Source organism: Pan paniscus, chromosome 10 (assembly GCF_029289425.2).
Source record: "Pan paniscus chromosome 10, NHGRI_mPanPan1-v2.0_pri, whole genome shotgun sequence".
NCBI classification, from domain to species: Eukaryota; Metazoa; Chordata; class Mammalia; order Primates; family Hominidae; genus Pan; species Pan paniscus.
Genome location: NC_073259.2, coordinates 71,256,787 through 71,390,509, shown reverse-complemented (window position 1 = coordinate 71,390,509; position 133,723 = coordinate 71,256,787). Strand labels below are relative to the sequence as shown.

The window sequence follows — 133,723 nt, the reverse complement described above, 5'->3', positions numbered from 1 at the left end:
AAGTAAGAAAGGAGAACATGAAAAGATAAATAATTAGTGATACGAGATTTTAACTAAAAGCAACAAGGTAAGCCATCTCTAATAAGGCTATTAATATTTAGAACTATGTTGATGAGATAAAGAACATGTATATTTTATTTTAAAAATATCTTCTAGAATATCATAAGATGTATGTTGTGTTAATTTTTTGTTATTCTTCACACTCAGTTTGATTTCTGTCCTACGTCTGAGCTGGAGAAGTCCCACACTTCTTTACTGAGAAGTCCACAATAAATACAAATTTCATTGGGTGTTAGAGCTTTAAGTAGCGATTTGAAGAAGAAACCTGGTAAACAGTAACAGGATGATATAAGCTGCATTAGGATATTCTTGGCAGGCATCCTGCCAGAAACCTAGCCTGCACCTATGAGAAGCATCACTAATCAATAATAGAACTCTTCCCCAGTAAGCCTGGACTTGGCCTGGGAGTCCTCCTCAACTCAGTACTCCTGGTTCCCACAAAGGATACATTGAGGACTACTACTATTCTGGGGTTATTGTGTGGGACTTCTCAAGCTCAGACACAGGAGAGAGATCACACTCGATGTGAAGAATAAGAAAAAGGCTGACACAGCATATGTGTTATGATATTCTTGAAGATATTTTTAAAACATATTTTATTGGAGATGCACTTTTTTATTTTTTACTTCTTTGAGATGGAGTCTCGCTCTGTTGCCCAGGCTGGAGTGCAGTGGCGCGATCTCGGCTCACTGCAAGCTCCGCCTCCCGGGTTCATGCCATTCTCCTGCCTCAGCCTCCCGAGTAGCTGGGACTACAGGCGCCTGCCACCACGCCCAGCTAATTTTTTGTATTTTTAGTAGAGACGGGGATTCACCATGTTAGCCAGGATGGTCTCGATCTCCTTACCTCGTGAACCGCCCGCCTCGGCCTCCCAAAGTGCTGGGATTACAGGCGTGAGCCACTGCACCCGGCCACTTTTTTATTTTTATTTTTGGAGACTGGGTCTTGTTCTGTTGCCCAGGCTGCAGTGCAGTGGCACGATCACGGTTTGCTGCAGCCTCGACTCCTGGGCCCGAGTGATCCACCCACCTCAGTCTCCTGAATAGCTGGGATTACACGTGAGCTTCATCACGCTCGGCTAATTTTTGTATTTTTTTGTAGAGACGAGGTCTTGTCATGTTGCCCAGGCTGGTTTGGAACTTCCAGGATCAAGTGATCCTCTCAAAGTGCTGGGATTACAGGCTTGAGCCACGGCGAAGTGCATTTCCAGCTGGGCGCTGTGGCTCAAGCCTGTAATGCCAGCACTTTGGGAGGCCGAGGCGGGCGGATTGCCTGAGGTCGGGAGTTCAAGACCAGCATGACCAACATGGAGAAACCCCGTCTCTACTAAAAATACAAAATTAGCCGGGCATGGTGGCGCATGCCTGTAATCCCAGCTACTCGGGAGGCTGAGGCAGGAGAATCACTTGAACCCAGGAGGCGGAGGTTGCAGTGAGCCGAGATCACGCCATTGCACTCCAGCCTGGGCAACAAGAGCGAAACTCCGTCTAAAAAAAAAAAGCACTTCTGGTTGGGCCCGGTGGCCCATGCTTGTAATCCCAGCACTTTGAGAGGCTGAGGAGGGTGGATCATTTGAGGTTAGGAGTTGGAGACCAGCCTGACCAACATGGTGAAACCCCATTTCTACTAAAAATACAAAAATTAGCTGGGCGTGGTGGCGCGTGCCTGTAATCCTAGCTACTCCAAAGGCTGAGACAGGAGAATCGCTTGAACCCAGGAGGCAGAGGTGGCAGTGAGCCAAGATCGCGCTATTGCACTCTAGCCTGGGCAACAGAGTGAGACTCTGTCAAACAAACAAACAAATGCACTTCTGTGGTAACTTTTTGTTTTGATATACTTTCAAACTTTCAGAAAAGTTATAACAATGGTACAAGGAATTCCTTTACACCCTTTACCTAGGTTCACCAATTGTATACATTTTTTCCATTTGCTATTTCATTCTAGCTATCCACTATATCCATCTATCTACCTACCTACCTACCTACATCTACCTATCTACCTACCTACATACATGTTTTTCTAAACCATTCAAGAGAAAACTGTAGTCATCACACTCCTTTACTCTTTTACTTAAAGCATTATTGTTATTAAATTTTAAAAAATTTACCTAGTGTAAAATTGACCGTCTGTTTTTGGTGTATTTTTAGCACACAGAGCCATGTAACCATCACCACAGCCAGGATACCAAACAGTTCCATTACCATAAAACCCTTCCTCATCCTGCCCTTCTATAGTCAAACCCTACCCCTGCTCTTAAACCCTGGTCATCACTGATCTCTTATCCATCTCCATAGTTTTGTCTTTTCCAGAATATCATAGAAATACAATCATGCAGAATGTAAACTTTTAAGATTGTCTTCTTTCACTGAGTATCATGCTTTTGAGATTTATTCATGTTCTGTGTATAAATCATTCATTGTTTATATTGCTGCTGAGCAATATTGCATTATATGGATGTGTCATAGGTTTGCTTATTCACTCACTGGTAAACATTCAAATTACCATTTCAATTTTCAAGGAATTATGAATAGAGTTGCTATAAACATTCATGTACAGGTTTTTATGTGAACATAAATTTGCATTTTTCTAGTGTAAATACCTATGAATGGGGTTGCTGGGTCAAATGGTAAGTGTGTATTTAAATTTATAAGAGACTACCAAACTATTTTGCAAAGCAGCTTTACTCTTTTGCACTACCACCAGCAATGTATGGAAGCTCCAGGTGTTCTGCATTCTTGTCAGCACTTGATATTGCTGGTTTTTGCAAGTATTCCCACCTCATTTGTTTGGAATGCTTTGAGTAGGATTGGTATTAGTTCTTTAAATGATTGTTTGAATTCAACAGTGAAGTAATCAGGTCTTGGAGTTTTCTTTAATTGGAGACTTTTATTATGGCTTATATTTTGTTGCTTGTTATTGATCTATTTAGATTATATTTTGTTGCTTGTTATTGATATATGGCTTATATTTTGTTGCTTGTTATTGATCTATTTGGATTTCTTCATAGTTCAATCTTAGTAGGTTGTATATGTCTAGGAATTTATCCATTCCTTGTAAGTTTTCCAATTTATTGGTATATAGTTACTCATAATAGTCTCTAATGCTCCTTTGAATTTCTGTGGTATCAATTGTAATGTCTTCTTTTTCATTTCTGGTTTTATCTTTTTTGATATTTTCAGTTAAAAATTTTTTTTAGCCATTCTAATAAATGTGTAGTGGTATCATATTGTGGATTTAATTAGTATTTTCTCAATGGTTAGTGATGTTAAGCATATTTTCATGTGTTTGTTTACCATCAGTCTATCATATGTAATAAAGCATTCATTCAAATCTTTTACTTATTTTTAAATTGGGTTGTTCATTTTCTCATTGTTGATTATCAAGAGGCTTTTTTTTTCAATATTGAGGTCCTTTGTTAGCTGTGTGATTTACAAATATTGTATCATAGTTTATTAATGAAGTCCAATTTATTGATTTTTTCTTTTATGTATTGTTCTTATGGTGTCATATTTAAGAATGCTTTGCTTTATGCAAGTTCATGAAGGTTTTATTTGTCTTCTAAAAGTTTGATAATTTTATGTTTCAACTTTGGGCCTATGAGCTGTTTTGAGTAATTTTTATATAAAGTGCAAGGTTTAGGTTGAGAAACTTTTTTTTTTTTTGCATCTGAACGTTCAATTGTTTTAAAACCACTTGTTAAAAAAGCTACCCTTTCTCCATTGAATTGCTGTTCTACTTTTGTTCAAAATCAATTGGCCATATTTGTGTGAATCTATTTTTGGATTTTAAAATGCTTTTCCATTGATCTGTGTGTCTATCACTTTGGCAATACTAGACTGCATTTACTATTGTAGCTCTATAATAAGTGTTAAAATTGTCTACTCTGAATCCTCTAACTTTATTCTTGCTTAAAAAAATTTTCTGACTATTCTAGCTCCTTTACTTTTCTATGTAAATTTTAGAATCAGCTTGTTTATATCTACAAAAAATTATTCCGGGATTTAACTGGAATTGCATTAAATCTATAGATACATTTGAAGAGAAATGACAAGGTAATTATACAGAATCTTCCAGTCCATGAACATAGTTTGCCACTCCATTTATTTAGGTCTTCTTTGATTTATTCATAAGCGTTTCCACTCTTATTATTTCTTTTCTGTCTGAAAAACTTTATTTGGCATTTTTTTAAAGAGCAGATCTGCTAATGATGTATTCTCTCAGTCTTCCTTTTTCTGAGAATGTCTTCATTTTGCCTACATTCCTGAAGGATATTTTAACTGGATATAGAATTCTGGGTTAAAAGCTATTTTATTTCAGCATTTAAAAAATGTTTCACTGCTTACTTGTTTTCATGGTTTCTGATGAGAAATACGAAGTCATGTAAAAATCATCATTGCCGCCCAGGCGCGTTGGCTCACACCTGTAATCTCAGCACTTTGAGAGGCCGAGGAGGGCAGATCACAAGGTCAAGAGATCGAGGCCATCCTGGCCAACATGCTGAAACCCCATCTCTACTAAAAATACAAAAAATTAGCTGGGTGTGGTGGCACATGCCTGTAGTCCCAGCTACTAGGGAGGCTGAGGCAGGAGAATCGCTTGAACCTGGGAGGCGGAGGTTGCAGTGAGCCAAGATCACGCCACTGCACTTCAGCCTGGCCACAGAGTGAGACTCCGTCTCAAAAAACCAAAACCAAAACCAAAACCAAAAACTAAAACACCATATCATTTTTCTCTGGCTGTTTTCAAGGTATTTTCTTTTGTCTTTAGTTTTCAGTAGTTTGATTATATTATTTGGGTGTGTATTTCTTCAAATTTGTACTGTTTGGGGTTTACTAAACCTTTTTAATCTGCAAGTTTATGTCTTTTGCCAAATTGGGGAATATTTTAGTCCTTTATTTCTTCAAGTATCTTTCTGCATGAATCTCTTTATCTTTTGAAATTCCAATAACACAAATGTTAAACCTTTTGGTATTGTCACACAGATGTATTAGGCTCTGCTCATGTTTTAAAAATCTTTTTTTAATCTCTATTGTGCAGACTGGGTAATTTTATTGATCTATCTTCAAGTTCATTTAGTCACCCAATCCAGTAAATTTTCAATTTCAGCTATTATATTTTTTTCAGTTCTAAAATTTTCTTCTGCTTCTTTTTTATATTTTCTATTTCTCTTCTGAGAATTTCTGTCTTTCCATTTGTTTCAAGAGTGTTCACACTTATTCAAGAATGATTTTAATAGCTGGGAAGCCTTTGTCTAATTTTAACATCTGTGTTCATGGCTGTTGATTATCTTTTTCCTTAAGAGATGTGAAGATTTTCCTGGTTCTTCATATGTTGAATAATTATGGATTTGATTCTGGATTTTGAATATGATATTATGGGACTCTGGGTTTTGTTAAATCCTATAGGGCATTTTGCTTGTTTTAGCAGGAAATTGACACATTTAAGTTTAGGTTGTAAATTCCTATCCCACCTTCTGTTGGCTCTGGTTCCAATTTCAGTTCAATTTTCAAAGGCTTTGCAGTGCGACTTATATCCATCCTGTGTGTGTGTGTGACGCTCAGTGGCTATTCTGGGACTTGGGCAATGGTCCTGTAGATCAGTTCTCAATATCTTTTGCATGCTGTTTAGGGTCAGACCTAAATGCACAGCTCAAAGATGGGCCCAGTGATTCATACATCTTGGATCCCATATCACTTTCTAGAGCTTCTTTCTTTCCATAATTTCCCCCAGGGAGATCCTTCTTGCTTCCAGGTAACATCTTCCTGGTATTCGGTATTCTGACTAGATGGCCACTGCCTTAGTTTCCCTGGTCTGTTATACACTTTCCACAACTGTGTCTGCCTCAGGGACCCAGTGGTGAGAGGACAGACAGAAATGAGTAATAGGACCGATGTGTCTCACACTCTTGAATCCATGGTTCCTCTGGTCAGACAGAAGGATTCTCCTCTCTCTCATTTTTAAGCATTTGTCCAGCTATTGCTGCTTCTGTGCCAGAGTGGGATTGCCTAGGAGCTGGGACAAGAAAGGAAATAAAACCCCAGAATATTTCTTCTACTACCTCTAACCCATAAGAGACCATTTTCCTGCTCCTCAGACAAGAAAGAGGGAATGCCTCTTAGAACAATTTTTGTCTGCACCTTGTATGTACTTCTGGGTTTCAGGTTGCCTTTGAGTCCAGGCTGGGAGAAATCAGATTTAAAAAAGGAGGACTCACCCCTTACTTTAGTAGTTCTCAGAGATCTGTTTGCCTTTCCTAACCTGCTTTCTACCATTCTCTTTTTCAAAGTCCTCAGTTGGTTTACATGATACATCCTTTCCAAGGTTTCCAGTTGCATTCAGGAAGAGAGACAGAGTGGGGTATGCTATCTCCATCTTAACTGGAACCCAGAGAGTGCTCCTTTACTTTTAAATACTTCAATGTATATTTCCTAAGATGAAGGACTTTCTCTTACATGATCACACCACAATGATCAAAATCAAGAAACTTAACATTTTAATAATACTATTATATAACCCACAGTCCATTGGATCAATCATTCCAGTGATTTCCTTTATGGTTATTCTTTCCCTGGTCAAGATCTAATTAAGGATCATGAATTACATTGAGTTACCATGTCTCTTTAGTGTCCTTTAATCTGGTACAGTTTCTTAGCCTTTCTTTGTCTTTTATGATCTTGACATTTTATTTTCTATTTATTTATTTATTTATTTATTTATTTATTTATTTATTTATTTTGAGAGGGATTCTTGCTCTGCTGCCCAGGCTGGAGTGCAGTGGCACCATCTCAGCTCACTGCAACCTCCGTCTCCTGGGTTCAAGCGATTCTCCTGTCTCTCCCTCCAAAGTAGCTGGGATTACAGGCACACACCACCATGTCCGCCTAAATTTTGTATTTTTAGTAGAGACAGGATTTCACCATGTTGGCCAGGCTGGTCTCGAACTCCTGAGCTCAGGTGATCTGCCTGCCTTGGCCTCCCAAAGTGCTGGGATTACAGGCATGAGCCACAGTGCCTGGCGATCTTGACATTTTAAAGAGTACAGGTCAGTTATTTTGTAGAATACCTTTCCACCTGTGTTTGATGTTTCCTAATGATTAGGTTCAGGTTATGTGTTTTTGGCAGAAATATCACACATGAGATGTTGTATTCTTCCTAGGATAGCATAACAGGAGGTACATGATGTCTGTTTGTCCCATTACTAGAAATGTTATCTTTGATACTTGGCTAAGCTGCTGCTTTGCAGTTTTCTCTACTCTAAAGTTACTATTTTTGTGAGTTTCTTAAGGACTAGAGTTTGAATATAATTACATTGTTATGAGGAAAACTTTAGACTAGTGCTGTCCAGCAGAACTCTTTGCCATGATGGGATGTTCATTTTGGCACTGTTCAATATGGTAGCCATTGCCACATGTGGCTACTGAGCATTTGAAATTAGGCTAGTGTATCTGAGTGCGGTGGTTCAGCACTTTGGGAAGCCAAGGTAGGAGGATCGCTTGAGGCCAGGAGTTCAAGACCAGTCTGGGCAACATAGCAAGACCCTGTCTTTACAAAAAATAATAAAAAATGAACCAAGCATGGTGTCATGCATCTGTAGTCCCAGCTGCTCAGGAGGCTGAGGTGGGAGGATCACTTCAGCCTGGGAGGTCGAGGTTACAGTGAGCTGTGACTGTGCCACTGCACTTCAGCCGGAGCAACACAACGAGATCCTGTCTCAAAATAAAATAAAATGAAATAAAAGATAAAATAAATGAGGCTAATGGGACTGAAGAAATGTAAGGGATATAATTTGAATTTGAAAACTTCCAGAGAACATCCTGTATTAGCATTTCCTAAAGAGTTTTTGTTGTTGTTGTTGTTGGTGGTGGTGGTGGTGTTTTTACCCTGCTCTGAGAAAAAAGGTCTCCAGGGTCAAATAAGTTAGGAATCATTCTATATACCATACTTGGGAAACACAGTACTATTTCCTGCCATCTTGGCATCTACACATCTTTGTGTTTTCACTTGGCCTAGTGCTAGGTGCAGGTAAAATTGTCAGACAATTGCTCTGTGAGTCTCCAAACAGCTCCTTAATTAGCTTGTGTAAATGACTTGCTCAACAGCACAGCCAAGTCTGGCAATGGTGGGATTTACACGTAGGCCAGCCACGTGACTCCAAAGACTGTTTCTGGTACAGCAGAAATGGCAATGGAGAAAATGATATTGAAGCTTAGGTTACCTCATGAGCCTTTGTTTAAGGTTGATACAGGCAAGAGTTATTATTTAGTCTGTGAATTCCTTTTTACCAATGCAAAACTAGGAAACATATAGCATTCACAGAATGTGGTCATTCAGTCTTCCTAAAGGAATTAATATTAACAGTCCTTGTCAACTCACAGCATAGTTCTCTGAGGATGTGTTTCTTTCTGTTTAAATAAAAGAATTCCTGAAACAGGCTAGTAGGTTAATACCTTACACAAAGTCATCCAGAGCAAATATTCTCATACAAATATAGTTGTCATAAGAGGCTCCAAGTGCCTCTCAATACTGTACACATATTCAGTCAGCTACTGAAGGGAGGAGAGAATGATTAGAAAGTATGAAGGAAGGAGGCTTGGAGTGGAGAGAAAGGAGAACAATTTGCAAAGACAAAGAAATTTTAAGCCACATTTAGATAAGAGTACTAGAGCTGGTTTGAATTAGAGGGGAATAAGCTGTGTAAGTTGCCTTCTTTCTTTTACTTCACCTGCAGTTCCTTTGGGAAGCTCTTTGCTGAGCCAGGATTAGAGAAATTTTATTCCTATAACTGTAACTTGTTTTGACCAGCTTGCCCCACCAGTTGAGAGCTATAGTTTGAAGAATTCTCAAGCAAAGAGACTTTATCTGGTTGATGAGTTCAGAATTCAGATAAAGCCTTGAAAGTGGAAACGAAGTCATTGTTGGTGCCTGATGGCTATAATTCTCGAAGGTAATCGGGTTTAAAAGCAGTTTTTTTGGTGAATGATGTCATCCTCCATAAAAGCAGATTTTAATTTCTTTTAAGATACCAGTGGAAGTTGTGACCCAGAAATGCCCCAGTGAGACCTTACAGATGGCTATTTTCCTGTGCTGTTTGGCATATGTTCATAAAAACCACAGGGGAAAATTGGCTTTGACATGCTTGTGCTTTAAGGTATATGCTGCAGTACCTTGTAAAGGTTCATTTTATTGCCAAATATAACATTCAGTTACCAACTGGAAGTGTAAAAGTTCATATTTTCTTTTTTCTGTTTGTTTTTTTTTAACTTTTAAGACATTATATTTACTAAGATTCTGGCGATAGCTTTATGTAATAAGACACAGCATACCAGGCTTGCTACTCAACTTGTTTATGGTAAGTCTCAGCCTCAATATGAAGCTGTGTTTTTTTTTAAAATCAAAACCCTGCTTTTTATATGCTCAATATCTTGGCAAGTGTGCCATTAAACACAGCAGTGAACTTAAGACAGCAAGAGAAAGGAGTTAACAAAAGCTAAACATTGCAGCCTAAACAAACTTCATACAAAAAATAAAGGAACTATCACTGGTTACATGGAATTTTCCTGACTAATTAAAACTTTACGGTATGAAACATGCACTTTAGAATATTTAGTTTTCAAGTTCAAAAAGTACCAGTGTACCAGTGTCTATTTGAAACCATTTCTCTCCAAAGCCAAAGTGTCATCAAAATTAATTCAAATGACCCAGCATATTCTAATGCTAAAAAATATTCAGTATTATTGAAGTGGAGGTAAATCCCAGGGGTTTTGGGGCTTTCTCATGCTGCAAAGGGCTGTTTCTCTGGTTCATTCAAAGAAGCGTATGACAAAATCCAAGGATGTCCCTAAGCTCAGTAAAAGGCAAGACTCCTGGCACCTAGCTCTGACCTCTCCATAAAGCCTGGCTACTCTTTCCTCAAATACAGGAAGTGTGAGGATCAAAGGCATGTTGTTCTGCTAGCTAAAGAGACAGCAAACCACCTCCTCCCTCCATCCTAAAAAGCACCTTTCCCAGGTAAATAAAAGTCTACACGGGGAAAAAATTAAAATACACTGATCTACAGAGTACGGATTTTGAAATGTCAATGTAATCCTTACTTCAAAAGTTTTAACTACTTTAAAATTTTTAACATCTGGCCATTTCTGATTCCACCTTAAAGATGTATTCAAGTTGGATTTCTGTTGATTTATCATTAAACACTTCTAGTCAAAAATATTAATTTTATTCCCAAATATCGTAACCACTAGTGCTACTGCAATGTATTATCTCCCAGAGTTATCAAGCACTGGAAGAGAAAAGAATAGATAAGCAGCAGGCAACATTTATGGCCCTTGCACACAGTGGCATTTGAACAGCTACTGGGTAGTCTGGGGATAATTCTTTTTTTTTTTTGAGATGGAGTCTTGCTCTTTTGCCCAGTCTGGAGTGCAGTGGCACCACCTCAGTTCACTGCAACCTCTGCCTCCTGGGTTCAAGTGATTCTCCTGCCTCAGCCTTCCAACTAGCTGGGATTACAGGCACCAGCCACCAGGCCCAGCTAATTTTTGTATTTTTAGTAGAGACGGGGTTTCACCGTGTTGGTCAGGCTGGTCTCAAACTCTTGACTTCAGGTGATTCACACGCCTTGGCCTCCCAAAGTGCTGGGATTACAGGCGTGAGCCACTGCGTCTGGCCAGTCCAAGGATAATTCTAAAAACAAGAAAATTCATGCATTATAGTAAATATGTTGTAATTTTCACATTTGAAATTTCCTTAGACATTGTACTTTCTCTATAAGGGAATCCTGATTTTTCTTAATATTATGATGAGTCAGGACTTGAACTAGCAGACTTCTTTCTCTTCTTACTGTTTTTCTCATGCTCCTTTTTCCTTTTTTTGTGTTGTTTTTTCTCATTCTTCACTGCTTTTCTTCTTTTTTGCTTATCTCCTCAATATACTCTGATTCTGACAAGGACTCAGGTGATAAAGATTTATCTTCAGAATATGGGTTTCTTTTTACTGAGTCCTTTAATAGCCTTTTTCTTTCTCAGTTGGGTCCTTCTTTTTCTTTAAAAAGAAGTCTTTCTTCCTTATTGTCTTTCTATCCTTACTGTCTGATTCAGTTTCTGACATGGAGCTTTCAGAAGATTTATGTGAATGGTTCTTTTTCTTTCTCCCTTTTCCATGTTTCTTATCCTCATCCTCAGAATCAGAAGAACTGCTTGAAGAATCAGAGCATGACGAAGACGATGAATACCTACCAGATTTCTTCTTTTTCTTTTTTTTTCTCTTTTTTTGGATAAGCTCTTACTTTAACTTAACAATTTCTTCCTGTGTTTTTCTAGTTTTTCCTTCAAATTCGTACAAAGCCTTGGCGCCTTTTTCTTTTTCTTTTCTAGTTGCTCTTGCACTTCTTCCCAGATAGGCCTTGGTTGATGGAGAGAATCCTGGATTGTTGGCCCTTAAGACTGGATTGGACCCCTTGATCTGGCCATTGCTGTTGGATTCACGTAGGCTACCCGATGATCCTGCTTCTCCTTGGTGCCCGAGTGAGCGCACAGTCACTCATCAAGGAACACGGTCACCCACCAAGGGAAACCTGGCTCGGGAGGCAGCTGAAGTAGGCCTGCCGCAGGTCCTTCTGCACTAAAAGTTCGTATTTTCATGAAAATCTTACCAATGTGTTTAGCAGGCTTGCTTGTTTCATTTTCCCCCATTATTCAGTGCCTACTTGGTTTACCACTAGAGGGCATTGTTGGCAGTGATATCAAGAGAAAGCATACTACAGCATTTTGCCAAAAAATTTTGTGCAATCTTTTTCAATTTTCATTTCAGCCAGTAAATAAAAACATACATTTAAAAGCTACTTCATTTAATATTTTATTTTTATATTTTATGCATCCCAAATACTGAGCTTCTAGGCTTTTTGTGTGTATTAATTTAATAAAAGAGAAATCATTGTAAATTTTGGTTCCAGTTTTCCAACAAACGCTAAATCTAGAATCTGTCAGTTTTCCCCCTGCAATGTAATACACTCTCACACATCCTCTCTTGGAATGTTATCGAGCACTTGGAGACTCATTATTTTTTATTTCCCAAAAGAGTGAAACTATTCTATTTTCCATATCATGGCTTTCCTGATATTTGTCAGAGGATCTCAAACTAGCAAGGGACCTTCAGTTTATCTAGTTCAACTATTTATAATAGACAGAATTTCTTCTACACAGTGATGAAGGGCTGTCTAAACCTCAAAATGATAAGAGAAGAGTTTTCCATTTTGGGACAACTGTATTATTTATTGGAAAGTTCACCAGGTGAAGGCAGAAGTTTGCCTCTTTGAAATGTATCAGATAAGATCTTTTAGTTGCAGATAACAGGAACCAAATCAAGCTTGCTTATGAAAAAGGGGGGTAGATTAATTGTTAGAAAATAGAGGTGTCCGGGGCCTTTTGGGGGGTGGGGGGCAAGGGGAGGGAGAGCATTAGGACAAATACCTAATGCATGTGGGGCTTAAAACCTAGACGACGGGTTGATGGGTACAGCAAACCACCATGGCACATTATGCCTACATAAAAAACCTGCACATTCTGCACATGTATCCCAGAACTTGAAGAAGAAGAAGAAAACAGAGGTGTCTTGTGGGCTGTGGGTAACTGGACACCTGAGATCTGTCGGTACTCAGTCTCTCTCAGTCTGCTGCATCTGCTTCCTTCTATGTAATTACTTCATTCATTTCTCTCTGCACATCAGGATTTTCTGCTTCTCGCATCCCCATGGTGAAATATGCCATTTGAATGATAAAAATGACAAATAACTTTTGTTACCTAGCTGGAGTAGGCTGTTTCAGCATTCTATGAAGCTGGCCACCTCGGGATGGTGCAGTATGTGATTTGATCTGTCGTTCCCAGGGTCACGGGCCCACTCTCACACTGCCTTCATGGTGAAGTAGGTCTCTTGGTTGGATGCTTTGTTGTGTGGGTTTCCAGGTCTGTGGATGAGGCACTCCAGAAGCCCTTGGTAATGGTGCTGGCTAAGGCTGTGCAGGCAGGAAAGGAATACACACGCTTAGGACAGGTATCTGTCCCTGTGAGGATGAACGGCTGACTGGTCTTTCCAGGATGGAAGGGTTCCATGTGGTCAACTTGCTACTAAGTGGCTGGTTGATTCCCTCAAGGAATATGCCATATTGAAGATTCAATGTTTATCTCTGTCGGATGTTCAGAGGTAACAGTAGGTAGACAGGCATTGGTAAGTGAGATTCATGCTGTCAGGCTCACACATAGCCTCCATTTCTGCCACCATGTCCACCCTGTTCATGTGTTCATCATGCCTGCTCTGGGTGACCAATGACAAAGACAAGTTAATGTCAAGAGGCTGAGTCATCTCATTTTACTTGGTTGTTCAGTGCTTTTTCCATGGTAGATGCTTTCTGGTGGGTATCCACATGTAAGACACAAGTCTTGACACTTTATACATTCACCCATTTGTCTACCCACATGGCTTTTCCTCAGACTCCTTGTCTCTGATCTTCCAGTCCTTTTCCTTCCAGTTCCCTGCCTGCACAACTAGGCCATTGGCCATTTCCTAGGAATTTATATATATTTTCACCTTGGGTCATTTCTCCTTCTATCCAAAGTGGATGACCAGTTATACTGCTCATAGATCTGCCATTGGGAAGATTTCCTCTTTACTCTCTTTCCCTGAATGTGGTTGTAATGAAGCCACTGTCTATTTTTTGGTTTTCATCCATATACTGAGCCAATCCATCCATAAACCAAGCTTTGGCTTCTTTCTTTCTTTTATCTGGTCATACAGGACCCCTCTGGCCCACCCTCCCTCATTCCCACCCAAATATGTTCATAAGTGCAAGAGTTGGGGGCATTGACTGGTATAGCTGTGCTTGGTGATATGGGGTCTTGGTTTCCTACGCATGAAACTTACTCAAGCCTTCCAGCCCTGTTCAGGTTTAATCCCACATATATCAGCACTCTCTTACAATGGACTGCTACTAGCAGGACTGGAAGGCATGAGTAAGCATCATGTGGCTTTATGGTTTAGTGAATCCTACAGAATTCAGTGCATAATAAGCATTTCCAGATGGTCATTTGGTCTCTCGTGGTCAATTGTTCCATCACTTCTAGGACCCAAACACACCAAAAATAAGAGCTGTTTTTCAAAGTGCACATAATTTGATGTTGATGGCATGGTTTTGCTCCATAATCTCAGGGGTCTGAGTTGTGATTCTTTCACTTGAGCTTGCCAAACACTCTTTACTACATCTTTTCCCACCACATGACACCTCTTACCATGGGGCCTGTTGAATCATATGGACCAAGTGACAGGGCTGATTGCACTGCGGCCTGGTCCTGCTTTGACACCTTTTCCTGCTCAAGGCCCCACTCAAAGCTGGAAGCTTCCCGTATCACCTGATACATGGGCTGTAGAAATATTACCAGGCATGAAATGTATTACCTCCAGAGCTCAAGGAAGCTGACAAGTGGTGGCCTTTCTTTGTGGCAGGAGATGGAGACGCAAGATGCAGCAATTTGTCTTTAGTTTGGAAGAGCTAACCCTACACACCACTCACCTACTGGACTCCCCAAAACTTCACTGAAGTAGCTAGTCATGAATCTTCACAGGTTTTATCTCTCATCTCTTGGAATACATGTCAGTGATAATAAAAAATATAGATTTGCCCCTTGTCCCTGGTTTCTGACACAGATCTTCTAAAATTCTTGGAATTTCCTTAGTGATAGGGGTAATAGAATCATCTTTTGGTATTCATAACAAATATCTTTCAACCATACCTGAGTTTATGCTAGCAGAGTGACTCTTGATGGGCCCCTAAATAGCTTCAGGAGGGGAGCTAGTTGCCAGAGGAGTTGACCATTGTAATTAGTGGGTTGAAACTTTCAACTTCACCTCTGAACCTCCAGGGAGGAGAAAGAAACTAGAGATTGAGTTTAATCATGACCAATGGTTTAATCAATCATGCCTACATAGTTGAACCTCCATCATAATCCCTAAACGATGGGATTCAGAGAGCTTCTGGGTTGATGAACACATCCAGGCGCTGGGATAGTGGTCCTCCCAGAGAGGGCATGGAAGCTCTACATTCCTTCTCCCATACCTTGCCCTTTGCATCTTTTCCATTTGGCTGTTGCTAAATTGTATCCTTTATAGTAAAGCAGTAAGTAAACTGTTTTCCTAAGTTCTGTGAGGCCTTGTAGCAAATTAACAAACCTGAGGTGGGGATTGTGCGAGCCCCATTTTGTAGCCATGTCAGACAGAAGTATGTGTTCACTGGAGACCCAATACTTACAACTGGAGTCTAAAGTAAGAGCAGCCTTGTGGGACTGAGTCCTTAAATCTGTGGGGCCCAACTCGAATCCCAGATAGTTAGTGCCAGAATTGGATTGAATCATAGGACACTCAATTGGTGTCAGAGGATTGGAGAGTTGCAGACTTTTTTGGTTAAGGGAAAGACCCTACACATTGATATCATAAGTGTTGTAAGTAAAAACAGCACAGAATGTCTTACCAAGGCCACCAGTATACTAGCTACCTCCTGCTTGACCTGTCCAAAGCATATGATGTCATGATGTAGTAGATGAGTGTGATATTCTATGGGATGTCCAGGTGGTCCAGACCTTTTAGGACCATATAGTAGTCCCTTATTATCTGTAGGAAATATGTTCCAAGATTCTCAGTGTGTGCCTGAAACTGTAGATTGTAGTGAACCCCATACATACTACGCATGAGTTTCTTTTTCCTTCTCAATTTAACAGATAGAAGATTCATTCTAACCATAGGTCTTAACAACCTCAGCATAGGAGAACTTTTAGTTTCAACTTAAAGGAAGCAATTTACAGCTTTGCTTTGGCATATCGAATTGCCAGCATCACTACTCTTGCATTTTGAGGCCATTATTAAGTGAAATAAGGGGTATTTGAGGAAGCACTGTAATACTGTGACAGTCGATCTGATAACAGAGATGGCTGCTAAGTGACTAATGGGTGGGTAGTGTACACAGTAGAGAGATGCTGGACAAAGGGAGGATTCACGTCCAGGGTGGGCTAGAGCAGGACAGCTTGAGATTTCATTCTGCTACTCAGAATGGCATGCAGTTTAAAACTTTGGGCGAGGGCACCACACTAAACGTGTTCTTGATCCTGTCTGGGTACTCTTCCTGTATCTTGCTGATGAGGAAAGTACCCATCCCAGACCCAGTCCCCCGATCCAAAGAGTGAGCCATCTGGAAACCCTGTAGGCAGTCACAGCTCTCAGCTTGGATTGTTTATTTCCTGAATTTTCCACGTAATACGTTCATACCATGGTTGACCATGGATAACCGAAACTGTGGAAAGCAAAACCACAGATAAGGTGGGACTACTGTATTGTGAACAAGGGCAGAAGAATTCACGTAACAAAAAGGCAAAAATATAGGAGAATATTACCCTCTATCCCATGTGAATGTGAAAGATTTATTATCCTGTTTTCTATTAGGGATGGAAAAAGAGCGCATGTACCAAGTCAGTGAGCACATACCATGTACCTGAGGTTTAATTAATCCAGTCATGTTACCTCTTCCAGCACCACAGCTACAATTCAAGTACTTCTTGGTTAAATCTACAGTAGGCTATAGTCAGTCTCAAGGATCTATCTGGCTTCTGAAGGAATGAGATTGCTTGCTTAAGTGGAGAAATAAGGGGTCATTATCCTTGCATTCATTAGGTCTTTAATAGTATCCTAATCTCTCTCATTCCTCCTGGGACACAATATTATTTTTGATTCATTATCTTGGCCAGGGGTATGGAGGGAATTTTCAGAGATTTCCATATTACCTTCCCCACTATGATAGCTCTTGCTCCACAGAGCAATGACTCCTCAATATGAGGCTTTTTCCAAGTGGAAAATCTATCGATTCCAATTATGTACTTGTAGAGTGGGGAAATGACCACAGTGTGAGTGGGCAGACTTAGTGGCTCCACTGAGAATCTGATTTTAGATAGGACTCCATTTGCTACCTGTCCCCTATAGGCCCTCATTCTAACAGGGAGGAGTTGTGATGACATCTCCAGGCATTAACATCATCATCTCAGGTCCTGTGTCTAATAATCCTTTCCACAGTGTACAGTCCATTGAGTAAGTGGTTGTATATCCCTTTGAAGAAGGGCCAGAGGAATCATTATGGTATATATTTTTCATAGTATTGTAGGGTCCTTTCTCCTAGGAACCTGGATACATCTTTAATCAGTGGGCCTAAATATGCAAGTTTGACTCAGCTCTGGGAACTGAGCAAACAATTGTGACTTATATTGGGGTGATTGCCCTCATATTCCTGCTCCTTCATTCTTGCTTTTTTAAAAAAATTATATATATTGAGCAACATCCTTGTTGACTGCCCATCTGTTTTCCCTCAGAGACAGTGTGTACTATTAACCATCTTCACAACTCCTTGAGCATAAAGTCTCCTTGACTGTTCCCATGGTCTTGCTCGTTTTTATATTAGTTGTAGCCTCCTGGCTTCTGGGGGTTAAGTATAGCCACCTGGCCTCTATTACTTCAGGGCCTCATCGTCTCCCTGGATATTAATGCACCACACTCCCATAGCTAATATAGTGCATGTTACAATTTTCTCCATACTTTATTTTATTTTTTATCAGTTTTATTGATATACATTATAAATAAAAATTGTATGTGTTTACAGGTTCAACATGATGTCTTGATATATGTATAAATTGCGAAATGATTATCACAACCAAGCTAGTTAACTTACCCATTAGCTGACATAATTATCATTTTTTGTGTGTAGTGAGAATGTTTAAGACCTACTCTGTTGGCAATTTTCAAATACACAGTATATTATTATTGACTATAGTCACCATGCTGTTACAATAGATCTTCTCCAGAACTTATTCCATCCTTTTACTTTCAACATTTCTGTGACCTTATATTTAAAGTTTGGTCTCTTATAAATGGCACTTACAAATCTCCTTGATGGGGTTACACCATGATAAACCCACGTAAGTTAAAAATATCGTAAGTTGAAAGTACATGTTTGATTTACAATATTGTCAATTTACAGTGGGCTTATCTGAGTGGAAGCCCATTGTAAGTCTAAAGAATGCATGTTGCTTTTGCACCATTGTAAAGTCAAAAAACTGTAAGTCAAAGGAATGTAAGTGAAGGACTGTCTATATTGGGCCTTTTTAAAAAAAAATCCAGTCTTATAATATCTGACTTCCTAATTGAAGCATTTAGTACGTTTACATTTAAAGCAATTACTGATATGGTTGGGTATAAATCTACAAACTTATTAAACTTTTTTTGATCTATTTCTATTTTTGCTTCTTCTTTCCTGCTGTCTTTGGGATGAATCAAAATTTTTTATTACTTTAGTTTTAAAAGGAATGTTTAAAAAGAATTAGTCTTTTAAATTTGCCCATGTATTTATTGTTCCTGGAGCTTTTCATTTTTTAAAAATTCCACATTTCCCTTTAGCCCAAAAAACTTCTTTTAGAATTTTTATAGAGGATATCTGCTGGTGATAAATTTCTTCAATTTCAGTATGTTTGAAAATGTCTTTATTTCACTTCTGATGAAAAAAATTTTCATTAGCTCAAAAGTCCTAGGTTGGCAGTTTTATCTTTTTTTCCACACTTTAAAGATGTCATTAATTGTCTTTTGACTTCCACCATTCTTATAATAATTTCTGTGAGTATATCTTTTTCCCCCGTCACCTTAAAGATTTTATTTTATTTTTAGTTTGAAGTAGATAACTATGATGTTCTCAGGAATTTTTTCTTGTATTGTCCTATTTGGGGTTCACCGAGCTTCTTAAATATGTGAGTGATGTCTTTCATCAGTTTTGGAAAATTCACAGACATTATCTTTTCAAATATTGCTTTTTCCTCCTTTTTATTATCAAAAAAAGATTTATTGAAACAATGCCTTACTAAAGGAAGATGAACTTTATTTTTTATTATTTTGAATTTTTTTAATTTCAGTAGCTTTAGGGGTACAAGTGGTTTTTGGCTACATGAATGAATTGTAGAGTGATAAAGTCTGGGATTTTAGTCACCTGAGGTAGGGTACATTGTATCCCAATAAGTAGTTTTTCATCCGTCACCTCCCTCCCATCCTTCCCCCTTCTGAGTCTCCAATGTCCATTATATCACTTTGCATGCCTTTGTGTACCCATAGCTTAGCTCCCACTTATATGTGGGAACACGTGGTATGTGCTTTTCCATTTCTGAGTTACTTCACTTAGAATAATGGCCTCCATTTCCATAAAAGTTGCTGCAAAAGACATTATTTTATTCTTTCATATGGCTGAGTAAGTATTCCATGGTATATATATCTCATTTTCTTTATCCATTCATTGGTTGATGGGCATTTAGGTTGATTCCATATCTTTGCAACTGTGAATTGTGCTGTGATAAACATACATATGCAGATGTCTTTTTGATATAATGATTTGATATAACGATTTTTTTTCCTTTGGGTAGATATCCAGTTGTGGGATTACTAGATCAAATGGTAGATCTACTTTTAGTTCTTTCAGAAATCTCCGTACTGTTTTCCAAAGAGGTTGTACTCATTTACATTTCCACCAGCAGTGTATAAGTGTTCACTTTTCACCACATCCATGCCAACATATATTGTTTTTTGACTTTTTAATAATGGCCATCCTGGCTGGGTAAAGTGGTATCTCCTTGTGGTTTTAATTTGCATCTTTCTGATGATTAGTGATGTTGGCATTTTTTTCTTTTTTTTTGGCCTTTTGTATATCTTTTCTTGAGAAATGTCTATTCATGTCATTTGCCCACTTTCAAAATGGGATGATTTGTTTTTTTCTTGCTGATTTGTTTGAGTTCCTTGTAGATTCTGGATATTAGTTCCTTGCTGGTTGCATGGTTTACAAATATTTTCTCCCATTCTGTAGGTTATCTGTTTACTCTGATGATTATTCCTTTTGGAGTGCAGAAGCTTTTTAGTTTAATTAGGTCTCCTTTATTTATTTTTGTTTTTGTTGCATTTGCTTTTGGGTTCTTCGTCATAAATTCTTTGTGTACATCAATGTCCAGAACAGTTTTTCCTAGATTTTCTTCCAGAATTTTTATGGCTTCAGTTCTTAGATTGAAATCTTTAATACATCTTAAGTTAGTTTCTGTATATGGTAAAACAGGAATCCTGTTTCATTTTCTACATGTGGCTGTCCAATTTTCCCAGCACCATTTATTGAATAGGGTGTCCTTTCCCCTGTTTATGTTTTTGTGTGCTTTATTGAAGATCAGCTGGTTGTAAGTATTTGGCTTTATTTCTGGGTTCTCTATTCTGTATCATTAGTCTATGTGTCTACTTCTATACCAGTATCATACTGTTTTGGTTCCTATAGCCTTGTAGTAATATTCAAAGTCGGGTAATGTGATGCCTCCAGGTTTGTTTCTTTTTCTTAGGATTGCTTTGGCTATTTGGGCTCTTTCTTGGGTTCTATCTGAATTTTAGGGTTGTCTTTTTCTCATTCTGTGAAGAATGACATTGGTATTTTGACAAAAAATTGCACTGAGTCTGTAGATTTCTTTGGTCAGTATAGTCATTCTCATGGTATTGATTATTCTAATCTGTGAACATGGAATGTATTTTCATTTGTTTGTGTCATCTATGATTTCTTTCAGCAGTGTTTTATAGTTCTCTTTGTAGAGATCTTTCACCTCCTTAGGTTAAGTGTCACCATTGCATTCAATAGCAAAAACTGCAATTACTTTTGCACCAACATAATATATTCTTGATTTTTTTTTTTGTAGCTATTGTCAAAGGGATTGAGTTCTTGATTTGATTCTCAGCTTGGACATCGTTGGTGTATAGCAGTGACACTGATTTTTGTTCATTGATTTTGTAACCTGAGACTTTACGGAATTCGTTTATCAAATCTCAGAATCTTTTGAAGGAGTCGTTAGGGTTTTTTACATATAAGGCCATATTGTTGGCAAACAGAGATAGTTTGACGTCCTCTTTTCCAATTTGAATGCCCTTTATTTATTTATTTATATTTGCCTGATTGCTCTGCCAGGACTTTCTTTTATCCCATTCTTTTTCTTCTCTTTTTCTAGAACTCTAATTACACATATATTAATATTAGATCATTTGACAGTGTCTTCCATCTCTTGTTCTCTTCTTTTTAAAAAAAATTCTCTATGTGCTTTAGTTTAAATCATTTACTTTGAGCTGTCTTTAAATTCATTGGCTCATTCCATGATATCTTAATTTCATATACTGTAGAGTTTTAGAAAGCTAATTTGCTTCTTTTGGGAAATTCCATTTATCTGCTTAAATTCTTCATAGCTTTATCCATTTTGTTCATCTTTTCCTCTATTTTATTTAACATATTTATAATAGCAATCTTAGTATGTCTGTGAATTCCAACCTCTGGGTCATCTATAGGTCTGCTTCTATTATTTTCTTGATTACAAGTCACATTTACTGGCTTCTTTGCATAGATTATTTTTTATTTTTTAACTTTATGCTGCGCATTATGTAAAAAGATGTGTAGATACTGAAATACATGTATTTCCCTCTAGGAAGGACACACTTTTCCCTCTACCAGGCAGTATGTTTGAAGGCCAACTGCTTCAGTCTCATCAGAAATTGAGTTGGGATGAGGGTGGGTTACAGTTTTAGGTGGTTTCAGTTCTCACCTATTTTCCAATATATTGATAATAAAATAGGTTTGCTTTTCATTACAGCTGTTCTATTTGACTTTGGGATATAATTCTTAAGAGACTATGGAGATCTCTATCTACCTTTCTAAGAGTACTCCAACTTTACCTACAGCCCGGCATTCATCAAAAGTCTTCTGGGTAAAGGCTGACTGGTGTGGAGGACTGGATATGCTTTTGGGGGATCCTCTGGATTCCAATATATCAGTCATGCTAATTTGGCTATTAGAAACTCTGCTGGATTTTCCTTTGTCTTGGAAGAAGAAACCCTCTTCTTACGACACAATCGTTTACCCATCCCAAACTCGGCGAATGTCACCAGAGAGGAAAAGGCTCTTCCGTATCTGGAATTTAAGTCTTCCAGACTTTCAGACTTCTTCACATCCTTAAACTTTTTCTTTTTTCTTTTTTTTTTTTTTTAGTTTATCCATCTCCCCTCACCCCCACTACTTGTTAGAGTGAGAGCTATGGTCTACCACACTCTTTTATATCATAATCTATAACAGAACTCATCTAAATTATTTGTAATCCTTATGAAAACAATGCAAATTAGAGGTTATCATCTTTACTTACAGATTAAAATTAATCTTACTGAGGGCCACTTGCCTAACAACATCCTACTTGTTAGCAACAGAGTGAGAATTTCAGTGCAGGTTGAACTCTCTATGCCTCTAGAATGTATACACACCTCTTTTCCCCACCCTGCCCCCTTTACTCTTTCTATTGTAAGTGTGGTGCTGCAAGGTGATTCAGAAAATATGAGGTACTTTGTGGTCAAATCAATCTAAGAAATGTTGTAGGCTATTTCCCCTCCTTAAGATTCACAATATCCATCAGCATGTTAAAAGTCCTATGGTAAACAACTTTTAATAGAATGCTTTCTAAACTTATTTGACTTCAGGACTTCCCCCAACCTCAGCAAATAAAACCTATTAACAGTCCACAGAACTAGAGTTACGTGGAGTACGTTTTGTAAAAATGCAGCACTACATTATTCTGCCTCCCAGATACTACTGGTTATAATATTCTAAAAGGTCATCTCTGCATTATTTAATAATAATAATTCACCAAGGCATTTGACAAAAACTTCAGTGCTAAATTTTATTAATGTTATCATTCCCTATGGAAGAAACATACGTTTAACTGAATATTTAAAATAAATATATGTTAAGCCATGACTTTAAAAAAAAAAGAAAATAGTAAATGTAAGAGAGAATAAACAGTTAGCATAATAAGGTTCATCCTCATTTCAAACATATTCTCTTACCTAAATTATGAAATGAGTTGCTCTACCCATATCAGTAATGAATCATTTTGTTGCATGTAAAAATGCTATTTTAAAAGTATTTTCATATCAAAATGGCAAGGAAGGTCAGGAACGGAGAAATTTATAACTCTTCATACAGAGGTCATAAAAACAGAAATATTTTCACCATAGGGTAGATGCATTAGATATCACTAGCTTGCCCTGAAGTTTTTACCTGGATTTGACTATCAAGGTTAAAGTAAAACCTGTAAAATATTTATTTTGCAGGAAATGTGTTAGAATATGTTCATTTGGTTAAGACTCATGGAGTGAAGTTTCTTATGAACTAACAATTAAGCTGGACTCCACTGGAACTTCTGGAATTTTGACTAAATTTTAAAGTAAATGAAGATCCATGATCTTCTTTGAGGCAGAAGGAGTCTTTTGTGTGATTTGAAGTCATCATGGCTACAATCTGCTTAGTGGTAAAGTTCAGTGTATTGAACACAGATGTACCAAGCAATTGCTATATCCCATAACATGGTGACATACTCCCTGATCCCAAATACCAGATGTTTGCTGAGGAACATGTGACTGTCCTTGACTAAGAAGACTCATTATATTTATCTCCCCTGTGTTAAATCTGTAAATGCTGTTAAATGGTGCCCATTATAGGGAATATAAAAACACAACTTCCACCTTAGAAAAATATAGTCATCTCTCACATACCCATAATCTCAGTTTAATCACTTGTCAAGTCTTTATCAATCTTGTTTCATCCATACCTCTTTCCACTTTCCATCAGCCCTAGCCCTTCCACCCGAAATGGATTCAGAATGATTCCCTAAAAACTTTTTGTTGGCCAGGAGCGGTGGCTCATGCCTGTAATCCCAGCACTTTGGGAGGCTGAGGTGGGCGGTTCACGAGGTCAGGAGATGGAGACCATCCTGGCTAACATGGTGAAACCCCATCTCTACTAAAAATACAAAAAATTAGCCTGGTGTGGTGGTGGGCGCCTGTAGTCCCAGCTACTCGGGAGGCTGAGGCAGGAGAATGGTGTGAACCTGGGAGGGCAGAGCTTGCAGTGAGCCAAGATTGTGGCACTGCACTCCAGTCTGGGCGACAGAGCCAGACTATGTCTCAAAAAAACAAACAAAAAAACCCGCCTTTTTGTTGCCTATACATCGCTTTCTTGTTTAATAAACCTTTTATTTTGGAAGCACTTTAGGTTTACAGAAAAATTACAAAGGGCGCATAGAGACTTCCCATATACCCCACAACCAGTTTCCCCTAAGATTAACACTTTATATTAGTATGGTATATTTGCCACAATTGATGAATGTTAATGTTAATACATTATTATAATTACAGTCTATGATTTATACAGATTTCCTTAGTTTTAAAACAATCTAATATCCATGTTTTGTCCTGGGAACAGATCCAGGATACCACATTCTATCTAGTTGTCATGTATCCTTAAACTCATCTTGGCTGTGGGTTTTCTCAGACTTTCTCTGTTTTTTATAATCTTGACAGTTTTGAGGAACAGTGGTCAGGTATTTTTGTAAAATATCCCTTATTTGGAACTTTTCTGATATTTTCCTCATGTTCAGATTGAGGCCTGGGGGTTTGGAAAGGAAGATTACAGAGGTAAAGTGCCATTCCCCTCACATCATATCAATGGTACATAACTATCAGCATGACTTGTCACTGTTGATGTTAACCTTGATCGCTTGTCAGTTTCTTCACTGCAAAGCTGTCCTTTCCACCCTATTTCCGTACAGTACTCTTTGGAAGGAAATCATTATGTGCAGTCCACATTAAAAGAGTGAGAAATAAAGCCCCACCTTCTTTAAGGTGAACTCTCAAGATAAATTATTTAGAATTCTTCTGCCAAGAAATTTGTCTATTCTCCTGCATTTATCTACTTATTTATTCAATCATTTATTTATATCAGTATGTACTCATGGATAGTTATCTTATATCTTGGATTATAAATACTTATTTATTCTGTTGCTTAAATTGTTCCTTCTTTGGCCATTAGGAGCACCTGCAGTTGATTCCTGTGTCCTTTTGACATACTGCCATCATTGGGAGTTTTTGTTTATTTGTTCATCTTTTGAGCATTTCCTTAACTGTGATTCAGGCTCATCTTATATATTACTTCTCACCCAGTTCTGGAATCAGTCATTTCTGGGTCCTTTATTGGAAAATGATACTAGAAACTATGATCTGGGCTCCTCTAGGTATGCTCATTGCTGCTGGGATATCACTGCTTCAAGGACTTCTCAGCTGACAGAGCAGGGAAACATATGCTTATGTCCACATATCTGTAAGGATTTCCACCCCGCTGGATTTTGGACTTGCACGGGCCCTGTAACCCCTTTGTTTTGGCCAATTTCTCCCATTTGGAATGGCTATATTTACCTAATACCTGCACCCCGATTGTATCTAGAAAGTAACTAGCTTGCTTTTGTTTTTACGGACTCACAGGTGGAAGGGACTTGCCTTGTCTCAGATGAAACTTTGGACTGTGGACTTTTGGGTTAATGCTGAAATGAGTTAAGACTTTGGAGGACTGTTGGGAAGGTATGATTGGTTTTGAAATGTGAAGACATAAGACTTGGAGGGGCCAGGGGCGGAATGATATGGTTTGGCTCTATGTCCCCACCCAAATCTCATCTTAAATTGTACTCTCACAATTCCCACATATTGTGTGAGGGACCTGGTGGGAGATAATTTGAATCATGAGGCGGTTTCCCCCATACTGTTCTCACTGTAGTGAATAAGTCTCATGAGATAGGATGGTTTTATCAGGAGTTTCTGCTTTTGCATTTTCCTCATTTTTCTCTTGTTGCTGCCATGTAAGAAGTGCCTTTCACCTCCCGTCATGATTCTGAGGCCTCCCCAGCCATGTGAAACTTTAAGTCCAATTAAACCTCTTTTTCTTCTCAGTCTCAGGTATGTCTTTATCAGCAGCATGTAAACGCACTAATACATTACACATCTGAAAAAGGTCTAATATATCCAGCATCTATAAGTAACTTAAATTTACAAGAAAAAAAACAAAAACAAAAAACAAACACTCCCATTAAAAAGTGGGAAAAGGACATAATCAGACACTTTTCAAAAGAAGACATATATGTGGCCAACCAGCATATGGAAAAAGCTCAACATGACTGATCATTAAAGAAATGCAAATCAAAACCATAATGAGGTATCATCTCACAGCAGTCAGAATGGCTACTATTAAAAAGTCAAAAAATAATAGATGCTGGCGAGGTTGCAGAGAAAAAGAAACACTTATACACTGCTGCTCGGAGTGTAAATTAGTTCAACCATTGTGGAAGACAGTGTGGCAATTCCACAAAGACCTAAAAACAGAAATACCATTTAACTCAGCAATTGTGTTACTGGGTATATACCCAGAGGAATATAAATCATTCTATTATAAAGACACAAACTCACATATGTTCATTGCAGCACTATTCACAATAGTAAAACATGGAAGCAACCTAAATGCTCACCAATGGTAGACTGGATAAAGAAAATGTGGTACATATACACCATAGAATACTATGCAGCCATCATAAAAAGAATGACATGGATAGAGCTGCAGGCTGTTATCCTCAGCAAACTAACGCAGGAAGGGGAAACCAAATACCGCAGTTCTCACTTATATGGGAGCTAAATGATGAGAACATATGAACACATAGAGGGAACAACAAACACTGGGGCCTATCAGAGGGTGGAGATTGCAGGAGGGAGAGGATCAGGAAAAATAAATAATGAGTACCAAGCTTAATACCTGGGTGATGAAATAATCTGTACGACAAATCCCCATGACAAAAGCTTATCTATATAACGAACTTGCACGTATGCCCTTGAACTTAAAATAAAAGTTAAATTTAAAAAATGGTGATATTTTAATTTTGTTATTTTTAGGCATTTATGACTTGCAATTCTTTCATAAAGAACTTTACCTATTCAACTATTTGGTTTCCATGAAAAACAATTTGTACAGGAGACTTGATTTTTCTCTTTATATTTTAGTTTTCAGCATAATAAATTGACAGTCTAACATTCCTTAAAGGCGGCCAATTAGTTTTTCAGTAATTTCTTTCTTTTTTTCTTTTTTTTTTTTTTGAGACGGAGTCTTGCTCTGTCGCCCAGGCTGGAGTGCAGTGGTGCGATCTCCGCTCACTGCAAGCTCCCGGGTTCACGCCATTCTCCTGCCTCAGCCTCCCGAGTAGCTGGGACTATAGGCACCCGCCACCACGCCCGGCTAATTTTTTATATTTTTAGTAGAGATGGGGTTTACGGTGCTAATGGTTTTCTGTTTGAAATACAGTTTTGAAAGCAGTTTCTACTCTTCTGGTTGAACTCTGACTGATTAAAAATGTTGTAGGGGAGAATTCAAGATGGCTGACTGGAAGCAGCTGATGCACACGGCTCTCACAGAGAGGAGAGTGGAGAGTAAATCCTAGCTCTTCAAGTGGATTGTCCAGGAGGCCACGCTGAGATTCATCAAGGAAGCAACGGGACCCACGGAGAACAGAGAAGAGTAAAGCAGGGCCGCTGACCACCTGGGATGGGTGTGGAGCTGGGGAGACTCCCCACCAAGGGGAAAGGGTGAGTGAGCAAGATTCCCCCGGGACCCACACTTCCCCCGTGCTCCTTTGCAATCCTGGGCATGAGAGATTCCCCCTAAGCGCTCGCCCCTCCCCTGTTAACCTCCCACCCTGGGCCTCCAGACTGACACAGAGAGCTGCCTGGAGTCTGGGCAGAGCCACTGCTGAAGCCCACATGGAGCCCCACAGACCTTGGATCCTTGAGCACCCTGTAGCCAGCTGCCCTACCTCCACCAAAAAAGAAGGGCAGGCTCCTTCACATGCTCCCAGGATAAGTGTTGATAAGGAGTCAGACTGCAGGCCCTGTCTCCACTGCTCCTCCCCAGCAAAGGCCCCCTGGCCTAGGCTCCCAACACAGCCACCCCACCCCACCTGAGCACTCTGGTCCCCCATTAGGGCTCTGCATTTCTTTGCAGTGTAGCTCCCAGAGGTAACCAACAGCCCCTCTGCCACTCTGTGGTACCTTCTCCTGTTGCCCCCAGACTAGGGAGGAGGAACATGGAGCCTGATTGCTTTCACAGGCACCTCCAGCACACCGCAGCCACCCAACAGAGAGGAGGTCAGACTGTCTTTCTTGCAAGCTCCTGCCCACTCTGCGCATTTCCAGGCAAGGCCCCTGGGCTTGGAAGTGCAGTCAGTCCTATGGCCAGGGCTCTGCATTTCTCTGCGGTGGAGCTCCCAGAGGCAACTAACAGGCCCTCTGCCACTGGCTGCCATTGCAGTGCCCTCCTGCTGCTGCCCCCAGGCTGGGGAGGGAACAAAAAGCCTGAGTGCTTTGGGGAGTCTCCAGCAAGCCAGCAGCTGCCCTGCAGAGAGGCCATGACCCCACTGCACCTTCCCAACAGGGCTTGCTGCTTTCTGACTTCCAGTGCACCAACACCGCCCATGTATGAACATTGCAGCTGTGAAAACCTTATCTTCACAGGCCTGTGATCTTCCCTCGAGATCCCACCACCTGACCCTATGTGAGAGTTCATCTGGTGACTCAGGGACCAGCCTGCCCCTCCCTGTCACAACCAGCAACTCAGGCTCCACCCGATCCAGCCCCATCAAGACTCATACAAGCTGTCCAGCTGGCCATTTAGGGGCTGGGGAGTTGGAGAACCCCATTCCAATTCTGCTGACACCTGACCATTTCTCCCAGGGCCTGAGATTGGACCCACCCACCCAGCCAATATCACCACAACCTGCACAGGCCCAAAGGCGGAAGCCCCCTAACCCCTTTTACATGAAGATGTAGTGCTATCACATTGGAGAATGGTGAGCCACAATGCCATCTGTATTAATTAGGCTGAGTGATGAAGTTCTGCCCCAAAACCACTGCCACGGAGAGTCACAAATTAAGCAACCCCTGAGGCTCTCAACTACATTGTGGTTCAGAAAAAGGCTACAGTGTACATCTGATCTAGGAGTCATGAGCTCTGGAACAGAGATGTGATAGGGCAGCAGTTCAAATTCCTGTCTATCTAGGATGAGGTGGTGGTGCACCTTGTATGTCTGGTAGGTAGAATTCATCAGTGAATCTGTCTGGTCCCAGGCTTTTTTTTTTTTTTGGTAGGTTTTTTATTACTGATTCAATTTTAGAACTCAATTTTGGTCTGTTAAGGGTTTCAATTTCTTCCTAGTTCAATCTTGGGAGGTTGCAAGTGTCAAGAAATTTATCCATTTCCTCTAGATTTTCTAGTTTGTGTGCACAGCAAAGAGTTGGTACCAATTCTACTGAAACTGTTCCAAAAAGCTGAGGAAGAGGAACTTCTCTCTAACTTATTCTACGAAGCCATTTATCACCCTGATACTAAAATCTGGCAAAGATACAACAAAAAAGAAAACTATAGGCCAATTTTATTTATTTATTTTTTTGAGATGGAGTCTCACTTTGTTGCCCAGGCACAATCTCGGCCCACTGCAACCTCCACCTCCCAGTTTCAAGCAATTCTCCTGTCTCAGCTTCCCAAGTAGCTGGGACTACAGGTGCCCACCACTAGCCCCAGCTAATTTTTGTATTTTTAGTAGAGACAGGGTTTCACCATATTGGTCAGGCTGGTCTCGAACTCCTGACCTCAAGTGATCTGCAGCCTCCCAAAGTGCTGGAATTACAGGCATGAGCCACCACGCCAAGCCAACCCCATATTTTTGATGAACATAGATGCAAAAATCCTCGAAAAATACTAGCAAACTGAATTCAGCAGCATATCAAAAAGTTAATTCACTATGATCAAGTAGGCTTTATTCCTGGGATGCAAGGTTGGTTCAACATACCTGAGTCAATAAATGTGATTCACCACATAAACAGAACTAAAAACAAAAACCATATGATTATCTCAATAGATAACAGAAAAAGTTTTCAATAAAATCCAACATCCCTTCATAATAAAAACCCTCAACAAACTCAGCATATAAGGAACATCCCTGAAAATAATAAAAGCCATCTATGACAAACCCACAGCCAACATCATTCTGAACAGGAAAAAGCTGGAATCATTCCCCTTAAGACCTGAAACAAGACAAGGATGCCCACTTTCACCACTCCTATTCAACATTGTTCTAGAAGTTCTAGCCAGGGCAATCAGGCAAGAGAAAGAAAGAAAAGGCATCCAAAATTAGAAAAGAAGAGGTCAAATTATCTCTTTTCACTGATGATATGATTCTATACCTAGAAAACCCTAAAGACTTCACCAAAAGCCTAAAACTGATAAATGGCATCAGTAAAGTTTCAGGATACAAAATCAATGTGCAAAATCAATAGCATTTCTATACAGCAGTAATGTTCAAGCTGAGTGCCAAATCAAGAACACAATCTCATTTACAGTAGCCACAAAAATAAAATAAACTACTTGGGAATACATTGAACCAAGGAGATGAAAGATTTCTGCAAGGGAAGTTACAAAACACTGCTGAAAGAAATCATAGATGACACAAACAAATGGAAAAACATTCCATGCTCGTGGATTAGAAGAATCAATATTGTTAAAATGGTCATATTGCCCAAAGCAATCTACAGATTCAATGCTATTCCTATCAGACTACAAATGACATTTTTCACAGAATTAGAAAAACAATTTTAAAATTCATATGAAACTAAAAAAGAGCCTAAATAGTGAAAGCAATCTTAAGCAAACGGAAGAAAGCTGGAGGTATCAGATTACTGGATTTCAAACTATACCATAAGGCTACAGTAACAAAAACAGCATGGTACTTGGACAAAAACAGACACATAGATCAATGGAACAGAATAGAGAACCCAGAAATAAAACCACACACCTACAACCATTTAATCTTTGACAATATTGACAAAACTAAACAATGAGGAAAGGACTCCTGGTTCAATAAATGATGCTGGGATAACTGGCTTAGTCATATGCAGAAAGATGAAAGTAGACCCCTACCTTTCACCATACACAAAAATTAATTCAGGATGATGAATCAACGTTTTAAATGTTAAGACCTCAAACTATAAAAATCCTGGAAGAAAACATAAGAAATGCCATTCTGGACATCTGCTTTGGCAAAGAATTTATGACTAAGACCTTAAAAGCAATCACGCTGAAAACAAAAATTGACAAGTCAGACCTAATTAAACTAAAAAGCTTCTGCACAGCAAAAGAAACTACCACAGAATAAAAAGACATCCTACGGAATAGGAGAAAATATTCACAAACTATTCATCCAACAAAGGGCTAATATCCAGAATCTATAAGGAACTTAAACAAATCAACAAATAAAAACCATCCCATTAAAAAGTGGGCAAATGACATGAGCAGACACTTCTCAAAAGAAGACACACAAGCAGTCAACAAACATGAAATAATGCTCAATGTCACTAATCATCAGATAAATGCAAATTAAAACAGCAGTGAAATACCATCTTACACCTCTCAGAATGTCTATTATTAAAAAATCAAAAAAGAGTAGATGCCGGTGAGGCTGTGGAGAAAAGGGAATGCTTATACTCTGTTGGAAATGTAATTAGTTCAGTCACTGTGGAGAACCGTTTGGAAATATCTCAGATAACTTAATACAGAACTAATCATTCAATCCAGCAATCCCATTACTGGGTTTATACCCAAAGGAAAATAAATCATTCTACCAAATACACACAGGTACACATATGTTCATCGCAGGACTATTCACAATATCAAAGACATGAAATCAACCTCGGTGCCCATCCATGGTGGATTGGACAAAGAAAATGTGGTGCATATACATCATGGAATACTATGCAGCCCTAAAAAGAATGAAATCATGTTCTTTGCAGCAACATGTATGTAGCTGGAAGCCATTCTCCTAAGTGAACTAACGTGGGAACAGACAACCAAATACTGCATATTCTCATCTATAAGTGGGAACTAAACCTTGTGTACATGTGGACACAAAGATGGGAATAATAGACACTGGGGACTACAAAAGTGGGGAGGAAGGGAGGAGAACAAGGACTGAAAAACTACCTGTTAGGTACTATGCTCACTACCTGGGTGATAGGATCAGTCATACCTCAAACCTCAGCATCATGCAACATGTAATAAACCTGCACATGCTCTGAATCTAAAATAAAAGCTGAAGTTAAACAAAACAAAAGAAAAAAATTGTTAATAGAGTGTCTCTGTCTTAAGTTGAAATGGGAAGACCAGTTTAAATCTCTGATGATAAAGAAAATGGGAAGACACAAAGCAAGTTATGAAGCAGAAAAAAAGAATCCCATTTTTACTTTAAATGCAAAAAGAACAGCAAAGTCATAACTCAATATTTTGCTTTGTCTTTTTCTAACCATAAATATAAAGCTAAGTCTACTTTAATCTTCACCACACCCCCTACACTGTCATCTCTCATTCCCTTCTCCCTTCCCCAGAGTAATCACTGAGATGAGTTCGTTTATATTCTTCCAATCCATTTTTATGTATAAGTAATAGGTAGTAATATTTTATATTTTTAAAAGTAATATCATGTGCACATATTTTCTATCTTGCATTTTCCCTTCAACATCAAATTTTGGGTCCATGTTAATATAAGTGGATTTAGCTTTGTTTCAACTGCTTCATTGTGTTTCCTGATGACTATTCCACATTTCATTAATGTGATCCCCTATTGATGGCATTTAGGTAGTTTACAATTTTTATGCTGTCATTAAAACAACAGTATAATGAGCTTCTGTTGTTTTCAATGCTGTTTGAGAATTACATTTTAGGGAAGCTAAGATAATACATATATTTTAAAAAGTATCTTCTCACCCCTTGTTTTTTCTTATAAGACTTTTGCTTAACAGTGACATGGTCTTTTACCTAAAAACTGAAAATAGTTTTTTAAATGATCAAACAAAAGAGACAGTTTAGATAAAAAGGCTTTTTTTTTTCAAACTCCATTCCTTTTGATTCTATGAAGTCATGAAGACAGAAAGGAATTATCAGTGTTACTAATTAATTGTGGACCCTTAGCTTTTAAAGTGCATCATTGTGTATTTGCTTTAATAGTACCTTCTTGGGTTTATATAAAAAAGCAGCTGCATGAAGCTCTTTGCCTCATTTGGACTTTGTTTATCTATACTTTTTGCTTATGCTCAATCCCAGTTTATTACTCCCTGATGATTTCCCTGGCATTACAGAAATCGATGCTGGAGCACAGTATCTAAAATGTGACAATTATCCTTAGTGACTGTCTGGTATTGTCCTTAACAAGAGTATTTAGTCAATCCACTCGATGGCATGCTTTGTACAGAAACATGAGTTGATGCAGAGATACAATTCCAATAGGGATGAAAATGAATCATAGTAGTCAATTAGCTTTTGGTGATGATGAGTCACAGGAATCAAAACATTTTGCAAAGCGTTTGGCAGACGACCAAATGCTCTAGCTTGAGCTACCGAGATGTGACATTTTAGAAAATGGGAAGAAAATCGTCATATCTTAGTATCTCCTCATGGAAGATGTTTGTCAGTTGCCTAGAGGAATATTTTCATTCTTGCACATACTGCTCCCTAGACTTGGAACACCTACTCTAATGCCACCACCTCTGATTGGCAAATTCCTGTTACTCAGGACCCATCTCAGACCGGAAGCATTTCCTGAGGCACAATTACTCACTCCCATCACTGAGCCCATAGCTGCTGGTTTCTCATGTTATTAAACCATCTATCAAGTGATATTACAATTTACCTGTTCCTGTGTTGATCTTTTCTCCCATTCTCTGGAATAAAAACCCTGTCTTAGTTGTCCCTATGTACTTAGTAAATGACACATAACAGGGCTCAATTCATTTTTGTTTCTTTGTTAAGTGGATGTGTTTCTATTTATGTGGGCATTATGAGATACTAACAATTATAAGAACAGTAATAGTTAACATTTACCGAGTGCTTCTTACATACTAGGCACTGTCTGGAGTGCCTTCAGTGTATTAACTCATTTAACTCTCCCAACATCATCCAGGAGGTAAGTACTACAATCCTCTTCAGAGATAAGAAAACTGAAGCACAGAGAGTTAAAGTAACTTGTCCTAAGTCACACAGCTACTTGGTGGTGGAGTTAGGAATTGTACTCAAGCAGTCTGACATCTGAAGCTACATACTTAAGCAATGTGCTATATGGCATCTATTTTTTTTCCTTAAGAAAAGAATCTAAAGACAATTTTAATGGACAGGATAAATAATTTTACATAGAAAAATAAAAATTGCCAGCACCAAAAGACAGTGTCTCAGGATTAACCTGAAAGCTATTTTTGAATGAGGCAGAGCTATACCTTTTTGCCTGAAGAGAAGTCTATGATGTATAGTTAAGAAAACCAAATTGTAAAGTAATTTTGTAGTGATTCTTTGTGAATAAGAAGAAAATAGTAGAAGGCTTATACAGCTTATACTTCTTCCTTTCACATCTTTCTCCTTGCTTACAAAACATATACCTGTTGATCAGGCTGTAAATATCAGTTATGGTATGGAAGGTCACTACAGTGGGAGGTGTTATTTTATTTTATTTTTTTGCATTATTTCATTGGTTTCAGTGGCAACATCACTCTGAATATCTGAAGAGGAATTTAATAAAGAAAAATTTATTGACGACTAATAAACTGAAATTCTAGGGAGAAATCCCAGAGAAGATGACTCTCCAAGTCACGCCTGGAGCAAGCAGGCAAAGTCAGCTTCGTTCAAAGCAGTTTCCTTGACACCCTCATACAAGAAGCAGTAGTTTCATTCTTAACAGGAAGCACTGTAGGAAACGAGGAAGTTGCAGTGAAACCAGAGGACTAGGCCTAGTGGTGTATTACATAGTCACGTATTCTTCTCCCCAGGCTCGCTTCGCCCCATTGCCCCTCAGGCCTGGGCGACTTGCTCGCTGCCCCCACCTGCCATCTCAGCCTGTCCTGGGTGAAGACCTCCTCAGTCATCCGCATCTGATGGAGCATCTCACAAAGGCTTTGGCTCCTGCCGCCATGTCTGGGTTCAGAGGAAGGACTTGCCGCGGGACAGGTGATCTGGCTTCCCCTGCAGCGGCCCCAAGGGACTGGGGACACAATCTGGAAGCACCAGGGAGGTCATGCTCTGTGCCGCAGGCTTGACAGGAAATGGAAAAGAGCCAGAGCGTCAACCTCTCTCTCATCCTCCCTCGAACACGTCTTCTGAGGCCCACTGCTTCCACATAGCCTTTGCAGAGATGTCCGTTGACCAGGCAGCGGACTAGGTCTTCTCGTGAAGCTACAGCTGCTCTGTAATGCACTGCCTTGTCTTTGCTTTCTCTCCTTCGCTGCTCCCTTCCCATTTTGCTCTCAGTCTTGCTGTCCTGGGAGCCAAGAGTCAGTAGTAGCAGGTTAACTTTCATTAGGCTTCGTCTTCTAGGGGCCCAGGGTGAAGGCATAGTGAGATATCCAGGTTTTAGAAACGTTAATATCTGATGTTATAAATAGTCTTTAGGTTGAAAATTGGGAAGCACTGTTTGAAGTTCAAGCACATGACTGATAGGCTTTGGGAAGGATACTATGCTCACTATCTGGGTGATGGGATCTGTACCCTAAACCTCAGCATCATGCAGTATGCCCATGTAACAAACCTGCACATGTACCCCTGTATCTAAAATAAAAGTTGAAATTTAAAAATTTTTCTTTGTTTGATACAAGAAAATGTAGGCTAGACATAATTATTCTGGAAAATAAATTTTATTTAAATTACATAGAAAAGAATTAACTTAGGATTTTTTGCAGAGCAGGATGTTGTGAATGTTTAAATACCTTGTTTTTAAAAATTGTATTGTGTGTCTTCACTAATAGTGTTATATCTTTTGAATTAACAATCTGTTATGTCCAAGTAAAAAATGGTAGCTTTATCGAACAAATATTTTGTATTTTGACCACTAAATATATAGTTAAAATAAAATAAATCCAAATAAAAGTAACATATGCTTATTTAGAAGTTTGATAAATAAATAAATGAATGTATGAAAATTAACAACCACCTATAATCTTATCATCCAAATACAGCCACGTTAACATTTTGGTAGATGTTTGCCCATGTTTTCTATGAATAGAATGTATATATTTTACATATCTACAGATTTACTTATATATTTTACATTAATGGATATAATATGGTAATATATGTACCATGCATATATGTAGAATATTTTTCACATGTGCTATGTTAATATTTGTATGTAATTTATAAAACCTGAATATATTATATATATGATTTAAAGTTTTATTGTTTAACTTAATATATTATGAGATATTCCCTAAGTTACCAGGTGTTCTAAGACATGCATTTTAATGGGGATATTCAGTATTTCACGGTATGGGTAGGTCAGAGTTTATACTTAACCAAATACTGTTGTTGGACATTTGAGATGCTTGGTTAAGAGTCCCTATATACCTTTACTTTTTTCTTTTCAGAAATGTAGAATTCAGAGGGACAAAAGAAATCTTCTAAAGATGGTCTAGTTTACTCCTCCAGTATTATCCTTTAATCATGTCTATAAGCAGGACATTTAACCATTTTCTTTTGTTCTTTCTGTTTAGGTGCCCAATACCTTCAGCCTCCTATCGCTTTGTTTCTTGCAAAAAATGATTGTCAAAACTTCATCTGTATAGTAATAACAGTAATAACAGCTAGGCATATAATGCTTACCATGTTCCGGGTTCTAGTCTAAGTATTACATGTATTTCAACGCATTTAATTCTTGCAAAGCCTTCTGAAGTAGATACCCATAACTATCCCCAAATTAGAGCTGAAAACACAGAGAGATTAACTTACTTATTTAAATTCATACAGTTAGTAAGTGGTAGAACCAGAATGTGAGCCTAGACAATGAAGTTCCAGAATCTGAATTCTAATTACTATGCTCTAATGGATGACTCCTAAAATAAAGATGCAAAGAGGTTTCATTCTGAATTCTAATTTCAATCACTGGAAATGGCTGCCTGGAACAATATGTTCAGAATGATTCTGATGCTGTATCTGAGCTTAGAGGGGAAAAGGGCCATGATATATGAATAATATTTCCCTTGTTTGAAAGAGGAGAGTGATTGTATATTTGCCATTTTTGCCCTATAATTTTAGTTACCCTAGAATTATTTAAGTTCAAAAAGATAAAACTCTAGAGATTAAAAAAAGTGTAGGTGGAATAGGGTTTATGTATTTATTATTTTTGCAGGAGGGAGATGAGGGGGCAGAGGTTTGCGCTATTTTAGCCTGTGCTACCTCTGTCAGTGCAAATGACTCCATATGCATTTCAGGACCTCCATTTTTACAATTGTTTTTAAAAGGAGCCTGTTGCATTCTGTCTGTCCTTGGTAGATATAAAAGCAAAGAACAATGAAAACACAAAGAGTTTGGAGACGTAGACATATGGGCTTCCTTTTTCTGGTTCCATCAAATTAACTGTGTGTTCTTCTAGGATAGTTACTTGACCTTTCTTACCCTCAATGTTCTCATCTGTAAAATGAGAAAATAATTCTTACTTCTTAAATTGTTGTGAAATTAAGTTAGGTAATTGTGTATGAGGTCCTTTGCATACAAAAGACAAATGTTCTCTCCTTTACTGTCTCATATTCACCAACAGATTGTATCCTTGCATATTGTTTTTCCTTTGATTACTTCTCATAGAATCCATTTACTAAAATCTTTAATAGCTTAAAAGTTTTTTGTTTGTTTATATGGAAATATTATCAAGCTTTAGTTATAGATACTTCAGAAATTAACATACAAATGAAGTCCTTGCTAGTCTTTGGTAACCATACAAAACTGTACAATGGGTCAGTTTAGTGCTTGCTTGCTCAATAATTATGTTTTAAAAAGTTTTAATAGAACGTCTGTTCTTTTTATGTTCATAATAGCACCACTATCCAAGGCAGAAACTTGAGTCTTTATATCAGTTTTCTTTCATTTTAGATTACTTCTATTGCTATTTCTTCATGTTCACTAATCTTTTCTTTGGCAGTATCTAATTTGCTGTTAATTCCATCTGTGCAGAAAAGACATAATATAGCAGGCTTGATGTTGCTACCTTTAGAATGATCTGCTTGGGGGACTGGCCCTAGACTACCATCTGGGAACTTGGCTTTGGGATGTTCCCTACACTGATAAGGATGATTTGCTGACCTGAGACACCAAACTCTTATATACCAGCTTGCCTAGATTATTTGTGCAAACAATGTAATTAATGGTGAATGCCAGCCTTTCTACCAGATGTCTAAATTTGGTAGCTGTGGCTTGTCGGAGGCAGAGACTGCCAAAATAATCAGCCCCCAGTGAGAACTCTGAACTTTGAGTCTTAATCAGAAACACTGCATTTTATTGGCTAAAAGAGTGTGTTCTATGTGGCCACCCCATCTCTCTTCAGCCCCAGAGGGAGAACTTTGGAAGCCAGTGCCTAAATTCCTCCAGGCTTCACCTGGTTTGTCTTTTTCCCTTGCGAGGCTGGCTGTATATCTTATGCTTGATAAACCATAGCTGGGATCATCTTGCCTCTGAGCCCTATGAGCCCTTCTAGTGAGTCCTAAATGTGTGGGTGGTAGTTGTGAGACATCCAAAGCACCATCAATTGAATTTTTAATGCCTAGAAGTTTAATTTGAGTGTTTTAAAATATCATCCAGCTGGGCGTGATAGCTCAGGCCTGTAATCCCAGCACTTTGGGAGGCTGAGGCAGGCAGATCACTTGAGATCAGGAGTTCAAGACCAGCCTGGCCAACATGCTGAAACCCCATCTGTACTAAAAATAAAAAAATTAGCTGGCGTGATGGTGCGGGCCTGTAATCCCAGCTATGTGGAAGGCTGAGGCAAGAGAATTGCTTGAGCCCGAGAGGTGGAGGTTGCAGTGAGGCAAGATCACACAACTGCACTCCAGCTTGGTTGACAGAGTGAGACTGTCTCAAAAACAAACAAAAAACCAAATATTATCCGTCTTTTTTTAACAAGCTCAATATTTTCTCCACTTTCTTGGGCATATGGAATATATTTATCAGAATTGTTTTAATGTCCATGTCTGCCAATTCTACACTGTGTGTCATTTCTGTGATTGTTTCTCTTGAATGATTTATTTTACTCCTCATAAGAGGCTATATTTTCCTGCCTTTTGGCATACCTAGTAATTTTTGATTGGATGCCAGACATGACAAATTTTACTTTGTTACATATTGGAAGAATATTCCTTTAAATATTCTTAAGCCTTTTTTTTTTTTTTTTGGTTGGCAATTAAATTGCTTGGAAATAGTCTGACCCTCTTGAGTCTTGCTTTTAAGCCTTGTCAGACACAGCTAGAGCAGACTGTGGTTCCAGCACTGAGGCAATCCTCTTCTGTGTTCTCCATCTTATGCCCTGTGTATTATGAGGTTTTCCCATTTTGACTGGTGGGAACACAACCTGCTCCCAGCCCTTTGTAAGTCCAAGGGATTGTCCTACCTGTTTCAGGTGGTTCTTTCCTTAGTCTCAGGTATCAAGACTCAAGGGGAACTCAGGAAATCTCCAGAAATTTCTCTCTGTGCAGCTTCTTTCTCTCTTGTCTGGTACTCTCCTCCTCCAGCTTCTAGATGGATTGACCTCGCCTGATGCTCAACTCTAGCTCCTCAAATCAGGGAGACTGCTGGGCTTTGTGTGTGTTCTCCTTCCGTATGCTGAGGCCTGGAAACCAGACAGTGAGTAAGGCACCCCCAGGGCTCACCTTGTCTGTTTCTCTTCTCTAAGGGATCACTGTTCTCTACTACCTGTTGTCCAATGTCTAGAGCTCATTGTTTTATGAACATGTTAATGAACATGCATTTTGTTCATTTCTTTTTTGTTATTTAAGCTGGGAGGGTAAACCCAGTCGTGTTTCTCTGTCATGGTCAGAAGTGAATGTCTATACTTTCTTTCTTTTTTTCTTTTTAATTTTAAAAATAGTATGGCTTGTGATGCGATTTTTTTTCTTTTTTTTTTTATTATACTTTAAGTTTTAGGGTACACGTGAGCAATGTGCAGGTTAGTTACATATGTATACATGTGCCATGTTGGTGTGCTGCACCCATTAACTTGTCATTTAACATTAGGTATATCTCCTAATGCTATCCCTCCTCCCTTCCCCCACCCCACAACAGGCCCCAGTGTGTGATGTTCCCCTTCCTGTGTCCATGTGTTCTCATTGTTCGGTTCCCACCTATGAGTGAGAATATGCGGTGTTTGGTTTTTTGTCCTTGTGATAGTTTGCTGAGAATGATGGTTTCCAGCTTCATCCATGTCCCTACAAAGGAATGAACTCATCATTTTTTATGGCTGCATAGTATTCCATGGTGTATATGTGCCACATTTTCTTAATCCAGTGTAGCATTGTTGGACATTTGGGTTGGTTCCAAGTCTTTGCTATTGTGAATAGTGCTGCAATAAACATATGTGTGCATGTGTCTTTATAGCAGCATGATTTATAGTCCTTTGGGTATATACCCAGTAATGGGATTGCTGGGTCAAATGGTATTTCTAGTTCTAGATCCCTGAGGAATCACCACACTGACTTCCACAATGGTTGAACTAGTTTACAGTCCCATAGGAACAGTGTAAAAGTGTTCCTATTTCTCCACATCCTCTCCAGCACCTGTTGTTTCCTGACTTTTTAATGATCGCCATTCTAACTGGTGTGAGATGATATCTCATTGTGGTTTTGATTTGCATTTCTCTGATGGCCAGTGATGATGAGCATTTTTTCATGTGTCTTTTGGTTGCATGAATGTCTTCTTTTGAGAAGTGTCTGTTCATATCCTTCACCCACTTTTTGATGGGGCTGTTTGTTTTTTTCTTGTAAATTTGTTTGAGTTCATTGTAGATTCTGGATATTAGCCCTTTGCCAGATGAGTAGATTGCAAAAGTTTTCTCCCATTTTGTAGGTTGCCTGTTCACTCTGATGGTAGGTTCTTTTGCTGTGCAGAAGCTCTTTGTTGAATTAGATCCCATTTGTCAATTTTGGCTTTTGTTGCCACTGCTTTTGGTGTTTTAGACATGAAGTCCTTGCCCATGCCTATGTCCTGAATGGTAATGCCTAGGTTTTCTTCTAGGGTTTTTATGGTTTTAGGTTTAACATTGAAGTCTTCAATCCATCTTGAATTAATTTTTGTATAAAGTGTAAGGAAGGGATCCAGTTTCAGCTTTCTGCATATGGCTAGCCAGTTTTCCCAGCACCATTTATTAACTAGGGAATCGTTTCCCCATTTCTTGTTTTTGTCAGGTTTGTCAAAGAGCAGATGGTTGTAGATATGTGGCATTATTTCTAAGGGCTCTGTTCTGTTCCATTGGTCTATATCTCTGTTTTGGTACCAGTACCATGCTGTTTTGGTTACTGTAGCTTTGTAGTATAGTTTGAAGTCAGGTAGCATGATGCCTCCAGCTTTGTTCTTTTGCTTTAGGATTGACTTGGCAATGCAGGCTCTTTTTTGGTTCCATATGAACTTTAAAGTAGTTTTTTCCAATTCTGTGAAGAAAGTCATTGGTAGCTTGATGGGGATGGCATTGAATCTATAATTTACCTTGGGCAGTATGGCCATTGTGAATGTCTAACTTTCCCGCTATTCTTTGAAACATTAAGGGTTTGGATTTCTCGTCATGAGGGTTAATGCTTGGCACATAGTAGGTAGTCAAACATTATCTGTTGAATAACAAAATAAATAAATAACTGGTGTCCTTAACTTTACTGTGAAGTTAAAGATACAGTATTATTTTTTATTCACCAGACTGGACACTATTAAAGTTTTGAAAAACTCTATTGAGATCTATGTAGGGTTGGGTTAAAAATTCCTGCCCTGCCACAGCAACTCTCTGATCCTGCATGTTTTCCCTTCCTAGAATGAGATGTACCTTGTAAGGTAGGCATAAAAGTTAAAGGAGAGGGGTTGTACGCAAAGCACATGGTAAGTTCTCAGTGAAAATGGGAGTTCTTGCTGTTCTTGGTGTGCTGAAATAATGAGCATACATTGATACAGAGATTTTATCATTCATGTGCTTTTTATATACGTATCTTATATAATCCTAACAATTTATTTCCCCCAAATAATTAATCAGCATTGTCATAAAGCAAATGAAAGTCCACAGAATCTTCCAGAATAATAAAAAAAAACTGGCTAAAATTGGAATATTTGGAGACTTGACAACAGAGCTTTGCTTGTATGGAGGTCTCCTAAACACCACCTCTATTTCTGGTTTTCAAGAAGAACATCTGAGCTTGCATGATAGACCTTGTCTCTCAAGTTTTCTACCTGTTCTTTCTCATCTAGTTGTGTGTGCCAAAAACTATTTCTCACACACTCTCCTTTGTACTCACCTTTTATAATGTGAGGCCTAAAGTTAATAGTATGTGCTGTCTTGACATCTGGTAAAATTGGGAAGGCCTTGAATGGCCTAACTGCAAGTTCTCCTCCCTACTCTCCTCTCACAGATGACGTCTCCCCAGCCAAACAACCCTCCTTTTTGAGGGGACCAGGTGCAGTTCCTATTTATCCCTGAGTAGTGGGTTTTAATTTCCTCCTAAGCAGTTTTTCAAACAAGCCAATTACATCCTCCTGTGGGAACCAGGAGGCACCACACCCTCTTGACACTACAAAGCCTGCCTCTCACAGCCCCTGGTTATTCATTCTGTTCCCAATTGCAACCCCTGTGTGGCCCTGAATGGTGTGCTGTGTCCTCCTCCCCTAGGCTGGGGTATATGTGACTAATGAACTGCTGTTGGTCTCATCTGTCCAATGCTTAGTGTCGTGTGTTTGGCCATCTTCCTAACCCTAAGGGGGAATCTCTCTGTCACCGATAGGATGAATAGAAACCCATTCAAACCCACTATGCCTCCTACTTGCATTGCCGCTCCCAGTCTTTCAGTTCTTATAGTGAAATGTCAAGGCAGTGCCTCCAGATTCACTCCATTGAACACGAAATTTAGGTTAAAGAGTGTGAAGGGGAGGAATGGGAGGAAGAAATATGGCATTTAAAAACGTGCTTGCTAATACTTTGAAAACTCTGGAGGTTTAAAGATAGGTTCCTGTAAGAGATCAGGGAGGAGGGAATAAGAAGTGAGACCTGGCTTCTCTTGCTCTGGCTTTGCCACGTGTTGGGAGAGGATAACCTGAAGTGTGGCAGACAGGATGCTCTTCCTCTTCACTCTATTCTTCTCTTCATTCGCACCCATCGGGGGAAGGAGTCTTTAAACCCCATTATATATCCAAATTATGCTGTGAGATGTGGCCGGTAATTGGGAAGAAGAAACCTTGCTTGTTTAATGACCTCTTTGGTCAAGGCTCCCAATAGGAATATTGGAATCCACTGTTACATCCCAAAATAGAACCAGAAGCAATGGTCTTGTTGTCTTGAAGAGCTAGTAGGTAGGAGGGATGGAGGCCAGAGTCTTTGGGTGAGAAAAGGGAGGGTAAAACAGAAGTATCAGTACAGCATCTGTCCTATTGGAACTGATACATTTAGGGGTATAAAATATAATTTTTACCACATATATAAATAATAAGAATATAAGTAAATTAAAAAATATGATGTTTCTGTCTATAGTGTATTTCCTCATAAAATTCCTAGTTTTAGACACATTTGATTGAATACTTTCAGTTAAAAGGAGAATTTTAGATGAATCTGGGAACTTTTCATAGGTAGCTGAATTTATAGTTTTCCTGCTAGCTGGTAAGATGTGTAATTGTCTCAGCTGGCAAAGATCTTCTTTCACCTTGACTAAGAATGGTCTTTCCTAAGATAATGAGAGAGAATTCTACTAATATTCATCGAACAGTCTGGGAACCATATAAATAATACACCAGGCTCTATGCTAAGCACTTGCTTACACGTGTTAACCCATTTAGTCCCCATAAAACCCTACAAGATAGACGGTGTCACTGGTTGTTACTTAACTTCTCTGGGCCCCATCTATAAAATGGGTGGAGTCACAGTACCCATCTCATTGAAGTTCTTGTGAAAACGAAGTGACAGAATCAATGTAAAGCACGTCACCCAATTCCTAGTACACGTTAATTGCTAAAAACATTAGCCATAAAAAGCTACACTAATTTTATTCCTGACTAGTCATGGGAAGTGTTTACAGATGTTAAAAATATTTGAAATTTTTAAAGCACTCAAAATGTTAAACATTTCATCACTGGGCCATGATTTGAGCACAAGCTTGGATCAGTACCTGTTACAGCTAGGTCATCTCTCAGACCAAAGGTGTGTTGTGTTTTCTGGCCCACGGCACAGGGTAGGCAGTGCAGTATTTGGGCTAGCACAGTGGCTAAGACAAGGACTGTGGGGCCAGATTGCCGCCGTTTAGTAGCTGAGTAACCTTCGGCATTTACTTAAACTTCCTGCGCCTCAGTTTTTGTAAAATGGAGAGAACTAGTACAAACTTCAGAGGATGGTCATGAGGATGAAAGCAAACAGTGCATGTAAAGTGTGCCTGGCATGTAATGAGCACTTATAAATGGTAGTTATGACACCTCGATGAACAGCATTTGAGTAGATCCTAATACAAATACTAACAAGGCATGAGACCCGGAGTTCTCACCATTATCATGTAGAGAAGCCTTTGATAAGAATAGGTTTGGGTGTTTAAAGAGCCAGCATGTATTATTTGCAAGGCATCATGTTAGCACTTTACCCATTTTATTTAATCTTCATACTAATGCTGTATGATAGGCACTATTGTTCTTCCTATTTTACAGATGAGGAAACTGAGGCACAGAGAGGTTAAGCACCCATTACTCCAAGCAGTCAGCATGACTCATTACACTGAAGGGCCATACAAATGTGGTTTAGGGTACAGGGTACAGAGCTCACTCAGTGATAGTGTTCACATGCTCAATGCTGGGCCGTTGATCAGGAGGCAGCAGCCTGGTCTTGGAGGGCAGAGGGCATGCTAAGCCCTTGCAAATTCATTTGTTTGTTAGCAGAGAGGGCCAGATGTGGTGGTGATGGTCTGCGGGCACATTTCTTACCCGTTCGCTGAGAAGCCACTGTCTCAAGAGGCCACCTCACCGAGCCTATTAGCTAAGGAGATACCAGAGAAAGTGTTTCCCAAACTGTGGGTACCTGGCCTTAGGGTGAACTGAAAAAAATCAAGGGAGAAAGGGATGGATCATGTTTCCTAGAGTAACATGCCTCCCAGTACAACACTGAGATGAGTCAGTGATGGCTTGTTTCTGCCCAGAAATATCCATCCTACCACCTATCTAAAAACCTCTCTATTTCCAGAATTCCCTGTTACAAAGGGAAGGACACAGGGGCCATGTTTAACTATCTTCAGTTAATCCCTCAGAGTAGCTGCTTTATGTATATTTGCTGAAAACATCAAATTTAATGTCATCCAGCTGAGGACAAGAAAGGTAACAAGGATGGGAAACTAAAGGGTGTTTGTGGTTGGGGATAGGGTGGTGTGAGAGAAAGGATGGGGATGGGGAAGGAGGAAATCTGAGAGGGAAATTGGTTGAGCACCAAAGACAGTCCTGCTGGCTTCCAATTTCTCTTAAGCAGCCTTGGAAATGGCATTCAGGAGGACCTCGTGATTTCTTGGCATGTGAGTTGTACAACACTGACCTTAGAAGAGGAGTATTATTTCTTTCATCTTTAAAAACACTTTACTTTCTATTCAGCAGCTGTCTTATTGCAATTTGAGTACCCATCAGTCAAGTAGACATTAAGTGGTTTCTTATATAAATACTTACAGAGTTCTGACTTTGCAAGCATCTCTGAAAAGCATTCTGTTCCTTCTAAGTTCTTTGAAATTTTCTTTTGGCTCCACCAAGTGTATACAGACATATCCAGAGATGGAAATTGTTCCTGTGCAAATTAACTTCACAATCACAAAGTTAGGACAAAAGATAATGCTCAAAATTCACTACTGGAAGCCCTCTGGAGGATCATCACCAGGTAACATGATTGGGAAATTTCTTTTGCTATAAATTATTGACCTCATTTAGAAGAGAAACTTCAAGAACTGTTTTTCTTGATTTAAAATGGTCTTGATAAAATGGTGTCCTGGCTCAAGCTATCCTCCTGCTTCCACCTCCAGAGTAGCTGGGACCACAGGCGCGCACCACCATGCCCAGCTAATTCTTTTTTTTTTTTTTTGTAGAGACGGGGTTTTGCCTTATTGCCCAGGCTGGTCTCAAACTACTCCTGGGCTCAAGCGATCTGCCCGCCTCCACTTCTCAAAGTGCTGGGATTACAGGCGGGAGCCACCGTACCCCATTAACAAATTTTGTTCAGATTTTTTTTCTGTATTCTTATCTTTGTCTCTATTGATCTACCAATTGATCGATGAGCACAATACCATTTTGAGATATTAATAACTTTTTATTATGCATTTTATTGAAGTATCATATATAGACAGAAAAGTACATAAATCACAAGTATACTAAATGTGTTTCTGTAAGCTGAACACACTTGTGTGCCTAATACCCAGCTTAAGAAACAAAACATTACCAGCACTGGTGTGTGTCTCCTCTGAATTTACTTGTACTCCAAGGCCCTTTCTTCACCTCAAGCATGTAGGATTTTCCACCTTCATGCCTTGGGAAAAGGAGACATTAGCAGATGTAGAAAAAAAGAGCTTTAGTTTTTGACAGAAATCTAAGAATAAGCCAAGGGATTTGGAAGAACATGAATCAGTTTGAGCTGATATTTTGAACCTTAAGTCTTGATAAAGGATTCTTGTTGAGGGGGAAGAGAGAAGACAATAAGGAAATGGTGCATAGACATTGGTGAGTCTCCCAGAAGTGCCATTGGTCCTGCTTTAAGTTCAGAGATTCTGTAAGAGAAGCTGTGGATATGAATTTTGATGCATATGGAAATATTTCCAAATCTTCCTACTTCAATAGGGTGAAGGCCTGAACTCTTGTTCAATTCAGCCAGAGCAGCCCCCAGTGTTCCACTTCTCAGTGAAGCCTTCCATGTCCTAATGTGCACATCTCAGACATGCAGGTGACTCTGATGCAGACGGTCCTTGGTTCTCACTTGCAGAAACGTAAGTATAGGTTTTTGTCCATGCCATGACCATGGTTCTCAGGCTTGTCTGTACATCAGAATTACCTGAGGATCTTATTAAAAACAGATTCCTAGGACCAGCAACTGACTTTTATCAGGTCTGGCAATCCGAATGTTCACCAACTCCCTAAGTGATTATTATATACCAGTCTGGCATCCATTGGAGGGTTAGATTTGGGATGGCTCGTCCCTATGGCCTATGAACTGTATCGTTGTATGAGGACAAAGATTCAGTGCAGTGCTGTCCAAGTGACCCAGCAGATCCCATCTGATGTTGATTGGAGGAGAGGAGAAGGTGTTGATGGGAGGAGAGAAGCTCAGATGGTAAGGCTCCTTACCTGCCTCTCATTCAACCAGACCAGTCCCTCCTACCTAATGGATACTTGCAGAAAGGATTCCAAGGTCAAGAGAGGTTTTCAAATCACTCTCTATGCCACAATACCAACCATTATCAACCATACCTTTTGCTCTGTCATTTGTTTTATCAGCAGAGGAATTTATGTGAGGATAAGGGCACCCCCTTTGTAGGCCAAAGTCCTCTCTTATTCCCTGAAGAAGATCAGCACTATCAGCTCTGATACTGCTGATCTCTTCTTTTTAGCACCATGCCAGCATCTTCAGGCCTCCTGAGGCTCCTAAGAGATGCTGTCACGGATTAGATTATGTCCTTTGATTACAAGGTCCCCTGAGCATGGATGTGGAGGCTTTTAGAATTCTGTTGTCAATTATTAAAAATGTAGTAAGGGTCCAGAGAACATTTACCATTAAAAAAGACCTTTAAAAGCCACAGTTATAACAGAGCTGTATGTATAATTTTTTTTAAACCCCTCTAGGGGTGCTACTCTAAAGTGAGAACTCCAAGTGCAATAATATATAAGCCATTGATCAGTTACATTTAGAATATGTTCTGCTAAAGCCAGCACCTGGCACCACTAATGATGGGGTATGTCTTTTTGTTTAGGGCAGCTGCTGACTGGGATGAAAGTACAATTGAGACTCCATGTGTGTCAATGGGAGCAAATGGAAAAAGGAGAAACAAGATAGAGCAAAAACTGAGAATTTCAGACCCCCTCAAAACAATCCTTCAAATTTGATACTGAAGGATAAGTTAGAGAGGATACAAAAGAACTCACAGGAACCAGGTGATTTTCATTCAAAATATGGAACTGGCCAGCAAAAACAAAGGATGATGAGGTCATCATTCTGTCATTCAAAATCCTGGTACTGGCTGTAGGGTAAGATGGTGTCTTAGTCTGTTTTGTGCTGGTATAACAGAATACCTGGGACTAGGTAATTTATAATTAACAGAAATTTATTGGCTAATAGTTCTGAAGGTTGGAAAGTCCAATACTAAGGTGTCAGCATCTGGCCAGGGCCTTCGTGCTGCATCAGAACATAGTGGAAGGCAAAAATGTGAGAGTGCAAGAGAGCAAACCCATTTTCAAAAGCTTTTTAAAGTAATGTTTTTACTCTATTCATGAGGGCAGAGCCCTCATCACCTAAACACCTACAATTAGGCCCCATTTGCCAACTCTGTTGTATTGGGGATTAAATTTCCAACACATGAATTCTGAGGGACACATTTGGACTACAGCAGATGAGGAACATTCTAACCTCTCAACTGGATTTAAGAAGCAAGGATAGGAAAATCAGAATCAGGTGGTGTTTTGTTTTTAAATTTTCTTTTTTCCAAGTAAACTTCGGTGGTTTTTTCTGAGACATGGTCTTGCTTTTTCACCCAGGCTGGAGTGCAGTGGCTCAAACACAGCTCACTGCAGTCTTGACCTCCTGGGCTCAAGCCCCTCCCACCTTAGCCTCCTGAGTAGCTGAGACTAACCATGCCTGGCTAACTTTTTTTTAGTTTTTGTTGAGGCAAAGCCTCACCTTGTTGCCCAGGCTGGCGTCAAACCCCTGGTATCAAGCAATTCTCCCTCTTCAGCCTCTCAAAGTGCTGGCATTACAGGTGTGAACCACCACATCCAGCTCCAAAGTGGACTTCTTGTTGAAAAATATTGTACATACATGAAAGTACTAAATCGTGAATGAATGGCTAGGTGAATTTGGATAAAGCAAACTTGTCATTTTACAAAGTGAGCACAAGATGATAAGACAGGACATTCACAGTTCCTCAGAGGCCCCATCTTGCCTTCTGATCACTGCTTCCCAGGAAGGAGACTCCTATTCTAATTACTAACACAACAAATTCATTTTGCTTATTTTGAACTTATATAAATGGATCCAGACAGTATATACTTTAAAAATCTTCTTTAGCATTATACTGTCATTCATCTATGTATTTGTGTGCAGCTGTTCATTTTCATTACTGTAGAGTGTTCCAACATATGAACACACCACACATCCTCTATTCTGTTGTCAGACCATTTAGCTATTCTCAATCTTTTTCTATCACAGATAATGCTACTATAAACTTATGCATTTTTAAAATAATTTTTATCCTTTATATTATTATAAAAAGAATTCAACTATTTTTATTGAAGGAGAAAATGTAGAACAAACAGCAAAATATTTTCTTAGAACTAGGAGCCACATTACAGCAATACTATTTTTTCTATAATAATAAAATATAATTAGCATACATATTATTGATTAATCACGATCTTCTTTTTTACATTTGAAATAGTGGTAGAAACCCACAAACACATGATTAAGAGACTGAGAAAGTATAAGTGGCAATACAATTACATTTATGGGTGGAGCTTCTTTAGTTGAGAAGACAAATGTATAATGTAGTTTTCTGCTTTCCTTATTGTCTATAATCTCAGTGATCTTTTCATGATAGGAAATTCTTAAACCAATTCATAATACGTTATAACTGTATCTTTTTTTTTTGAGACGGAGTTTCACTCTTGTTGCCCATGCTGGAGTGCAACCTCTGCCTCCCGGGTTCAAGCGATTCTCCTGCCTCAGCCCCCCGAGTATCTGGGATTACAGCCACCCACCACCATGCCCAGCTAAATGTTTTTGTGTGTATTTTTAGTAGAGTTGGGGTTTCACCATGTTAGCCAGGCTGATCTCAAACTCCTGACCTCAGGCAATCCACTCACCTTGGCCTCCCAAAATGCTGGGATTACAGGCGTGAGCCACCGTGCCTGGCCTATAACTATATGTTAAAGTTTCATTCAAAACTGTTATTTCCCCATGTGTGTGTTCTAATTCTGGTCTTGTCTTTATAAGCACATAATGAATGAGTATTAACTCACTGCTGTTTCTCCCCATTCTCTGTAACTTGCAGGTGATCTCCGTGTCTCAGTTAGGGTTAAGCTCAGCTCCACATGACAAAACGTCAATATGGAGCAAACAAAAAAATAACTGGTTTAAATACAACAGAAATGTATGTTTCTTAAGCAGTCTAGGGATATAATATGATATCTTAAAGGTAATATCAGAGATACAAGCTTTTATCTTTCTTATCTGTCATCTTAAGCACATGGCTTCCATTTCTGTGGCCACTTTGTGGCTCGGCATGGTTGTTAATGATCTAGCTGACAGCATGTTCATGTTACAAGCTAGAAGCAGGAGGGAAGAAAGAAGGGCATGCCACCTCTGTCTAGAAAGATTTCCTGAAAGTCACATGTACTTCCATTTACATCTCAGGGGCCAGAATTTTATTGGGAAATATGGCCACCCCATATGAATTGCAGCTATATTGAGGAATGGGAAAATTGGTAGAAGTAGGCATTAAAAATGTTTGCCACATCTTTCAAGGCCCCAGGAAAATTCTGGATTTTGCTCAGGGGTGTTGGGTCAATGCTGTGTAGCAATGTGATAGATACCAGAGAAAGAGACAGAAGACTGCAGAGATATAACTGTATCTGAGAAATACCAGGTGTTAGGCCTTATCTGGCATAAGGAACTCTAGATTACTCTTGTAGGGGCACCTTCCTTAGTGCCATGCTCTTTCAAAATACAAAAGATAAGTGAAGGGAAAAGAAATATCTTACTTTGATTAGGAGCATGAAGAGACAATGTGTTTTTGTTTGTAGGTTGGTTTTGCTTTTGCCAGTGAGGCAAAGAAAGACAATAGAACCTCCTCTGGGGACTTTTATTAATTAAAAAATATATATCTGGCTAAGTTGGTGTTAAATATGGTCCTTTCTGAAGGAAGGAGTATTAACTAGATTACATTGTAATGGATTTTTAAATCTAGTAGGAGAAAAGAAATCTAAGTTTAAATAGCTCTTACTGGATTTTTAAAATATTTAGCAAATGACTATTATTTATTAGTATTATATAGTGTTCTCACATTGTAAAAACTTAAAAAAAAATTTAAATTTATTTGAAATATAGCTCTCACTGTATGTATATCCAGAAAACAATTTTTGAATATTTTCTCTAAACTGGCTTGGGAATTCTGTGCTATTCATTTCTTATATAATTTGTTGGGTGTACTTATAACAAGAACAACAACAAGAAGAACAAAAACAATAATAAAATCGTGTTAACCTTTAAGTAAAAATGAGCATGTAGGTTGAGAACAATCTGAAAAAATCAGGGAACAACATTACTCACTCCAGCTTTGGGAATATGCATGGATCCAGATCCCATAATGGAATCAAAACCTCCAGTGAATATTTAATGAAATGTGGCACAGTTATGGAAAAAAGAGATTTATCAGTCAATGTGAAATGGTTAAACAATTGCACATGCTCTTCTTTTGTGAGGTCTGTACCCAAAATAACTTTGTTTACAAAAAGAGAAATCTAAGGCAAATAGCAATTTTATCCATTGAATAATACTAACCATCTGCTTGTTTTCTGCAGGGATTTGGAAGGCAGGAGTGGTAGGACTTGTGATTTCATCAAGCATCTATAATTCACCAATTCTACAGCAATACAAATTTTGGATCCTTTTTCCATATAGAAATGTGATGTCTTCACCCTCTCATGCAATAGCAGTGAGGTTGCAGAGCAGGCCTCGGGGATTTGAGTTCTCTTTGGCTTTTCTAGTAGCTGGTTGAGGGTGGACTAGATTACTAGTAATTATACAAAATGAGAGTGATCTGTTATTGAGCTCTATGTGTCAGACTATGCTAAATTCTTTACACTACTATCTCAATTAATTTAATCCATACCATAGTTCTATGAGGTACATGTGCTTACTCTCTTCATTTTACAGATAAAGAAATCAAAGAAGAAAGAGACTGAAACTGACCAAAGGTTGCATGGATGCTTGGGTTGAATTGGTAGAACTGAGGGCTCTAGACTAAAGGATTTCTATGATTTTCCCCAGTTTTGACCTTGACTTCTAGAGTTTTTTTAATGTGGATATTTAAACCATGTTGGAAAGTCATCTATGAGCACACTGGGCAGAACTCCTGACTGAAAGCAGCCCTGGATAACTGACTAATGGAATAATGTCCTCAGTGTTTATGTTGTTGGAATTATTTACAGAAATAATTGTTTAAAATCTCCCAGGGTCTCCAGGGCAAATCAAATAGCTAGCCGAGGTGCAGCTACTGCCATGGCCAGGGTAATCCAGGGCCATTATCACCACACCAAGGTGAGTTTCCTGAGGCAGCGTGACCCATATTCCCTCTGTGCCCATCCCCAGACCCTTGGAGAATCAACACATGGGCCTCACGGAATCCATTAACCTCCTGAAAGCAGATGAGACATTTGAATGTAGGCTATATGAACGTTTATCTGAGAGGAAACTGACAGCTTTTCTGTGGAGAACTATTACATTATTATTATTTTTTAAAAGAAGTTTGTCAATGAAGAGAGAATAAGATGGTAAAGACATCTTGAAGGGAAAGTGGGGCTGACAGAAAGTTTATTTTAACATACGAAGGAGCTGGGGACATCTTTGACTTCAGGGGAAAAAGGCGACAGAGAGAGGGAGAGAGAGAGAAAGTGAAGAAATAAGAGGAAAAGAGTCAATAGAACATTGTTCTAGTGGGGATTGGTGGGGATAAAATCGGTCGTAGAAAGCAACCGTAGAAAGTGACTCTTTCCCCTGAGAGAAAGGAGAGGATGGTGAAGATAGAGGATAATAGTTGGAAGGAAGAAAAATTGAAAGGTAAGTTACTGGTTAAGAGTAAGAGATCAGGGATGAGATTAAAGTCAGGAGACAAGTAGACAGATTTGGAAAAGCTGTCTTGAGGGATGCCACCAGCATAAGGAGCCAGCTGGGATGGAAGAACAAAGATTTGTTTTTTTCCTGGTGGAGTGACCCAAACTTTCATTCCTGAAGGGCCTGGGTGATTTGTAGTTCTGCCTGGATTGGGCTGTTGTAGTTTCCCATTGACCTTTATCACAGGGCATGGTAATAGTAAGGGATACCATATATATACATATATATATGCAGGGATTTGGAAGAAAGAGTGGTAGGACTCTTATTATTATTAAAACTTATTAAGTTTTAAGTCACACGATCACAGGGTCCCACAATATAGGCTGTCTGGAGGCTGACAAGCAAGGAAAGCCAGTCTGAGTTCCAAAACTGAAGAACTTGGCGTCCGATATTTGAGGGCAGGAAGCATCCAGTGCAGGATAAAGATGTAGGCTGGAAGGCTAGGCCAGTCTGTCTTTTCACATTTTTCTGCCGGCTTATATTCTAGCCGTACTGGCAGCTGATTAGATTGTGCCCACCCACCCAGATTAAGGGTGAGTTTGCCTTTCCCAGCCCACTGACTCAAATGTTAATCTCCTTTGGCAACACCCTCACAGACATACCCAGGATCAATACTTCAATCCAATCAAGTTGACACTCAGTATTAACCATCACAAGTCCACCCTTTGTCAACTTGAACCCATACACATCTCCTGAGATCATACATAATCTTCAAATAAAGACAATAATAAGGTCATAATTACACCTAAGATAATATAACTATCCTTCATACAACCAGAAATGCACCAATCCCCAACCCAAATACTATTACATAAAGTTAACAATACTTTATGCTGATGTGATGTGCTGATGTGAAGTCAATAAATCTTACATGATAAAAGAAAAAGGAAATAAAATGAAGATATTTTCTTAGTACAAGTGTATACATGCACAAACAAGTTTTTAACAAAAGAAGGTGGCTCATGCCAGTAATCCTAGCACTTTGGGAAGCCGAGGCGGGCGAATCACCTGAGGTCAGGAGTTCGAGACCATCCTGGCCAACATGGTGAAACTCTATCCCACTAAAAAGTACAAAAATTAGCCCGGTGTGTTCGTGGGTACGTGTAATCTCAGCTACTTGGGAGGCTGAGGCAGGAGAATCACTTCAACCTGGGAGGTGGAGGTTGCAGTGAGCCGAGACTGTGCCATTGCACTCCAGCCTGGGCAACAAGAGCGAAACTCTGTCTCAAGAAAAAAAAAGCTGGTATTGATGACTACCTTCTTCTACTACCCCTTCTGTATTCCCTTTGCCTTCAGCAAACATCTCAGCAGGTCATGATTTTTTTTTTTTCTTGGTGGAGTGACCCAAACTTTCATTCCTAAAGGGTCTGGGCCATTTGTAGTCCTACCTGGATTGAGCTGTTGTGGTTTCCCATTGACCTTAATCACAGGGCATGGTAATACTAAGAGATGCCCTAAGGGATCTCCTGTATTCCATTAGTACTCTTCCCTACCTCTGTTGTGGAGTAGTAAACTGATTTCATTTTGATAGCTCAAGTCAATCACCCCAGCCAACACTGTAACTCCCTTCTTAGCCTGTTGACTTAAAGGTAGGAGGAGCCCAAAGTGTCCAGGTGGCAATCTTAACTTCCAGTTTAATGGAATCGCTGTTGTGTCTACTGGTGGAAGCATTCCTCCTTCTGGAACTAAGACTTCTAGACTAGCAGAACGTATTGTCGTGGGAATAGGAATAAAAAATTTTGCTAGTGGATCACTAGGGGTGATGGTGAGTGGTACTACTTCTACTTCTACCCCTTGATTCCTAGTCCTGTGAATCCTGGCTATGGGAGAAACAGTACCATATATTGGATGCTGATTCAGAACATACACAGCCTTCTGGAGAACTTTGCCCTAGCCCTGCAAAATATTGTCATGTAGTTGCATTGTGATTGTGACTTCAAAAGGCCATTCCACTGTTTTATCAATCCAGCTGCTTCAGGATGATGGGGAACATGGTAAGACCAGTGAATTCCATGAGCATGAGCCCACTGCCACACTTCTTTAGCCATAAAGTGAGTGCCTTGGTCAGAGGCAATGCTGTGTGGAATACCATGACGGTGGATAGGGCCTTCCAATGAGTCCACAGATGGTAGTCTTGGCAGAAGTGTTATGTGCAGGATAGGCAAACTCATATCTGGAGTAAGTGTCTATTCCAGTGAAGACAAATCGCTGCCCTTTTCATGATAGAAGAGGTCCAATATAATCAACTTACCACCAGGTAGCTGGCTGATCCCCTGAGGAATGGTGCCATATCAAGGGCTCAATGTTGGTCTCTCCTGCTGGCAAATTGGGCACTCAGCAGTGGCCGTAGCCATGTCAGCCTTGGCGAGTGGAAGTCCATGTTGCTGAGCCCATGCATAACCTCCATCCCTGCCATCATGACCACTTTGTTCACAGGACCATTGGGCAATGACAGGGGTGGCTGGGGAAAGAGGCTGAGTGGTGTCCACAGAGTGCATCCTATCCACTTGATTATTAAAATCCTCCTCTGCTGAGGTCACCCAATGGTGAGCACTCACGTACAATACAAATACCTTCACACACAGATTAAATAGTTCCTATCCAGACTTATTCACACCTTCTCCTACATGTGTGGCTGCCACACATGGTTGTATGGTTTGTGCAGTGTGCAACTTGAGGGCATGCACTCCCATTGTAGGCATGGTGCATTTGTATTTTATCATGATTTTCTGGCAGATGGCAGTAAAGCATCTTGTTCTCACAACATCAGTATGCCACAGCTTTCCAGTGCTGAAAGTAGTGTCTTGAAGGGACACTTGAGCCTTTCTCAAACTTGCAGAAAGGTGTTCTGTGGCCTAGCAGCAGCCCTAGGTGCAGAGGGATAGCAGAAATAATGCAGTAGGTGGAAGGATGCAAGGCAGCTCCTGATCCTATGCTGTAGTCAAAAAGGTCAATCCTCTGTCTGCTCAATAGACCTGGGCTTTTCTGTCTTGGCCAATGCAGATCATCTTACTTTGTGCTGCTCTTTCCAAATACCAAGGATGGTTAAAAACCTAGACCCATTCTCCCTTTATCCTAAAATCCTTTCCAGAATTGAATGCCTGATTATTTTTCTCTGCTAAGTTTATTTGCCAGTACCTTATCTGCTTCTAACAAGGCACTACCTTGTATTAATATTACTATATTTTCAGATGCATATGTCTTTATAGTCCCTAAATAATTTGAAATCCACAGATAACAGCAAAGCTAGTTGAGCCATCAAGGCACTATTGATCCATGTGGGTCAACCATGAGGTAAAGATACCCTATCTCACAGGTGGGCCTGTCTAGCTTGCTGTCCAAATAACTGAGGCCTATACTATTCCGTAAAGTCAAGAATCTTTAGGCATCAAGGTAATTTATTTCACAAGGCTCTACAAGACCTGCTCTACTGGTTGTCTCTCTGATCTACTCTCCTCCCATACTCACTGGTCCCAGTTATACCCCCCTCTTATTCCTCCCACCACAGAGTCTTTGGGCTTGCCATTTCTACTGCTGAACTCTTCACTCCACATCCCACGTGGCTTGTTCCCTTGCCTTCTTCAGTACTGGCTGACATGTCACCTTCTTAGTGACACCTTCCTTGTCCATCCTATTTGAATCACAGTAAACCTCCTTCAGCAGTTCCTTATCATCCTTCTCGGTTTATTTTCCAGCATATCACCACCTTCTAACATGCTATCTTAAAGTACTTATTTTGTATATTGTTCATTTCCCATCACTAAAGTACAAGCTTCATGAAGACAGATAATTTTGTCTGTTTCTTGCCCTTGGCACCAGTCCAGGATCTCCCTAGCACAGAGAACATAGCAGGCAAGTCATTCTATATTTAAGTTGTTTGCAAATAACTTCATATATTACTCTCCTAGATTGTGTGTACAACCACCAAAGTATTTTCTAAACCAAAATTTGATACACATGTCTGACATTTTAAAGACACTTCCAGATTTCTGTGCAGCCTCAACATAGACTTTGGGCACTAATGCTGCCATATTTTGGGAAAATTTTGAGGATTCAAAGACAATAAAATGGTGATTTGAAATCAGGATCGTTCTGTAAAACATAGAACTTATCACTGCTAAACTGTGGCTGGATAGACAACAGGCTAAATCCCAATAGAAATTCTTTAAATCTCTGAAGATGGTATCTTGTGTGACGGCTGTGGCTGTAGAGAGATTCTCGAGCCCTCAGGTTCTTTCAAATCGCAACCTAACTACCTAGTTTACTTAAGTGAGGTCATCAACATATAGTAATATATTGTCTCTTCACACACACATACACACACACACACACACACACACATATAGTGAAAGGTGGTTGAAAAATTTCTCTAGGTTTGTATTTAAAGACCCTCAGTCGAGCAATAATGTTTCTTTGAAACCTAAGTCTCTTCAGCAGTATTTTCCTTCCCTTGTGGTAATGGAAAATAGCTGACTATAGAAATAAATGAAATAATTTGGAAAACATTTCAGGATAAGTATGAGGATAAAATGGATGCAAAAAATGAAGAAGTAATTTCTCATATTCTGCTTTAAACTTTAGGCTATACAATTGCTGTCATCAGCATGTACACATTTGAAAGTTATGAGGTAAAGTGATGAACTGGCTGTGTTTGATTAGAATCAATAGAAGATAACATGTTAAGAACAAATAACTTAACCCTGCATGTTAATCCCAGAACCACATTAACTTCAGCAATCTCCATCAGCTTTAATTTTACATCCCCCAGTAACTATATTTTTTTATAGTTGTCAGAGACAGTTAATCTTAAAGTTCTAAGATAGTCCATCTACTTTCATGAAGAAAAAAAAGAAACTGAAGCCTTCGATTTAACACAAATCTAAGTGCTACAATAAGGGATTATTAATACAGATCTGTTGACCCATTATGCTTTTTGACAATGAATTGGGGATGTCTCTTTTCCTTTGAACAAAATCAGCTAAATTTTGAATATATCTTTGAAAATGTTTCCAAGTGTCAATCAGTCATAAAATTTAAGCGTTAGAAACAAGTGGCTGCTCCTAAAATGAAGAAACAGGAAGTGGTATCCATCTTATTTTCAGTTTTTCCAGAAGCCTCTCTTGTGTGTCCAGAGCAAGCACAGAATGTCTGCAGGACCCTTCTCTAATCCTCCTGGTGCTGAGTTGGTGAGTGTGTTTATGTCCTGCCTCTCACTTGAAGAGGCACACGCTTAGGAAACAGCTGTTGACAATTAAATTAATTATCATTTGTCAACAGCATTCTGAGGCCCAGAAAGTCTGTGTTCACGGAAAAGAATGCTGTCGGGCCACAGTGCACTTTGGAGCGTGTGTTCACTTACAGGACCCATCTAGTTTGGTAAAGTATCTTTAAGATTAAGGTTTTCAAAGCAGTGACAATAACAACTGCCACACAGTTCAGTAATCTCTGCCTCCTAACTTTAGGGTACTTGCTCATCACTTATTTCAGCATTTGTGTTTACCTTGCATTTTAACACAACCCTTAAAAATTAAGGACAAAGAGCAGAGACTAAAATGGATATAAGAAGTCTTAATGTGGGCTGGGCGTGGCGGCTTATGCCTATAATCTCAGCACTTTGGGAGGCTGAGATGGGAGCACTGCCTGAGCTCAGAAGTTGGAGACCAGCCTTGGCAACATGGCAAAACCCTGTCTCTAAAAAAATACAAAAATTAGCCAGGTGTGGTTGTGCGCACCTTTAGTCCCAGCTACTCGGGAGGCTGAGGAGGGAGGATTGCTTGAGTTCAGGGGTTGAGGCTGCAGTGAGCTATGATCATGCCACTGCACTCCAGCTTGGTGACAAAGGGAGATCCTGTCTCAAAAATTTATATTAAACAATTATTTTAAAAAGGAAATATCAATGTGGGCCTTTAAGAATGAGTAGTTAGGCTGGGCATGGTGGCTCATGCCTGTAATCCTAGCACTTTGGGAGGCCGAGGTGGGTGGATCATTTGAGGTCAGGAGTTCCAGACCAGCCTGGCCAACATGGTGAAACCCCGCCTCTACTAAAAATACAAAAATTAGCCAGTCATGGTGGCGCTTGCCTGTAGTCCCAGCTACTCAAGAGGCTGAGGTTGAAGCATCATTTGAACTCAGGAGGCGGAAGTTGCAGTGAGCCAAGATTGCGCCACTGTACTCCAAGCCAGGGCGACAGAGCGACATTCCATCTCAAAAAAAAAAAGAATGCATAGTTGATGGTTAAAGCTTAAGTTCCTTGGGTAATAACCCCAAACAATCTATGAATGAGAAATCTAACCATTTAACTCCTTGGTTAAAACACTTGGACATAAATAGTCTGAAGAGCTAAATATGACAGAGGACCAAGAGCTTTAACTTGCTGACTAACCTTTATTGGTTATGTCTATTTATACAAAGTTCAGCCAAAAAGCAATTAACCTCAAACTTGACAGATGACTGAGAAAAAAACAAGTGTATTTAAGTCACCCGGATAGTTAACTTTTGTGTTTTTCTTTTGTAAATTAAAAAAAAATGTTGGGAGTTGAGAATGAAAGAGACATATTTAGAAAATATACTTTATCCAATTAGAGCTTTCAATTAAAGTCAACTTCTTTCTAAATTATTTTTGTTTTTAAAATAAAAGTGTTTACGTAGAAAAATAATTTGCATGAAGATGCTTCTTGAAGCATTGTTGTTTTTCGTTTTTTTGTTGTTTTAAGAGACAGGGTCTCTCTATGTTGCCCAGGCTGGTCTTGAACTCCTGAGTTCAAACAAACCTCTGGCCTTAGCCTTCCAAAGTGCTGGGATAACAGGTGTGAGCCACTGCGCCTGGCCCAGCATTGTTTGTATTAAGAAACATTTGGTAAGGAATTTAAATATCCCATAGGTGAATGGGTGGGTACATTATGAGAGAATTGACCCAATAGCCATTTTAAGTAGTTATGAAGAAACACGCTTGTAATGAAATTGCAAAAGAAATGAAATTACAAAAGAAAACCTGGTGATATTATTGAAAAATAAAAAGGTGAATGACGATTCAGGATATAAGGATTGTATGTACTGTTTTCAAGTATTTGAAAGCACTTCCAAAATCTTTATGTTGAAAAAGCTTCCAAAATCTTTATGTTGTGGCTATAAATTTATTGGTTTCACTTGAAGTAATATATCAGAAAGATTTATTTTGATGCCAAAGAGAAACTGTAAAAACGGTACTGATAAAAATCTAAAGGAAACCAGAAAGCTTAGTTTCTTTTTAAACTATTTGACTGTAAATAAAAACCAGTTCAGCAAATACCCTTTCTAACTCTCTGCTTCTCCACCCCACAATTTGTTCGGTATCTGAAGGCTTGGATAAGCCTGTAATGTGTAATGTATTCTTCTGTAACGCTATCCCTTACTTTTCTCTAATCCCTCCTGTTTAAAAAGTTAGCAAGAAATAAGCAAGCAAACAAACCTACAGCTAGCAAAGAAACTATGGAAAATGACAGATATTCACAATGGGTTTTTTGCTAGTTGCAAAAGAACTAGCAAAACTCCACTTGGGAAGTTCAAAGAGGGTCTATTGACCATAATATTTTTTTAACATTAAGTGAAGTTTAAACTATAATATCCTTTTTCAAGGGCCTCATTTCTGAAACACTTGGCAATTACAAATCTGAACAAGGTATATACTCTTTAGTTGCCAATGAGCAAAAGTAGTAAATCTATTATCTAGGTGGAATGGATCATTCTATAAAAGTTAGAAGTGAAGCCCTTACATTCTTACATTTAAGGTATGGAAAAAGGAAACCTCATTTTACAGAGGTGCGGAAGGGAACTATAAACATGAAAATCAGTTTTTAAGTTTTTGCAAATAGTTTAAATTCAGAACTAAAGCCTTCCCTTTATTTTTGCACAGTTATTTTGCTGCTTCTTCTGGAAATATAGGGTCATCAATGTCCTCTAATGCTGAGCCAGCAATCCTAATTGAATACAGACATTAATCAACAAGAATCTATAAAGATACTGTGAACCTAGTAATATATGGAGATTTGTGCTTCTCTAAATCTGATGTGCACACTAACCACCCAGGAAGAGAGTTAAAATGTGGATTCTAATTTGGTAGGTCTGGGTGGGTTCTAAGATCTTGGAGTTCTAACAAACTCCCACCTAATGCAATGCAACTGCTGTAAGGACTAGTCTTTGACAAACACAATTCCAGGGTGACAAAAGGCAAAGTGGCATGCCTTTATAAAAGTGAAATCAACAATTGACTGAGGCAAACCATATGGCTCTTGCCAGATAGAGATGGAGCAGCTACAGATGAGCTCTAGCTGGCTACTGGTGTTGGGGCCCAGTGCCGCCTGAGGATGAAATGATAACTAGTTAAAAGTATCTAGTTCAGTGACTGATTACCACGTAGGTGCTTGATCATTTTTTCCCCTTTTTTCTATAAAATAATTACCAAAGGAAACTTAGCATTTTATACGGAGAAAATCAAATGTTGATCAAGAGAGTGGGGCAATGGGTATAATGCAGTATGAAGCAGACATTGTATCTGAAATGTGTTTCTTTTGGAACAAGACTAACCTTATTTAACCAAAAAAGCTTGAAAGAGAAACTTTCTATAAGAGAAGTAACAGGAAAGTCTACAGAGGGGTGGTGGGGAGGAGCTAGAACTGGACTATGAAGCTAAGGAAAAGAGATGAGAAAGGAAGGTTGATGGAGCAACGTAACATGCCTGTATGGGGAGAAAGTCCTTGAGAAATTGCTAGAGATGGGAATGCCCAAAAGACTTCAGAGACAATAAACTTTCAGTTCTAAGTTATTTGCTGGGTTATAGACCAAGTAACAAATTCTCTCTATTGCCCCAAGGCAATGTGGGCTGGACACATACAGTCTTGTGTAGAAAGTAGTTTGGTGCTGGAGGATTTGAGGTGGTGCCAGCCTGATGGTGATGTGCTGCTGGGAAAGAACAGCATGCACAGAAGGCAACACAAGGATAGACCATGGGGAATTCACCAGGAGGTCATTAGTGACCAGGGAAGCTTAAGCCCTAAACAATCAACATTCCTCAGAGTTATTAGGAGAGACAATAGGTTTCCCATTGTGGGGGCAGGTTACAAGCCAATTTTTTGTTAGCCTTTTAAAAGGATAAGGTAACTTTAGCAAGCTGGAGTCCTTGGGAATATTTAGGGAGTTGATAATTTACATAAAATAAGGTGCTAATTGAGGCAGTGATTGCACAAATAAACACAGAAGGGAGAGATATACGTCCAGAAATCAACCAGAAAACTTAGCAAACATTAGAGTTTACTTTAGATTTCAAACTATGGGAAAGTAAGAGTCATTGTGGGATCTTGAACAGTAATGTGAACTAAATGGTGCAGCATTTTGGCAAAACCAGTAGGACAAGTTTAGAAGAGCATATCAGTCAATCTTATGAACACATTTTTTCAAAAGTCTTAAGACTGGAATATCCATCAAGTTTTTACCTGAAAATGTTATAGCATAGGCTTAGCATAATAATTCAAGCCAACTTTTCAATTTAGGTTGATACTCTTAAAGGATGTCCTTCTTACTTCCTGAGACAGCTCCTTGCACATGTCAATTTCCCTATAGCATATTTTCATAGCGGAGATGGAACAATGTGTAATTTATTAATTAGGGATCATGAGTTGCATTGTATAGATTGATATTGGCTTAACACTGAATTTTTAGGGGAAAAAAACCTGTCACGAATATTTTATGCTTTGTTCATTCAGATAGTAGATGATAAAGGAGAGAAGAATTTTAAGAAGTCTATGCTGATAACAAAGGCAGACATTTACTCTGAAGCCAAAGCTAGATGTCATCACTGTATTTGATCAATCAATGATTTTTAGGTTTTATATCTATACATGTGAGCTAGAAATGCTATGATCCATATTTTCTTTAGTAAACCTTTTTTCAAGCAAGTCATAAAAAGCAAGATTGAAAAGGTTGAGGTTTCTTAGAAAAATAACCGCTATTTTATAGTGGAACAAATTCTATCTTCATCTCTCACTATCCTACATGCTGCTGGACTCCAAAGGAGAAGCTGGGATTACTCTTTCTCTTCTATAACTTATGGGAGCATGTTCAAACACTTGGCCCCAGAATACAAAGCTCACAATCTACCTTTCTGGACTCATCTCCTTGTTCCTTCTTTTATTCCATATTCTAAACGTACCAACATAAATGACCATTCCTTAAAGCTGCCCAGTGTGTTCCATGTATTTGCTGCATGTCCTGATCAGCCTTCCTTTTCTCCATTAGCCTGAAACATCTAGCCTGTCTCTTAAAATCAGCTCCTTGGCACCTATCTGCAATTATTGTTCTTCAAAGAACCCTCAGGATTTTGTATTTGGTTTTCTTGTAGTACTTCTATGATTCTTTAAATATTTGATTACAAGTATCTTTCCCACTGGTCTATGACTTCTTTAAAGGTATGAACAATGTATTATTCTTACACATTATTTTCATGCTTAGTGTATAATAGATGCTCAAAAAATATCTGATGATTACAATGCATAACAGGGAAAAATAAGCTTGAAAGGTAAAAACTAAACAAAACTACAAGCCCTTCACAGTATATCTCCAGCTAATCCCACTGGATTTTAGTGACTAAACGAAGAGGGAAAGATGTTGAGGGGCCCTGCAAAGGTGGTGCGAGGAATTAAGAGTTAATTTATAATCTGTAGAACCAATTGTTGCTTCAGAGAAATATTCAAACAGATTCTCCTTGTTTCAATTAAATTCACAATATACCCACCCAAAACATAAAAGGCCATAGTTTCTTCCTTTGTTCTGATTCTTTGAAACATCAGGATTCAATGGGTCCACCAACTGCATTTGGGGTGGACTTGGAATATATTTTATTGTCAGTGATTGGGGCAGACATTCCCGTTCCCAATGCATTTAGAAAGGCAAGATCAAGTTGAAAAGTAGTAATTGGTTGGCAATTTACAAATAATAATGGGTTTCAAATGGCACACAATCCTTTGACAGGCCTTCTACAGAGAGGTGAGTTCTATATTCCCTCTCTTTGAATCCAGGCTCTGTAACTGCTTGACAAATAGAACATGTCTGAGGGATGCTGTTGGTTTCTGCATCCATACCCTAAGAAATAGGCAGCTCCCACTTCCTGTTTCTTAGGCCACTCACCCTTGGAACTTAGGGACCAGGTGTGAGGAAGCCCCAGCTGCCTTAAGGAGAGGACGTTGTGGACAGGAATGTGCTGTCAGGACCGCTTTGCCAACCATGTGAATGGGGAGTCATGGAAGTGGATTCCTTCCCTACCCCAACCTATCCAGGAGGCTCCTTGTTTTCTGCATAGTAGGAGGCATAAGACATAAACTTGAAAACCATTTCTTGTGGTAGTTATGCTCCTGTGACTACGTTCCTCCTTCTGTCTGAACTCTATTCATTGACTAATATAAAACATAATGTGCTATGCAGATAGAAAGTAGAGAAGAGTTTTATTACTGACCTTTGCAATCTGTTGATATTAAGGTAAAATTTGGTCACTTCGTAATCATATTGACTTCTTATTTAGAGAAACTTTCCCCTCATTTTCAGTACCACAATCCAGATACATACATAACTTATTTAGGACAGAATAATACTGTTCTCAAACAATTCTGAAAGTTTTACATTTTTTCATATTGCTGTAAAATTTAAATAACAGGCTGATAATCTTATGGCATTGAATATACTGAAACTATCGTTAGCCTACGAAAAGTAAAAGTTTAGGAAAGCAAAACCTCAAAAATAAAATTTCTACTTGTCTCTGGTTTGTCTCTATAATGTATTCCAAAGAATATGATTATGAATACATTTATATAGATATATTTTAAGTCAGTACTCTCATAAGCATAATTAAGTGGTAACCATCTATATTGTCTAAGCACAAAGTCACATTAATTTTTTCCCCCAGCTTTATTAATATAGGATTGAAAAATAAAAATAGTAAACATTTACAGTGTACAACATGGTATTTTGAGGTATGTATATATTGTGAAATGATTAATTATATATTGTGAAATGATTAATTCAATCAAAATAACATTTATGCTCACATACTTAACATTTGTTTCGTGGCAAAAACATATAAGATCTACTCTTTTAGCAACTTTCAAGTATACAATACATCATTATTAACTGTCATCGGGGTGTAAAATAGATTTCCAGAACTTGTTCATCCTGTTTAACTGAAGCTTTGTACCCTTTGAGCAACAATTGCTACAAAGTTGTATTGTTATTACGAATGTAAAACTTAGATTGGTTAAGTGCTAATGTCCCCTCTACTTAGACACTGGAGTAAGGGCCAAGAATAGCAAAAGTTTGCCCTCTAAAAGAACTCTAGCCCTGATACTTATCTGAGAATTTGGATTTCTCTTCAAAGCTCATTGGTAATTAATCAAAAACATTATCATAGGACTAGTGCTTACCATTTCATATTTTCTTTTACTATTTATTTCCTGCCAAAATCATAAAGTGTGTACGTGTGTGTGTGTGTGTGTGTGTGTGTGTGTGTGTGTGTGTGTAGGCAGGATAGTTTAAAATGTTTATCTATTTGGGGGTATAAAGCAGTAGGTAAAGTTTTGGATTTAGTTTTCATTGTATTCATCTAGTTCATCCATCTGTAGATGAATTTGTTTCCCTAAAATGAATATTATTAATGCTACTCATTCAAATGTTAATGAAGTAACGCTCACAATTCCTGCAAGATATTTATAAACAGAGTGCTGTTGCTAACTTGCAGAGGGCGATGATGAAGTGGCAAATTTCTGACACCATAAGATAAAGCCCATTGCTATCTAAGGCTGTTGAAACCTAAAAATCAATCTTTTAGCTTTTATTCATAGAAACTTAGGAAAATAAAATGCTGCAAAAACACATTCTTTCTTTATAATGCCTGAATAGTCCTGCATGACCATCAACATTTAGGCAGTTAATTATTTATACCATCAGAGATGAGTCTATCTTCCCTCACCTATGCCTTACTAGACAGTTCCTGAGCAGCAAGATAGTGGAGGCATTGTGCTGGGATGCTCTGTGGTGATGTAACTGACAAGGAATCTACCACAAATCCCAGTGCTGAGCATTCATTTCTCTCTTTCTTGCAAGGGCAAAGGTTATATACTTTCTAAGAGCACACTTCGCAAAATAAATACTTAAATATACCACATTTTTGGCCACTCATGGAGGAAATAATTGTGTAGAAGAGCTCCAAGGAGATGTTTTATTGATGAAGATCAGTGAATCAGAGATATGTAGATGAAATTTTCCTGAGACGACACCATCTTCAAAAATAAGGAAAACCCTTTGAGCTGAAACATGTTTTGGATCCAAGAAACCTCTGTTCATAGGAGGGAAATAATTGAAAACACCTGAACCTTACATACCACTTGTTTCACGTGTTCCTATTACAAATCTTTGAGGAAAAGAGGTTGGGAGGGAAGTCTGTTAGGGGTGAGATGGCTTACTGGCCATAGTCACCAGAGCCCTTTTGGTTGTATGTTTATACTCCCAATGTGAACATGATAATTATCACAAATGGAGACAGCTGGAAGAAATTTTAAACCATGAAATAAGTTAACTTTTATTGTACACTCTTAAATTTCCTGCTAGTCTCCTCAAAACATTATGACTGCACAGATTCCATAGTAACCATGAACAAAACAGAACAGTCTACACGATTTGGCCAACACCTGATTCAAAGATAACACTTAATGGTGCAAAATGGCAAAAAATGTTATTGACAGTTTTCTGAAAATGTACAAGTCTGCTCCGGAGTGTCCAAAAATGAGGAAATAATGTCAACGGTGTGGCCCAGCAACTAGAAAATATTTATGTTGCAGTATAACCAGAAAGTATACGTAAAGTTGTTTTGTTGAGCAATGGATATCTTCTCAGAGGCTTCAGACTAGAATATGATTTTCTTCCATCTTGGAAATACTAGTTATATTTTATTAGAAGTACTTTGTAAACCATTTTAACCATTTTAGTGTACAATTCAGTGGCATTAAGTACATTCACAATGTTGTGTGGCCATCACCTTTATCCATTTCCTGAACATTTCTCATCATCCCCAACAGACTCTATACCCATTAAATAATAGCTTTCCATTCTCCCCTTGCCAGCACAGCCCCTAGTAAACTCTGTTATACTTTCCATCTCTATACATTTTTTATTCAGATAAGTGAAATTACATAATATCCTTTTGTGTATGGCTTATCTCATTTAACATAATGTTTCAAAGTTTATCGACGTTGTAGCAAGTATTAGAACTTCATTTTTTAAATAACTGAATAACATTTCATTGTATTATACACCAGATTTAAAAAAATCCATTCATCTGTCGATGAACACGTGTTGTTTCTATTTTTGGGCTTTTGTGAATAATATTCTATGAACACTAGTACAAAAGTGAGTCAGCCAGGTGGGAGGGGTTGCTGGAAAAACTCCAATCAGCCTGCAACTGAGGTGGAGCCTTGGGTTCCTGTCCTTTGCAGCGAGGACGAGACTGGCCCCCCCTCTTCCTGGGTGGAACCTGGTATTTCAACGGCCGGCGGGAAGCACTGTAGCAGGGGACTGGCCTTGCAGAGGATCCCTGTTTCCCCCATTTAATCCCGCTTTCACCCAATAAAACCCTGCTTTACTCACCCTTTAACCATCTGCGAGCCTAAATTTTCATGGCTGTGGAATGGACAAGAACCCCGTCTTTAGCTAAACTAAGGAAAAGTCCTGCAACAAAAGCATATGTTTGCGCTGGGCACGGTGGCTCACGCCTGTAATCCCAGCACTTTGGGAGGCCAAGACAGGCAGATCACCTGAGGTCAGGAATTCGAGACCAGCCTGGCCAACATGGTGAAACCTCATTGCTACTAAAAATACAAAAATTAGCCATGCAGCGTGGCGGATGCCTGTAATCCCAGCTACTCGGGAGGCTGACGCAGGAGACTCACTTGAACCTGGGAGGCGGAGGCTGCAGTTAGTGGAGATCACACCACTGCACTCCAGCCTGGGCAACAGAGTGAGACTCCATCTCAAAAAAAAAAAATGCATATGTTTGAATCCCTTGGCATATTTTTAAAAATATATTTTTAGCTCTTGGTGCTTGGGTGTAATAAACCAACAAAACTCAATGAATTTCTCTTCATGGTCACCACTGATAAAATTTTTGGGTTATTTTACTTTTAGTCTTTTAAAAGAAGATATTGGGGGAAAATTCTCACTTCTCTCCTTCCCCTCAAACTCCAAGAAAGTATGCACCGTATCTTCCTGTATATGCTATATAAATATACATGAATCAATTTAAATAGAGCTACAAGGAATAGGCAGGATATTGTCACAGAATCTGAAGCAATCATACTTTCTCACTACAAATAGGGTCAACATTAATAATTGGCATATTTCATTTTTTAAACTTTTAGACTTGATAGGTATAGAATAAGATAGCTGTAGAATAAGGACTGAGGATGGCATTTTTAAAAGGTAGCTCCATTACATTATTTAATTAAAATATTTTCGTTCCTTTGTCATTTCCTGTTCTGTCCATGGGATTTTGCACATAGTAAGTATCACAAACTGAAAGGTGAGACTCTTTTGGCAAATTTTAGATAAGTGTAGGCAGGTTTAAAAACTCCCAGCTGGTCACTCCGTAGAAATTTAACTCATTCTTTCATTAGGAAGCTGAATTAACCCCATACTTCAAGGAGACAGATTCCAACTATAGAGAATCAGACAGACTCCAAGATTCATAATTCCTGGCACATATGCTTTTGGAAAATGCATCTGTAGAAACTGTGGAAGTTGTAGACTTGATAGTTGGGTTGGGTATAAAAGACTGAAGTCACAAGAGCACTTCATGTGAAAAAAATAAAGACTGTGCTGGTTTTGCTTTTGACCAATGTTTTTTTCTCAACTGCTTAGAAAACAAATACTTTAACTTGTCCACTAACTCTAGCTTTTTCTTTCAGAAATGGTGACAGTAAAGTCCTAAGGAATTTTTTTTTTTTTTTTCTAAAAGAAACTATTTTCTTGCTTGCTTGCTGCTGGCTTCCTCTCCTGTGTGATGAAGGTTGGTTGCAACATGATAGGCATCTTCATTTTCTCTAGACTTGGATATTATTGTCCTGAGCAAAAAAATTAATGGCAATGCATGGTGAAATGTAATTCTGACCGGAATGCTTCAGTTGTTATAGCAATATGAAGTAGAGGTGTTCAGAGTCTTTCCATTCATATTAACCTTAAATTAAGACCCAGAATCATCAGGTCTTGATCATACTCACAGATGCACGACAGTAACAGCAGGAAATAAATTCTTTTTTGTTGTCTTTTCAGACAGGGTCTGGCTCTGCAGCACAGGCTGGAGTGCAGTGGCATGATCCTAGCTCACTGCAGACTTAACCTCCTGGGCTCAAATGATCCTCTAGCCTCAGCCTCTCAAGTAACTGGGACTACAGCCATGTGCCAACACACCTGGCTGTTTTTTAAATTTTTTTTGTAGTGACAGAGTTTCACTATGTTTCCCAGGCTGGTCTTGAACTCCCACCTCGGCCTCCCAAAGTGTTGGGATTACAGGCATGAGCCACAGTGCCCAGCCATGGGAGGAAATTATGAGAACTCAACTTTTGCCAAGGTGAAAGGATTATTCATTTTTTTCCCCTGTGAACTCAACTCTGTAATGTGCACTTGTTTAGTTTACAGTTTAATGGTGATTTATGATGTTCAGGGCTCTTTTATGCCTAAGCAGCTTAGCTATTATATTTCATTATCTGGGTATGGATACTGTTTACTTCTGGTTTTGAATATGGGGATCAAAATTGTTTTGAGGCAGCCAGTTTACTGACCCATTTTTAAATGTTCACACCCTTCATTTTCTTCTTGGTGGTACTTGAGTAGTGCCTAATTATCTTTTCCTTTAAATATTTCAGGTGTGCCCCAGAGTTGAAAGAAACCAGGTAACATACTTAAAGTGTGATAGAAAAAAAACAAAACAAAAAAAACAAGCTTTGTTTTCCTGTATGCAGCAGGCTTGAATTTTCTGTAGAAGTCTTAGTAGGAGGCATTACAGCCTGAGATGTTTGTGTTCTATGCCTCCTCTATGAAAGCGGAACCCGCTACGTTTGCTCAGGCATTTGATTTTCTTTAAGTTGTGGAATGTCTTTGACCGGCATGGCAGGGAGCCTAGATTGCAGGTCTTTTTACTCTTCCATACAACTGGACCATGACACCATAAAGGTAAAGCTGGGAAAACAAGAACAGGGTAACTAACAAGAAGTGCACAGTGTACTTCTTTGAAAGAAGGAGGTTGTGGGGAAAAAAATTCATGAAATTTCAACTGACTGAAAAATTTTGGAAATTGATAGATCAGTTTGGGGCTGAGAGGAGAAACATATTATCAGTGCAGAGATTGAAGGAATATGCCACAAAGTAGAGATAGAAAACACTGATATCAGAAAATGTAACTATTAGACTTTCAAAACTCCTTTAGGGCAGGTTTCACATTAAAGAGCATTAAATATTAGTCCCTCTCTCTGGGGGTTAAATACCAACTCCCCACTGACAAAAAGTGGCCCCAGGAGAAACTGTTATAAAAACTTCTTGTCAGGTCCCAAGGAACACTCCTTGGAGGGCTAGAAGAATATCCCATGTTTGGACTGTCCAGTTTAGACCACTGAGGACAGTAAGAGATATGTGAACATAGCTCAGTTCATGAAAAGACTCCATCACCAGCACTTTTATTAGGAATGCCTCCTATGTGTAAGAGCGTTTACTGGTTGTGAGTTTATATGCTGTGTTTCCAATGTTGGTGCTTTCTATGGGTCCTAAGCAATTGCATACTCTTGAGGACAGTTCTGGTGATCTGTAACAAGACCCATTTGTTGCCTTGCTCTTTCTTCCATTTTTATACTTTTTTCGAGAATCCTCAGTATTTCCTAGCAAGTCTAAATGTTCACACGACAGGTGGCAGCCACACAGGAAAATTACCTGGCCTTTCCAGAATTCTCTAACTTGCGAAAAGTTCTGTTTCTGTGGCATTCTTTGGCATCGCCCACAGTCACTGTTCATTAGTCACACAACAGAATGCCCACACATTCTTTGTAAGGTACTGAGTAAGGAGAGCATTTGAGAGCCTGACTCTGAGCACATCGCATGCTTTTAATCAGTTGTTGCATAGAAATGTGATTAGTGGTCAAATAAACTTGAGATTGAACTTTGTTTTTGTTTGTTTGTTTGTTTTTGTTGTTGTTTTGAGACAGAGGCTCACTCTGTTGCCCGGGCTGGAGTGCAGTGGTGCAATCTCAGCTCACTGCAGCCTCCACCTTCCGGGTTCAAGCATTTCTCTTGCCTCAGCCTCTCGAGTAGCTGGGACTACAGGAATGTGCAACAATGCCCAGCTAATTTTTGTATTTTTAGTAGAGATGGGGTTTCAACCATGCTGACCAGGCTGCCTTTGAACTCCTGACCTCAAGTAATCCACCTGCCTCAGCCTCCCAAAGTGCTGGGTTTACAGGTGTGAGCCACTGTGCCCAGCCATGAGATCGAACTGTCATTTGCTTGTTTGTCTCTGTAATTGGCATTCTGTTAAATTAGCAATTTTAGAAGTAGAACCTAAATCTTTCTTGCAGTTTGGAACAGTGGTAGCCCACTCCTCCTTTTGTGAATGAAAATGTTTCTTCTGGTCCTGCTTCTAAATGTGTGGTGTTTCTTTCTTTCAGACGAATTTGAGTGGGGAAAAAAAACAAAGACAATCTTAAAGGTTAATTAGCAGAGTGGTGTGGAAGAGCAATGGCATCAGGTTGAGATTCTAGTCTTAACTTTGCTACTTACTATCTAAGTGACTTTGGGCAAGTCACTTAATCTCTCTCATCTAAAGGTTCTTTAGCTATAAACTGGAGATAGTATCAGCCCTGCCTACCTCAAAGGCTCAAGTGACATAATGTAAAGCCATGAAATGCTATCCAAATGTCCAGCATTACAGGTTGACAAGGATGCTCATGAATACCAGTAAGAACCAAACAAACAATTGCTTCATCTCTGAACAATTTTCCACAAACTGACAAGTCCGACTCAGGAGCTGATAGCAATAGATAAGTCATCCACTCATGAACAGTTAAACTGAATAAGTAAAATTTTGCTCCCAGTAAGGCTTCAGAAGGGCACAGTGAAGGGCACATTGATGATCAACTCTGAAGATACCACCAGATGGGGGTGGGAGCTCTGAGAAAACAGAAGTAAGGCATCTTAGGAGGCCCAGAACTTTTCAAAACAGGGTGGGCAGATTTTTTTAAAGAATCAAAGCTACCAAAGAATATGCCACAGAGAGGATCAATGAACAAGTCTTTTACCGTGGTAGTTAAGCAAAATAATAACTGAGGAAGATCAACGAAGGCTAAAAACCTCTGCCAAATTGTTATTCAATATCCAATGGGATGATTCAGAACATTTTTTTCCAGCCAAAACAAAAAAAATTCCCCCACTTTTTTTTGTATACAATAAAATGTCCCCTTTCCAACTCATATGCAAATTCAGTAGAATTCTCTCTGGCTACATGGAGTGAAACATAATCAAATTATGGAAGTGCTGTTGCTAAATGCCTGGGCAGATTTCAGACCTCATTCTTTGCATTTCAATTGCACACTACTAAAGCTTATGACAACTGAAGGAAATTGATCACCAGGTAGACATAACTCGGGATCTCTGGGAGCAAGAACTATATTACTAGGAGCCAAGTCTGAATTCTTGGCTCCCAGTAATACAATTCTTGCCATTAAAATACCTTGGGATTAGTTCTGGCTTTGTGGTTAATTACTGGTTAATTTTGATAACTAACCTCTTCAGACTGCAGTTTCTTTTGCCCTAAAGGAAAATGGTTGGATAAGTCCCTTTTCAGTCCCAATGTCCTAGAAATGTCTGTGAAGGAGGCTTTGAATAGAGAAGTTGTGGCTATCACATTTTTAGGAAGTTGGCAGTTCAAGGATATGAAGCTATAGGAATGGAGAGAGTGGGCTTGACAAAGAGCAGTTGACTTTCAGAAAAATAGAAGATGACAATTAGGGAAAATCTAGGGAGAGACAGACTGAAAGAAACTGGACAGCTGAGCAATCAGACAGAACCTGAAAGGCTTGTGCATACATGAGGAGAGCTGGAGAAACCCTGAGAGCCAGTAGGCTGTATGGAGTAGTAAAATTAAGTTATTTCTACCACGAGAGTCCAGAATACCAACAAGTTAGGGTTCACGTGGCTGTAGTTTTCACCTTAAGTCAAGTAAAGAATAGGAAGCCTAGGCAGAAAACAACAACAACAACAACAACAAGAAAACATATAAATAGACCAGTAGTGAACGAGGGCAACAAAGAATGTGAACTAGAGAAAGACACCAACCAAAAGGAATCTTCATCAAAACACCACCTTGTCATTAGCTATTTAGGGAAGCATTTAAACTCAACCACTTAAGAGACAGAAAACCAACTTTGTTGAGATATTCCTCAATTACTTAGTTGATATCATCGTGAAAAAGAGATGATGCAACATAGGAATTGACTCATTAAATGATACAATATCATTTAGCAAGTGAGAACAGCTGCAGTCTCATTAGCCAGAGTGATTTCTGTGATGTAATTAATGCTCTCTTGCTCATAGGAATTAAAATGTACTGGTGTAGTTGCAGAGTTGTTTTTTGAGTGTTTGAAGTGACTCTGGAGTTCAAGGGCTCATTACTTAGCCATCAACAAGGATAAATTGAGGATATGTGGCAAAAAGTAAAGATGTGACATTTCCAATTTCCCATTCTTAGAAAGCTTATCATTCAACATGAAGACAAAAACTGATGGCTTTAAAGGCAACATAAATATTTAACAGAAAATTAGTGACTATGGAATATATAAGGACAACCCATGTTCTGATGACTTTCAAAGACATTTCTGCCAATTACTGTAGTCATATTATTTTTCTGTGGAGAAAGCAAATTTGCAATACAGTTACTTACCCTTAAAGGTTGAGTTGACTGCTTATTGCTTTTGTGACTCAGATGTCTTCTTTTTCTTAGTCCCTGAAAATTAAAAAAAATAATTAAAAAAAGGAGAGAGGATAGGTAGGGAAGGGCAAGAGTTCAGTCCAGTTTTCCAAGTATTGATTTCTCCATATTAAAACAAATCGTGGAATAAGCTAACAACAAAAGGATTTTCTTTCACTTGAAGAAGAAATTTGTGGCTTAAGGATAGTATTTAGGGGAGACTTGAACAAAGTGGTTTAAAAACCACCTGAAAAGTATTATTTGATTCTTATGAAGTTCAAGTTTCCAATGAATCATTCTAAAAGGAAGCATATATTTCAGGACATAATTAGTCAAAATTTTGGGACACAGAATATCCATCTGGAAGATATATTTTTTAAAATGGAGGTTTGCAGAATAATTTTACCAGCGTGTAAAATTCCTCAAATGCTTTCTATATGTAGAACTGCCATAACAACAAAGTAGCTAGGGGAGGGATGTCCAGCAATCGGCTACATCAGGAGGGATGTGACAGAAGGGGATGATGCTTCGCCTGCTATGTCAGTCAACTCCAGCCTGGTGATGAATGAGGTGACAGATACGGTGGCCTTCCTCACTCTCATCTACTTAAGCAGGAATTGAAAGTCACTTTGTTTAAATATAATTTCCAGATATGAAGCAAGTGTATCAAACTGAAATAGTGTTGAATTGAATGATACCAAGTACGAATTACTTCTAGACCAAAGATGAGTGTTATTTTTATTTCCTGTAAAACAAAAGAGAAGAAAACGAAATAATATCCTAGGTGTAGACGATAATGAGCTCCTTTGGAAAAAAACAAAACAAAACACGAAAATCTCCTCAGTCATACCTAAGCCTTTCTTTTTCCATGCAAGCTCAGAAGAATTATCAAGTTAAATTGCTGGTATTTTATTACAGAGAAACAATATCCAAAGCTGGAAGTGAAAATGTGATCTACAAGGAAGATTAACAAAAATGAAGAGTGTTTCTGATTATCACGGTAATTTTCTTAGCCACAAATAGGATTCTGAATCTAAAGAATCAGGATGCTGTTTGGCACATCACAGTATAAACTTGCTAAATAGTAAGTTATGAACCTAGAATATAAATAGGCTTCTAAGATATTTTCCTTACTATAAGCAGTGGCTTAGATATAAGAAGACTCTGGCTAATCTTCTAGAGCAGTTTGTTGGCATGAAATAGACCTTGTAAATATTTTATGTATGTCCTTCCAGACTGACTAATCTAAGAACAAAGGTTTTCAATTGTACCCTGAAAGTTTATCCTCAAGAAATGGTGTACTCTATATTTTAGAGCTACAAACATTTGTAGAAAATTCCCATCTACAAGTTTTTGAAATTGAATGACAGGACTGTCAGTAGTGGTGGTGTCTGTCTGTTTCCATGTCAGTGGGTAATGGCAATTTTGGGTTTTTTTTTGAGCCTCAAGCATTTAGCACCTAGTAACTTTAATCTGAATCCCCTGAATTTCTGAAATCATATTTTTTACTTGTGTAAAGAAATGGACATCTATTTCTGTAAAGAAGGTTACAATCTTTCATAACTAAAGGACAATTTAAAACACTTGTTTTGTAATATTGAAATGTTTTGAAATAAAATATCTGGTCATAATGTTACCTAATTATTCTGTTACTAAGACTAATACCTTGGAATTCATTATTCAGCCATTAAAGAAACGTTTATTTCAATTGTAAGAAGCAGCACATAAACTGTTCTTACTTGTCTATTCTTTTTTTAAAAAGTCCTGCAGAAACATGGTGACTTTTTAATCTAAATTTTCTGAAAGCAAGGGAAGAGAAAAATTATTACTTTTGAATATACGATGTAGTAAAATTTTCCTTTATATAAAAGTTTCTAATTTTTTGGAAAAATTATTTGATAATAGAATATGCACAGGACCCATTAGTATTTTGCAATGTTCCTTCAAATTATTGTTTTCTACTCAGTCTGATGATAAGTGGTCCAATACAATAATGAGTTTTTTCTATCCCTCTGGATAGTCAGATTTTTTTCATTTAACATTTTTTATACATTAACTCATATAATTTCTAGTTATGTCATTGACTAATTTAGCCATATATGTTTATATGTATATAATATTGACTAATACTCTGCCTATTCACAGAAATGTCATGTTATTCCAAATTCCTAGTCTGACAAATTTAAACCATGCAATACATGCAAACATCAATAAACAGAACAGACACTAATCTGAGGAATATATAAGGAAAAACTCAATCTCAAACTTGTATTGGAGGCAATTTCTTATGGGAAAAATATACTTTGATCCTAAGACAGATAAGTCAGATCTATTAAATTATAATGAGCCCACAGTCCAGCTTAAGTAAAATTCTATAGATATGATCTTAATGTGGAGCTCACATTGATGAGATTTTAAGTGTTTCATTCCTGCGTAAGGTTATCTATGTTCTGCTTTTATTTATTTTCTAGCAGTTAGTTTTTCACAGTGTGGCTTTGCCACACTCAGAAACAAAGAAGCATCATCATTATTATTACTATGATAACATTTGCATAGAAGACAGTAGCAGGTGCAGAGTCCACAATTAAGATGAATTCCACTGCAGTATATGAGATGGATTGCAGAAGATAGGCAAAGCGCATTCAACCATGAACAAATAAAGTACATTAAACTGAACATGCTCACAATATCAACTCGAAACAATGCAAAATACTCTCTTCAGACTAGTTTCTGTCATTTAACTTGAATTACAGAAGAACGCTGGCAAAATTGTCGATAATCTACAAGCTAATCAGAGCAAGAAGAAAGCACATTCTCTCTAGATGTAGGATGAATAATGGCAACACAGTGTAAACTTATCTGCTGTGTTAAAGGGCCATTAGCCTTCATTCTGACGACTCCTTCATGCTGTACTCAGGGCCTTGCCTTTGTGCTCTAACAGCTCCTGGTACATACTAGATTCTATCAAAAAATCGGTCTTATTTATTTTACTATTTCAAATTTTTATTGTGAAAAATTTAAACATACAGAAAATGTTAATGAATAATACAACCAAATTTGTATACTTATCACCCAGATTTAATCATTAATATTTGCCATATTTGCATTATCTTATTTATTTATTTATTTTTTGAAATGGAGTTTTGCTGTTGTTGCCCAGGCTGGAGTGTAATGATGCGATCTTGGCTCACTGCAACCTCCACCTCCCGGGTTCAAGCAATTCTTGTGCCTCGGCCTCCCGAGTAGCTGGGATTACAGGCATGCTCCACACTTTGCTAATTTTGTATTTTTAGTAGAGACAGGGTTTCACCATGTTGGCCAGGCTGGTCTCAAACTCCTGACCTTAAGTGATGCACCCACCTCGGCCTCCCAAAGTGCTGGGATTACAGGTGTGAGCTACTGTGCCCAGACACATTATATCTATCATATATGCCTACATAACCAGACCATTAGAGAGTAAGATTTCAGTATGAATCTCCTAAGAACAACTAATATAACCACAACACAATTAACACACCTAAGAAAAGAACAATGACTCAATGTCTAATATTCATTCTGTATTCAAATTCACCTAATTATCTTTAAAAATGTCTGTTCTGGCTGTGATTTTTGTTTTCTTTTTAACCAATAGCCTATTAAGGGAAACTAAATCTTGAAATGGTAGCATTATTCTATGGGCCATCTGGCTCAGACACAAAGATCCAACTTAAAAATGGCATAAACAAAAGTATTTCTCTCTCATTTAACAGTCTGGAGATGTGCCAGTACAGGGCACTTTGGGTGGTTCTTCCATCCTCAGCTCATGGCTTCATCTCTCAGTTGAAATGTGGCAGCTCTAGCCCCATGGTCATGCCATAGAGAAGACACAGGGGAGCACACACTCCCAGGGCATGATCCAGATACTGTAGACACAAGTTCTGTTCACATTCCATTATACAGGATGTTGACACATAATTCTACTATTTGCAGCAGAGGCTGAGAAAAACAGTTCTTATTATTGATGGCCATGTGTCTAGATTTCCCTGGACCTGTGAATCTTGTATATAAAGGAAGAATATTTTAAGGGCTGCAATTAGCTTTCTCTGCTATGAGGTATTTCTGGAAATGACTGAGCCTATGACAAACTATATTAAAATTAATTCCCAAGACACTGCAACATAATGATGGGTTTAAGCTTATTAATGGTTAAGACTGTTTTTCTCTTACACTGAATAAGCTTCATGTTATTAATATTCATTTTGAGTTCATCAATGTGTTTTTTTTTTTAGATTTTCTTTGTCCTTCTTTGTCAGTATATAAGCTGTCCATGCTCATTAATGGAACCATGCTTTCTTCCCTTACCAGTTTTTATTGCTCATTAAGTTTTTTAAAATAAAATGTATTTAAGTATAATATACATGAAGGAAAGTTCACAAATCATAATTTACAGCATGGTGAAGCCAGTAAAACATACTTGTAAACACCACTTGGATCAAGAAATGGAACATGTCAGTGTTCTAGAAGCATTTTTGGTAACCTCTAAATATTACTCCTTTCTTCTCCCAAAGATAACGATTATTCTGACCTTTGACACCATGGTTCAATATTGTATGTTTTTGAATTTTATATAAGCAAAATCATTCAATACACATTCCTTTTTGTCTGACATTTCTTGTTCAATAGTATGCTTATGAGATTCACTGATATTATTGCATGTAGCAGTAGTTCATTCATTTTCATTGCCTGTGGGATTGTATGAACACAGTATAATTTATTTATCCATTAAATAATTGATGAACACCTGGATTGCTTCTAGTTCTTGGCTACTACAAATACAGTCACTCAGACCACTATTGTATGTATATTTTGGTGCACATATGTATATATTTGTTAGATATATATAGTTCTTGGGAATGAAATTGCTGGTTTATGGGGTAATTAGTATGTGTATATTCATTTTTCTTGCCTTATTTCACGCAGACTTCTAGTACAATGTTGAATAGAAGTCATCATAAAGAGAATTCTTGTCTTGCTCAGGACCTCAAGGAAAAATCTTTCACCACTGCACCTACTTCACCATTAAGTATGATATCGTTTGCTTTAGGAGTTTTGCAAATATCATTTGTCAGATTAAGAAAATTCTTTCTAGTCCTAATATTCTAAGGTTTTCCTCTCGTGGGTATGGAGTGAATATTTTATCAAATGCTTTTACTATTGAGATGATTATATAATTTTCCTCTTTATAACCAGCCTTGCATTCCTGAAATAAACCCAATTTCTTGGTGATATATTATCCCCAAATATCCCATGTATCAAAGAAGATATTACGTTGGAAATTATATATTTTTAACTGAATGATAATGAAAGTATGACATATATCTTTTTGTTTTTTGAGACAGAGTTTCACTCTTGTCATCCAGGCTGGAGTGCAATGGCGTGATCTCGGCTCACTGCAACCTCCGCCTCCCAGGTTCAAGCAATTCTCCTGCCTCAGCCTCCAGAGTAGCTGGGATTACAGGTGCACACCATCATGCTCAGCTAATTTTTGTATTTTTAGTAGAGATGGGGTTTCACCATGTTGGCCAGGCTGGTCTCGAACTCCTGACCTCAGGTGATCTGCCTGCCTCAGCCTCCCAAAGTGCTGGGATTACTGGCATGAGCCACTGTGCCAGGCCGACATTCTTCTACTATTCTTTTAGTTTCCATCCTATATTACAACATGTATTTTTGATTTATTAAAATCTAATATAAGTTGCTATTTTTACAACCTATTGGAAAAACAGAAAATTTAGAGAACTTTAACTCCATTTAGTCCTCTCCCAACTTTTGTTCTATTTCTGTTGTAATGGATTGAATTGTGTCTCCCTAAAAGATGTGTCCTAACCCTTGGAACCTGCGAACATGACTTTATTTGGACATAGGGTACTCGGAGATGTAATAAAATTAAGATGAGGTCCTGGTGGATTAGTATAGGCCCGAACCCAGTGACTGACGTTCTTATAAATAAGAGAGAAATTGGACACAGACACACAGGAAGTTAAGGCCATATGAAGACAGAGGCAGAAATTACAGCGATGGATCAACAAGCCAAGGAGTATCAAGGAATGCTGGCAATGACTAGAAACTAAGAAGATGCAAGGAAAGATAATTTTCTAAAGTCTTCAAAGTGAGCATGGCCTTGCCAACACCTTGCTTTTAGACTTCTGCCTCAGTATTGTGAGAGAATAAATTTCTATTGTTTTAAGACATCAAGTTTGTGGTGCTTTGTGAAGGTAGCCCTCCCTAGGAAACTATACAGTTGTCATGTATTTAAATTCTATCTAAATTTAAAACCCTGTAAGACAACATCAGTATTATTTTGTGTAGTAAACATTTATGTTTGTTCATGTTTTGATTGTTTCCAGTTTTTTTTTACTTCTCCCTATAGCTCTGCGCATTCATGTGGGATAATTTTCTTTCTATTTGAAGTATTTCCTTAGTGTGGATTTGCCATTAATAAATCCTTCCAGTTTTTTTTTTTTTTTTTTTTGTCAGAAAATGTCCTTATTTTACCTTCACCCTTTCAGGTATATTTTTCCTCAATATAGAACTCAGGATTAGAAGTTCTGCTAGCACACTGAGGCTATCATTCCATTATCTTATGACTTCCATATTTTGTTTTCTGAAGTTTTATTATGATGTACATAGATGTGGTTTCCTTTGTATTTATGCTGCTTGGGATTTATTATTATTCTTAATTCTGCGGCTTGATGTCTTTGTATCAGTTTTTGAGAATTTTTGCCATTATTTATTTAAATATTGTTTCTGTCCCAACCTCTCCATCATCTCCTTTTGGGATTCAAATTACAACTCTACTAGACTTACTTGTGCTCAGTCTTTCTCTCTAATCTTTTTTTGTTGTTCCTTTCTTTCCTTATCCTTTGCTTCCTTACTGCTTTTTTTTTCTAGATTTGGGGATATTTTGTATTCCATTTTATTTTTTATATTTCTTCTAAAATTCTCATTAAAATACCAGTCTAACTCTATGAGATGTCATTTAAAAATCTTCAGTGTCTTTTTTTCAGTCTGTCCTTCAGTATACACATATTAACTCCTATGTGTCATGTACTGAGTTTGGTGCAAGTGACAAAAAGACAAGCAAAATAAAAGCAATTTAACACTTATAGTCCAGAGATAAAAGAGAATTTACAATACAGTGCAATAAATGCTTTGCTTGGTGAGTGTAAGATATTACTGAGAACACATATTAGGAGCAAAAAACTCATTTGGTGGGGACCAGAGAAGGGTTCTTTGGAGATAGTGACATATAAGTGAAACTTTAAGGATGAAAAAGAATTATCCATGAAAAGAGGAGGGGTGAAAGAATGTGTGAAGGCCTGGAGGTAGTCAGGGTGTGTTTGAAGAACTGAAAGAACTTCAAGATGACTAAAGCATAGAATGCAAGAAGGAGAATGTGTGATAAGATAGGACAGCCCTGGCTCAAAGATACTTAAACAATTTTATGGATTTGGACTCCACCATGAGGGCAATGGGGAGAAAATGAAGATTTTTAAGTAAGAGAAGAAATGTTTAGGATACCTAAACAAGATTGATTATACTTGGGAGTTGAGGAAGGAAAAGGAGTAGAGAAAGACCATCAGGATACCTCGGGTTTCTGAATGGCATTCACTTATATAAGGAAAATCAGTGGAATGACAGACTTTGAAGGAAAGACAATGATGAGTTGCTCTGAACATTCTGAGAATGAGACACTTGTAGGGCATCCAACTAGAGATTATAAGTAATTAGCCTCATAAATCCGAAGTTCAGAATAGAATGTTGGGCTGGAGATAAAGAGTTTGGAATCTTTCCTACTCCATTTCATTTTTCACATTGCTTTTAAAATTCTCTTTTAAACACAGATCTAACTATATGAGACTATTAACTATAACACCTATTTAAAATCCAATTGTTGCCTCCTCAGTATTTTCATAATACAGTTGAAACTCTAACATGGTAGTGTACAAATACCTCTAACATCTAGTCCTTACCAAACTTTCTGGACTAACACCTCAATTTCTACTTATATTTCAGTCGGATACAATTTCTCTCTGTTCACTGAACCCAAAGTTTATTCTTGCCTCCTTGTGCTTTTAATATGTACTGTTTCTTCTACTCAGAATGCTTTGCCCACCCTCTTTTCAACCTGAATAACTCCTATTCGACCTTCAATACCTTAGTTCCAATGCTATCTCCCCTGAGCCTTTTCCATTGCTCTCGTCTTTTCATAAATATTTCTAAAGCAATGTTTCTTAAACAGCAAATCTTTCCCTCTCTATTGGTTATGAAATAAATTTAGAAGGTCATGGCAAGTATTTTAAAATGAAATAAAAGAGTAGGAAATATCAGAATCTGTCATACTCAGAAAAATCAGTATTGTCTTTTGCAACATTTGCTTTGGTTATATAGGTTTGAAATACATATTTGCAGCTACAGCTGAGTTTTTTGAGCTTCAATAGTTGATAGTGGAAAAATGTTTGAATTTGAAGTTAGATTTGCATTAAGCAGCAAAAAACAAGACAATAGCAAAAAGAAAAAATATCCCTAGTTCATGGATGTTGCTTTAGGGAGCAAAGGAGGGGAATAGGACTAGGACTAGAAAAAGAAATCTAGGAGACTTTTGACATGTAATGCTTATTTTAAAAAATAATTAATGCAAATACGACAACATATTAATATTTTTCATTTGGGGAAGTGGGTAGAGAAGTGTCTTTTTTGTTCTTTATGTATTTTATAACATTAAAAAAAGATTCAAAAGCGGAAAATTTTCTAGCTCCATCACTTACTAAATTCTTATTTGTGAAGTCAAAATAATAGTGGAATTTATAAGGAGGTGAAAATGTTTCCTCTTGACATCTGCTGTCAAATTCCTCTTAGGATAGGGGGAGGATAACTTATCAGGCTTTTGGTAGAAGGTATGGTGACTCCTGAAGCTATGGGAGTGAGAGCTTCTGAAAGAGACAAAGAGGGCAATTATGGCAAGAGCTTTGGTAGTGTATGGCGTAAGGGGCCAAGGGTAATCCCTCTTGGGGCCAGCTGAAAGGATTCTTAGGAGAATCTACTCACAGTTTTTTTTTTTTTATGGGGAGGGGGCTTTAATGAAACCTCTTCTCATGACTCCCAAATCATCAGAAACATGTATTGCCCATGAGTGGTTTCTGGCATTTTAGTTTGTTGTGAACACCGAGGGGCAGGATGAGTGTCACATTGTATTTAATCCTTTAATAATCCATAGCCACAAAGTTAGCTAGAGGCCCTGTGCATTTGATCTGCATTATACTGAATAAAATTCCTAACCCCATACATTGTAGAATTCAGAACATTCCCCCAAATTTGTGCTAATTCCCACAGGAACAAATTCTCAGCAAAATGAATGCTCAGTGGTGACTTTCAGCAAATCTTCCACTAAGATGCATCCCGATTAAAAATATGAATAAGACAAAGTTGGCCATGCTCATTGGAACTATCTCGCATTATTGCCAATGCAATAATGCAAGAACACGATATAAATTTATAAGCATTGGAAAGAAAGGATGTCATTTGTACACAATTGCACAATACAGAGGGGGAAAAACAACCCATGTGGCCAGGCACGGTGGCTCATGCCTGTAATCCCAGCACTTTGGAGGGCCAACACTTGAGGTCAGGAATTTGAGACCAGCCTGGCCAACATGGCAAAGCCCTGTCTGTACTAAAAATACAAAAATTAGCTGGGTGTGGTGGCGTACACCTGTGATTTCAGCTACTCGGGAGACTGAGGCACGAGAATCACTGGAACTAGGGAAGCAAAAGTTGCAGTGAGCGGATACCGTGCTACTGCACTCCAGCTACAGTGAGAGAGTCAGACTCTGTTTCAAAAACAAGCAAACAAACAAACAAGCAAACAAACCCATGAGACTACAAGCTATCAAAACTAAAAAGTTCAGAAAATTTGTTGAAACAAAAGCAATATACAAAGATAATTTTCCTCTTCTTTAAAAAAGTGAAAAAAAGTTATAGAAAGAGATAGCATTTTCAAAAGCAGTAGCAACAATAATAACAAATCAATACACCTGCCTGGGTGAGAAATCTACAAACGATATACAAGAATTTTATGGAAAAAAATGAGAAAATATCAATGAAAGCCATGAAAGAAATCTGAATGAACTGACAATTGATTTCATATACCATGACTCAGTATCATAAAGGTATCAACTTTCTCTCAACATGACCTTTAAAATTCTTACCATTTTAATCACACTACCAACAAGATGGTTTTTCTATGTGAAACTTGATAAAAATGATTCTTATAAAGAGGAGTAAAAAGTTTAAGAAAAGCCAAATCACACTGAAAGGGAAGAGCAAGAAGAGAGCAAAAGAATGATTACGTACCAATAATAACAGGAACAGTGTTATTGGCACAGTGATAGATCAATAGAACAGTCTAGAGAGCACAGACCCAGACCCAAGCATAGGAGGGAGGTGGTACTAGAAATCAGTGTGCATGTGATGGACACACTCTCTGGTGTTGAGACAAATGGTTTTCCATATGGAAGAAATCTGAGGTCAGTATTTCATACCATACATAAAAACAACTTCAAATATATTAAAGACATATACAAAAAGCAAATTGGAAAAACTATCAGAAATAAATATAAACACACGACATTCTCACTTATTTGTAGGATCTAAAAAGTAAAACAATTGAACTCATGGACATAGAGAGTAGAAGGATGGTTGCCAGAGGCTGGGAAGGGTAGTGGGGGACTTGCGGGGCGGGGAGGTAAGGATGGTTAATGGATCCAAAAAAAAAAGAAAGAATGAATAAGACCTACTATTTGATAGTACAATAGGGTGACTACAGTCAATAATAACTTAATTGTACATTTTAAACTAACTTGAAGGGTGTAATTGGATTGTTTGTAACTCAGAGGATAAATGCTTGAGGGAATGGATACTCCCCCAAAATTAATAAATATAAGCACATAACTTTATTATTATGAGAATTATTATGAGATAGGGAAAGATTTTATTTTTTTACATATGAAAATATGCACAACACCACTATTAAAGAAGAACTTCACATTAAGATAATGAGTTACTAGTTAATGTCCATCAGATTGGCACATAATTTAAGATTCTGGCAATATAAAGTTAGGTGAGAATAAGGGGAATGGGAAATATTTTACTATGTTGGTGGGAGTATAAATTAGCAAAATTCTTCCTAGAGCAGTTGAGCAAAATCTAATAAAGTTGAAGATACAGGTACCATACAACTGAATAAGTACATGTAGGAATTTTAGAAGATTTTAAAAGTTTAGGTATGAACCCCAAAGGAACCTTTGTTTGTATGCACAAGTAGACTTTCACAAGGATAATCATTGCCATAGACATAACATTTTCTTGGATGCATTCAAAGACATGGTAAATTTTTTTAAAGTAAAAATGAAAATTAAAATATTTAAAAAATTTTCCATCTACATTATTGATGAGAAAAACATTAATAGGGGAATAAACAAGATACAGTAAATTTGTATAATGAAATACTACATAATAGTTAAAGTGACTGAATTAGGTCTCTCTATATTACTATAGTTAAATCCCCCAAATTACAGTAAGTCAAAAAGAGCTGGCACATTTAGCATGATGCCATTTATGTAAATTAAAAACACACAAATTATTTTAAATATAATATATGGATCCATATGCATGTAAACAAAGTATAAAATGAGAACCAGAATGATTTATTCCAATATCAGATCAGAACTGCAAATACAATTAAAGGGAACTTCAAATTTATGAATTTTTCTTTTTGGTAATGTGAAACAATATAATAAAATGTTAACATGCATTCATTCTGCATGATTAATATATGGGTGCTTTTAACATTATACTTGCTGTATTTTAACATGTTTTTAAAAACAAAATGTGTTCAGCATAAGTTGGAAATACAGTGTGTAGATGTTTCTTTAAAATTATCCTATTTATTAGTCTCTAGGCTCCTCTGTAGCATATTTGAGAGACACAGTTTAAAACAAGGCAACCACTTTCAGATAGAAGATAGATTTCTTTCTATCTAAGATTCTTCTGTAACTCAGCAAACTAGCCTATTTATTATTTTAGGGTAAATGGAGCAGGATTAAACAACTTCCAAGTATAATTACTTTTTGTTTTGTCTGTTTTTTTCTTTGCCAGCTATTAAGTGTGTGCTAACGGTGGCAAATTTTCCAGTAGCAGGCAAATTAAAAAGATAGTGGATAATTAACAAACCATGTAACTTTCCCTTGAAGAATCATGTTACAAATCCTTTCAAGGAGATGAACTGGTAATTCAGGGATTACTTGATTCAATCAATCAGCAACCAATCATTCATAATATCTGTTTCTTTGTGGCCATCTTTTGTGGTAGAAATCAAAGAAAAAATCGTACAATTCTGACGTATATCTGTTCATACTGAAAATTAAGTGAATGGAAAAAAAGTTATACAACGATTTATAAAGACTGTAGAGGTATCAAAGCAACTATTTTTGAATTACTACTACAAAATATGCACATACGGTGAAGTGTTTTGTGTTGAATAGCAAATGTTATTGAATAATCAAGATGAGTTGCCACCATCATATGATAGAAAAGTGCCTCAAAAATTTTGAAAACAAATTTCTCTGGAAAATAAGTTGTTCTGAATAAGTAAACTAGTGAAGGTTATCATTAATTAAAGAAAAACATAAATTAATGTATTTCTTGAAAGCCTCAAATTTAAGTCATAAAGTACTAAAGATTATAAAGGGCTAAAGTTGTTTACATCTATCTAATATATCTATATCTATATCTAAAGTTCACACACATGCACAGAGTTTATTGCTAAAGAGACCTTCAGTTTCAGAATCATATCTTTACAGATGAGGAAACTCAGAAATAGAGCTACATGGTACACAATTTTATGAAAAAGAAATATAAACTAAAGAGCTTCTGCACAGCAAAAGAAACTACCATCAGAGTGAACAGGCAACCTACAAAATGGGAGAAAATTTTCGCAACCTACTCATCTGACAAAGGGCTAACATCCAGAATCTACAATGAACTCAAACAAATTTACAAGAAAAAAACAAACAACCCCATCAAAAAGTGGGCAAAGGACATGAACAGACACTTCGCAAAAGAAGACATTTATGCAGCCAAAAAACACATGAAAAAATGCTCACCATCACTGGCCATCAGAGAAATGCAAATTAAAACCACAATGAGATACCATCTCACACCAGTTAGAATGGCAATCATTAAAAAGTCAGGAAACAACAGGTGCTGGAGAGGATGTGGAGAAATAGGAACACTTTTACACTGCTGGTGGGACTGTAAACTAGTTCAACCATTGTGGAAGTCAGTGTGGCGATTCCTCAGGGATCTAGAACTAGAAATACCATTTGACCCAGCCATCCCATTACTGGGTATATACCCAAAGGACTATAAATCATGCTGCTATAAAGACACATGCACACATATGTTTATTGCGGCACTATTCACAATAGCAAAGACTTGGAATCAACCCAAATGTCCAATAATGATAGACTGGATTAAGAAAATGTGGCACATATACACCATGGAATACTATGCAGCCATAAAAAATGATGAGTTCATGTCCTTTGTAGGGACATGGATGAAATTGGAAATCATCATTCTCAGTAAACTATCACAAGAACAAAAAACCAAACACTGCATCTTCTCACTCATAGGTGGGAATTGAACAATGAGAACACATGGACACAGGAAGGGGAACATCACACTCTGGGGACTGTTGTGGGGTGGGGGAAGGGGGGAGGGATAGTTTTAGGAGATATACCTAATGCTAAATGACAAGTTAATGGGTGCAGCACACCAGCATGGCACATGTATACATATGTAACTAACCTGCACATTGTGCACATGTACCCTAAAACTTAAAGTATAATAATAATAATAATAATAATAATAATAAAACAATTCTAAGCAGGAAAAAAAAAGAAAGAAAAAGAAATATATTCAGTGATTTACAAAATTTCCATCATTCCACTGCTAAAAGGTACTATTTTGGGGGTGCCATTTCCCAGTGATGTGCTAGCATATTAACACAATGGTTGTCATATTGTTTCATGGAGAATCTTGTGATTTCGTGGTGTCTTAAAGATCACAGGCAAAGAGAAATGGAAGAATAAGGGGGACATGAGCAGTGGAAATTGCTACATCCTCCTCACCTTGGGTGGATCTGTTTTATGCATTTTATATATTGGGATCTCGCTTAAGATTTCATTTTTTAAAAAACAAGCTCTTCTTTCCTAAGTCAAAGTTTGTGAATCATTACAACTTCACCAGGATATTGCTGGTGTATTAAACAGGCTTTCTCCAATAGTTGAGTCTGGTTCCTTCTTGGCTTTATGTTCTTCTACTCCAGTTCTTGTTAAATACTTGTGGACATCTGATGAACTTCATGGACTCTCTCCCCAGAAAAAATCATATAGACACACACAATTTTGTGAAAAATGTAGCAAGTGCATGGATTTCCTAAAATCCATTCACAGAGTGTGTGTTAATCATACTAACTCTAAAAGCTTTATTTAGAAGACTTAAGAAACTTCTGAAGGAGAAAGAATTGGGGATTAACATTAGAGTGTGTTTGGAAAAGGTGGAATTTTTTTCAACACAGCATAACTTGTAAGAACAGTTTTTGCTGCCTGATGAAAAAACAAAAAGTGTTTTTCATTGAACTTCAAGAATCATACATACTCTTGCTGGCCACGCTGTTCTTTTAATTCATTGATTCATTCAACAGATATTTATCAAAGACAGATGTTTATCTAGCACAGTGGAAGACACTGGGCTAGGGGAAATGTAAGTGAATGGTTAACAATACTTCCTTTAAGAGCCATCTATTCTTGAGAATATGAATCATCTTTAACACTTAGCACATTTTACCACTTAACCCACTAGTTAACACATGTGCATGCACACATACGCACTCTCCACCGGAACAAGTACTCTTTTAACTGACCTGAGGCTCGATTAGGTCTGGTTGACCGAGACCTGGGCTGTCTATCCAAGCTGCCTCCAGCGGTGGATGTATTGTGTGGTTCAATCAGAGGACAGTAAGGATGTGCAGAGACATAGGGATTCTGGCACCAAGGGCTGCGATTGGGGAAAACGGTTGGTGGGATTTCCTTCTCTCTGTAAAAGAAAAAAGCCTAAATGGAACTCAAAAGCCATTTTATGCTGTGGTGTTAATGTTGAAGGCACAATTAAAGGGGAAGCATATTTCAAAACCAAGAGAATATGACTTTTTAAACTTTGTGGGCAGAACTTTTATTATAACTTCAGAAGCATTTGCCTACAAATGAATAATATATTCTGCACCTCTGTCCATAGGCAGCTTTTGATCCAAGATGAAATTCCTGGATAATGCACCTCTCCCTCCACCTAAGCACTGCTAAAGACTTGGGGATACCTCACCTTTTCACCTCTCTGCAGCAGCCTTGCCTCTAATAACAGTGCCCATGAAAAGTGAAATGGCGGCCAGCCGCGGTGGCTCACACCTGTAATCCCAGCACTTTGGGAGGCCAAGGCGGGCGGATCACAAGGAGATCGAGACCATCCTGGCTAACATGGTGAAACCCCGTCTCTACTAAAAATACAAAAAAAATTAGCCGGGCGTGGTGGTGGGCGCCTGTAGTCCCAGCTACTCGTGAGGCTAACGCAGCAGAATGGCGTGAACCCGGGGGGCGGAGCCTGCAGTGAGCCGAGATCGCGCCACTGCACTCCGGCCTGGGTGACAGAGCGAGACTCTGTCTCAAAAAAAAAAAAAAAAAAAAAAAAAGTGAAATGGCCAGAGGGGTCTCAATACTACCTAGTGAATATCGCCAGCCTTCATTGCCCTATGAGTATTTACCTGCTCATTCTGTTTTCGTGCTTTTCCTATGAGTTCTATTCAAAATAGTAGTTTCCAAAAATCACTATTGATTTAATTTATACATTACACATCCATTTGTCATCTAGTCGTTCCCACATGCTCAGTTACTAATTGTGGGAAGGACCCATTCAAACAAACAAACCAAACAACCCTTACCTCTTAAGAAGAACTTGAGCTTGTTCCACCTGATAATTTGAGATATCTTTCTTAGGTTGATCTCGTTTTTCTTTAGTTATTGTAGTTGTAGATGCTGTCCACTGAAACACACGCTTTCGGAATGTTGGAGATACTACTGAACATCTGTTAAATTCAACGTCAGTATCTAATTTTTCCCACGCTTGCTTCCAGTGGATAGGGGTGTACCAGGCAATGGCCTAATGAAAATGATTTATTAATGTTGGCTATGTATATTTGAGGTTTATAACATGCTGTTATGAGATAGATATATACATATAGATAGTAAAATGGTTACTATGGTGGAGCAAATTAAGGTATTTATTGTCTCACGTAGTTACTTTTTTATGACAAAAGCAGCTAAAATCTACTTAACAAAAATCCCCAACACAATTTCATGAACTATAGTCCTTATATTGTACACTAGATCCCTAGACTTCATCCTACAAATCTCTGCTACTTTATATCCTTTGACCTACATCTGCCTATTTCCTCCCCTGCTCCCATCCCTGTGAACCAGTTTTATTCTCTTTCTCTGTATGTTTGACCTTTTCAAAAATTCCACATATAAGTGAGATCATGCAACATTTTTCTTTCTGTGACTTATTTCACTCAGCATAATGTCCTCCAGGTACCTCCATGTTCTTTCTTAAGGCTGAATAATATTCCATTGTGTATAGCTACATTTTCTTTATCCATTTGTCTGTTGACAGACACTTAGGTTGTTTCCATATCTTGGCTATTGTGAATAATGCTGCAATGAAGATGGCTGTGCAGATACCTTTCCAAGGTGGTGATTTCATCTTTTTTGGGTATGTACCCAGAAGAGGGATTGCTGGGTTGTATGGTAGCTCTACTTTTAATTTCTTTAGGGACTTCCATACTGTTTTCCATAAAGGCTGCACCAATCTACATTCCTGCCAACCATGTACTGGGGTTCCCTTTTCTCCACACTCTCACCAACATTTGTTATTATATCTCTTGTCTTTTTTGGAATAACCATCCTTATGAAGTGTGAAGTGATAGCTCATAATGATTTTAATTTGCTTTTATTTGATGCTTAGTGATGTTGAGCATCTTTTAATATATCTGTTGGCCATTTTTTAAATGTCTTTGGAGAAATGTCTATTCAGGTCTTTTGCCTGTTTTCTAAATCAGGTTATTTGCTTTTCTGCTATTGAGTTGTAAGAGTTCCTCATACATTTTGAGTATTAGCTCCTTCTCAGATATGAGGTTTGCCAACTTTTTTTTTTCCCAGTCGGTAGGGTGCTATTTTATTTTGTTAATTGTTTCCTTTGCTGTGCAGAAGCTTTTTAGCTTGACATACTCCATGCCCACTTTTATTTATTTTTGTTTTTGTAGCCTGAGCTTTGGTGTGATACCAAGAAATCATTGGAAAGGACCACGTCAAGGAGCTTTTCCCCTATGTTCTTTCCCAGCAGTATTATGGTTTCAGATCTTACGTTTAGGTCTCTTAGCCATTTTGAGTTGTTTTTTATTTACCATGTAAAATATGGTACAACAGAATTTAAAAACTGAACTATATAATGCCATTTACCTGTGTGTGTGGCTTAGCGAACTACATGATGAGGATACAGAGTAACGCATCTCGGCCTTAGTTTCCTGTTCTGAAAATTACAAGCAGCATAATCTCAGATAGGTAAGTTACTTTCTAACTTGAACTGTGACTTCATGTGTAAAACTGAGAGGGTGGTATTGGGAACTGCTTTATCGAAGTGTTGTAAAATTCATCCAGCTATTGAATTTCACCACTCTAAAGAACCGTGCAAAAAGTAATGGTAACATGAAAAAGTTAAGATTTTAAACATTTAAGACACTGTGTGTGTGAGTGTGTCTTATCTGAGATGGGAAAATGGACAGTAGAGCTAGAAACATGGACAAGAAAACACATTCTTCAGGCTAGAATCCTAGGTGAGAGTATTAAGGAGACCCATAAGCACTGAAGCTGGAGTTTGTTTGGATTTCCTGAATATGTGACATGTGCACAACATACACGTGCAAAAATTATTCAGGAAAATCCCGTATAGCCACTAACAGTTATATTTCTATTCAACATGAAAAACGTGCCCTAACATTCTACTTGTTCTAGTGATCTGTTTTTAGTTTACCAAATTAGAGGTTTGGACTTCACACTGTAACCTTTGAACATCCCTCTGCTTGGCTTGACAAATAACATAGACATAAAGACAACACAAGGTCAGTTCAGCTAGGCTAAGCTTCTAGCAGAGAAAGAAGATGAATTCTTTTTTAAAAAGTTTATTTTCATAGATTATGGCAAAAAATGGACTTTTGCTACAGATCATTAGTTACGAATCCTCCCTTTTTAGTAGCTCAAACATATTATATTTTGAAAATATGTTCATGATCTTTTAAGTGTGATCTCCCTTATTGAGATGTGTACCTTTCCTAGACAAGGCAATATTTTATTTTCCCCTGTATTGTAGGAAGTTGAGATAATTTTCGATGACAATGATGATAATGTGATAAAATTTAGCCTCAGCTCTAGAATGTTGGCCACATGAAACTTACAAACTATTTTTAGTGCAATAGAAAAATTATTGAGAGTTAGAAGATATGGTTTTATTTTAGTTCTATCACATTACTTATCATGTGACCTTAAGCAAGCCATTTAACTTTCCAAGCCCCGTTTTTTTCCCCAAAATACTGAAACATTACTGAGAATCAAATGTAATAAGGCATATATAAACAGCCCTTCAAGAAGTTCCTATTGTATAGGACTGGTCTGTTCCACATCTGGATGTCTAATGCAAAACAATGTATTGGGAAAGTACCAGGCATTGATAAACATGAGACATTTATTAATTATTTGACATGTAATTTAGAGGCTGCAAACCTGTCCCTGCTTTAAAGGTCCATAGACTCATGGAATCTTAGTGATTATATTATACAGCCTCTTACTTTACAGATGAGAAAGTAGAATAACAATTATGTAGTTAATACATGGCAAAGCAAAACTAAAAGCCACTTTTATATTAAGCCATAAGATTTGTAGCTGTATCGAATATTAAACACTGCCATGTTAGTGACAAGATGACTCAAAAAGTAGTCTAAGACATACTTTATTTTAGCCTCCTTTTAATTTTTTAAATTTATTTTTATTTTTATTTTTTTTCAAGACAGAGTCTTACTCTTTGCCCAGGCTGGAGTGCAGTGGTGCAATCTTGGCTCACTGCAACCTCCGCCTCCCAGGTTCAAGCAATTCTCCTGTCTCAGCCTCCCTAGTAGCTGGGACTACAGGCAGGCACCACCACACCCAGCTAATGTTTGTATTTTTAGTAGAGATGGGGTTTCACCATGTTGGCCAGGCTGGTATCAAACTCCTGACCTTGTGATCCGCACGCCTCGGCCTCCCAAAGTGCTGGGATTACAGGCATAAGCCACTGCGCCGGCCTAGGCTTCTTTTTAAAAATGACCCAAACATAACTTCTCTTTGCCCCATCTTACAAATATAAAATATTATTCAAGTCCAGAAACAGGGTCTATTCTGATCTGTATAGCTGGCTATTATTTTAGACAGTAGATTACAGGCTTTGTGACTTTTTCCATAAGATATGGATTATTTTCTACATACAAATAGAAAGCAATTCCAGGCTCATGATGACACTTTGAGTTTGTGTTTCAGCATGTCTATGAGAAGGCAGTAAATTGTCTTTTTAAGGAAAATTTACCTGGCGGTTGCAGATAGTAATATCCAGTGCTGTTAAAGTGAGAATGAAAATGAATTTATTAGAAAAGGAACTCTATACTTACATTAGGGTTTCAAGCTGATTTTAAAGTCACATTTCCACCTATTTAAAGGAAATATTTTCTAGTCGAATTAAATAATGCATATGGCTTTACCATAAGGTAGAATTTCCAATGGGATGTGACTCAGGTTAAAAAAAAAAAAAAAGGCTTGAGCTGAGTTCTGAAGGGCAGGTAGGATTTAATAGGTAAAAAGGGAGGGAAGAGAGTCTATTGAGAGGCAAGAGCATGCACAAAGGCCCTGTGGCATGAAGGAGCAGTCAAGCACTGGAAAGCAAAAGTAGTATGAGAAGTAGGGCAGTGTGGCTAGAGCAGAGTGCGTGAAGAAGCATGGAGAGAGGAGAGTCCAGAAAGTGAAAAGGGGCAAGATCACCATGGTTCAAGTTAGGTGGGCAAACTCCTCTCCACTACAGATTCACAACACATGGCTCTTCCTCTCAATGCTTTTTCTCATGCTCTCCTTTACAGAGTTGATATTTCCGATCTGGGCTGCCCATATTTTATTAAAGCATTGTTTCACTGTATTGCAATTACTTATTATTACATATCAATTTCTACTAGCAGACTCTGAGTTTCTTGAGGACAAGAAGTGTGCAATATTTATGTTCTTTTTTCTAGCACCTAGCGCCATTCCTGACAGATACGAAATATATTTAAATATTTTCCGTATGGATTAATCAGTCAGGTTTAGTCTTTCATTAGCAGGCACAGTTATTTGTGCTTATATCACCCCACAGAAATGGTCTGATTCTATATGTGCAAAGTCATCAAAATCACTGGGTAAAAGGAACAGTCTAAGTACAAAGCCTAATTCAGTTGCAACAAATGAAAACATTAAAATCTGCATTCCAGGAGCTCAGGGACCTGGTCTGTCTGGTTCAACACTCAGTGCCTGGAGCAATGCACATACAAAGTAGAAATCACAAACTGGTTTACAGAGTGGATAACTATGGTGAAAGTTCTGAGATAAGAATGCCTTAATCCTAAACTGGGTTTTGCTAATGATTTCTTATGAGGCTGAGTAAATAACTCACATTGTGTATCCTTATTTTCCCCATCAGTGAAAATTAATCTAAGTAAATAACTTAGATTGTGTAGCCTTATTTTTCCCATCAGAGAAGTATTATAAAATTCAGTTCGAGCCCACAAGGAGACCTAAAGCTGAGTGGGTGAAGGCTGCTAAGTTATATCTCATGGGTGCTCTCCTCATCTAACAACAACTGTTCCCGCAGAAAGAGAGTAAATGGCTCTTAAGAAATCAGCCAAGTCTATTTTAAAGGGAAAGTCAGTCTCAACATATATTATAATGCAGCAAAAAAGAAACTCAGAGATAGATTCTAGTTAACATATTCTGTTAGTAGTTATATGACATAGTAAGTTAGACTGAGGGTAAGAAAAAGACACAGGTATGTAAAAGTGATCTAAAAATCATTTTGAAAAAGGATTAACTTTTTTGTTGTTGTAAAAAGAAATACCTTTGAACCTTAATGGTGTGTCCATGGATATATATGTATGCTAATATTATACCGAGAGAAAGGTTGAGTGAAAATATAAAATTGTCAAATACTGGGAACAAATTACACAAAGCTATTGCTAATACCCTTAATTTTATAAGGAGTAAAGTATAGTCATTTCAAATTAATACTGTAAGCTCTTTCATTAGAATATTAGTTCCTTGGTGCAGATCTTAATCTGTTATATTCCCAGTACTTAGCATAGCTGTAAAATAGAGAAGAGTATCAATAAATATTTGAGAAATGAAAAAATAAATGGAAAAGACCTGTATGGAGTACCTTCCTTATCCCACTCTTCAGGCTAAATATCACAAATTAAATCTTCCCTTGACTTCGAAAGTTGAAGAGGCTTCTTAGGAATATGAGATATCAAAATTATTTTTGCCAAATTGTAAGTGACTCTTGGGCCCTTTGACATTGGGAAGAGAATGCTGTTGATTTGCCTGATGTGTTGTGGCATTTAGTGATGGTTCTTCCCAAGCTTTAAGGATAAAAAAAATTGGGTGAGCTAAGAGGATGGGGGACATAAGGATAACTATCCATTCTATGAAAAACTAGCCCAAATGCCCATCAAGCAACAAGTGGATAAAGAAAACGTGGTATATACGTACCATGGAATACCACCACTTAAGAACTAATGAGTGCTCTTCCATTTGACAACATGGTTATCCATGTAACCAAACACCACATGCTCCCCCAAAACGACTGAAATTAAATAAATAAATAAATTTATAAGAACCTGACAATAAAATAATCTTTTAGGCATAAAGTCAATTTTACTGACATTTATGCATTGGACACATTGTATAAAATAAAAAGAATAAAAAATACAGATATGCTCAATAAGCACAATATTTTTTAAAAAACGATTGTTAAGAACCAGAAACTAACTTGACCGTTCGGTTTGCACAGGATTGTTATACAATCAGGACTTGCTCTAAACTTGTCTTGTTCCTTCCAAAGAAAATCTGATGGAGGTTGATGCTTTGCTTCAGATGCTGCTGCCCACACCTGTAATAAAATTGTTAATGACAAATGCCACTGGAGTTGAACACAATTTTGTAAATGTCATAGGGTTACTCCAACATAATCTTTCTGAACAGATGAGGTTTTAAAATATAATGACTATATCATATACAATGTCAAGCTATGCAACACCAAACAGCTACTCTACAGGGATTAAAGGAAAAAACGAGAAAGAGAGGACCCCTCCTGCATGAGCTAATTACCTGTTCTCTAAGCAAATAATCTCTTTGCTTGTCTTTTCAGGTTTATATTTACTTGGTTTCAGGAAATTAAGAATTTCATTTTAATAGTTAAATTATAAAAACAAAAGATATTGTACACAAAATTGAAGACAGCCGTGGAAATTTAACTGTGGGTATTAATTAACATCCAGAAGATGGACAAAGTGCGGTAATTAACCAACAACAACAAAATCACATCTTAAGTACAGATCCAGATAGAGTGATAACGAGACAGTGCTGAGCCACAGACTGTCAGTGTCAACAAGTTTGTCCTGTACAATTCTAATGTACAGTATTTATATTCTTATACTCACTGTTACTGTGGAATTTGCCTGCATTACGATGTTTGGAAGGAATCGGTACAAAGAAATGGTTTGTCCATTCACATTTTGCTGGAGAATATGATCTCCAATTGCCATTTCTTTGTCAAGGGAAGAGTTAATGAGCTTCACAAACAAACCCTTGACATTCACTTCAGCTATTTCAACATCTCCAAGAGAACTAGAAAATAAAACACAAAGATTGTAAGCTGCCTTCAGATAGGAGTGTCTTTGACTCACTTTAAGAAGTGAATAATAAACTGCTTGAAAGTTGTTCTTAAACTGTATATTCTATTGGGCAAGTTCTATATAGAAATAGTATATTTTGTAACCTCAGACAAATGGCTTGAGTTTTTAGTTCTATTTCTTTATCTGTGCAATAAAATAATCTATTTCACTTAAAATAAAGAAAACTTAAAAAGTATTTTAGGTGTCAAGGTATAAAAGCCACAGGAAGTTGTGAATTATAATAGTTTAAATTTCCTACTGTTCAAGATAAAATCATTGAGACATGAAACTCTCAAAAGTAGATCAAGAGACAAATCATTTACTTTATTTCTGATAAAGTGACTGAAGATAAATAGCAACTATGTGATTAAAAGATTTTTGAAAGGTAAAAACTTTAAATAAACATAGGATGGTGTTTTTCACCTTTTAACTTGCATTGAGAGCTTTCTATGTACGATCCAGGGACCAGGCTAATCATTTACATATCATTATGTATCAGCATTTTTCAGATTGTGAGTCACAACTTATTAGTGGGTCAAAAATCACTTTGGTAAGTGAGGACCCCCATCTTGGAAATAAGATATATCTGTACCAATAATAATAACAATACCACTTATATGCCAGGCACTTAAAAACACTATATATATATATACACACACACACATACACACACACACATATATATACACATATATATATACATATATATGTATATCTATGTCTATGTTTCTATTTATTTGTCTACCTATCTCTGTATATAGTTCTCCACAATTTCTTATCCACAGTTCCAAAGTCCAAAAAGCTCTGAAAAAGCAAAAAAAATTTTTTAAAACATATTTGAAGCAAAGCCTGGTCCAAAACTGAGGTGAGGCTATTTATAGTCTTTGTTCATGGTTTATGTGAATATTTATATATTTTTCTGTGAAAAGATTAATGTTTGATTTTTGATACTTCTGTAATCCCTGACAGTGTGTTATATGATATGTGTTCTAAAATTTCCTTTCCTAAAATTGTCAAAATTCTGAATTTGGAAATATGTAAGTCCCCAAGTATTTTGGTGAAGGCATTGTGGACTAATAGTAACTCATATAATTCTCACAATAACATACATATTTCTCATTAAAATACTTCTACATGTTTCTTATTGAAGGTCACATTAAAAAATGTGAGGAACACTGTATTATCTCATTTAATTCTTAAAACAACTCAGACAGGTAGTATTTGAGCCCCATTTTATAAATAAAAAAACTGAGGTTTAGAGAGATTAATTCCCATGTCCAAGGTCACTCAATAAATGTTAACCCTTGTCCTTCTGCCTCATTCAACAAGTAAAATCTCAAATAGGTTTGACCTAACCATTCAGGTTGTTTAAATTCTGTACACACCATGGTGGTTGAACTCTGCTAGAAAACGCACACACAAAGATCGCTGCTACCAAAAACTTAGTGGTCTCCAACCACCTGGGCCCTTGCTGATTGACAGCAAGTTGTCATCTTCATGAGCCAAGTCAGCAACTTCTGCCATCCTTCAACAATATCTCTATTCTCACTCTCGACAAATTATCTCACTAAGAAAACATGGCCATCAGAGAGACTAGTGTATTTCCCTGCTTCACACTTAGAAACAGGCTCTCCTACAGCCGAGCCCACCTTTTCTCCATAGCCCACCCCATTTCCATGGAAGAGGCCCCTTCTTCCATCTGCATTGAAGCCCTCTGGTCACCAACTCCTCCTGATGCTTCAGCAACTCAGTCCCCTCATTGTCCTTCCTTTCTCCTTTAACACCAACTTCTCCCTCTGGACTACCTATTTCCCCCAAATAGGTACATATCCTTGAGGGGCTACCACCTTAAAAAAGAAAAAAGAGAACAGTCCTTCTCCAGCTTACAATTCCTACTGCCATCACAACCTAGCTTTTGGAAAAGGCCAAGTCACTAATTAATCACCTCTTATTTACTTCACAACCACCTGCCTCTGCTGGAGACCCAGATGACCAATGCCCTTCACAATCGGTAAATTGAGTGGCAACTGTTAGTCTATATCTTCATGTCTCCTCAGTATTGGCCTCTTTTGGAAACTCTTCCCTTTGTTTCTTGAAGTCAACTGTTTTGCCTCTATCAGTTTTGTTACTTTTCAGCCCCCTTTTCTTATTTCACCCAGCCCCTTCACGCATCTCCCAGATGTTGATCCCTGGGATTCTGTTCTTAGCCCTCTTTTATTTCCCTGATTTATCCTTATAGGTTATGTTATCCATGACAGTGTTTACTAACCATTAATACACTCATGACTGCTAAAACTAAATCTCTTGCCTAGACCTTCCTACTGAGCTTCAGATCCACAGAAACAACTGACCACAAGATCTCAAAAGGTACCCCTGAACTCATCACTTTGGCCTGTTGTAAATTTACTCTCCCAACTAGGAAACTATTCCAGTGAATTGCACCATTTACTCTGTTGGCCAAGCCTGAAACTTCCAATACTGTCCCAGTTTCTTATCCTTCATTCCTTATTCGTGACCAGGTTCTGCTGATTCTTCCTCTTTAGTGGCATCTATTTACATCTTTTCTCCATCCCTGACTGCTGCCTTTATCACGCTCTCATCATTTCTGTGAGACATTGAATCAACATCCTAACTATTATCTTCAGTCTTACCCCCTTCTAAACATTCTCCACTTTGCTTCCAGAGCAATCTTTGTACAATCCAAACCTATTTCTGCTTCCCTTGTGGAAATCCTTCAATATCTTACCATTTCCTTCTATAGAAAACACAAAAATCACAGCACTCAAACAAAGCCCTACCTTATCTGTCAACTTCTTTAACCTCTTTTTCCTTACTTCCTACCTTATGCTGAAACTGCAACCATAAAGAATTCCTTGCAAGAGCATAATTCATGCTGCTGCAGGCTTCACTCACCATGCACACACATACTATTTCCTCTTCTTGTTTCCCATGTCCTTATAAACACTTCAAATTTTCAGCCTTCTTATTATTTTCCTATCATAGGTACAAAATGGAATCTCATTGTATTTAAATTTGTTTTTCCCTGATTATAGTGCAGTTGCACAAGCTGCTTATTGGCTACTCAGTTTTCCTCTTTGATGAACTGCATGTTCATATCATTTCATTCACTTTTCTGAATTTACATTTTTATAATTGATTTATGGTATTCGTAGCATAGTATTTAATTATATGCACATATTTTCTGCAAGAAGAGACTTTAAAAATACTTCATCTATAATGTTTCTTATGGTATAGTTTACATTTCTAAAATTTTTACTGTGATAAAATTTATCCATCTTTTTCTTTATAGTTTCTGCTTTTGGTGTCCTATATAAGAAATCTTTCCCTGCTCTTATGAAACGTTTAAAACGTTTCAATAATTTGCTTTGAACAGCTTTGTTTGTATGTATATATGTGTGTGAGAGTGTATTTCATATAAGGAGCTAATTTTCCTACTTAGATTGTCCATCATCTCCCTGCTGATTTGTAATGTCACCTTAGTCAAACAGCCAGTTTCTGAATATTGTAAGGCGTCCTAGCTGTTCCGTTGATCTAGCTGTTCATCGTGTGTCTATGCCAAATGGTTTTAATTTATATTGTTTTAGATGAAGTCTTGATTTTGGTTGGACAAGTCCCCTATCATTTTCTTTTCCAATATTGTGTTAACTCTTTTTAGACTTTAACCCTTTGTGGTAAGCAAAATAGCTGTCCAAAGATGTCTATCTCTAATCTCTGGATCCTGTGAATATGTTATGTTAGATGGCAAAAAGGACTTTGCAGATATAACTAAAGTTATGAATGTTAAGACAGGGAGAGTAGCCTAGGTTATTCAGGTGGAATTAATCTAATCAAATGAACCTTAAAATTAGAGAATTTACTCCAAATGGAAGCAGAAGAGAGCTGCAGCGGGAGGGAAGTCAGAGAGAATCCAAGCACGAGAAGGATTCGATGCACTGTTGCTGGTTCTGAGATGTAGCGGCCCATCTGCAAGGACTGGGGAGTGGCCTTTTGAAGCTAAGGGTGACTGCATGCTGACAGTAAGGAAGTACTATCACAGCAAGGAATTGAATTTGGCCAACAACCTCAAAGAGCTTGGAAGCAGATTTATTTCAGTGTCCAGATAAGAGCCTATTTAACATCTTAACTTTGACCTTGTAAAACTCTTAAGAAATCAGCTGAGACAACCCAGATTTATGGCCTAGAGAACTATGTGTTAATAAGTGGGTGCTATTCATGTTATTTTAAGTCACTAAGTTGGTGGTAATTTGTTATGGCAGCAATAGGACACTAATATATATTTCTTGTGATTTTTAGAGTCAGTTTGTCAGAAATGTTGCCCTGTTGGCCTGCAGTTTCAGTCCCAATGTTTTCATTGGATATTTAGTCTAGTGTCTCATTATTCTATTTTTCTGTTGATGTACCAACTGCCAGCCAATATTTTTGTTGTTTCTTTGAAGGTAAATGTCCTTTTTCTCTGGCTGACTTTAAGACTTTTTTTTGTCTTCTGTTTTAAAAAGTGTTTTTGTTTTTGTTTTTGTTTTCAACAATGTACCTGGTTTGTTTGCTGGCTTGTTTTCTTTTAGCCTGCTAGATGTTGGTAGTACTTTTTGAATATTTGGCTTGATGTCTTTCATTAGTCTGGGAAAATCTTCTGTGTTTCCATCAATACCATTCTACCTCAATCTTTCTTCTCCTTCAGTGACTTTAATTAGAAGTAGATTAAAACAAAATCTTGCCTTATTTTTCTCTTATACTTATTTATAACCTTGCTATCTGTGATTCAGTCTAGATATTTACTTCTGAGAATATTCCAGTTCAGTGATTCTCTCTTCTGCTATATCAAATGTAATGTTAAACCCACCTACTGAAATATTAATTTCCGTTATTGGATTTTTTTTACTTCTAGAACTTGTTTATGATTCTTTTAGTTCCCAGGTTTATGTTAAAATTTTTATCTTGTCATTTAATTACTTGAATATTTTAGTCATTGTTAGTTTGAAATCCTGGTCAGAAGACTACAATGTCTGGACCTTCTCCACCTGTTCCTGGTGTCCACTTTTAATCTTGGTGTTTGGTCAACTCTTATCTTTTGTATACGTTGTTTTTTTTTTGTTTGTTTGTTTTTGTTTAGTGCCTAGTATTACAGAGAAAAAACTGCAGAGATAATTTAAGGTTCTGTATATTTTTTCACTCAAGATTTACTTTTGCTTCTGGTAGGCATCTAAGTTGGGAACAAATCACTTTAAATTAAATGTGAAATAATTGGACACTGTACTGGTCTGTTTTGCATATAGACTTACTCTTCCATCTTTCCTTGAAGTTCCAACTGAAAGCCTCAAGTGACCCTCCATTTTTTTTATAGGCCCTAAATGCCAACTTTTATTCACCCAGTCATACGAATCTTGAGAAAAACTTCTAACTTCTCAGTCTCTTAGTTGTGGCTTTCAAAATTGGCAGCTGTTTTGAGGAGAAAAGTGGCTTTAAGTGTCAGGCTATCACTCTGGATTTTGTCTCTCAGAAGAGGAATTATGAAATTAATGGGTGTAACCTTCTATGAAATCTCGTCATATACATTATCAAATTCCCTTCAAAATAGTGGTCTCACCTACATTGTATGAGAATGCCTTTTTTACAGAGGTTCGCTTTTGAACAATTTATGTCATAATTTCTTTTATCTTCTTTTTCTTTTGCATTATCATTATGGTTCTTACCAAATTTTGGATGTAACGTTTTACTCTTTGACATCCCTAGAACTCCTTTGTGTCATCCTCATCTTACTGTTACTAAATTCTCTGCAGGATGTTTTTATTTTTTGACAGAACATCCTTTTGTTTTTCAGACTTGCTTTTTCTGCCTGGGAAGATGAGCACTAATTTGACTTTTGTTTTTAAACAGATAAGACCCTGGAATAGCTCAGCTATTCCTTCGTTATTATACATATAGCTGGATATTTACAGTTGATTTTCAAAAATCCTTCATTATACAAGCAAAGTGCTTATTTATTAACCTTAAATTTTTATTGTATGCATATACATAGAATAAATGTTCTTGTCTGAAGGAAAAAACAACATTGTCCATATCAGAGCACTTTATTTGCCTTCTTTTTGATATAAGATCAATGCATGGAAATTCACAGAGGCAGGCTGTTAATCTGCTGTCACACAGCCTTTAGTAGTTATCTTTTTCTCTTCCCTGCCAGCCTTCCCATTTATCTTTAATAGGAAAGTGACCTGAGACCTCTACTTATAATTTGTGGTTGACTGAGAGTGGAGAGTGATGTTGCAATCACCATCAGTAGCCTTTGCACAGTCTCTATTTGTAAAGAGATTGAGGAGAAACATGGCTATGTCACTTTTTAAACAAAATTACTTTCCATTATTTAAGCACTAATTTATCTATTTGTTGGGCTCTCCTTGATAGCTCCATGCTATTTATTTGCTTTTAGGTTTCTGATATTCTGCGGTTTGCTAAAATTATCTTTGAAGTTCCAGTTCTTCCAACCTGTATATACCTAACGTTTCCTATATAGGTGTTTGTAGTTGGGGGCATATGGGCTGATGAAGGGGTACAGCATTTAAGAGTCCTTAAATTTTTAAAGGACAAAGTTAGAAAGACTCAGGGAACTTAATTCAGTTCATTGGTACTACAAGAGCCCTCACACCTAAAAGTTTTGATGGTAGATCCTTAATGTAATGGAGATGTAAATTTGTACATCACTACGACAAGGTTCTAAATCATCCAAGGGAAGAATAAATGGGGTTTAGTCTGAATAAGAATCCTTTGGGAAGATGAGGATATTTGCAGCCTCAAAATTGTTTTAAACCAGAACCATTCGTGTGTTTATCATGATCTCAGTGAGGCCCATCTGAATCCAGAGCTTACTATCATTTTGACTCTAGACTTGTAGGATGCAGAATTTCTAAGAGGTTGAGATGGAGGATGAATGAGAAGTTAGCCTTCTTAATATAGTTTGATCACACCTGAGACATCTAGAACTAAACTTGAAGCCAAGGTAAGGTCCTGGATATAGTGTAACTAGTGAAAATCCTAATAATGTCTCTACTTTGTTTCTTGTTTGCCTACAACTCCTTTTTTTTTCCTTCTGCTGTCAGATATTAAACAAATCCCTAGAGATAGTGGGTGGTAGTAGGAAAGAAACAACAGCTTTGATTGAAAACAACCAAATTGAGAATCAGCTTCTGTTTCCAGCCTAGATGAAGTTATAAGAAGTGACTTTAGCCTTCCATCTGAAACAACTAAAAATCTGGAAAAATATATGAAACAATATTTTTGAAGATATTTGATACTGGTCAACAAAGAATAGTGATACTTGAGAGACAGAAGAGAAATGTAGTGAGACTTAAAATTTCCCCAGATTATTTCTCGAGAAAATTTCCAGGCTGCATCATGGAGGATGCATCCTCTCTGACTTGAGGACATGGAGCTGAGAGTCTGGGGAGACCAAGGTGGCTGGAGGTCACAAGCAGAGTATCAGACATGGGAAGCTGCAAAAAGAGCGCTGGCGATTTTCAGATGGTCCCCTTTGAGTATTTAGCAGAAGACTGATCAGCACATGTATTTGAGTAAATGCCCCAAGACTGTAGAAAAAGACTATTTTGAAAAGATTAGAAGGAACAGTACTTGAAGCTCTCACAGGGTAAGGAAGTTCCCACAAGCCAGACTGAAAAAGCTCATAATTAATGGGGCCTTGTGTACAGTACTAAGGAGACTTTTGCCTCACTAGTGGAGAATAATTAATAACAAAGTGAAGACATTGCTTTGTTTCCACCTAACAAACTGTAAAAGCTAGTCCTTAAAGCCTCAAACTATTTCCAAGTAACTTAAGTGGGTCCCAGAACAAAACTCAAGAAATGAAAATTCATAGAAATACAAAAATATTCTAGTCCCCAAACAAGGCAAAATCCACAATTTCTGACATACAATAAAAAATTACCAGGCATGCAAATAAATTGAAAAATACAACCCATAACAAGGAGAAAAATCAATAAAAAATGATGCAGAACTGACACAGATGTTAGAAACAGTAGAAAAGGAAAAATCCTTATAACTGTATTTGTATGTTCAAAATGTAGAGACATGACTGAGATTTAAAAATACACTGGATGGGATTAACATAATAGTAGTCATTGCAGGTGAAAAGATCAGTGAACATGAAGACATAACAATATACACCATCCAAAAAGAAACAATCAGAGGAAAAAGTACATAAAAAGATAAAAAATAACAGAGCATTAGTAAACTATGGTACAACTTCAAGTGGCCTAATATATGTGAAATTGGAGTCCCTTAAAAGGAGAGAGGAAGCAGGGACAAAAAATATTTGAAGAAATAATGGTAAAAATTTTTCCAAATTTTTAAAATTCAAAATCTATAAATATGCTAATCAAAAAGCGTAACAACCCCAAGCATAGGAAATTTGAAGAAATTTACACCAGGCACATCATAATCAAATCTCCCAAAAACAATGATAATGAGAACATCTTAAAAGCGGAATATTTGTGCAGACGAGCAAATACAAAAATGAAAGAAAATTTATTAGAAACAATTTAGACAAAAGGTAGTAGAGCAAGATCTTGAAAATATTGAAGAAATGAGAAAAACTGGGACAAAGAGAAAACAAATAACAAGATGGTAGACTAAACCTAATCATATTAATGATAGCCTTAAATGTAAATAGTTTAAATGCCCCAATGAAAAGACAGAGATTTTTCAGATTGGCTAAAAGAGCAAGTCTCAACTATATGCTACCTACAAAACACGCACTCTAAATATAAAGACACAAATAGTTAAAAAGTTAAAGTATGGAAAAATATATACCATGCTAACACAAGTAAAAAGAAAGCTCCTGTGGCTATATTAATATCAGACAAAATATATTTCAGAACAAAGAATATTGCCAGGATAAAGAAAGTCATTTCATAATGATACAAGGATCAATTCATCAGAAGGTTGTAACATTCCTAAATGTTTCTGTTTCTACATCTAATAACAAAGCTTTAGAATACATGAAACAAAAGTGATTGAATTGCAAGGGAGAAATCAACAAATCCACAACTTTGGTAGATATTAATACCCCTCTCTCAATAATTTATACAACAAGTAGACAAAAAAATCAGCAAAAAGACAGTAGACAACACTATCAACCAACGTGACATGGTTGACATGAAACACTCCACTAAACAACAGCAGAATACATATTCTTTTCAAGTGCACTTGGAACATTTACCAGAATAATTAATATCCTGGCTATAAAAGAAGTCTCAGTCAATATAAAAGGATTCAAGTCATACAAAGTATGTTCTTTGACCACAATGGAATTTAATTAGAAATCAATAACAAGAAGATATCTGGAAAATCACTGGAACTGAAAAATCTGTAAAACACTTTGAAACTAAATAACACACTTTTCAATTACCCAAGGATAAAAAAGAAAATGAAAATTAGAAAGTATTTTTAACTGAATGAAAATAAAAATACAACATATTAAAATTTGTGGGATGCCACTAAGCTGTACTTAGAGGAAAGTTTATAACACCAAATACCTGTAGTATCAAAAGAGAAGAAGGTATCAAATCAATGACCTCAAATTTCACCTTAAAAAATTAGGGGAGAAAAAAAAGCAAATAAAGCCCAAAGTAGACAGAAGAAAGGGAATGTAGCCCAAAATGAAAATCAATTAAATAAAAAACAAAAAATAGGGGAAACCAATATAACAAAACACATGTTCTTTGAGGAGCTCAATAAAACTAAATCTCTAGTGATATGATCAGGAAAAAGAGAAGATACAGATGACCATATGAGAAATGAGAAAGGTGATACCAATAAAGATTCTACAGTTCTTAAAAGGATAAGAGAATATTATAAATGACATTATGCAAAAAAATTGGACAACTTAGATAAAAATGGACACATTTCTTGAAAGACACAAACTACCCAAGCTTATGCAAGAAGAAATAATTAGAATAGCCTAATATCTATTTAAAAACAATTTATAGTTTTAAAACTTTACCACAAAGAAATTCGAGGCCCAGATGGCTTCACCAATAAGTTCTATAAGACGTTTATGAAAAAAATTACTTCTACACAATCTCTTCTAGAAAAGGATAAAGGAGAGACTATATCCCATCTCATTCCATAAAGAGTGGAATTACTGTGATACCAAAACAGACAAGGACATTACAGGGAAAGAAAACTACAGACCAATAATCTTTACAAACATTGATGCAAAAGTTTGAAGCAATATTTTAACAAATGGAATTCAAACAGTATAGTAAAACATAAACATTATGACCAAATATTTATGGTAAAAGTGCAGGGATGTTTAACATTCAAAAAGAAAAACCATACGATCATCTCACTAGATGCATAAAAAGTATTTGATACAATCCAACACCATGGAAAAAAGCCAACTTTTTGTTTGTTGATCTATATTTTTTGGTCTCAATTTCATTTATTTTTCTCTGATCTTTATTGTTTCTTTTCTTCTACTAATTTTCAGTTTGCTTTTTTTTTCTTGCTTTCCTAGTTCCTTGAGATGCATTGTTAGATTGTTTACTTGAAGCTTTTCTACTTTTTTGATATAGGTATTTATTGCCATAAACTTCCCTTTTAGTACTGCTTTTTTTTTGTATCCCAGAGATTTTGGTATGTTGTGTTTCCATTTCCATTTGTTTCAAGACATTTTTAAATTTTCTTTTCAGTTTCCTCACTGATCCATTGGTTGCTTGGAACTGTGTTTCTTAATTTCCATGTGTTTGTGTATTTTCCTAGGTTCCAAGAATTGATTTCTGGTTTTATTCCAATGTGGTCACAAAAGTACTTGACATAATTTTTACTTTTTTGATATTTGTTTTGTGGCTTAAGAGAGAGTCTATTCAGGAAAATGTTCCACGTGCTGATGAAAAGAATGTATATTCTGCAGCAATTGAGTGAAATGTTCTGCACATGTCAGGCCTAGTTGGTCTAATGTGCAATTTAACTCTGATGTTTCTTTGTGATTTTTGTGTCTGGTTCATCTGTCCATTACTGAGAATAGGATGTTAAAGTGCCCCACTACTGTACTGCAGTCTATATCTCTGTTTAAATCTATTCGTTTGCTTTATATACTTGGGAGCTTTGGTGTTGGGTGTACAGATATTTATAATTATTATATCTTCTTGCTGAATTGACCCCTTTATCATTATATAGTGACCTTCTTTGTCTCTTTTTATAGTCATTGATTTGTAGTCTATTTTATCTGATATAAGTATAGCTACTCCTACTCTTTTTTGGTTTCCAGTTGAATGGAATAGTTTTTCCATCCCTTCACTTTCAGTCTGTATGCCTTTGTAGGTGAAGTGGGTTTCTTCTAGGCAGCATATAGCTGGATTTTGTTTCCTTATCCCTAAGCCACTCTATGCCTTTAAATTGAGTATCGAGTCCATTTACATTAAGTATTATTATTGAAAAGAAGAACTTATTTCTTGTTTTTGGGTTGTTTTATAATTTGTCTCTTCCTTTTGTCCTTTATTACTATATTCTTTTGTGGTTAAGTAATTTTCTTTGGTAGTATATTTTAATTCATTGCTTTTTATTTTTTGTGAATCTATTATAGGTTTTTGCATTGTGGTTACATGAGGGTTACAAAAAACATCTTACAGCTATAACAAGTTATTTTAAAGAGATGAATACTTACCTTGAATCACAAAGGAAAGAATAGAAAAAAAGAAAGAATAGAAACAAAGAAAAAATCTCTAGACTGGAACTCCATCCTTCCATATTTTGACTGTTAGTTTTCTCAATTTATGTATTTTTATACTGCCTATCTCTTAGCAGACTGCTATAGCTATTACTGTTTTTGATAGATTTGTCTTTTGGGATTCACGCTAGAGTAATGAGTGGATTGTATACCACAATTACAGTTCTGGGTTTTTCCATGTACTTAATTTTATCAGAGGTTTTATACTTTCAGGTGTTTTCTTTTTGAACATTAGTGTTTTTTTCTTTCAGATTGAAGAACTCTCTTTAGCATTTCTTATAAGATAGGTCTCGTGGTGGTGAATTCTCTTAGCTTTTGTTTGGGAAAGATTTTATCTCTTCATATTTGAAAGATAGCTTGGCTGGATACACTATTCTTGGATAGCAGGGTTTTAACACATTAAAAACATTGTCTCATTACCTCCTGACCTACATGGTTTTCACTGAGAAGTCTGTTGCTAGACAAATTCTTTTCTCTCACATTTTTTAGCTTCTTCTCTTTGTCCTTGACCTCTGGGGAGCTTAATTATTATACGAGTGTTTCTCACTTCTCTGTGGCCTCAGGAATTGTCTCATCCTCATATTTGAGTTCTGAGATACTGCTGATGATAATGATAATCTTGGCACTGTATATTTGTTTTTGTTTTCTGGGGTGGCTGGATAGGGATTGAAGACAGCTTGCTTCTACACCACCATTTTTAATAGGATTGCATTTTAATAGAAGCTTTGAACATTTTATTTTGTTCCAAACTGCTCATCATTTTAACATAGTAGGTACTGAATGAAGGATCTGATGAGGTGTTTTTAGACAGTAGAGCAAATGCTTAGGTATTCTCCACTGTTAAATTGTAATAGGGCATGGGTGATTGATTTTAGGAAACATGGCATAAAGGGAGAGAAAATTTCCTTCATATCTGACCCTCAACTCTGATTTCTTTTAGCCATCTAACAACTTCTATCAACGTGTCTTATTACTAGCATTTCAAATTCAGTATGTTGTTCATGTAATAAGTAAGGCATGGTTATATTAATATAAATGAATAGATCATAACTCTTTTATTTTAGTCTTAATATCAACTTTCTTCCTGATCAATTTCTTTTTGCATAGATACTAACAGTCATAAAAATGGATCAATGAAGTAAAAATTTATCTTTCTCCTTCTGTCTTGAACTCAAGAGCTACTAGAAGAAAATATATATATTAGATCCATCTAAATAATTCAACAACGATAAAAAAGTGCCTTGAATAATTGAATTGACCCTATTAGTAAAGATTATGTAGCATTGTTTACTCTGGCATCTTTGAAGAAGTCACATTTCTTGTTTGGTTCTTTAGACCATTATATCAATTTATTTTAATTGCTCAGAAGATGAAACAGTTATATTTCAATGAACTGATTAGTGTTTTAGATAAAATAATGCATATAACTACAGATTAGAACTTTGTTTTCTGCTGATTTATTGGTCCTACCCCGACAGAAGATACTAAATAGTTCAAATAAAATATGTACCTGGAGGTAAACTGGCCAACTTCTTCGAGAATCATAGAAAAGTATTTTAAAGTTTTCTGAGTGTAGTTTGAGTGTGCTGTAAGTTTCTTTGAATCACCAAACAAAGAAAGGAAATAATCTTCTCCATCCCCAATCATGGGTGATTCATCCTGTTTCTTCGGAACTGAGAAGGGGCTGGCATCTTTCAAGTAAACAGAAGAAAGAAGTAACCAGGAGAGAAGTAAATAAAATGACATTAAAAGGACCTAAAGCCATTACCTTTATTCTCTGCTTCTACAAAATTATATTTTTACATTTTAATATCACTATCAAACTTAATGAGAATAGTTAGAAGCTTTAAACAAAAGCCTATAAAATAATCAGTAAGTGGATATTTATAGTGACATCTTCAGTTCCTAAAGAGTATTTCAGTTATCTTAAACAATAAATTATATCATTAGAATAATGACTATTTAACTGATTATTTAGTTGTACTAGAAGCATCATCAATTTTGAAATAGGGAAAACATTTTAGTCTGTCAAATTTAGATATGTTACATATAAATATAGCCTTATTCTACTTCATGTATGCTAAAATTCCCAAATGGCTACCCATAAGTTAAAGCCTCATATGAATCCTTTCCTGCAATGGTTAGTACTCTTGCCAGGTAAAGACTTAAACTTCCTCTATTTAATTAAAATACTTTATTAGAAAGATAAAGTCATGCTTAATCAGATTCTAGTGTCCTATTAGAAGTTTGCTCTTTTAAATCCTCACTACTTTGATTCAAATACAATATAGGTTTCATAATTTTAAGCATAAAGAGCCATTCTGGACAAATCTAATAATATATCCGCAAAGAGGGAGTTACATTACAAAGACGCATTGTGATGAAGTGGAAAGAACAACGTGTCTTGCATTTAGACAGACTTGTAATTATATTTCAGTTCTGCCATTTACTAAGCCACGTGATGTAAATTTTCCAAGTTTCCGTTTTCCTGAACATAAAATAAAGATACCATCACCACCTTGTGTAAGGAGATAAGAGAGCTGGAGATCATGTAAGTGTCTAGCATAATATTTAATATTTATCTGCTAATAAATGATAGCTATTATTACAGTACAGAGTTTTGGTTAATGTGACTCTCGGTCCAAAATCCTCAAAGGATTAAGACAATCTAGAGTTTAAATCTTACATCTTTAGCAAAACCAAAACAAGGTGAAAGATATAAAGAAATAAAATCATCGTTTTTAAAGAAGATTCCTCAAAGTATTTTGTTGAGAAAAAAAAGCATTTGGAATTAGATTAGTTCATTCTCAGTCAAGTACTTCCTTAATCCTTAAATTCCTTTGGGGAAGGATAATATACAGCATCTTTCTTAACAGCTCATCTTGAGAAATAAAAGCCTTGGTATTCCAAAAGAAAAGAAGACACATTAACTTTGGTCCCAGTTGTTATTTTGTCTAGAACAAAAGCTAACAATGAACCAAGTGCAACAAATCTCAGTGAACCTATACATCTATCTAGAGAAGTGGAATCTACAGTAATGGAAGGAGAAGACTACATCCCAATTCAGCTCCCATAAGGGGAAGCCACTGTATTTCATTTTTTTGCCCCATTACAAGGAGCCAAAGTTTAACCCAAATATAGAACATATGCCATGATGATATAATGATGAATGATAGAAAATCTTTTCTTCCCAGATCTAAAATTTGTATTTTCATTTTCAGTATATGGGTTTTGGTCATCCTAAAGGTCAATGTAAACTTAGGAGGTTTCTTGGGAAATTTTATACTTGTCATACAAAAAATGAAACATAGGGAATCTGACCATAATGGCAGGAGAAAAAAAAACCCTATATAACCCATGTCAAAGATTTTTTAAAAATATCAGAAACAAAATGAAATATATTAGAAACAAAATGAAATATAGATGAGGGGCAGCCAGGCTGTAAATGGGCACAGAATGTTAGAGGATAATGGAGGCATCAGATAGTCACTGGACTATTTGTGCTACCAGTTTTGAAACTTGAAACTTGTTAGTTGATTGGCAATTGAAACACAAACCCCAAATCTCATCTATTTTAAAAGAAGGTGCTTACAGGTACGTTCAGATTCATAACTAATGTTTATTGAGTATTTATTATGTGCTAGGTAATTTTCATAAATATTTAATCTTTAGGATAGCCCTGTGACATTTCTATTTTAATCCCCATTTGCATTTGTGGAAAATGAGATGCAGAGATGTTACGTACTCTACCTGGTGCCTAACATTGTAGAAAAACAGTAGGTCCTGTGTTTCAAAGGATGATAGTGTTTTCAGTAAACCACGGAAACATACCCTCAAAGTTCCCTAAACATGGTGAGAAACAAACACCCTAGAGCATGGGTATTGCTGAGCACATTGTTGATAATAGTCAAAACTTTACTTTTTCTGATCATAGTACTGTTTTCATTTTCCTTTCCTTCAAGTTCTCTTTATTGTTTTACCATTTTCTCTCCATTATTTTATACCTACTTTATGTTACTTCTTTGTCTCATCTACCTGTCTATTCATTACTTAAGCCATACATCTCGTAAAGGCACAAAATACACAATCCTTCTGGTATTTAATCCTTCTGGTAGTGTTCAGAGGAAGGGCAGTTAATGCTATACATTGTAATTTTTAATTCTCTAGCAATTCTAATGTATGTTAGCGGTCAACTCATGAACCTTCATGATAACTCAAGATACCTTAATTATAAGGATGATATATTTGGCACATGCATGTATGTGGCCTGAATTTAATACCCCAGTTCTAGGATCAGTGATGACCATAGTTAAGTTACTTTTCATAAGATGCTAGGAAGTTAGCATTTTGGGGGAGTAATAATAAAACATCATTCTGACTGAGAGTCATATATGCAATCTATTGAAATATAAGCTTTAAAAGTACTCTAAAAATATGGGTTCCATATTTTGCTTACCCAAGCTGTTTTCCACTCGGGAACAGCTACCTACAGTAGCTTTAGAAGTCAATTGTCCAGTTGTTGATATAGTTACTCTACTAATCTGAGGACTAGACAGAGAGTAACCAAGAGGCATTCCACTGGAATTTGAAGATGACAATGGCAGTGTTGTGGCAACTGAACCCAACATCTTTGGGGAAAAATGTACTAAAGAATATACTCCAAGTTTGTCTTCTCTTCTGTGTACAAAAAATATAATAAATTAAATAAATAAATAAGAAAGTAAAAGTGGCTGTGAATAAAAGAAGCATGGGCTATTATTATTACCAAGAATTCTGCTTTTCAAAGGTAATATGCATCCAACACAAGCACAATAACATCTTGTATTTCTAGTTTTAACAATCTAAATAAAACACTTTATTATCAATTTGTTGTATGCTTTAAAAATATTTGAAAATTAACAAATTTCTATTGTAGATAGTTCTGAAAATGTGTAAGTAGAAAAAAGATAATACTAATCATTACAATGCCACCAACAAGACATTTTACCATCTCCTTCCAGGCTTTTAAATGTATTTTTTACTCTAAGTGGAGACTTCATAAGCCATTTATACCTCCACTTTGATCACTTACCATTATTTTCCCTTTCCATTATCATAAAATCATGATTATAATTCTGGTTTAATATATCATTGTTTCCTATATGCTTTTCCTTTAATTCTTGTTGCTGCTTAACTAACTTTTCTATATTAATTAAGATTGTTTAGTGAATGTCTGCCTTCAAATAAACTGTACATGTTTGTGTGTGTGTATGTGTATTGGAGGGAATGACAGAATAGAGGGAGAAGAAAGATCATTTTCGTGTACTATTTTTATAAGTGAATCTTACTATGAACAAAGATTTCCTTTTTTATATCTATAGGAACATTTGTTAACTAGTGCACAATCATTTGAACAAGGTTCATAAGCTTCAGTACAATTATTTTACAAGTTAAACAACACTTCATTGACATGAATCCTGAAAAGACTTAGGACATTTCATTTTATGAATCACACTGAAGCTCTTCCCAGTGACCTCAAAGCAATTTTTGTGGGTGCATGTGTGTATGCATGCGTGTTCAGTGCTTAAATTGTGGACAAAGTCCTCCAATCCAAACCCTTTACTCTGAAAAATGAGACAAATGGCCAGTTCAGCCATCCCCTTTCTGGGGGTCCACATATCTATCCACTATAAGTCAGGAACTAATTATTTTGCCTCCATGAATTATCTCTGTTTTGATCTATTTCCCAAAGCTCTTATAAAGTTATGTTAGCCAACCTCTCCTTGTTGTTCTTTCAGGTTCTTACAGGAGAATGAGGGCCTGGAGTTTCCTACTCTGCCATCTTGCTGCTGTCACCCTCAATATCTCTGTTTACCAAGAGGTATTCACAATCATTTTGTTCTACAATGTGAAAGTTCCTTTATCAGAAATCTTATACCTGGAGAGTTTTGTATTCAAAACTAGACTGCTCTTTAATGTGCCTCTCAGCAGACACAGACATCTCAGGCAAATTTTTAAAATAATTAAATGGCATTGGCTTTGAAAATGTCACGATTACTAGCCCAGTGCTTAACAAGCATGTGCACTTAACATCCTGCTGACACTCCAAGCATTCATATTTGTCAGAAAAGCTCTAACCTATGAAGATACACTATTGAGTATGACCGTAGAGGTAGTGGGAAGGAGACTTTAGAGGTAAATTGTCAGATTACAGATATTTCATCTGTGTTCAACATGAGACAGGATTGTAAGACAGGACTTCTCCCTGACATTGACTACAACAGCAGAGAAATGTAGAGAAATGCTTTTCTCTTTCAACATTCCTTACATCTGGGCTTCATAACAGACTGGCTATTCTTTTCAGCATGTTCATTTTATAAGATCTCAATTTTTTTCCTCTAGTAAAACAATAGCACTTTAAAATAAATTTAATTCCACAGAAGACTCCCAAGAAGGCTTAACAAAATCTTTGCAATCACAGAAACCTGTCCTGGAGCTATAGGGTGTTCTTATTTTGGTAGGTGAATAAGAAATTTTTTTCTTCTCTTTTCTTTTCTTTTTTTTATGAGACAGGGTATCTCTCTGTCATCCAGGCTGGAGTACAGTGGTACAATCATAGTTTACTGCAACCACCAACTCCTGGGTTCAAGTGATCCTCCCGCCTCAGCCTCCCAAGTAGCTGAGACTACTGGCACATGGCACTATGCCTGCTAATTTTGAAAAAAATTTTGTAGACATGTGGTGTTGCTATGTTGCCCGGGCTGTCTCTAATACTCCTGGCCTCAAGTGATTCTTTTGCCTTGGCCTCCCAAATTGCTGGAATTACAGGCATGAGCCACTATGCCTGGCCGAATAAGAAATTTCTAATGGCTGCACACATCTTTGAAAGAGCTGAGACATTTCAGGAACAAACTCGTGTGATACAGCCCATCACCTGAACCTTCCACTTGCCTACCTATTAGTCTTCTTTTGGAAGATGAGAGATTTTTCTCAGTGCTTAGTTAACTTTCCCTTAAGCATAAGTAATTTTCTAAGCCCCTTCTTGGTATCTCACTCCCTCCGTAATTGATTAACATTAAACCAGGGGCAGTTACAAAAGCTCAAGTCTAGCATTTCAATGTTACTTTGGGAGACGCTGCATTGATAATATTGACGACAATCATTTCTCAGAGGACCTCTAAGAACAAATATTTAAAAATGGACTTGGACTGAACAATAAACATAGGACTTGTAGGTCCAAAGTAACAATAGCTTTAAATTATGTATACTCAATAAGTCAATTTTAAAGAAAACATTGGAAAACCAATGGTAATGCTTTAGTTGATGAATGATTTATATTAAATGTAAAAATAGGGATTATAATTTTATATAACATTCTCATGGACATTTCCAAAACCAATATTCTGGTAATTTTTTTGTCCCCAGTTCTGTAAAATAGTTCTAGAAAGAAACTATTTCTGTAAATTGCCTTAACATATTAAATGGGAACTTTGGAGGCCAGGCGCGGTGGCTCACGCTTGTAATCCCAGCACTTTGGGAGGCCGACGCGGACAGATCACGAGGTCAGGAGATCAAGACCACGGTGAAACCTCGTCTCTACTAAAAATACAAAAAATTAGCCAGGCGTGGTGGCGGGCACCTGTAGTCCTAGCTACTCCGAGAGGCTGAGGCAAGAGAATGGCGTGAAACCGGGAGGCGGAGCTTACAGTGAGCCAAGATAGCGCCACTGCACTCCGTCTGAAAAAACAAAAAAACAAAAAAAGGGAACTTTGGATGGAATCTCAGCTAGGTCTTATACTATGGAGATCTGTCCAGGTGGATTTTTATACTTCTCAAGGACTAGAACCTTATAAAACAGTAGTTGTGGAAGTAGTTGTATGCTACAGTCCATTATTTCTAGAAAATTTGTGAGATATATTCTAGTTCTAACTGGTTCATAAGAGTATTGAAACAAAAGAGGTCAAGCATGCCATCATTCGTCCTCTATAATTCAGCTCTAACTCTGCTTCCATCGCATCTATGCATGCTCACTGTTTTTGTTTCTCATTCTTATCTTCCTGCTCATGGACTTTATTCTGCATTGCCTCCGAAGCTTCCTGAATGTCTTGTGTATCTCTCATCTTGGCTAGAAAAGAAGTCTCTTTTCTTTCCTAGGAAAGCAGATCATGACATCAGATGATGAATATCGCTGAGGTTCAAGGCAGATTTTTCTTTTCAAAGTGACCTCACCTGTTAATCCAACTACCTTCAAGCATCAGCCAGGTTTAATAATTTCTTTACCAAACTAGTACCAGAACCACAATTCTCATGAGGATATGTAAGTACCAACATAGCCAATCCTGATCTTGGCTAAGGATGTCGGACAAACCATGGTGCAGGTGTGTAGCATTCACTGGAAGCAGCTTGAGAGGGCAGTAACTTGGCAGAGACCTTTATGACTACAGTTGTTGCATCTGGCCAACACTGCCTCTTAGAACTGTGAGGTAATGTCTCCATAGTAACCAAGTTTCAGTTTCTGAACAATTCCTATGTTGATGCTGTACCTTCTTTGCAGTTTGAAGACATTAAATAAAGTAATTTGCTCTTAGGAAAGCCATATCTTCCACTAGACTTTGCCACCAAAATTATTGATATCTTGTTTTGTATTTCTAAGAGTCAAGGCCAGTATGTACATACTGGGGAAATTAATCACAACTCTTTTCTTCTTTTTTTTCTTTCTCTCTCTCTCGACAAATACTTTGAGCACACGGAAACAGCTAGGCAGCAAGAATAGAAACCATAAAACTTCAATGCAAAAAGAAGTCTATTGGTAGAAATCATAAAATCAAAGCCAGAACACCTAAATTCTTCTCCTAGTTATGCCAGCAGTATGATTTAGAAGAAATCACTTAATTCAGTTTCTCCTCTGTGTAAAACACTCACACTTAATGTTTCATGATAATGATAGTATGACAATAAAATTAATAAATATGAAAGTACATGATTATATACAGTAATAAGATATATAAATGATGATTACTGGATGAGTGAGCTTATTAAAAATAGTTAATAAGATTCTACTATTTCTTAAAAACTGGCTAGGTACCATGAATAAACAATACCTGCTTTCAGAAATAATACTAAAATATCTTCTAATTTAGATTTGAAAATGATTTTTAAAGACAATAAAGTAACTGTTTTAAAAAGCCAGAAAGAAAAAGTCAAGACGTATAACACATAATAAGGTAAGTTAAAGGGAAGTAAACGTTTGACTGTATTTCCTCCCTCTCAGAGATGAAGCACAATTCCTTATGAACATTATGGGCCAATTATGTAAATATAGCATCAGAAGGTTTATAAATTTTTACTTACACTTAGTAAAGAATTAAAAATGGACTTGTCATTTCTTGTCACTCTCCCAGTCTCCCTACCTGTACCAGTCTGGATGGCTTTCTAGCTGTTAAAAATTTCTCTACTCGAACTGCATATATTAGCATAAAGTCATTATGACCTCATTGGTTTTATCAGAGAGCCTGCTCATATTTTCCAACATATTTTGGAGAAATAAAATTCTGTCAGCTGAGAAAAACTTTTGAAGGCTTTGAAGTTGTGAGTGTTTCAATACTCATTCCCCATACTAGACATTTTTCTTATTTCCTTTTCTTAAATTACTGTATATATGCAATGAAAACCAATTTCCTCTTTTGTTGTTGCTTAAACTAATTTAGTGGTTTTCAACAGGGGACAAAGTGAACCATAGAGAGCATTTTGTAAATGTAAGAGGATGTTGATAGTAGTCATTAAAGATTCGGGTCGGGTATTAGTGGCATTTGGTAGAGAGAACCCAGAGATGCTAGACTTTCCACAATGTGGCAGATAATCCTACTTAGTAAATAATGTTCCCACATGACACATGCCTTTCTAGGCATTCATGCAGGTGAAAAATAGATTACAATTATCTGGCCAGGCACAGTGGTTCCCACCTGTAATCCCAGCACTTTGGGATGCCAAAGGGAGTGAATCACTTGAGGTCAGGAGTTCAAGACCAGTCTGGCCAACATGATGAAACCCCGTCTCTACTAAAAAAAATACAAAAATCAGCTGGGTGTGGTGGCGGGTGCCTGTAATCCCAGCTACTCTGGAGGCTAAGGCAGGAGAATCGCTTGAACCGGGGATGTGGAGTTGCAGTGAGCTGAGATCGTGCCACTGCATTCCAGCTTGGGTGACAGAACCAGTCTCCGTCATTAAAAAAAAAGAAAAAGATTAAAATTATATGAACCTAAGGCCTAGCTCTATATGTCATATAAATACAAAATATTTTTGCAGTTTTAGTATATACCAAAGTCTTTAGGATGTAACTATTTATTGTTTAAATTCCGGAAAGACTCTATATTGATTTCTTCAGACGTTTCCAAGAGTTATCAGTTTGGAAAAAATTACATCACCAATAGCAGTACAACTTGGTAGTATTCATGTGGTTGATACAACTTATTGGACAGAGAATAACAGTAGCAATAATACCATCAGCAGCAACAAAATCAACCTGAATCTGATGAATCCTCTGCTTTACATGTAATACAGGAAACAGAAGAGCACATTAGCTAATCAACTAAGAAATTTAAAAGACACTTTTTGTAATTTGTGGATATAACATATCCTAATTCAAGCAAACTGTAGAAATTTATAAGACAGTAGAAACTTAAGCACATGGTACTTAATGATATTAAGGAATAACTGGTAAATATTTTAGGTGTGATATGGTGTCATGATTATGTTTTTTGAAAAGGGTTCTTATCTTTTAGTGATACATACTAAAACATTTATAGATAAAATGATATGACGTCCTCTGTTTCTAATGAATACAGACAGTAGGAAGCAGATGAGAATGTAGATGAAAAAGTTGGGCCATGACTTGTAATTATTAAAGCTGAGTAATAGTTACATGGAGATTCATTATAGATTATGTTTATTTTTGACTGCAAATATCTGAAGTTCTCCATAGCAAAAAGACTAAAATAGAAGCGTCAGTTTGGGATGCACAGACTCAAATGTTAATGGTGTCATCAACATGGCTGTGTCTGCTCAGGAAGGAGAGGGTCAGCAAGAACTGAAAGGAAGAAGCAGAAACACTGCATGAGGTGCAATAATCTTTTTTTTTTTTTTTTTTTTTGAGATGGTTGTCGCTGTGTCATCCAGGCTGGAGTGCAATGGTGCAATCTCGGCTCACTGCAACCTCTGCCTCCCAGGTTCAAGTGATTCTACTGCCTTAGCCTCCCATGTAGCTAGGACTACAGGCATGTGCCACCACACCCGGCTAATTTTTGTATTTTTAGTAGAGACGAGGTTTCGCCTTGTTGGCCAGGCTGGTCTTGAACTCCCGACCTCAAGTGATTTGCCTGCCTCGGCTTCCCAAAGTGTTGGGATTACAGGTGTGAGCCATTGTTCCAGTGCAATAATCTTTATATGGTTCTTTCACCACAGCTCTAGAAGATGAGAATTTCCTCATTTTCCAAATGAGGAAGTGGAAGTTCCAAGAGATGAAATACCTCTTCCAAGCTTATACAGCCAGTAAATGGCAGAGCCAAGATTTAGTCTCATCCATCTATTAGAGAGACCTCCTCACTGTACTTGCTGTTTCTGCTTTACTCTTGTCCCATATCTTCCTTTTTCTGTGGTATCTGCCTAAATGCTTGTCCATTCCTGAACCAGCTTTATCCTGCTTTTTCTGGTCTGGTCTCAAATCATCTCGAATCACTCTCTCCTCTGTCTTCTTGGCCCTCTGTCAATTCTCTTTGCCTTTACCCCGCGTTGGGAAAGTACCAGAATTTTGCTGGGGAATTGAAGCCCCATAAGAGTAGACATGGGTCAAAATAGGGTAATGAAAACTGAGTTTCATGTTGTGAGATTTCTACCTTAAGAAAAAATTAAAAGTGGCAAAATTCCATATTCTTAAGTTTAAAAAACAGACAAAATATTACATATACACAATTTTTAAAGAGTTGAAGAACACAAAGAACTGGCTTTATATATTTTAGTTCTCTACCTCCACATGTGGAGAAGATTTGCACAGCAAGAGATTTTATTAAATTGGTAATACAAATAAAATGTCTTGTGTGAATGAAGGCAGCATATATAAAGATAATTTTCTTCCCCTCTCAGGCCATGGGTAATATGCAGTTGAGTAATAATCAGTTCAGGACTACAATTTTAAACACTATGACATGTTCCATTATCTAAGATTCAAAGAGTTTGGAATACAATTGTAGGAATTCAATTTCATATTTACACCCACATAAAAATAGTATAAATTCCTATCATAAAGCCTTTTGCTAGTCCAAAAATATACTCAGTCAATTCATTTCTTTTACACAGATCCACGTGTAATAACAGCCTCAGACACAGATGCTATTATTTTACCTTCAAGTTAGAGTCACATTAAGCTCCTACGAGGGGTATTTCAAGAGAGGCTAGAGGACATGTATTGGAAGTTTCAAGTTTCAGACAGTTTGCTCAAAGTAATCTTCATGGAGCTTCCCAATCACAAAATCCTGTTGAAAAACAACACTAAGGTCTTAGATCTGCATTTCTGAGGCTGAGTCTCAAACACTGGTTTGAATCCTCAGACATACCAATTTTAGCAATAGTTCAAAATAACTGTCTAATTACTTTACACATTACATGTATTTTAGGAGTAGTCTTTGTCTGCAAATCTTTTCTATTCATACTCTTTAGAGGAATATAGCACTTATTTTTCCAAGTCAAGTCAGGACACCTCAGACTTGTTCAGGAGACAAAGATTCATAACATTTGCTCTTATTTGCAGAACACCATATTCTGTATAGTAATTTTTAAAAAAATACAAACCAATACATTTATTTCACCTATACTCTTTTAATCTATCTTATGAAATCACAACCACCAGCCCACGTGTCTTGAAACAAAATGACACCCAACAAATGGTTGAACCAAGAGCAAATAGTTAATTTTGAGGTTTCCTATTGATATAAATTTGCAGTTTCATTTTCTTCTATCATATATGGGCAATCTCTAGCAGAAAAGTAGTCTGGAGCCAAAGCCTGTAACACATTATTGGAGAACAATTTGAATTGAGAAATTCTATTCATTAGCTTTTATTCCCTATGCAAACAGGATAAAGGCAGTCATTATTCAACATAACAGCCAAATATTGATTCTCTAGCTTATGGAACACTAGCGCCCCCTAGGAACCCTGTTTAAAATATGTAAAAATTTTAACCTATGAGAGGAGCACTCAACTAAAGGAGTAAGAAAGATCAATATCAGTTGTAATGTCTCCTTTTTCATCTCTGACTTTATTTATTTGGATCTTCTCTTTTATTCTTAGTCTGGCTAAAGGTTTGTCAATTTTGTTTAACTTTTCAAAAAACCAACTTTTTGTTTTATTAATCTTTTGTATTGTTTTCATTTCAATTTCTTGTATTGTTTTCATTTCAATTTCATTTGTTTCTGCTCTGATCTTTATTATTTCTTCTACTGATTTTGGGTTTGGTTTGCTCTTATTTTTCTAGTTCTTAAGATGCATCATCAGACCTGTTATTTGAAATTTTTCTTCTTTTTTGACGTAGGCACTTACAGCTATAAAATTCCCTCTTAGTACTGCTTTTGCTATATTCCACAGGTTTTGGTATATGTGTTTCCATTATTTGTTTCAAGAAATTTTCAATTTTCTTTTTAAATTCCTCATTGACTCACTGGTCATTTAGGAGCATATTGTTTAATTTCTATGTTGTATTAGTCTGTTCTCATGCTGCTAATAAAGACATACCCGACACTGGGTAATTTATAAAGAAAAGACGTTTAATGGCCTCACATTTCCACATGGCCGGGGAGGCCTCACAATCATAGCAGAAGACAAAGGAAGAGCAAAGGGTTGTCTCACATGGCGGCACGCAAGAGAGCATGTGCAGGGGAACTCCCTTTATAAAACCATCAGATGTCATAAGACTTAGTCACTATCATAAGAACAGCACGGGAAAAACCCACCTCCATGATTCAATTACTTCCCATTGAGTCCCTCCCATGACACGTGGGGGTTACTACAATTCAAGGTGAGATTTGGGTGGGGACACAGAGCCAAACAATATCACGTGTATTTGTATAATTTCCAAAATTTCTCTTGTCATTGACTTCCGGTTTTTTTTTTTGAGACAGTCTTTTTTTTTAGATGCTAATCCCCCAATTTTATTTAATCACTATACTTCCTGCATAATTATTATAATTATTATTTTATTATACTTTAAGTTCTAGGGTACATGTGTACAACATGCGGGTTTGTTACATATGTATACACGTGCCATGTTGGTATGCTGCACCCGTTAACTCGTCATTTACATTAGGTATATCTCCTAATGCTATCCCTCCCCCCTGCCCCCACCCCACGAAAGGCCCCAGTGTGTGATGTTCCCCACCCTGTGTCCGAGTGTTCTCATTGTTCAATTCTCACCTATGAATGAGAACATGGGGTGTTTGGTTTTCTGTCCTTGCAATACTTTGCTCAGAATGATGGTTTCCAGCTTCATCCATGTCCCTTCAAAGGACATGAACTCGTCCTTTGTTATGGCTGCATCGTATTCCATGGTGTATATGTGCCACATTTTCTTAATCCAGTCTGTCATTGATGGACATTTGGGTTGGTTCCAAGTCTTTGCTATTGTGAATAGTGCCGCAATAAACATGCGTGTGCATGTGTCATTATAGCAGCATGATTTATAATCCTTTGGGTATATGTCCAGTAATGGGATGGCTGGGTCAAATAGTATTTCTAGTTCTAGATCCTTGAGGAATCGCCACACTGTCTTCCACAATGGTTGAACTAGTTTACAGTCCAACCAACAGTGTAAAAGTGTTCCTATTTCTCCACATCCTCTCCAGAACCTGTTGTTTCCTGACTTTTTAATGATCGCCATTCTAAGTAGTGTGAGATGGTATCTCATTGTGGTTTTGATTTGCATTTCTCTGATGGCCAGTGATGATGAACATTTTTTCACGTGTCTGTTCACTGCAAAAATGTCTTCTTTTGAGAAGTGTCTGTTCATATCCTTTGCCCACTTATTGATGGGGTTGATTTTTTCTTACAAATTTGTTTAAGTTCTTTGTAGATTCTGGATATTAGCCTTTTGTCAGATGGGTAGATTGTATAAAATTTTTCTCCCATTCTGTAGGTTGCCTGTTCACTCTGATGGTAGTTTCTTTTGCTGTGCAGAAGCTCTTTAGTTTAATTAGATCCCATTTGTCAATTTTGGCTTTTGTTGCCATTGCTTTTGGTGTTTTAGACATGAAGTCCTTGCTGATGCCTATGTCCTGAATGGTATTGCCTATGTTTTCTTCTAGGGTTTTTATGGTTTTAGGTCTAACATGTAAGTCTTCAATCCATCTTGAATCAATTTTTGTATAAGGTGTAAGGAAGGGATCCAGTTTCAGCTTTCTACATATGGCCAGCCAGTTTTCCCAGCACCATTTATTAAATAGGGAATCCTTTCCCCATTGCTTGTTTTTGTCAGGTTTGTCAAAGATCAGATAGTTGTAGATATGTGGCATTATTTCTGAGAGCTCTGTTCTGTTCCATTGGTCTGTATCTCTGTTTTGGTACCAGTACCATGCTGTTTTGGTTATTCCAGCCTTGTAGTATAGTTTGAAGTCAGGTAGCATGATGCCTCCAGCTTTGCTCTTTTGGCTTAGGATGGTCTTGGCAATGAGGGCTCTTTTTTGGTTCCATATGAACTTTAAAGTAGTTTTTACCAATTCTGTGAAGAAAGTCATTGGTAGCTTGATGGGGATGGCATTGAATCTATAAATTACCTTGGGCGGTATAGCCATTTTCACAATATTGATTCTTCCTATCCATGAGCACCGAATCTTCTTCCATTTGTTTGTGTCCTCTTTGATTTCATTGAGCAGTGGTTTGTGTTTCTCCTTCACATCCCTTGTAAGTTGGATTCCTAGGTATTTTATTCTCTTTGAAGCAATTGTGAATGGGAGTTCACTCATGATTTGGCTCTCTGTTTGTCTGTTATTGATGTATAGGAATGCTTGTGATTTCTGCACATTGATTTTGTATCCTGAGACTTTGCTGAAGTTGCTTATCAGCTTAAGGAGATTTTGGGCTGAGATGATGGGGTTTTCTAAATATACAATCGTCATCTGCAAACAGGGACAATTTGACTTCCTCTTTTCCTAATTGAATACCCTTTTTTTCTTTCTCTTGCCCGATTGCCTTGGCCAGAATTTCCAACACTATGTTGAACAGGAGTGGTGAGAGAGGGCATCCCTGTCTTGTGCCAGTTTTCAAAGGGAATGCTTCCAGTTTTTGCCCATTCCATATGATATAGGCTGTGGGTTTGTCATAAAGAGCTCTTATTATTTTGAGATACATCCCATCAATACCTAGTTTATTGAGAGTTTTTAGCATGAAGCGCTGTTGAATTTTGTCGAAGGCCTTTTCTGCATCTATTGAGATAATCATGCGGTTTTTGTCTTTGGTTCTGTTTATATGATGGATTACGTTTATTGATTTGCATATGTTGAACCAGCCTTGCATCCCAGGCATAAGCCAACTTGATCGCGGTGGATAAGCTTTTTGATGTGCTGCTGGATTCGGTTTGCCAGTATTTTATTGAGGATTTTTGCATCAATGTTCATCAGGGATATTAGTCTAAAATTCCTTTTTTGTTGTGTCTCTGCCAGGCTTTGGTATCAAGATGATGTTGACCTCACAAAATGAATTAGGGAGGATTCCCTTTTTTTCTATTGATTGGAATAGTTTCAGAAGGAATGGTACCAGCTCCTCTTTGTACCTCTGGTGGAATTCGGCTGTGAATTCGTCTAGTCCTGGACTTTTTTTAGTTGGTAAGCTATTAATTATTGCTTCAATTTCAGAGCCTGTTATTGGTCTATTCAGGGATTCAACTTCTTCCTGGTTTAGTCTTGGGAGGCTGTATGTGTCTAGGAATTTATCCATTTCTTCTAGATTTTCTAGTTTATTTGCATAGAGGTGTTTATAGTACTCTCCGGTGGTAGTTTGTATTTCTGTGGGATCGGTGGTGATATCCCCTTTATGATTTTTTATTGCATCTATTTGATTCTTCTCTCTTTTCTTCTTTATTAGTCTTGCTAGCGGTCTATCATTTTGTTGATCTTTTCAAAACACCAGCTCCTGGATTCATTGATTTTTTGAAGGGTTTTTTGTGTCTCTATCTCCTCCAGTTCTGCTCTGATCTTAGTTATTTCTTGCCTTCTGCTAGCTTTTGAATTTGTTTGCTCTTGCTTCTCTAGTTCTTTTAATTGTGATGTTAGGGTGTCAATTTTAGATCTTTCCTGCTTTCTCTTGTGGGCATTTAGTGCTATAAATTTCCCTCTACACACTGCTTTAAATGTGTCCCAGAGATTCTGGTTCATTGTGTCTTTGTTCTCATTGGTTTCAAAGAAATCTTTATTTCTGCCTTCATTTCATTATGTACCCAGTAGTCATTCAGGAGCAGGTTGTTCAGTTTCCATGTAGTTGAGCGGTTTTGAGTGAGTTTCTTAATCCTGAGTCTAGTTTGATTGCGTTGTGGTCTGAGAGATAGTTCCTTATAATTTCTGTTCTTTTACATTTGCTGAGGAGTGCTTTACTTTCAACTATGTGGTCAATTTTGGATAAGTGTGATGTGGTGCTGAGAAGAATGTATACTCTGTTGATTTGGGGTGGAGAGTTCTGTAGATGTCTATTAGGTCTGCTTGGTGCAGAGCTGAGTTCAATTCCTAGATATCCTTGTTAACTTTCTATCTCGTTGATCTGTCTAATGTTGGCAGTGGGGTGTTAAAGTCTCCCATTATTATTGTGTGGGAGTCTAAGTCTCTTTGTAGGTCTCTCGGGACTTGCTTTATGAATCTGGGTGCTCCTGTATTGGGTGCATATATATTTAGGTTAGCTCTTCTTGTTGAATTGATCCCTTTACCATTGTGTAATGGCCTTCTTTGTCTCTTTGATCTTCGTTGGTTTAAAGTCTGTTTCATCAGAGACTAGGATTGCAACCCCTGCTGTTTTATGTTTTCCGTTTGCTTGGTAGATCTTCCTCCATCCCTTTATTTTGAGCCTATATGTGTCTCTGCACGTGAGATGGGTCTGCTGAATACAGCACACTGATGGGTCTTGACTCTTTATGTAATTTGCCAGTCTGTGCCTTTTAATTGGAACATTTAGCCCATTTACATTTAAGGTTAATATTGTTATGTGTGAATTTGATCCTGTCATTATGATGTTAGCTGGTTATTTTGCTCATTAATTGATGTAGTTTCTTCCTAGCATTGATGGTCTTTACAGTTTGCCATGTTTTTGCAGTGGCTGGTAACGATTGTTCCTTTCCATGTTTAGTGCTTCCTTCAAGAGCTCTTGTAAGGGAGGCCTGGTGGTGACAAAATCTCTCAGCATTTGTTTGTCTGTAAAGGATTTTATTTCTCCTTCACTTATGAAGCTTAGTTTGGCTGGATATGAAATTCTGGGTTGAAAATTCTTTCCTTTAAGAATGTTGAATATTGGCCCCCACTCTCTTCTGGCTTGGAGAATTTCTGCGGAGACATCCGCTGTTAGTCTGATGGGCTTCCCTTTGTGGGTAACCTGACCTTTCTCTCTGGCTGCCCTTAACATTTTTCCTTCATTTCAACTTTGGTGAATCTGACAATTAGGTGTCTTGGAGTTGGCTCTTCTCGAGAAGTATCTTTGTGGCGTTCTCTGTATTTCCTGAATTTGAATGTTGGCCTGCCTTGCTAGGTTGAGGAAGTTCTCCTGGATAATATCCTGAAGAGTGTTTTCTAACTTGGTTCCATTCTCCCCGTCACTTTCAGGTACACCAATCAGATGTAGATTTGGTCTTTTCACATAGTCCCATATTTCTTGGAGGCTTTGCTCATTTCTTTTTACTCTTTTTTCTCTAAACTTCTCTTCTCCCTTCATTTCATTCATTTGATCTTTAATCGCTAATACCCTTTCTTCCACTTGATCAAATCAGCTACTGAAGCTTGTGTATGCATCACGTAGTTCTCGTGCCATGATTTTCAGCTCCATCAGGTCATTTAAGGACTTCTCTACACTGTTTATTCCAGTTATCCATTTGTCTAATCTTTTCTCAAGGTTTTTAGCTTCTTTGTGATGGGTTCGAACATCCTCCTTTAGCTCAGAGAAGTTTGTTATTACCAATCGTCTGAAGCCTTCTTCTGTCAACTTGTCAAAGTCATTCTCGACCCAGCTTTGTTCCGTTGCTGGTGAGTAGGTGCGTTCCTTTGGAGAAGAAGAGGCACTCTGATTTTTAGAATTTTCAGCTTTTCTGCTCTGGTTTCTCCCTATCTTTGTGGTTTTATCTACCTTTAGTCTTTGATGATGGTGACGTACAGACAGGGTTTTGGTGTGGATGTCCTTTCTGTTTGTTAGTTTTCCTTCTAACAGTCAGGACTCTCAGCTGCAGGTCTGTTGGAGTTTGCTGGAGGTCCACTCCAGATGCTGTTTGCCTTGGTATCACCACTGGAGGCTGCAGAACAGCAAATATTGCAGAACGGCAGATGTTGCTGCCTGATCCTTCCTCTGGAAGCTTCATCTCAGAGGGGCACCCAGCTGTATGAGGTGTCAATCGGCCCCTACTGGGAGATGTCTCCCAGTTATGCTACTCAGGGGTCAGGGTCCCACTTGAGGAGGGAGTCTGTCCGTTCTCAGATCTCAAACTCCATGCTGGGAGAACCACTACTCTCTTAAAAGCTGTCAGACAGGGACGTTTAAGTCTGCAGAAGTTTCTGCTGCCTTTTGTTCAGCTATGCCCTGCACCCAGGGGTGTAGTCTACAGAGGCAGGCAGGCCTCCTTGAGCTGCAGTGGGCTCCACCCAGTTTGAGCTTTCAGGCCGCTTTGTTTACCTACTCAAGCCTCAGCAATGGTGGGCGCCCCTCCCCCAGCCTCGCTGCCACCTTGCAGTTCAATCTCAGACTGCTGTGCTAGCAGTGAGTGAGGCTCCGTGGGCGTGGGACCCTCCAAGACAGGCGTGGGATATAATCTCCTGGTGTGCCGTTTGCTAAGGCCATTGGAAAAGTGCAGTATTAGGTATTAGGGTGGGAGTGTCCCAATTTTCCAGGTACCACCCATCATGGCTTCCCTTTGCTAGGAAAGGGAATTCCCCGACCCCTTGTGCTTCCCAGGTGAGGCAATGCCCCACCCTGCTCCATGGGCTGCACCCAGTGTCTGACAAGCCCCAGTGAGATGAACCTGGTACCTCAGCTGGAAATGCAGAAATCACCCATCTTCTGCATCACTCACGCTGGGAGCTGCAGACTGGAGCTGTTCCTATTCGGCCATCTTGGAACCTCCTCCTTCAGACAGAGTCTTGCTCTGTCACCCAGGCTGGAGGGCAGTGGCACAATCTCGGCTGACTGCAACCTCTGCCTTCCAGGTTCAAGAAATTCTCCTGCCTCAGCCTCCCAAGTAACTGGGATTACAGGTGCCCACCACCATGCCCAAGTAATTTTTGTATTTTTAGTAGAGACATGGTTTCACCCTGTTGGTCAGGCTGGTCTAGAACTCCTGACCTCGTGATCCACCTACCTCAGCCTCCCAAAGTGCTGGGATTACAGGCATGAACCACCATGCCCGACTTGATTTGTAGTTTTATTCTGTTGCGATCAGAGAAGATGCTAGACATTATTTCAATTTTTTTAATGTTTTAAGATTTGTTTTGTGACTCAACATACGATCTATCCTTGAGAATGATCCATGTGCTGAGGAAAAGAATGTGTATTCTGCAGCCATTGGGTGAAATGTTCTGTAAATATTTATTAGATCCTTCTGGTCTATAGTGTACATTAAGTCTGATGTTTATTTGTTGATTTTATGTCTGGAAGTTCTGTCCAGTGTTGAAAGTGGGGTGAAGTCTCTAGCTATTATTGTATTGGAGTCTATCTCTCTCTTTATCTCTAATAATATTTGCTTTATATATCTGGGTGGTTCAGTATTGGGCACATATATATTTTAAACTGTTATAACCTCTTGCTGAATTGACCCCTTTATCATTATATAGTGACCTTCTTTGTCTCTTCTTATAGATTTTCTCTTGAAATCTATTTTGTCTGATATAAGTATAGCTCTGCCTGCTCTTCTCTTGGTTTCCATTGGCATATAATATCTTTTTCCATCCCTTTATTTTTAGTCTATGTATGTTTTTATTCATGAAGTGTGTTTCAGCCACTCTATGTCTTTTGATTGGAGAGTTTAGTCCATTTGCATTCAATATTATTATTTATAATTAAGAACTGACTTCTGCCATTTTATGTGTTTTTTTTTGTGTGGTCTTCTCTTTGTTCTTTCTTTTCTTTCTGTCTTCCTTTTAGTGAAGATTATTTTCTCTGGTGATAGGATTTAGTTTCTTGCTTTTTATTTTTTGTGTATCCATTATCTGTTTTCATATTCTGAGGTTATCATGAGGCTTGCAAATACTCTTATAACCTATTATTTTAAGATGATAACAACTTAACATTGTTGTATAAACAACCTAACAAGCAAAAAGAAAACTAATAAAGACTCTGTGCCTTAACTTTGTCCCCAACTTTTTCACATTTTGTTGTTTCTATTTATATCTTATTGTACTGTCTGTGTCATGAAAAGTTGTTGTAGTTATTATTTTGGATTGGTTCATCCTTTAGTCCTTCTACGTAAGAGTAGCTTAAACACCACTGTTACAGTGTTATAATGTTCTGTGTTTTTCTGTATATTTACTATTACCAGTGAATTTTGTATCTTCAGATGATTTCTTTTTGCTCATCAACATCCTTTTTCTTTCTGATTGAAGTTCTCCTTTTAGCATTTCTCGTATGACAGATCTGGTGTTGAAATCCCTCAGCTTCCGATTGTCTGAAAAAGTCTTTATTTCTCCTTCATGTTTGAAGAATATTTTTGCTGGTTATACTATTCTAGTGTAAACGTTTTTGTTTTTTTTCTCTTCAGCACTTTAAATATGTTATGCCACTCTATCCTGGCCTGTAATGTTTCCACTGAAAAGTCTGCTGCCAGGCATATTGGAGCTCCATTGTAGGTTATTTCTTTTCCCTTACTGCTTTTAGAATTCTTTCTTTGTCCTTGATCTTTGGGAGTTTGATTATTAAATACCTTGAGGTAGTCTTCTTTGGGTTAAATCTGCTTGGTGTTCTATAACCTTCTTATACTTGCATATTGCTATCTTTTTTAGGTTTGGGAAGTCCTTTTTAATTATCCCTTTGAATAAACTTTCTACCCCTCTCTCTTTCTCTACCTCCTCTTTGAGGCCAATAACTCTTAGAATTGCCCTTTCAAGTCTATTTTCTAGTTCCTATAAGTGTGCTTCATAGTTTTTTATTCTTTTTTTCTTCTGTCTCTTCTGACAGTGTATTTTCAAATAGCTTGGCTTCAGTTTCTTTATTCACTCATTGATTGATGGCCATTTGGGTTGGCTCCACGTTTTCGCAACTGCCAATTGTGGTGCTATAAATACGCATGTGCAAGTATCTTGTTTGTATAACGACTTCTTTTCCTCTGGGTATGTACCCAGCAGTGGAATTGCTGGATCAAATGGTAGTTCTACTTTAGTTCTTTAAGAAATCTCCACACTGTTTTCCATAGTGGTTGTACTAGTTTACATTCCCACCAGCATGAGCTCTATCAATGGCTTTAGGCACAAATATAAGACTGTGTTGAGCCCAACCAACACCAGTGTGAAAACACAGGCAGGGAGAGGCCTCAACCCTGTCTTTTCTTCCTCCCTGGTAAACATGCATATAACAAATTTGAAGTTAGGATTTGTTGTTAGGGTTGCTCACTGTTGATGAACAATCCTATCATTGTTTGATGATAGCAACGGGTGTCAATGAAGGGTCCAGTTCACCAAAGTCAGATTATTCTTAAGAATTCCATGATGCTGTTTACTAAATGAAACTGTTTTAATTATTCTTTTGACAATTTGAAGTGTAAACAAATTTAGGCTGGTAAATAGAAACATCTCCCTTGTGTGCAAATGAGAGAATGGAAGAAATTGGGAGAATGCTAAGGATACTAAGGCCCTGAGGTTCGAGTTATGTCTTTTGTAAGTGCAGGACACCTCCAACTTTCACTAGGAACAGAAAAGAGAGTACTAGGGTGGATGACATAGTGTCTGAAGTGACCCTGGGTTGTTTGTTTGAGACCATGTGTGTGAGAAAGATGTGAAAAACCAGACATCTGAGGTAGAATAAGAAAATTCATGCATTGTTAGGAAACTGAACTCTAAGAACCCTATGGTCAGATATGGACTAGTCTGCAGTAGAAGAAAGACAACTTAGACATCTTTATTTTCTTGAAATTTTCTTCAGCTGTTCTATTATTCTTAGTGTTTATTGTTGTACTGTTTGCTTCTGTTTCTCCCTTAGTTTTCTGAGTAAATACTTCTACAATTCAGAGTCAGCCATACTCAATAGTGAGTAAATACTATTACCACCACTACTATATAGCTATTATTTACCATGATTCCTATATGTGTTAAATACTTTACATATATTATCTCATTTTATTCTTATAATGATGTGATATGGCTTGGATATTTGTCCCCTCCAAATGTGTTGAATTGTAATCCCCAGTGCTGGATGAGGGGCCTAGTGGGAGGTGATGGGATCATGGGGATTGGTCCCTCGTGAATGGTTTAGCAGCATTCCCTTGGTGATAAGTTAGTTCTTGCTTAGTTAGTTCACATGACATCTGGTTGTTTAAAAGAGTGTGGCACCTCCTCCCTTGCCATCTTGCTTCCACTCTCACTGTGTGACATGCTGACTCTGCATCACCTTCCACCATGATTGTAAGTTCCCTGAAGCCCTCACCAGAAGCAGATGCCAGCACCATGCTTCCTGTACAGGCTGCAGAATTGTGAGCCAACTTAAATCTCTTTTATTTATAAACTACCCAGTCTTAAGTATTTCTTTATAGCAATGTAAGAGTGGCTTAATACAGAAAATGGGTACTGAGAAGTGGGGTGTTTCTATAAAGATACCTGAAAACGTAGAAGCAACTGTGGAACTGGGTAACGGGCAGAGGTTAGAGGGGTTTGGAGGGCTCAGAAGATAGAAAGATTAGGGAAAGTTTGGAACTTCTTAGAGACCACTTAAATGGTTGTGACCAAAATACTGATAGTGATATGGACAGTGAAGTCCAGTCTGAGAAGGTCTCAGATGGAAATGAGGGACTTTTCAGGAACTGGAGCAAAGGTCACCTTTGTTATGCCTTAGCAAAGAACTTGACTGCATGGTGTCCATGTCCTAGGGATCCGTGGAAGTTTGAACTTAAGAGTGATGACTTAGAGTATCTGTTGGAAGAAATTTCTAAGTAGCAAAATGGTCAATATGTTGCCTGGCTGCTTCTAACATCCTACTTTCAGATGTGAAAGCAAAGAAATGACTTAAAATTGGAACATATATTTTAAAAAGAAGCACAGCCTAGAAGTTAGGAAAATTCACAGCCTAGCCATGTGGCAGAAAAGAAAAGCCCATTTTCAGGGGAAGAACACAAGTGGACTGCAGAACAACAACTTGCTAGAGAGATTTGTATGACTAACAGATAGCC

The 133,723-nt window shown here is 37.6% G+C and overlaps 1 protein-coding gene and 1 pseudogene across 9 annotated transcripts; both read right to left on the bottom strand.

The window, feature by feature from the left end:
* Nucleotides 1-8,746: 8,746 nt before the first annotated feature.
* Nucleotides 8,747-14,468, bottom strand: LOC100981726 (protein FAM133B-like; annotated as a pseudogene).
* Nucleotides 14,469-38,469: 24,001 nt separating this feature from the next.
* LMNTD1 (lamin tail domain containing 1) lies at nt 38,470-118,595 on the bottom strand. Of its 9 annotated transcripts, none has more exons than XM_063593154.1 (10): nt 117,379-117,544; nt 117,165-117,283; nt 113,611-113,831; nt 110,665-110,845; nt 97,163-97,349; nt 96,493-96,612; nt 90,284-90,501; nt 89,216-89,388; nt 74,170-74,232; nt 51,699-52,077 (listed from the first exon to the last, which is right to left on the bottom strand). In XM_063593154.1, exons 2-9 carry the CDS (start codon nt 117,251-117,253, stop codon nt 74,192-74,194), a joined length of 1,230 nt encoding a protein of 409 aa, XP_063449224.1. In that variant the 5' UTR covers nt 117,254-117,283; nt 117,379-117,544; the 3' UTR covers nt 51,699-52,077; nt 74,170-74,191. The 9 variants fall into 9 exon arrangements, with proteins under 9 accessions (XP_054951812.1, XP_063449224.1, XP_057155467.1 ...); XM_063593155.1 differs by lacking the exon at nt 51,699-52,077 and adding an exon at nt 58,770-64,837 and having other exon boundaries at nt 117,379-117,588; XM_063593156.1 differs by lacking the exons at nt 51,699-52,077; nt 117,379-117,544 and adding exons at nt 66,402-66,531; nt 118,485-118,595.
* Nucleotides 118,596-133,723: the final 15,128 nt, after the last annotated feature.

Bases quoted from the DNA above. Each gene is read 5' to 3' on its own strand.
- LMNTD1 (XM_055095842.1), bottom strand. From the start codon at position 117,253: ATGAGAGATACACAAGACATTCAGGAAGCTTCGGAGGCAATGCAGAAT. The intron at 113,832-117,164 runs GTGAGCATGCAT...TTTTGTACACAG, and splicing joins AAGAATGAGAAACAAAAACA to AAGAGAAGACAAACTTGGAG. The intron at 89,389-90,283 runs GTAAGGGTTGTT...TTTCTTTTACAG, and splicing joins GCTCAAGTTCTTCTTAAGAG to AGAGAAGGAAATCCCACCAA.